At 34.8% G+C, this 125448-nt stretch overlaps 6 protein-coding genes across 24 annotated transcripts in view; 4 read left to right on the forward strand and 2 right to left on the reverse strand.

The window, feature by feature from the left end:
• LOC106054906 (uncharacterized) overlaps positions 1 to 10925 on the reverse strand; it is a 19263-nt gene extending 8338 nt beyond the window's left edge. The window contains exons 1-2 of the mRNA XM_056045727.1: positions 10871 to 10925; positions 6479 to 6741 (exon numbers count right to left, since the gene is read on the reverse strand). Coding sequence (XP_055901702.1) covers positions 6479 to 6734 — 256 coding nt within the window. The 5' untranslated portion in view covers positions 6735 to 6741; positions 10871 to 10925. The remainder of the gene's footprint in view (positions 1 to 6478; positions 6742 to 10870) is intronic.
• A 4468-nt stretch (positions 10926 to 15393) lies between these two features.
• LOC106074720 (uncharacterized) lies at positions 15394 to 26474 on the reverse strand. 8 transcript variants are annotated; one of them, XM_056004293.1, is made up of 7 exons: positions 26308 to 26474; positions 25145 to 25317; positions 23050 to 23269; positions 20023 to 20182; positions 19061 to 19215; positions 16728 to 18049; positions 15394 to 15691 (listed from the first exon to the last, which is right to left on the reverse strand). In XM_056004293.1, exons 2-7 carry the CDS (start codon positions 25295 to 25297, stop codon positions 15653 to 15655), a joined length of 2049 nt encoding a protein of 682 aa, XP_055860268.1. In that variant the 5' UTR covers positions 25298 to 25317; positions 26308 to 26474; the 3' UTR covers positions 15394 to 15652. The 8 variants fall into 8 exon arrangements, with proteins under 8 accessions (XP_055860268.1, XP_013091003.2, XP_013091007.2 ...); XM_013235549.2 differs by having other exon boundaries at positions 15394 to 18049; XM_013235553.2 differs by lacking the exon at positions 26308 to 26474 and adding an exon at positions 26237 to 26302 and having other exon boundaries at positions 15394 to 18049.
• Positions 26120 to 55900, forward strand: LOC106054817 (uncharacterized). 4 transcript variants are annotated; one of them, XM_056004296.1, is made up of 8 exons: positions 26120 to 26140; positions 44629 to 44987; positions 46197 to 46314; positions 47776 to 47892; positions 48054 to 48125; positions 49281 to 49452; positions 50795 to 50956; positions 55560 to 55900. In XM_056004296.1, exons 2-8 carry the CDS (start codon positions 44690 to 44692, stop codon positions 55698 to 55700), a joined length of 1080 nt encoding a protein of 359 aa, XP_055860271.1. In that variant the 5' UTR covers positions 26120 to 26140; positions 44629 to 44689; the 3' UTR covers positions 55701 to 55900. The 4 variants fall into 4 exon arrangements, with proteins under 4 accessions (XP_055860271.1, XP_013066316.2, XP_013066317.2 ...); XM_013210862.2 differs by lacking the exon at positions 26120 to 26140 and adding an exon at positions 42717 to 43012; XM_013210863.2 differs by lacking the exon at positions 26120 to 26140 and adding an exon at positions 43285 to 43390.
• A 6954-nt stretch (positions 55901 to 62854) lies between these two features.
• Positions 62855 to 73644, forward strand: LOC106054823 (uncharacterized). Of its 2 annotated transcripts, XM_056004956.1 has the most exons (6): positions 62857 to 63009; positions 64690 to 64760; positions 68671 to 68755; positions 72241 to 72413; positions 73190 to 73291; positions 73535 to 73644. In XM_056004956.1, exons 3-6 carry the CDS (start codon positions 68686 to 68688, stop codon positions 73583 to 73585), a joined length of 396 nt encoding a protein of 131 aa, XP_055860931.1. In that variant the 5' UTR covers positions 62857 to 63009; positions 64690 to 64760; positions 68671 to 68685; the 3' UTR covers positions 73586 to 73644. The 2 variants fall into 2 exon arrangements, with proteins under 2 accessions (XP_013066337.1, XP_055860931.1); XM_013210883.2 differs by lacking the exon at positions 64690 to 64760 and having other exon boundaries at positions 62855 to 63009.
• Positions 73645 to 75159: 1515 nt separating this feature from the next.
• Positions 75160 to 102447, forward strand: LOC106054818 (uncharacterized). 7 transcript variants are annotated; one of them, XM_013210866.2, is made up of 7 exons: positions 75160 to 75343; positions 90641 to 90906; positions 93021 to 93150; positions 93574 to 93691; positions 94407 to 94683; positions 95363 to 95543; positions 97331 to 102447. In XM_013210866.2, exons 2-7 carry the CDS (start codon positions 90751 to 90753, stop codon positions 98593 to 98595), a joined length of 2127 nt encoding a protein of 708 aa, XP_013066320.2. In that variant the 5' UTR covers positions 75160 to 75343; positions 90641 to 90750; the 3' UTR covers positions 98596 to 102447. The 7 variants fall into 7 exon arrangements, with proteins under 7 accessions (XP_013066320.2, XP_013066323.2, XP_013066319.2 ...); XM_013210869.2 differs by having other exon boundaries at positions 75160 to 75302; XM_013210865.2 differs by lacking the exon at positions 75160 to 75343 and adding an exon at positions 75355 to 75439.
• An 873-nt stretch (positions 102448 to 103320) lies between these two features.
• LOC106054820 (RUN domain-containing protein 3A-like) lies at positions 103321 to 121626 on the forward strand. Of its 2 annotated transcripts, XR_008773666.1 has the most exons (13): positions 103321 to 103549; positions 105071 to 105189; positions 105535 to 105689; positions 106321 to 106406; positions 107215 to 107304; positions 108498 to 108578; positions 108781 to 108946; positions 109629 to 109786; positions 110672 to 110839; positions 112242 to 112416; positions 112686 to 112707; positions 116629 to 120035; positions 120067 to 121626. XR_008773666.1 is itself a non-coding variant. In XM_056004118.1 (12 exons), the coding sequence occupies exons 1-12, from the start codon at positions 103494 to 103496 to the stop codon at positions 117231 to 117233; spliced, it is 1881 nt and encodes a 626-aa protein (XP_055860093.1). In that variant the 5' UTR covers positions 103321 to 103493; the 3' UTR covers positions 117234 to 121626. The 2 variants fall into 2 exon arrangements, 1 of the variants encoding a protein (XP_055860093.1); XM_056004118.1 differs by having other exon boundaries at positions 116629 to 121626.
• The last annotated feature ends 3822 nt before the right edge of the window (positions 121627 to 125448 follow it).

The following is a 125448-nucleotide window of genomic DNA, read 5'->3' on the forward strand; positions in this document are numbered from 1 at the left end:
CATCATATTGAGAAGATAATTGTTTGCGAGCGTCTAATAATATCTATTTACTTAAAGCAAAATACGAAAACACTCTAAATAAAACCAGCCGTTGAAGTTTTAAATACTGTTTTACACAAACTTATATCTGATATTATTAAAAGAATTTCTTTAAGCATCAATACAGTTCAAGGGCACATTGGTGGCTTGAGTTATAAAATTAAAAGCTTCTTATTTAATTCTTTACAAACGACATATATACAGTTTAGGATCAGCGGCGTCGCAGGCGCTGACGGGGTGTAGCACTGTGTGCTGCAAACTGCCTAAGGAACGCCGGCTCTTTTTTTTTCCTTAGGGTTGACCCACGAAACCTTTCCCATGTTTGGGTATAATTGAAAGGCAGAAGAGTTTTGAATTCAATTTTCCTTCTGCTAGGTGGGTAGCAAGCCAAGGCTAATGAGCACTTCCTGCTCGAAGCTTGCAGGTTTAGGCAACAGTTACTTGCCTTCGCCCCTTCTGCTGTTAATGAAAACAGTTCCTTGGACTCAATATTTGAGCCACACATGAAAGATCAAGATACTATTGCTATGTTTCGGAAGGAAAATTAAAGGTTAATCAAATTTTCAATAGTTTTTAATTGTTTTTGTTTTTTCGATATTAACATGACGGACAGACAGACTGACAGACAAAATGCACAAAAAATGCAAAGAAATATTTAAAAAATTGAACAGAATATTTATAATATCTTTAAATTAATTCTATTAAAACTCAGTATACCAGAGACTATGAAACCTCGTTAAATCTCTCGTGTTAATAAAAACATTTTTTGTTACTAACCCGTTGTAACGTAATAGATTTTGTTTCCTTTGACGTCATATGAATGAATTCTTTAAAGGTAATGCTAAAAAAAACTCACTCGGTGCACCAATGTCTACGATCCCTCGATAACTGGCTCTTCTTGATGAAGACATTTTAGTCTTACTAGGCCGTGTGACGTAGTGGATTTTTTTTCCCTTTGACGTCACATGGAATGAATTCTTCAAATGAAATGCTAAAACAACTAGGTATAGTAATGTTTATTAAACCTCGTTATCTGAATCGTATTTTTAAAAGGCATGATAGCTAGATTTAGATATAATCTAGATTTTTAAACTAGATCTAGATTTTTAAACTAGATCTAGATTTTTTTTTATATTCTAATATAAAATCATTGCAGAGTCTAGATCTAGAATTTCTAGGTCTAGTTTAGACTGATATAGACTAAATCAAGATATAGAATTTCAATTTCTAGATTTTGTTTTCAAAACGTCTAGATCAATATTGCAATTTTCTAATATACTAAAACTAATCTACTATTTTTAAATGTAATAATATGTTTCATTCAGTCTATTGATAGATTATCTAGTTGTTGTTGTTTTTTGTTGTTTTTTTTTTTTTGCATAAATCTAATCTAAATTACATCTAAATTATTCCAAATTTATATTAAAGATCTAGATCTAGTAGATATAGATCTTAAGAATGCTAAATCAGAAGTTACGTATATGTAGATCTACATCCTTATTCTAGTTCCGTTTAAATGAAAATGTCAATAGCTCTGTTGATAACTGTGCTGAGACATTGAAGTACAAGCATGAAAGATTATCTAAAATCGCTCGTCTGACAAATTATACATATCCGGTGGATACCATGCCGTAATGTGTAATATATCTCTTTAGCAATAATAGGCTATTAGTTTGTAACCAGTTTGTTATTAAGTTAAGAGCAATGCCTGGTTGTGCGGTTAGCGTGTTGAACTGGTTATCTCGACGGTCCCGGGTTGTTTGTTTGTTTGTTTTACATGTTTCGGATGTTCGTTCAGAGTTTAAGATGGTTAATTTCCTAGTTCAAACCTCCCGAAGGACGACGGGGGGTGGGAGTGGGCAGGATTTGAACCAGAGACCATCGATAGTCTCTGAACTGAACGACAGTCCAGCGCGCAAACTGCACATTTTTTTTACAACGGCTAATTAATCTTTGAAACATTATTTCTCTTGACCATCAAAATTAAATCACATCTTGAATATTCCTTGCAAATAGGCGGATTTGACAGGGATCCGACTCCGACGGGGGCCGCCTCTGAGTTTGTGTGATAACACAAACTCTCTTTGTAATCTTGTTCAGTTTTGTATTCACCAAGACTCAGACGACGACCTATAAAGAGGACTAATTCGGCTTATATCACCACGTCGGTCAATTACAATTTCTTTCCCTTGTTGGAGATACCAAAACAAAATAATGTATTACCAATAGTTAATTAACTAATTGGTTTATTTTTTTTTAAGTGATTCTTGTGTTGTCAGATAAAAGAAATAATTGTGTACAAACTGATTACCAGACAGAAAGACAAAAGACCGAGTGGGTTAATATAATATAATATAACAAAATCAAGGGCCATTCAAAGTACATGCAGCGAAAGAAATGCAGTAAAGTAATAAAAAAACAACTAAAGTTCCCCTTTCAGACCTTGCGATCTATAAAAACAAAAGTGCCAGCAGCTTCGTCTAGATGTATGAAATCGCGTGTGCAGATTTCATTTGTTTGAAATTCCATCAAAATTAAAAACAGTACGCCATACTTAATGTCATCTGGAAAACGTTTAACCGCCTTGATCACTCTGTACCAGAGGCATGAAGTTGAACACTGCCTTGGTGCTTACACGTAGTCTTCTATTACAACTTCACATTTTGCTTGTCGGCTTTGACGTTTGATGTTCCCTCCCCCCTTTCCACATAAATGTTACAGACAACAAGAGGGACGGGGAGAGGTTAAATAAGAACACATGGATGTAAGGCAGAGATTTTTAAAAAAATTATGACATGTTGATAATCCAGGCAAGAGTCAATAGTTCTTTAGACACAGCTGCGAAGTTCCAAACCATCCAACTTTCAAGTTATACTTTCTTTTTTTTTTTTTAATCTCAAATCTATAAACGCTGTATGGGATATATATAAAGCATTCGATCGACCCCACTCGGCTGACTTGTTATTGATATTTTAACCAATTTTTATATTATGTCGTTCCCTTGTTAGCCGATTTGGGGAAGGGGGGGGGGGGGGCGAATACATCTACTGCCCTACTCACCTAAACCCTTTGAGTGGGGTAGCGGTCCTACTTTTATTTAGAAATCTTAGTTTGTGAACAAGATTAGTTGAGTTACAATATAATGTTTATAATATGTTGCTACACTGCTGGTATCTTAGTCGGTTCGGTGAAGTGGAGGGGGGGGGGCGATTGCTTTTACTGCCCTCCCCACTCTATTTTGTGAACAAAATTAGTTGAATATCTATATAATATAAGGAATATATTGATGTTTTAACCCATTTGTATATTATGTCGCACACAGACTCTGATCTCACATTTTATTATTAGTAAATATAAAATAAAAAGGGGTTGTACCAGGTGGGAGGGGCGATACGTGTAATCGCCCTTCGCCCATCGAACAAACCAATACTTTTTTTTCTTTTTGTATTTTATTTAAGAAATTACAAAATTTAAAAAAAAAATATGTCACTAATTTAATTTATATATGCTATAAATTAAATTCTTATATCGATTCGCCCCACCCACTAGTCTTTAATGTCAGGAGAATGCGTTTCTGAAGTGAAGAATGTAAAAAAACGCTTTAGGCGTTGTCACAGCCTGGTTTTTTGTTGTAGGCGTGATGACGCGAATGTCTCTGTGTGTTGTAGATACCTCTTCTGGTACTACTATAATGTTCTTCTTAACGAAATACTTTCTTACACGCACTAGATTTGTAAGTGCGTAAGAACACTAGTATACTAAAGTCTCCGACGACAACATTTAGAATCATTGATAAACACACTGGTAGCAGACATGAATTTTATTCACACAATAATATATCACAAAAGATACTGGCGACTTCAGCCATCACAAATTATACGTCCAGAGAAATATGTTCTGAATACAAATCAATTATAATAACTTCAATACTTCAATACTTATACATAACTCTGCTGTCAAAAAATATCCATAGCACTCCTCTCGCTCTGAGAGTCTAAGAACAACTGAGGTGTCCACCTCGTGGTCAGTTACTTGACCAGGCAAAATTTCTCGTGCAGTTAGCACGGAATAGTTCAGTGACTACTAGTCACCAAATATTACAGGGGTTCTAAAACTGATACATGACAGGCGTCAGCACTCCCCCAGACCCCCTAGCTCTTAAGTGAAAGATCTTAACGTGGCTTTTTGTTTTGTTTTGTTTCTTTATTCTTATTACGCCAAAGTTTGAGAACGCTGCTTTTTTAAAAAGTTTATATATATAATATATATATATTGTAATAACTTAAGTGAGGCAACTCAAAGAGGCACATATATGTTTATTTACAGGACATCACAGGTCCACAAAACAACATCTATCTTAGGCACAGTCTTTTCACTTCGGCTCTCAACTTGGGCCGAAATCGTTCTCCTCTCTTCCTAATGTTGACATCCTTCTTAGTCTAGTTTATCACAGTGCGCACCTTCTAGCTTAGATGTCGGTGCGCATGGCAGAGTTATACATGTATATATATATATATATATATATATATATATATATATATATATATATATATATATGCAGTGCTTTTTTGTAAAAAAAAAAAATAGGTGCCGGTACTCAGTGATGGATTGCCTATCTTTTAACTACTAAAAAATTAATAATATACGGTTACGTATCTCCTTCTATCCAGCCTCTCTTCAAACTGCACCACACGACACAACGAACTTTAAGAACCTCACAACTCAGGGCTCCAAAGTATCAGTCAGTTTAATTTTAAATAAATCATAATTGGCAACAACATTACACTAACTGTCCAAAAACCTAGTCTTGCTCCGCCTGCAGTTTCTAACTTCGCCTCGTACTGGTCACATTGCGAGGTAACGTGAAGTGTCTAGACTCAAACACACTCGCTCTTATATAGAGTCTCTACTGACCTTCTCGAACCGTATGGAACGTTGCTTGACCACTCCAGTTGATCACTTTCGCCGTGACTTGCGTGCGAAAAATTTACACACAGGTCCTTGACGAACTGGTCACGGTTGACCGATCGTCTAGCGCTGGACTTGGGCGATTTGCGTAGGCTAAAAACACACACAGCCTACGACCATCTGTGTCACCACCAGGTTTATAACAATACGTTAAAATACAAGAAAAGTAATAATTTTTTCCCCACATTCAAAAGGGTGCCGTACGCCGTACCGGTGCGTACCGTCACAAAAAAATCACTGATATGCTGTACCCGCATTTATGCTTAGGGTTAGGGTTTACTGTGCGTTAGGGTTAGGGTTTGGAAAAACATCCGCTAATGGGACGCACGCCCACACTTTGAGAACGCTGATCTAGTTATTAGCATTATTCTAATAGTGAGGATTTGCCCCAGTATTACATTTCAACACAGAAATCTCCCCTTTGTTTGCATTTCGTTGTTGTTTTTCCCTAATCCGACCTACATTCTTCAAGCAATACGAAACAAGGGTAACAGAAAAAGAAAAGAAGGCAATATAAAGAAAATTGATCGATTGGGGGGGGGGGGGGATTTTGAATGAAACAAACCGAGCGATATGTCAAGGACGAGATATTGAAGGAGCATTGTTGCCAACTAAATGATAAAATTCCTTTGTGCTACAATCAAAAGAGATTAGAAATTGGATTCTGCAGTGCTAAAAGGTGAACACAAAAAAAAAAATTAAAAATCCAAAACTTTAAAAAGAAATAATAAAAAAAGATAAGTATTTCCTATACTCTGTACACTCAAGTTCAACCAAAAAGCTAGCTTTTTATAGTTATGATTATGATTATTTGGCACATCGGTACACTTTAGGCCATGACGTGCCCGTTAATCCTCCAAGGATTCTACTTCTTTACTCAGTAAATACAAATGGGGCAATAAAACTACATCATTTAAAATTTATGTATTAAAACCAACTTACTAATAAATCTAACATATTCACTTTTTTTTTTTATTTTTAATACCTGTCGCAAATTTTTAAAGCAATAAAATACAGTAGGCTAACAAAAGTAAAAAAAAAAAGAGAAAATTCAATATGGTGAACTGTGGAGCCGATATAAGATTACTGAAAGAAAAAGGTAAGAAAAAAAAAAGAATAAGATAGGCGTGAAATTTTTTAATAGACAAATTAATCAATGTCAATAATGAAAGATCACCGTTAGCAACTTATAGTAAATAGTATAGTAATAGTAAATAGTACTTTGTACTACAAGAGACAAAATTGAAAAAAGTGCACAGAATGTATCGTTGACCTTTGACAATACATAGCTTATCAACGCTTTCTACATCTATTGTTCACCGGATACACCAAATGGATAAATAATTATAGTTATCCGCCATGTCTACAATTCTGCAATAGATATGCGCAATAAGAAAGCACACGAGAATCATCCACATTCTTTTCATTTCTTAAACAGGTGAAACAAATACGACGATGTAGAAAAACTTACATAGAGCTCCTGAGTTATCAATGCCATCTTTGGGATTTAAAGCATGCTGTTGAACTTGACCAGTCATGGATTCTTGGCTGAATTTGTCTCCGTATCTTTTATCTGCTTCTACTTGTGGAATAAAATACTGAACATTCTTCGTGGACTGGTTTATTTTATTCTGTGACAGAGTCATCAAGACAACGATGACGGCCACTAAGCTGACAACTATCATCAAGGAAAACGTTTTCGAAGAAAACAAAGCACAGGCCATCATGGTCTCTCTGAGGAGTTACAATCAATTACAAATGTTAGGGTGAAGCTGCACTTTAATGTGTATGCTGTAATTTATTTATAAGATCATCATAGGTTTTTTTTTATTTAAAGCAGAGATTCCTATAGTGGCCTATGTCTCGTACGCGTGAAGTTTTCTTTCTTGTCTAATAATCGTGTTTTTTAGGTAGATGATGTAGATGAATTAGTTTTCACTGGGCGTGATTTGTTTTCAAGAATATTGGCCGAAATAGAGTGTGCGTGCGTGTTACTTTATATTATTATGTACTAAATTTATTAATTTATTATTCACAAGATTTGTACATTCTCTGGATATAACTATTTGTAATATTTGTATTAAGTCTTAAATATTGTTATTGTTCAACGATCGTTGATCTAAATTTAAAGATCGTTTATTAATGCAACTCTTTAATTAATTCAGTAGCCTGCCGAGGTGGAGAACCCGATTCATCATATCATTTCCTTTTCCTAACTAAACCAGTCAAACCCACCGTGACTCTCTATATAGACCACCTATATCAATGAGTTCTATGAGATGTAAACGGGGGTCTACTGGGGTGGATCTCATTTAAGAAGGTCGTGATTCTAATTTTGATTGTATATTAATGGAATTAACAATTATCTCATACAAATATAATTATTTATAGACCTAACTTATTGTATGTGATATTTGAATGAAAAATTATTTAAATTTGTATTACCTCCTTTAAATAGCTTAATTTAATCTACATGGAATGGAACTAATATTTAACATGAAGAATCAACATTAGAAATGTAGACACTAGTGCTATTTTTTTTTTTTAATTTGGCTTCTTCCCTTGTTGAGCTTATATTGCCCGTATGTAACAAAGTTTTTTGTAATAACATTATGAAACCATCTTAGCTGGAGGATCATTTGAGACGATGTCACCCTTTTAAGATGGATTAAGATTTGAAAAACTTTTGAACAATTGATGATAAAGTTGAGAAAAAGTTGAGAAAAAAAAACTACAGTTGACAAAATCTTTGCTTCGACATCAAAAAGAAAATATGATGGTTTGCAATTGTTTTAAAACAGCGTTTCTCAAACTGTAGGTTAGGAAGGCACGACATTCTCTCAAGAGGTTTGCCACATTCTGGCAAAAAGAAGGCGGAACGAAGCCAGTAAATTTATTTTTCAAAGGGGGTATTTCTTTCATTGTATTTTATCAATCCATGTTTGAATATTATTAACCAATGAAACTGACATTAAAATAAAATATAACTAGCAAAAGTTAAGTTAGAGGCGTTGTTTTATATTCTAATAAGGACCTTTTAACTCTTTATCTTCGATTTTTTTTCCACATTCTGACAGAATTCTTCATTTTGCTCATTTCTATTTCACTCCCCTGTTATGATTACGCTTCAATAACTTTTTCGTTTGTTATCAGAAAGTGTTTTATTTGGTATTTGGTCTAGAAGGAGAGTGCATGATCTTATAGAACACAAAGTATACTTTATAAAATTAAACACTATTATAATTTAATGAGGTCAAATCAACGATGGTATCGTCGATTAGGAGACAAAGAGTTAAAATGATACTGTTTTCACAAGAGGCGTCTGCAACAATAACGACTCAAAACTCTTCAAACTGAACATTTCAAAACTTCTCTGTTTACGGGAATTTATTTTGAAATTTATTGTTTCAGAATAATGGTTGTAATTCTTCTGACTGGTGTACATCTTTATGGTGACAACTATTATTGTTGAAGATGGTCAGCGACAAGATGTTTTACTTACGACGATCACGAATCCCCGATTTTCCTCACACAAAAAAATTGCCCAGTGCTGCCTTTTTATTTATTATTATTAATTGGACCTACGACTTGACATTTTCTTCACCAGACGAAATAATGTGATGTCAAGAAAGCACTTCAAAGTCTGACAGCCCCACACTTTTTTTTTTACTTTAACATATTTTGACATGCGCTCGTCTTACTTTGAAAAAAAAAAGACATTGCAGACACCAGGAGAAAAAAATTCTGAAGCTCAGATCATATGAAAACGCTAGACGACTGGGCTCCGCCCCGGACCCCGCTAGGAGAGCTTACAGCGCTCCCACAAGACCCTCTTCCTGGATGGAGGGTAAACCTGCGGTATCTCTATTCCGTACGAACGAATGCAATACAAAATTATCTTTTTTTTTCCCCTAAAACATGAACATTGAGTTATAATGATATATAGTTACGTTTCTTTCCCTGTTCATTACATTCTTAAAATCCTTTCGGACCCTACTGTGGAAGTCTACAGCGCCTATATTATATTATATTATATTATATTATATTATATTATATTATATTATATTATATTATATTACATTAAACAGGGAGTTTACTATTTTTATAGAAATTTAACTGACCTTTAAGGGGGGGGGGGGGGAGATTGCATTTAGCGCCCCCTCCCTCTCCAGTTTCGACATTACTTCTATGACCATACCTTTTTTCTTGACAGCAGAGTGAGGAGTGTACATTAGCAACGCTTCTCGTCAATTTAAAGCTAAATTTACTCAGGCCTATATTTTAAATTTAAATGAGGAGGGCGACATATTACAAGAATTGATCCAACTCTAGCGACATTCTGCATATATTATTTAGAGAAGAAACTAATTTTTTTAACAAATCTAATTCTTTCACAACCATAATTCGTCGGCTAGGGTAAAAGGGGGAGGGGAGCGATCTTCACCTTCCCATACCCCTCTCCATCTGCCAGTGCACATTATCATGAAGAAATGAACAGATTCTTTGTAGTCTATTAATGGCCTGACATCATAAGACATCAGCAGAACTAGCTATTTAAGCATATATATATATAGGTATATTCAATTGGCCAAGCATGAAGAACGGATTTTCAGAAAACATATTCGCAAACAGTGTCGATCACTTCAGCGTGAAATGTAAAGTGAAAGAAAATGTCTTCAATGAAAAGAATATCATTAAAATATCTTTAACAAGGTTACAAAAGACAGTTTGTGTGGAAACCCAGGCAGGCTTCAATATTTTCAGAAAGAACATCCGAATGAAATTATATCAAAGACAAATGAGAGATAAGAATGGAGAAAGAAGGTTAACAGATCTTGTGTAGTGCCCCAACGGTCCCGCAGATCAAAGGATAGGTGCAAGTGAATGTAAAGTTAGATGTGAACCTGGCCTAACTAGTTCCCCTTTCAGACCTTGTGGTCTATAGGGCAGATGATGTAAAGTTCTTGTTTTTGTGGCCTACGGTTAACGAGGGTGTCATGTAGCCAGAACAACGACTAACCGCCTTTACTTTTCCCCAACTAATGTCAGGCACCCATTAGAGCTGAGTGGACTCAGAGGCGCCCAAGGATTCCAAAGTTGAAAATCCCAGTCTTCACCAGGATTCGAACCCGGGACCCCAGGTTCGGAAGCCAAGCGCTTTACCGCTCAGCCACTGCGCCTCCCCTGGCCTAATTGATGTCTTATAATTGATCTAATTGTTTTGAAAAAAGCTCAATCTCTTATTCGAATCCTCAAAAATAAAATTAAAAAATGTGGCATTTATGAAATAAATATATAGGAAAATGAAATTTACAAGATTACTATTCGTTTTAAATTAGGTCTAAATTATGATGCATACTAATTAGCTTTTTCTCTTTAAAAAAACTGCTTGCATAACTGATTTTAAAAATTAGATTTTTCGCTTTGAATGGTCTAAAATATTGTGATGTCGGATTTTCAATATCTTTTCTAGTTACGAGATCTAAACGGGACAGACGGACAGACATTTCGCACAAAAATAATAGCGTCTTTTCCCCTTTCGGGGGCCGCTAAAAATGGAACGATGGGGGAGGAGGGTAGAAACATTCACCTATTTCAAGATGAAAACAAGAAATATAATTGATATAAAACTATGTAGTCCCTAACACCGTATGAGGTCATAAAAGGGCCGTGCTCCGCGGAACCTTAGATGGCATGAATAGGTGTTCCACGAACTAATGTAATAATTAACTAGTAGACCACAACGGGAATTAATTTCTTTTTTTTTTTTAAATAAGTAAAGAGTTCCGCTAAATACTCAGAATATGCGAAGTGTTCCGTTAAGAAAAAGTTTGGGCAACTGTGATCTAGAACATGGACTTACCTAGAGAGATAGTAGTTGAACACTTCAAGAAACAATGGAAAAAATAAACAGCCAAGAAAAGGGGGAAAAGAGACAAAGACAGACAGAGAAAGAGAGAGAGAGTTAAATCGATTAGCAGTTCCCAACCCCTGGGTTGCGATATCCCACCGGGTCGAACGACCATCGGAGAAGTTGGGGGGGGGGGGGGGGGTTTGTCTCTTTAAACGTTAAAAACTACACATTAGACAAAGTTGGTTTTTTATTGACAACTATTATCACAATGATTGTCATTAAAGAGAACTAAACCAGAATATATCAAACCGTTTAAAAATCGCACTATAATTTTTATTGATAGTTTACGTGAGGTATATAAGGGTAGGCGATTTTAAAGTTTTTATTTTGATAATCTTTTGAAACAACTAATACAGCAAGTAAACAAAGTTGGTTCATGTCTGGAAACGTATAAGAAACCTTAATAAAAAGATTATCTAAGGGGAAGAACCACATAATCAATCCCATATATCTCAATACTGCAGAAATAAGCTCCGTTAAAAAAATAATTAATTAATTACCACTTATTGATTAACTAAGTGTTCATTTTTTAATTGATTCATGTATCGTCATCCACTATGAATAATTGAGCAATATTGTAACTTGATCCAAGAATGGGAAGTGGGAGAAAAAACGAGTTCAAAACGTAATAAAGGAAATAAATTCACATACACAGCTACATATCTCAATAAGTAACATTTATTTCCCTTTTTATTTTTGATACCAAACAAGATAATTGATTGCCAGCAATCAACAAGCTAATTGGTTAATTTTATTTTTTTTTATTCATGTTTTTTAGGTACAATAAATAATTGTGTAAAGTTTCAACAAGATCCGACTATGAGTGTGGGAGAAATAACATTTAAAAAATTTTACCAAATAGACAGAGTTAAAATAAGCTTTGTAAAAACCGAAGAGTAGCTGGTATCCTGTTTGCTGGAGAGAAGTTTCTCTAAATTATCGCATCTGGGGCAGAACAGAGCCTGTGACGGACAGTTTGAATTTCACCTCACTTATCTTGCTTATATAATATAGACGTTTCTTCAAAAAAGAAGACGATTACGTTCTACGCGTCATGCATCTAGTCATGGACAAGACAGTAGTAGTGAAGCAGGAACTGTTCGTGTTTGTTAGAAAGACATTCGACTCGTTTCACCCAAACAACGTCTACAGCTCTACAGCTTTTGGAAGTATTACAGTACTCATAGAGATCGGCTTGAGATCTCATTGGTTAATTAATTACTCTGTCCATACTATACCTACGTTGGGGTATTTGAGTAATCGCCCGTTACTTGTGTATACTGTTTATCTTGATAGATCTGGTGTGTATTTCTAGTATCTGTTGGATTCAGGGCCGGCTTTAAGCATATCTAAACTAGGCAGCCGAATAGAGACACTGGTGGAAGCCTCGCACAGGATTCTAAAAATGTCAAACAGCAAAGTTGTATGGTTCTAAGTCTCTAATATGACTCAAGGTTTACTTACGAACACTTAGATCTTCTTGTTTGTGAGGTATATTTTAACAGACGATGGGCTCTAGGATGAATGTTTTCTAACTTGAACGTTTTCGAACTTTTTCAAAGACGGGTAGCAACACAGAGAAAAGTATGGCTAAGATTGTGCACAGCTACAACTACAAATGCATGCAAAGAAAAAAGATTTTTTTAAATGTTATGTCTATCAAATCCAAGGGTATGTAGGAAATTAAGAAGTATGTTAGAGATACTCCGTGTGCTGATCATACTGTGAATCTTCGATTGACAGCAATAGACTTTTTAAGATAATTGTTTAAGAAAAATAAAGAAAGAAATAAAGTATTTTTATTACACTATCCATATACTTCTTAAATGTATATAAGTTAAACCGTCTAAATATCCGAAAATATTTTGTACTGAAATGGTATCAGGACTTAAGCCTATACAGGGACCCTTGTCACAAATAGCTAAGGGCCTTTTCTATTCGCAATCCGGTCCTGAATAAAAGCAAAAAAAAGGTTACTATAATCACTTGGGCTAAAGAAATCACAATGAGGTAAATACCCTGCCTGCTGCCAACCCCCGTCTTGCGGGGGGTTTGGACAAAGGAAGTAGATTATCTTCAACTCTCAAGGAACATCCGAAACATGTCAAACATTTGACAAACAATTATGGTGGATGTCACAATGATTTCGGATGGTGTTCAAGTAGACGTTTACCTACACCTATAGTCTCTGCACTGCAGTGTGTGTGTGTTTTGTGTGTGTGTGTGTTTGTGTGTGTGTGTATCCCGCGGCGTTTGTAAGTGACCTCCAGCTACCTCGCCCTGAAGCCGCCTGCCGAGGACAGACTTAGACTGCGAAAAGAAAATCTAAATCGACAATCGGCGGACAATGGTTATACCTGCGCTGGATGTGGCAAAATTTGTAGGTCGCAACAAGGGCTGCGTAGCCTCGGGAAATACTGCGTTCTTCATTAAGACAAGCCTTATATATATATAATTTGAACTCATGGCCCAAGTCTTCTTAGGCTTCTCAAGCCAACGCGGTAACCACTCTACTAGCGAAGAGTCTATTTCAAGTTTGTGTTCACTAAGCCTAACAGGGCAGCCTAATATAAAGGGCACTAATTCAGCTTATGCTTCAGTGAAGTACTATTTCTTTCCCTTGTTTTGACACACCGAACAAAGAAGCCTAATTTATTACCAATAGTTAATTAACTAAATTGGTTAATAAAATGTTATTGATTCTTGTGTTGTCAGGTAAAAGAAATAAGTGTGCAAAGTTAGAGTTAAAAATTATTTTGGTTAAAAATTCAATCAGCCTTATATCATAGTTATATGCCCCCCCCCCCCCCCAGCAAAGTCAGGTTAAAAAATTTGATTAAACTGGCTAAAACCGATAGCAGACAAAGCTATATCAAATCAGAGCACAACAGAACATATCCTAAACCCCAGAATACTCTGTGAGAAATACCTTCAACACCAAGAGAATCTTTTCCATATCTTTATTGACTTCAAGAAAGCTTTCGACAGAGACTGGCATGGCATACTCTGGGCAACAATGGAAAAGTACAACATACATTTTACAAAAGTAATCCAGAATCTCTACAAGGGGGCTACTACTGCGGTGTACTTCAATAACATTGGGAAAGGTTTGAAATCACCGTTGGAGTAAAATAAGGCAGAAGTAATACAGACTAAAAACGCAAAATACCTAGGTGTTATAATAAATGATAAACTGTCATGGAATCCCCATATTGATGAAACTATAAAAAAAATCAAACAAAGCATTAGAGTTTATTAAAAGAAATTTCTATAAATCAAATAAGAACATAAAACTAAAATGTTATTTAACCTTGGTTATAGAATATGCATCCTCTGTTTGGGACCCCTCAAGGAACTGGAACAGACACAAAATAGAGCAGTGCGATTCATAACAAACGAGTGTTCACATTTGACTAGAGTAACACCTTTAGTAAAATCACAAAAATTTAGAAAGGAGAGAAGACTCAAAAGTGAAGTTAGCAAATAAAACACTGAACCATAATCTTCAAATATAAAATCTAATAAAAAAAATACTCAGAAAGAAACGGAGATAAAGTCACATTCCTCGTCCCATATGCTAGGACAAATATGTACAAATGCTCCTTCTTCCCTAGTGCTATTAGAGCATGGAATGGGTTTCCTGAGCTAGCCAGGAAAACCAGTGACTTGGCAGAATTTAATTCATTGGTTAACATGCATGACGCGTAGGACGTAATCATCTTCTTTTTGGAAGTAACGTCTGCATTATATAAGATTCAAAATTAAATACATCATGGTAAGAAAAAGGACCTTTTTTTTTTTTCAAACTATTTTATCAGAAACTTTGTGAATAGCAACTGCTAATGTTTTAATTGTTTAATTTAAAAAACAAAAATTTTAATGTACAGAACATTTCAGGATAAACTATATGAAAAAAAAAATTCTAATAGGTGTTGAGCACTTGCAATACCTTGCAATCCACGGGGTAGATAACGTATAAGCCATCTGTTTCTAGGGGTCAACAGTTAACAAAGGTGTCATGTGGTCAGCACAAAGACCCACTTTCCCACAAAAAGTTGACTAGACTTCAAGGACACCCAAATTATACACATTTCTAAATCCTACTCTTCACCTGAATTTGGCTCCAAGACAGTAACCAGAACCTACATATTTTACAACTCAGCCACCATGTCCCCTAAGACAAAAATCAATGCTGTGAAATTTAATCTTCATATATTTAAAGTACACTTAAACTACTATAAACTTCTTTTTCCCGCACAGTGGATGCCAGTACTGTGATCATTAAATAAAGTCAGAATATTATATGGAAAATATTTATTTTTTTTTAGGGCTTAAATGATTTTTTTTATTTTCAAAAAATGGGGTGAGTTCACCTTCAAATTTTATTTTCTTAAATGTATTCTAGAAGGTCAATAGATAAACATAATTTTATTTAAAGATTATGACAACAATTTAAAGATATAAAAGCACAGAAATTTTTATGTTTTAATACATACTTTATTTTTAACATGGAAAGTTAACTTTGAAAATATTTTTCCAACATTTCTTTGTCAAGAAAGTAACTACTCATCTCTGAATCAGAAATGATGTGAAGAATCAATGTCAGTACAGGCACTTTGAATTTCATCTACCTGTATGTCTTTTACAGGTACAAGTGATGTTGGTGTATAGTGTTGCCTATCTGAACTTACTCTTCCACACTGATTGATTAGCCTGGTGGAACAATATTTGTTATGTTGTGTTTCCTTTCCCAGTGCCAGCTCTATATGTCTGGGGAAAAGATTTACAGTTCAGTAGTTTAGCACAACCTCTGAAACACTGTGTTCAGTCTGATTTTCTGTGGCAGGGATTTTTTTTGTAACACTTGGATCAAGTGGATGAATGCCACAGGCTCTGAAACCAGAAATTAAGTTTTCTGCACATCTCGTCTCCATTCCATCTATTACAGAGCCAAGCATTGCAGAAAACATTTTCTTGTGAGGTGGATGAAGGAAGTTTCATTTTATCTTCCTAACAATCTTGGCCATTCTCTTTTCAGAGGAGCAAACAATGATACTGGGTACCTCAAGGTGCTGGCCTTCGTCAGTCGATTTATAGGGAAGCAAGATGAACCCAAAATTGTGTTCCTTACATTTGTTCAAGGCTATGAACATGGTATGTGAACTTAAATTATCCCCTATCCGTTTCTTTGGGCCCATGGTACAGCACCAAATAATTCACTCTGATCCAAGAACAGAATTTTAGGCCAAAGATATTGACAATTCTTACTGTTTCTAATCTTTCAGCATATTAATTAATTTGTTGTCTTTGTATATACAGCCTAAAAATTATTTTTAAAAATAAATGCATCAGGCACAGACTATCAGAAAATTTAGTAAAACATGTTTGTAAGGTGGGCATTGTATTTAAAGATAGAAAAAGTTAGGAATGGTAAAATGGTCTTTATATTGGCTACACAACTTCTATTGAGCTCTGCAACTATCTTTTGTCCAAAAGTTCATTAATATCATAAAATATATGTATAGAAATTTACTCTTGTGTGGATGGCTGCCTGGTTATTTGGTATGCACTCTGGACCGTCATCTCGATGGTCCTGGGTTCAAGCCTTGCTCTGTCCCCATCCCCGACCATCCTGCAGTAAGTTTGGGCTAGGAGGTAATATTCGAAGCATGTAAAACAAACAAATACAACAATAATCAACAAAACTCAATTTTAAATAGTCAATGCATTAACAAAATATTATTGAATTTTTTTCATATCAGGCTTTTGAATGATTCATGTTAATAACTCCACAAACTACTCTTACCATTTGTTCTATGGTTGGAGTATCACATTTTGGATTGTGTAAATGAACAAGGCTAACTGGAAGAATTTCTCGTAAAATTTTGAAATCCTTTAATTGTGCCATGACTTGCTGAATGTGTTTCTTCATTTTGGACATTTTCAGAGACTGTTCCTTGTCTTCAGCAGACAAAAGGTGACTTTCTTTGGGAAAAACTGGAATAATTAGCTCCACGCCACGCTCTTTGAGCTCCTCTGTGATCTCATATTCACGATCAGCTAATATTTTAGTACCAGTAAGTTTGTCCAATAAATCAGATTCAAGTATGATCTGCTTATCCTTGACCTTTCCACCACAACTGGATGATAAATAGATGACAGAGCCGGATGAATGAAAAGCTAACAAGAACTTAATGGAATGAAGGCCTTTATATGATGAACTGGTTTGATCTCTAGCCAGTGAGCCCCTGGGTTTTTCAATAAAAATTTCTACACAGTTAATGATACATTTCACATTTTCAAAAAGGGAATCACTAACAGTTTTTGGAAATTGGGCTTCATTGGTTTCAGGCCACAGGACCTGTCCACCAAGAGTGAAGTACAGAGCTTCAAGCCAAGTGTGGAATATTGATTTGATTGACTCAACACCTAAACCACACCTATAGCTAAAGTCTTCAAGCCCGAGGTTCAGACGCAGTTTAGCAAGGACGATAAAGGCTTCATCTTCCAGAGCGAGCTTCACATTGCCAGGGGGCACATACTTGCTTGCATGGTGTACCACTGTATGAAATGTGTCATAGGTTGGCAACCCAGTGTAGTATTTAGTTGCCTCGTCATTGTTAACCAATGCACTTGCTAACAGAAACAAGCGTATGCTTTTTTTTCTCTGTGGTTCACTAGGTTGGGATAAACTGACTTCCTGTAGTTGGAAATTAACATTTGTGCTGGCGGTGACCTTAGGTGCTGGGGTAGGGTTAAGACCAGACTCACAATGAACAGCATGAATAAATGACTTCATCTGGCTATTTTGTTCCACCAATGCATCTAAACCTTTAGAATCTAGAATAGTTGATGTGTGAATTGATTTATACTTAGCATCTAGTTTAGATAATATATGAATTGATTTCATATCAAAGCAACTTATATCTGTCTGGCAATGAACTTCTGTTTCTTTATAGCTCCCACATTTTCTGTTCCTGATAAGTTTCTGCGCCTGTGTTTTTATTTTCCTTCTGTATTTCATTTGATCTATTTGCAATTCATTCTGATTAGGAACAGGTTCCTCTGGTTCTAGTTTTATCTCATCTGGAGCCAAAATCCCAATGTTAGGTGGATTATTATCTGTCCCTGAAAAATATGAATAATAATTCATATCAGTTTAGCATTATGATATAATTAAATAGTGGATGGTGTAATATTCTCTTTTTCCTAGCCCCATTATTTATGATTAACTTAAAGATGCCTAGAAGACAGAATATGACTTGATCTTAAATGACTCTGACCAAAGACAAAATATGATTTTATCTTAAATGACTCTGACCAAAGACAGAATATGACTTGATTTTAAATGACTCTGACCAAAGACAGAATATGACTTGATCTTAAATGACTATGACCAAAGACAGAATTTTATTTGAACTTAAATGACTGACCAAAGACAGAATATGACTTGATCTTAAATGACTATGACCAAAGACAGAATATGACTTGATCTTAAATGACTATGACCAAAGACAGAATTTGATTTGAACTTGAAATGACTCTGACTTGTAAGTTCTATCAATAAACTAATTATTTGTCAAGAAGGACTTGAGACTCTTGACATACACTTTGCATACTTTTTGTTGCTTTCAGCATCATTTGTGATCTGGACTTTGAATGATTAGGACTGTGAACTCTAAGCAGTAGGTCTACAGGATTCAGGACAATACTGAATCTACACTCACTAGTCTGTCTTACTGATCCTAGTGTATTAGCTTGTGAAACCATTAAGACCAAACAATACAATAATTTGGATGAAGAAAAGTGAAAAAGAAAAAAAAAAGAAAATAACAAGTGTTATAAATATGAATTACATTTTAAAGTAAATCCTTAGAGAATTTTGTTTACTGGCCATCCTTGAAATAGTTAAAATTTAAATAACTTTGTTTTACAGCTAAATCAGTTACATCTAATCTCGTATTGATAATATTTAAAAAAGAACATACAACTAAGTAGCAGAAATTAAGCATTTACAGGTGAAAGATTTACATCCCCTTCCTTGAACCAGTTTAGTTTCTAATAACAATGGAGTTGAAAATATTTATTGCAATGGCTTCTTAAATTGGGAAATATTTATAAATCATGTACAATCATTACCTTCCTGTTCTAGCAGACAAATATTCTGTTTTTGATCAGTGTCAGAAAATGATGAACTAGTTGAGTCCTCCAAACTGTTGGGTTCTTGATCATACTTTGAGGTAGAAGAATTTGTAAAAACTGCTGGTGATATTTCATGTCTCTTTCTTTTCTGCCTGCAACAATATATAATATGTTGGTTCAAAAAATGTGTTTGCTAATCTATACTATAAAGCAGAAAGTAAGGGGTATGTATGGATGGGTGTATGTCCTGCATAGAAATCAAAACCGTTTGATAAAACTTGGCATAAATGTTCCTTGCATACTAACTGGAACAGTAACGTATGTCAAGTAGACTTAAAACAAGCTTAAGACCCTCAAAAAAAAAAAAAAGTTGACCAACTCTATGAAAGCATTAGTATTTCAAGTGTCTAGGTCATATAGCCATGTTTACATGAGACAAGGCAAAAAGGTTACGCATGCACAGAGCAAAGGCTCCACGCTTGCACAGAAAGAAAATCTCCGAAGCCTAGATCAAACTCTAACTCTTGATCTAATTCTAAGATGACAGATCTACTTTATACTTTAACACATGAACATACAAAATATGCAGTCCATTCATTTCATTTTTTAATTTAATCAAATTAACCTTCAAATGTGCGTTTGTAAAGCATTTTTACATACATTCGTTCGCTATAGCTGCAACTTAGCCCAATAGCTCTATTCTTGATATATCGCGTGCTTCTAAATATAGATCTATACACAAGCCTATGTTTTGATTAAAAACAAGATTTAGGTTGATACCTATTTTTATTTTAGCTCAATTCATAATATTTTTAAATTCATGCATTTGCTTTACTTATAACATTATCATTTTGTTTAATTGTTTCTAATACACTATATCATGACATGTAAATTAAGACCCGCAGGCAGCGAGTAATATCTGGATAGTATTTTAATAAAAATATAATTTTAAATCATACCTTTCTGAGCCACCTTGTTCAACAGCTGGATTGTGCAGAGCAACAACAGGTACACTATTTGGATTGTATAGAGCAAGTACAGGTACACTATTTGGATAGGGTAGATTTAATGGGGGTACACTACTTGGGCTAGTGAAGACCTCAAGTGGTTCTAAACAGACTGAAAAAAGAATATTAAAAAAAAAAGGAGTAAAATAAATGATCAACACTTATCAAATGTTTCAAAACATAATACAGAAGTTTATTGATAAATTGCATGACAGCAGTGGATGATGAGATTTGATCTCTCCTTACCAATTAAGATTTTAATGTTGACAGTTTGAAGCACATAAAATACAAAATACAACTTAAGGCCAGCATCAAATAAGTTGGTTACAACACTACCGCTCTACAGAACAGATTTATCATTTTGTCAAGTGTCTAGAACCTAGACTAAACACTAACACCCTACAGACAACTTTATTGTTTTGTCAAGTGTCAAGAACCTAGATTAAACACTATTTGGAATTACATTTCTATATAGATGTATTAATAGATGCAATGAAAAATGATAATAGGCTTTAACAGTATTGCTGTATTATTTTACAATTAAAGAAATGTTTTGGAAATGCCTTCAAAAATTAAGATTATTACATTCTTACCCAATCCTCCAGCAAAATATCAGGGAATTTGAGCTGTATATGTTTAGGAAGGTAATGCAACTCTGATACCAATCAAGTCATCAAATTGGAATTTATGGAATGGAACAAAAGAGTTTGTGTGACTGTTAAATTTTTTTATCCCTGTTTTGTATCTTCTAGGTGATGTTAAAGTGTTAACAATTGAGGCTCAGAGGGTGTTCTTTTCAGGATTTAAATCTTTATAGCTTTAAAAGAAATGTATTTCTCAATAAGGTGACAAGATAAAATTAGCAATGAGAAAGTGCTATGAAGAGCAGGGTGCCAGGACATCCATTCAGTTATCAGCAGCAGATGCCTTGGCTGGCTTGGTCACATTTATAGAAGACAAGACATTCTGTATGGTGATCTAACAGAATGCAGGAGAGCCGCTGTCATCTATTTTAAGGAATATTGATGAATGTAAACATGACATGAAGCTCTTCAAAATCAACACGAACAGTTAGGAAAAAAGTGGCACTGGATAGATCTACATGGAGAGCCAGCATAAAGGAAGGGTTCCAGATTGCAGATGCCCTACACAACAGGAGTAGAAAGAAAGGTGAAAGTACAAGCCGCCTGGTCATTACAGATGGCCAACCTGTGACACAGCTGTGTATCAAAGATTGGCTTCACACAAGAAGTTGATAAGGGAAAAGATCATCTCTTGAGATGTAAAATGCCACAGATTTCTCAAATAGATGCCCAAGTGTGGTTAGTTTGCCGCTGATGTTTTTACTAGCAGCATTTAGGCTTTTATTAAATTCATTTTTATTACAACACTTATATTAAATCCATCTGTATTTTTCTACCACTTTACTCTGTATTTTTCTTGGATCTTTGTATTCTTGCAATTGGTTTTTTTACCACTTCCACACTGGTCATCAAATTTTACATACAAGCTCATGAACAATATATGAATCAATTAAAAAAATCCACCAATTAATTAATAAAATTAGTCGTTATTTATTAATTTTGTTTTAACTCTTTCTCTCCTAATTAACGATATCATTGTTGATTTGACCTTATTAAATTAAATTAATTTCTGGTTTTATAAACTTCAATTTGTGCTTTATAAAACGAACATACATTACCCAATAATTCTTTACCAATAGTAACGTTTTCTGATTACAAACAAAGATGTCATTGAAGTTTGATGATAACAGGATAGAATGTATAAATGTGAAAAATGAACAATTCTGTCAGAACGTGGAAAAAAAAATTACAAAGGTAAAGAGTTAATTTAGAATATGCAGTTTTAGCAGTTAGCTAAGAGAGATAAGTCTTGTGTAAAGAATATGGTGTAAAAAGCTAAGGGGAGATAGCCTTTTGTAGAGAATTATGAAATTGTGTGTTTAGTCAACTCCAAGATGTAGACATTTGAACAGAATCTACAAGTTATTAAGAAAGCAGCAAATGACCTTATAAGGTGGCTGGACAAAAGAATTGAAGATAAGGAGTTTGATTTGTACATTTAATACCATATGCCCGAGAACATGGCTAGGAGTGAAACCGAATCTGATGAGAATATGCAGATGATACAATAGTTGCTTCTATATAGAAACAGATTTTGGAGAATGTCAAATTCAGGTGATAGCTGTTTATAAAAACATTCTACAAGTAATCGTTTTGGACTCAGTCGAATAGTTCATTGATGAGGGATCTTGACAAGCCTTTTATATGAATATCAAGGCCTATATGGTAGCATTATTTTTTTTTCATGTTATAAAAAAAATCCAATTTCAAGTGTCATTTAGTATACTAAATAGTTTTAAAAATCATAAAGTAAATTATTCATATAGCTAACCATGCAGGTTATCCAGTAGAAGAAATGCATTATGTTACGTAAACCCAATTTTCGACACATTATCAAACTTAGCACAATGATTTTAAGGAAATGTATATGATGCCACTTCACTGCATAGAGGAAAGTATCTGGCAGCAAATGGCCACTGAGAGAGACAATTGGAGAGCTCTCACAAAGTCTGCTGAAGACAGGTGCAGATGACAGAAGAAAACTTAAATAGACCACCAGCGGACAACGGCTTTGTCTGCATGAAATGCCAGAAAATATGGAGGTCGCCACTGGGTTTGCGTAGTCATGTGAAACACTGCACTATTAATGTGTTTAATGTGTTTTAATGAAAAGTGTTTGTTGTTGTTTTTTTATGTTCAAATTGCCAAATCACGAAGTGATGTTGAAGCATTTAATATAAAAAACTTTGACAAGCCATTTTTGCTAAGGCTAGAGGAGTAAATCATAATCACACTGTTCCTGGGAGTAAATTGTTAAAAGTGTGTTTGAATCACTTATAGAGCATACAAACCTTTCGTACGATTAAATTTTTCTTCTTTTCAGAACAAGACTCACCTTTTCTATGTTTTGGAGTAACAGTACCAGTAGATTTAGGTCGGATTGTAATAGGCTTATTGGCAGTAATACTATGACTGAGCATGGGGAATTTTGATGGCACTGAGCCTTCTTTCAGTTTTGGTTTTGACCGTGGAGCTGTAATTAACTTTCCAGCTTTAAAATCAAACATGGAGTCCACCCACAAAATCTCTTCTTCTTTAAAATGTTTATGGCAGATCTGAAAGTTAAACAAACGAAAAGTCATGAATGTGACGTTGCATAATTTGATATGAAATAAGCTAGTATAGCAGAATGTGGTCTGTACTATCTAGGTCTTTCATACCCAATAACTTTTTCTTTTATTCCTACTCTTCTATTCTACAATTTAATAATCAATCTAAATTTAAAAGTTCAAGTTTTAACATTTTACAATCAGACATCAAATAGATCTAATCAATTCAATGAAGAAATGAGTCAGTACATATATCTTTTTTTTTTTTTATAAATTACAGATGTTCCTGCCAAAAAGAAAATTGTGTCCTACATTTATATTTATGTTTATCTTGTCATACATGTAAATTTAGATTGAGATTTAACTCTGCTAAGTCATGAGTAGTTTTCCTAATTAAAAAACTAAAGCAAAACTACAGTTCCCAAATTCCATGAGAGGTATGGGGGAAAGGGGGGGGGGGGGGGGAAATTAAAAGCCAAAGTTTAGCAAAATACAGTTATCAAATTCCATGATAATACCTGGCAGGGGAGGGGGGGGGGGGAGGGTCAACCACAATCACCTAATTTCTTGAATGTAGCCAGGGAGGGGAGTGGGCTGAATTTCACACCCTCCTTTCCCCCCCCCCCCTATATATTATTTTCTTAAAAAATAAAGCAAAACTACAATTACCAAATATTGCAAGCGAAGAGGGGGGACGTGGTCAACCACCCCTCCCGCATAAAAGATGCTGAGTTCCATTATAGAAGAAAATTTTGCCTACAACAGAAAAACTAAATAAAAATTTGTGTCACCTGATTCCAGGGGTGATGAGGTAGAATTTTTAAAAATTTAATTAAGCATGAACGAGCAATGTAGGGTTTTGAGTTTTTCAACCCCCTACCCCTCAAATAAAATATTTGACACATTGATCTGTTTTTCTACCAGTCACTGGTAACAGATTGCAGTTAATAGCAGATTTGATACCTGACCTGCACTTTTTTGTTAGAAGAATAGCAGGAAACAGAGCTGTTGACACCTCAGAAAATGTGGTTTTAAAATTACGTGGATGGCTGCCTGGTCGTGCGGTTTGCGCGCTGGACTGTCGTTCTGATTTATCGACGGTCGAGGGTTCAAACCCTGCCCGCTCCCATCCCCCGTCATCCTGCGGGAGGTTTGGACTAGGAAGTAAACTATCTTCAACTCTGAAGGAACATCCGAATTATGTAAAACATTTTACATTTTTTACCAATACCGAGTGGAAAAAATACTTGGCGCATGTGTGTACGCAACAAAAAGAACAAACAAAATGTACAAAGACAAAAACCCTAGCTACTCCCAAGGATAGGATAATTATTAATAGACAAAGAAGTCCTAAAAATATAAACACTAGCTCTATCAAAAATAATGCTAATCATCAACAGAATTTTAGAAAAAATACAATACTACTTGTGTTATAATACTTTATATATTTATCTTATGTAGATATAGTAAGCTAAACGTCATTTGAAGAGGAGATGTGGCTAAGCTGTAAAGCACTTGGCTTCCGAACCGAGTGGCCTCGAATTCAAATCTAGGTGAAGACTGGGATTTTTAATTTCAGAATTTTTAAAGAAGGACCCCGAGTCCACCAAACTCTAATGCCGTAATGGGTACCTGACACTAGTTGGGGAAAGTAAAGGTGGCTGGTGGTTGTGCTGGCCACATGACACCCTGCTCATTAACCGCTTGCCATCGAAACAGATTACCTTTACTAAAGTCTAGGCTTTAATACATCATCTGCCCCATAGATCACAAGGTCTGAAAGGGGGAAACTTACTTTTTTTTATTTATGCACAGCACCCCTAAGAAAAGCTAAGACAGTACAGATGAGATGAAAGATCTCTATGACTATTATTAACTTACTTTAGAGTATCCTGTTGGTGTGAAATCCTTCCTAGGTATTGCCTCTAGCCATTTTTTCTTTAAGTCTTCATCTTTAGGGAATTGGAAAACATGTGCTTTTGTCTCTTTATTGTAATTTCCCTTACAAAATGGGACACAACATTTGTTCACCATTGTAGATCTAGATGTGGATTCTAGATATTTATAATTATATTCAATGAGTTAAAAAAAATAGACAAAATGTTTAACACTATTAAATAGATTATATCTCATCTTTTAAAAGAAAAAAAAATATCTAGATCTAGAATACGTCTCTACGGTATGATCTATTTACTATTTTAATATAATATAGATCTAAGTATAAGCTATTTGGATATAGATCTAGATCTATCTATTTTATATTTATAGATATACCACCCAGTCAGAGAAAGGTTTGGCTGCAGTATGCCTAGTCGATATTACAGCACACTAAAACCAAACGCTCAGCCTTGATCCAGCATAAGTGACATGGGATGACAAAGCTGGCAATGTTGTAGCGATCTGTCTGGGCCCAAACACTGTATATTTTAAAATTATTTTATACAATTTTATAGTCTAGACTTAGATAGTTAGATTTTAGATCTAGATCTAATTATCTAGGCATTCTAGGTTTAGTTAGTTTAGGTTGGTCAAGCTCTGTATCGCCGTATCCCCCCTAACGACGGCTCTATAAACTCTATTAAACTAAACCATTTTAAGATGTACACTTATCCCTATGATCTATCAATCTATTTTCTAGATATATCATATAGATCTAGTCTATACTGTATACATCTATGCCTAGTCGATGGGAAGTTTAACCGATTAGTTAACAATGTAATACACATTTTTAGACAAAGGAAAGGGAACCAAAATCATACTTGAAAATGTGCATATGTGTTTTTGTCTCAAAAATAAGTCAACAAAACGTGATAATACTATCTAGAATCTAGATCTAGATCTTTAGTATAAAATAAAAGCCTAATTTGGTATAGACTAGTAAGTTAGATAGATCTATCTAGAATCTAGATATATTTAGATTTTAAAATTATTAAAATAGATTTAATACTACAAGGCAAATGATTAGACTTTTACACTTCAGTCAAAACTATGGCATGCGTCAACACAGCACACGTACAGCACAAAAACAAACACACAGTACACACTAGGAGGCTAGGCCGGCGCCTTCGTCACGGAGGTCACGGCTAGGCCCACACAATTTTTTTTTACACACAAGAAACAGCTGGCTACAACGTGACCTCTGTGAGATCGGGTTGGCTATAACATGGCTAATAGTGCTCTACGTGGCCGCCGACCAGCGGCGTCAGACACGTAACCTCTTGAAAGGGACATCACACCAGGCGTAATAAATTTAGGCCTGTATCAGTGGCGTCACTAGGGTTGGTGTCACTCGGTGCGGTTATCGGTGTCACCCCACTCCCTTTTGCCCCCTAATAACAACTATCGTTGCTTTATTCTTTTTTATTGAACCAGTGAGCTGGTTACCTGCATTAATTGTTTGTTACACAACTCTTAGATGAGTTTATATTCTATTTTAAAACTTCGTTATTTATTACAAATATTACAGTGTAAAATTATTAAAATTAGCAACACAGATACTATCAACTAAAGCTGTTTTCTTCGTATAGACTTTTGGGGAGAGCGCTGAAAGCCCATGCATCGGGGTCATGGGCGGAGCCCGGCCGCAAAGTGTTGATGTTTTTTTTTTCTGCATTTCTGAACTTCAGAAAGTCATTCTCCGAGGGTCTGCAATTACACTTTATCTACTGGTAACACTGGCGGATCCAGGGGCGGGCGGTAGGGGAGATCGCCCCCCCCCCACTCGGCCGACCGGGGGGGGGCGGACGACTTATAGTAAAGAAATCACACAATTTCTATACGAATTTATTAGTTATGTTAATAATATATACTAACTATTTATATTTCAACCTATTTTTAGATGATTTCGCCCCCCCCCCTCTATTATGTTGGTGGTTTGGTGGGATGGGGAGGTGGCGATGGCATCAATCCCGCCCCCCCCCCAACCATAAACTTTCGAGTGGGGGGGGGGTCCAATTTATTTGTAGAAATCACAGCTTGTCAACGGAATCAATTAAATATCTATATAATTAAAACTTGTTATTGATATTTTAACCGATCTTTATATTATGTCGTTCCCCTGTTAGCCGATTGGGGGGGGGGCGAACATATGTAGCCCTTCAAACCTAAACCCTTTGAGTGGGGGGTGGCTGTCCTACTTTTTATTAGAAATCATAGTTTGTGAACAAAATTAGTTGAATTACAATATAATTTTTATATTATGTTGCTACACTTCTGGAATCTTAGCCGATTCGGTGAGGTGGAGGGGGGGACGATAGCTTCTGCTGCCCTCCCCACTCTAGCCCTCTGAATGGGGTGGGGCGGTCCTATTTTTTATGGAGAAATCATAGTTTTTGAACAAAATTAGTTGAATATCTATATAATATAAAATATATATTGATGTTTTAATCCATTTGTATATAATGTCGGACACACGATCTGATCTCAAATTTTATAAGTAAATATAAAATGAAAAAGGGTTTTTCCAGGTGGGAGGGGCGATACATGCGATCGCCTTCCACCCATCGGACAAACCAATACTTTTTTTTTTGTATTTTAGTTAAGAAATTACAAAATAAAAAAAAAGTGTCACTAATATAATTTATATTTGTTATAAATTGAATTCTTTTATCGAGTGGCCCCACCCCTATTCTTTAATGCCAAATGCAATCATTAGCAGAAATTATAAAAAGGAGCGAGAATTAACGTTTTCACTCTACCGCCCTCTCCCCTTTCCAGATGAAAAGATGACGTTTTAAAACAGAAAAGTCAAATGTGGTGACAGAGTTTATGTCATTGTATACGACTTTATCTTAGTTATTTTAAGAAAGACTTTGTTTTGGAAAATTTAGAATTCATACAAAATTTCTCATTATAAGAGTAACAATTGAGATGAGGTTTGAACCCAAATATTATTTTCCTAGTCATGTTTTGAACCATTACTCAAAATGATATTTTTCTGTTGTAAAAAAATAATTGGGACAATAACTCACAATTTATGCTTGAATACTAAAATCTAATTGGTTCACTTAATTTCTCCTCCCACTTCCACTTAATAGGATGAATTATGAGATGTAGATGTTAGGAAAATGCGTTTCTGCAGTGAAGAATGCATGAAAACGATTTTGGCGTCGGGGCTTCGCCCCGATCCCCACAGAAGTAGCTTACAGCGCTCCACCAGACCCCCTAGCTGTCAGGAGAAAGGTCTCAGACCCCCAGGCCCCCTAGCTATCTAGGGAAAGGCCTCAACATGGCTTTTTTTTTTTCAAATAATTTTTTTTCGACTGCGATCCTCAAAGCATTACTCGAAATAATATGTGTTATCTTATTTTTTCAAGGAACAAATCGGCTGTATTTGCAATGTAGTAAGGGCCTATAAATTCATATTAGAATATTTTCAAGTAAAACATTTTTCAAAAGATCCTTTTTTGAATAGGATAAATAATGAGCTGTGGATGTCATGAGAATGCGGTTCTGCAGTGAAGAAAGCAAAAAAAAAAACGATTTTGGCGTCGGGGATTCGCCCCGATCCTCACTGGGGGAGCTTACAGCGCTCCCCCAGACCCCCTAGCTGTCAAGAGAAAGGCCTCAATGTGGCTGATTTTGTCCGCTTTTTTCGCCGAAGGTTGAAAAACACTGCTTTTTTTAAACATTCTAATATATATATATATATATATTGTTACGTATTTCTGAATCTTCTGGCTAGATGTATTAGTTGGCACACAAATAAAAACACAGCAAAGAACTTGACGACTAAACTTTCAGTTTCCTATAACTTTAATGACTATTAACTCTAACAATTCGTTATTGTAACATGTAGCGTAGAAGACTGTACAATATCTGTCAGTTTACAGTTAGCTATACTTCGTTGCAATTCATCTCTTCACTTCGTTGCAATTCATCTCTTCTCAACTTTCCTCGAGCCGTATTCCACAGAACAGACCAACGACACACTTCCCAGTGTCGCTCCAGGTCTCCCAAAGTTTAATTAAGTCGTACTCAAGTCTACCGAATCAGAGCCGCACACGTCTTACATCGACTGTATCGACTGTAACGGCTCAAGTCCACTGTAGTTCGCTGTATAGACTTTAACGACAGTAGTCCACTCCAGTTAACTCTACCCTAGTTAACTTGCATCGAGTCGTACACATTTCTCTCCCACAGAGCCGCACACGTCTTACATAGTCTGTATCGACTGTAACGGCTCACTCACGACTCCATACGACTGACTTTCACATTAACTCTCTGGCTTATATAGAGTCCCTAATCGCTTGTCCAAAGTTGCACAAACACGGCTAGTATCCTCTGGAATAACACGTGAGGAAACGTCACATCCTGTCTTTGTTTATACATGTAGATTCCAGAAAACATTGGCTGCAGTGTCATCTTGCCGGGGTCACAAGTTGTGACCTCTATCTGTCACTGGACATTGCTAGTACCTTTTGGAATAACATGTAAGGACACGTCACATCCTGTCTCTGTTTATACATGTACATTCCAGGGAACACCCGCTGCTGTGTTATCTCGTCGGGGTCACACGTTAACCTCTTTCTGTCACTGGTCATTTGTAACAATATATATTAATATATATAGTTCGTCCATCGTGGTTCGATGATGACCACTTTGTCATCCAGGGGGCTGAGGGCTTTGCACTGGGGTTTTATGCCTCCTCATGTGGCTGGTGAGACCTATGTGAGCCCGGAATGTTCGGCCGCACACTGGGCAGGTTATTCCAGCTGGAGCTAGTGTCGTTTGTCTTGCTTTTCTTTTCTGGCGTTTTTCTTCTGCCAGCGTTGTTCGTTTTTCCACAGCAATCTGTGCGCCAGTTTTCACAGCGTGACGCCATGATGCTCTGTCGTGTGCCTCTGTCTCCCAGGTGCCAGGGTCTATGCTGAACGCCTTCAGAGAAGCTTTGAGGGTGTCCCTGAAGCGCTTTCTTTGCCCACCTTGCGAGCGCTTGCCTTCGCTTAGTTGGCCATACAAGAGTCGTTTAGGGATGCGGTGGTCTTCCATTCTGTAGACGTGATCTGCCCATCGCAGCTGGGACTGCATCAGGATTGTGTGGATGCTTTGCAGACACGCTCTTCGAAGGACTTCTGTATCTGGTATTTTGTCTTGCCATTTGACATTTAGTATTTTTCTCAGACATGTCATGTGGAATTGGTTTAGTTTCTTTGCATGTTTACTGTACACTGTCCATGTTTCTGAGGCATAGAGCAATGTAGGGAGGATGACGGCTCTATAGACCCCTAGCTTGGTGTTTGTGGTGATACCATGTCTGTTCCAGACATTTGTAGACCGTCTGCCATAGGATGCAATGGCCTTGGCGATACGCAGGTCGATTTCACTATCGATATTTCCATTTCTGGAGAGTGTGCTGCCAAGATATGTGAATTTGTCCACTGCGTTTATATCCTGTCCATTTATAGTAATGCTTGGATCCGAGTAGGCTTTCCCAGTAGCAGGTAGATATAAGACTTCAGTCTTGTTCGTATTGATGGTAAGGCCAAAGTCTGAGCATGCTCTTGAGAAGTCACTGACGATGCTCTGCAGATCGTTTTCAGAGCAGGCATTTAGGGCACAGTCGTCAGCAAATAGCAAGTCTCTGATTACTGCTGCATTTGTTTTTGATTTTGCTTTAAGCCGCCTCGGGTTGAATAGGCCACCATCAAATCTGTATGATATATTTATCCCGTTGTTTTCTCTATTAGTGAATGCATCTGTCAGCATAGCGGAGAACATGATAATGAACAGTGTAGGTGCTAGGACACAGCCTTGTTTTACCCCGTTTGATACTTCGAAGGGCTCTGATGGTTCTCCACTTTCTTGGACACGAGCCTTCATGCCATCATGAAATTGTCTCACCATGGTTATGAATTTTTGTGGACAGCCATACTTTGACATGATCTTCCAGAGTCCTTCTCTGCTAACAGTGTCGAATGCCTTTGTTAAGTCGACATATATTGAGAACAGGTCGGCATTTTGTTCTTGGCATTTTTCCTGGAGCTGCCTTGCTGCAAAGATCATGTTAATGGTTCCACGCTCTTTTCTGAAGCCGCACTGGCTTTCCTGGTAGTAGACCATATTCTAAGTGTTGCATGAGCCGATTTAGTAGGATGCGTGCAAGGATTTTCCCAGCAATAGAGAGAAGAGATATTTCTCTGTGGTTGTCGCAGATCTGGCGGTTTCCTTTTCGCTTGAACAATTTTGGCATCTTTAAAGTCTTGTGGTATTGACTCTTTTCCCCACATAATTAAGAAGAGCTTATGAAGTCTTTCAATCAGGGCTAATCCACCTTTGTTGTAGACCTCTGCGGGAATGGAGTCAGCTCCTGGGGCTTTTCCGCTTGCGAGCTGTTGAATGGCAAGATCGGTTTCCTTTAGCGTAGGGGGGTCATCCATTTTTTCATTTATTGGTACTTGCTGTAGCCTGTCTATGGCCGCTTTATTTATGTTGGAAGGTGTATTGAGAACCTTTTCGAAGTGCTCTGCCCTGCGTTTTAGGATTTCTTCCTTATCTGTCAATAGGATTGTCCCATCAGCATTTAATAGAGGGGATGAGCCTGACTTTGTGGGTCATAGATTTCGTTTATGGCATGGTAGTAGTTCTTCATATCGTGCTTGTCAGCAAATTCCTGTATTGTTTCCACTTTCTTGCTAAGCCAGGTATCTTGCATTTGGCGTAGCTGTTTTTGCACATTTTTGCGGATGTTAGTGAATGCATCTTTAGTGGACTGGGAGTTTGGGTTGTTAAGACATGATTTGTGGAGCTTGTGCTTTTCGTCTAATAGTTTTCTGATCCCAGTACTGTTTTCATCAAACCAGTCCTGATGCTTTCTCTTTATAGGACAGAGTATGTTTATATTATGTAGGCCCTATATGTATATGTGTATATGTGTATGTGTATAGTATGTTTATATGTATATATTAATAAATATATGTACACTGTAAGCGCGTTTATGCTTAGGGTTAGGGTTTACTGGGCGTTAGGGTTAGGGTTTGGAAAAAAATCGCCCCCCCCCCCCCACTCCGAAGTTCTGGATCCGCTATTGACTAGTAAGAATATTGCAGGTCAAATAAAAGTTAAATTAGAAAAACGTAGGAGACGCCGATACTAAACTTAAGTGGCAAATGAGCAGTGTTTCTCAAACTTTTATTGTTGGCGCTCACTAGTGGAAAACACACACAAAATAGACCGCGCCCCTATTAGCCAGTTAGGGTTCTGTAGGAACGCTGAAGGCTCCCTCGGTGACCCGCAGGAGGGTTTTAAGAATGTTATCCAAAAGAAAGGAAAATTAAAGACATAGCCTACAATTATAACACAATGCATAAATATGTTTAGTAGACAAATGTACGTAAAGAATGTTCATTAAGGTTAGTCTGTTTAGAAATATTGTTTCGTAGATAATTAAGTGTTTGTATACTTGAAAAATATGAAAGCGGCAGTTAGTTCCCTTCTCCATCTAATAAGGGGATCTGCAGGAGCGCTGTAAACTTCATTAGCGGGACCAAGCAATAATATTTTAAATTGTAAACATTGATAGTCGTAAAGTTATCCTCGTGTTCAGCCAGACACCTTGTAACGGAAGGAATGTGTCCGCTCCTCTGCAACAAGGGAATGGTCTCTAGAATGGTGTTGGTGAACACGCATGAAAACGTCTTTAAAAGAGAATTTTTAATAGATTTTTGGTTCTACTTAGAAGATGATACGAAATAATTTATATTAATGATTTAATTATTTCTTAAACTTTGGTGATGTCTAGAGTAATCATTAAATTTAGAAAGCCTTCAGGATAGAACACTTAAAAGTGAAGTAGCAATTATACATAAAACACTGAGCCTTTATCTTCAAATACAAAAACAAAATTTAATAAAATATTCAGAACGACACAAAGATAAAGGCACAATCCTCGTTCCATACGATAGGACAAATTAGTACATATGTCCTGTTACGAGACACAAGACTCTTCAAAATAACAAGACACTCTCGGGTTTTATTCTAGAAATACTTTAATATTAAAATAAGTTACGTAAACATCAACATTTCATCTCTCATCCTGTCAATCTCCTTCCGGCTTCCTGTTTTTAACATCCCTTCCGTTCAATACCCAAATTCGCACCTTTTTTTCCCATTCGCACCATGCTGCGCTACGACCGTAACAGCTCCTTTTTTCCCGTAGTGCTATTAGAGCATGGAATTGGTTGTCTGAGTCATCCAGGAAATCCATTTACTTGGCAGAATGTATGTCATAGGTTAATATGCAAGACCAGATTGAGTTGACGCAGACCATGTACGTGCACCCGCCTCCCTGAATTCCGAGTAACCAAATTTTAGTCAATCTTTTGCACCTTCAAATCAATGAACTTCTTGAAGTAGAAACTGAACCGCAATGCTTCCTCTTAAGATCAGTTGCAAGGAGAAGCTATTATTGTAAGAAACTATAATTAGTTAATCAGGAGTTGATGGCCGACCATCTTTTCCCTTTGCAACTTGAGATGGAGTGACCTCTCCACTGCTGGGGTAAAGCCTGGGTGGTAAATTTGCGAGTGCTGGGCTACCCTCACGTCAACAATCCCCTCTCTTCTATACTGATCAGATCCAAAGGGATGGAGAGCCATCGCAATTTCGGGTCAGGTGAATGAAGAGCTTGCCGGAGAGCAATGAACTTTTCACTGCACTTGACTACGGGGCTCCTAAACCGGATTTTCTGTTAGGGTTCCTAACACGGTGCAAGAGCTGGAACGTGAAGAAGACTCTCAGCACTGTGAATGATAAGCGTTCATCGCCAGCTTGTCGATCGCGTCGAGAAGACACAGCCAACGTTTGCAACCTGTTGTTGTTTAATCGTAGGGAGGCACGGGCCGCACTGAAAAATCAACAACGTGTACAGTAAATAGTTTGTTCGCTTTTCTTTAGTTGCTGTTATTTTTTTAATCTCATGAAACAAGCATTAACAGTAGGCTACTCTTAATATCACAAAGGGGAAAAAAGGTGGGTGCACCAGTTCTTTTCTTTAATAACATGCGTAACTAGAAAGTGTTAAGTAAGTTAAAGCTACGAATAAAGTCATAGGTCGCAACTTGCACTCCCCTGCAAAAAGTCTTGCGGGCGCCCATGGTGACGAAATAATCTCTTATAAAGTAACGTTTGTTGTCTATGTGAGCAGGTCAGGCAGGCGCGAGTGGGAGAGAGAGAGGACCTATTCTCTGCTGCTCAACATTAAAATTTACCAACAGTAGGCAGATGTTTGCTCTACTGGGTGGGCTCATCTGTGACATCAGTCTACGACCAAGGGGCTAGAGTCACCTAAGTAACCAGACATACTAAACTAAACTGAATGGAAACAAGATAACAAACTTTAGTTTAGTATAAATAAACAAATGAAACTTTATTTACATGTAATCAAATAATAATAAAATATAATATATACACTAACCACTATAAACTACCCTCTAAATCTACACCACTACAAACACTAACAAACTAACCAAACTAACTAACACAAACTGATCAAACCAACTATCTAACAAAATCACTACAACTACTACACTAGACCTAGATCTACACAAACACACTACAATAAACTAGTCTAGATCTACAATATCCTACTATTACACTCATAACACTAACACTAAAACAAGAATACCTTATTCTTAAACTCAGTACCTTACTATTCACTAAGAACAGAACTGAGAAACAGACTATAAATATAACTAAGTTTACTATAAGGCGATAATAAAGAAACAAAATAACACTAGCTTAAGCTTCCCTAGAATTAGATCTAGAATAGATCTACAGAAACAATAACAAAACTATCAATAGCAGAAACAAAGTAACACTAGCTTCCCTAGAATTAGATCTAGAATAGATCTACAGAAACAATAACAAAACTATCAATAGCAGAAACAAAATAAATAACACTATATGTATCATCTAGATCCTAGATTCCCTAGGCCTAGAATTAGAATAGATCTAACAGTATTCTAACAACAGCAGTTATAAACAGCAGCTATAAGCAGTAATATTCAGCAGCTAAAAGCAGCAGTTAAAAGCAGCTAAAAGCAGTAACAATAGCCTGCAATACATAAATGCAAAACTATATTAGATCTATTCTATATTCTATTAGGACTGATGGACGCCACCATCTTCCGTACAGCATGTTGCCAACTATTATGACAAATAGTTCAAGTAGAAAATAAAATAACTACCTTACACATAGTATAGATCTAGTAAAAAAATATAAAATATTTCTACACTTACAGGCCGTCCCAGGTACAGGAATAAAAATATAATTAGACGACAGACCACAACGATCTTCAGCTGTCACACAGACAGATATGGTACTGACCACTGGTCAACTGTACACTGAACTGTTTTAAAACAGCGTGGCATCGCTTTTTATACACAAAAAGCGGAAGTACAAATAATAAGTTTGGCACTAGCCTATAAAAATAAAATATATAAAAATATAGCTCTGGGAGCGCAAGCTCACATCTATAAGATATGTGTGTGTGTAAGGCTATACATTTTGGTTGTTTGTTAAAGGTTTTTTCTTCTGGTATGAATCTAATGATTTCTTCAAAAATAATTTTTTTTTACAAAATGAGATTAGGAATTTTAAAAATTTCAGATCACTTTTTACTACATGTACCTATAAATGGTTGGATATCCATCCTACTGTTCAAGGGCCGCCGCTATGTGTGCATTACATGCATGCGAACGAATTTAGGGGGCGGTCAAATCATTATTCTAAGATTACTACTATTTTTTAATTTTTAGTTTAATAAAAACAAAATGCTTAAATATTTTAAGATTTAATATAAATTGTAATTATTTAACTATCGTTTCAAAGCTAAAAAAAAAAATAAAAAATAAAACGATATTCGTACATAAGAAGTTTATTTCTGGAAAGTTTCTTATACCGTCATGATAACATAGAGAATATAGGCGGCCCCCGTCGGAGTCGGTTCCCTGTTGGATCCGCCTATTTGCAAGGAATATTCAAGACGTGATTTTGTTTTGATTGTCAAAAGTAATAATGTTTCAAAGATTCATTGGCGTTGTAAAAAATATTGTTGTTGTTTTTTTCTGTTAAAGGTTTTACATGTTTCGGATGTTCCCTCAAAGTTAAAGATAATTTATTTCCGTATCCAAACCTCCATTCTGGACGACGGGGGATGGCAGAGAGCAGGCGGATCCGACTCCGACTGGGGCCACCTATCACACTAATTCTCTTTGTAATCTTATTTTTTAAATGGTACAAGTATTCCGTATTGGATTATTATTACTATTATTCTGTTTTCGATTATTGATCATCTTTATCTTTACTGCAGCGTTTCTCAAACTTCGGATCACTCAAATAGACCAAAGTGATCAAATTGTGTCTCAAGCGAAAGGAGGAATAAACTCGTTAGTGACGGAGCTGTTACCTGGTCAGGACTGTGGATGCACAAAGAAGGCAGAAATAAAAGAGTGATCTTTCCTTAACTTCTTGTCCAAAGTCTTGAGCCTTGAAGAGAATTATATAGATAAATTTTGTGGACGTATAAGATAGAAATTCAAGGAACAAAGATTCAGACAAAGATCAGAGAAAGAGTCAGACAAAGAGTCATACGCTAGAAATTAAAAATATTCGATTAAGACAGTTTAGACCAGGCATGTCAAACTCGTTAAGGTGTATGGGCCGCATAAAAAATGGTATCCTGAGGGGCCGCAGCCAAAAATCAGATGCAAAACAGCTTACTAGTTTTATGTAAATTAGAAACAATACAATAGAATACAATAATTAATGGCATACATGTCCCTTAGTTAGCTAAATTTGCAGTACAATTTCATAATTAAAAATTACTAAGATTGCGCATTTTTTTCTTTGTCCTGATGCTTGACATATTTCTGGGCTACAAGTTTATTAATATCGTGTGGAAGTTTGTTTGTCACTGGCACTATCATCACTGACGACAAATTTTGATCAGATAATCTCGAACGGTGAGGTGATTTGTAGTTTTCATTATAGAAAAGAACTGCTCACAGAGATCAGTGCTTGCAAAAATAGCTAGAATTCTGGCTGCAAATTTCCGCAATTGAACTTACCGTTTAGGTAAATAACTAAATTTTGTCGCAGCCACTTCTTTATTCTTCGCTTTCAACAAGGAATCTAACTGCTATTCTATCAGCTCTAGCTACACATTAGGCCTACTAGCAGCATTTTAAGAAGCAAATGAAAATGGAGAAAAAACAACGAAAATTCTTGCTCGAATGAAACGAAGTCATGAAAACAGCCAGTGGAAGTATCTACTACCGATTCCAGATGTAAGACATATTTACCAAATGATGTAGCAGTATTTAATCTTTTTAGTTCCTGACAAGTGAACAAAATTTTCTCTTCATATTTGATTTATCCACAGTCGTAATTTTGCTTGAAAGCCCTTCACATAATATGATCACACGCAGTTGTGACAATTTAGTCTTTACTTTGAAGTTTCAAATTCAAGTCTTGCAGGTGACCAGTGAGATCAATTGCAAATGCCAAATCCTGAACCCATTCGTCAGTATGGAAATGTTCAACAGGTTCACCTTTCATGTTCAGACACAATACAATTTCTTCACACAGGACAACAAATCTCTTCAATTCTTTATGACAGGACAAGGAGAGCCAGCAAATTTCGTGTCCAATGTCATTCAGAAACATTGAAAATTGGCGATGATTTAAGGCACGGGCATAAATAAAATTGATAGTGACTGAAACCAGTCTTATGAAATGTTGGAATTGTAATTGCTTTGTGCGTTATGTTTCTTGATGATGTACTGAAAATGGGCAAATTTAAAATTAGCATTAGTCTCTCTTATTTTTGCAAGTAGCTTTGCATCAAAACCATTTCATAATGGTTAGTGCGCCATCCGTTGTTAGACTAGCTAGCTTAAGCAAAGGTAAATTGTACTGCAATATCACCTGTTATTTCTCAAAAACATCCTCGCTTGTTGATGTTATGTAAAAAACAAAGTTCAAGTAGCTCCTCGTGTATCTCAAAATTCCTGTCACAGGTCCTTATGAGTATAGCCAACTGTGCTATACACGTTACATCAGTTGACTCATAGAAGGCCAATGAGAATATTTCAAAATCTATTTTGTTATTTTATTGTTCACGCAAGCTGACTGACATGTCAATTATTCAATCTGCCACAGTGTTACTAGTTAAAACTATTTCTTTCAATTCTTTCACATTTTCTGGACTTCCGCATCTTTAACGACACACTCCTTCATAAAATCCCTTTCACTAAATGATTTGCTATGGCTTGCAATTAAGTTTGAAAAAATGTAGCTGGCTTTCACTGCAGACTCAATCTCGTTGTTCAGTTTAACAAATACAATTTTTCAATTCAAGTAGCTTGTCATCTTTTATTTTCCAGCGTAATAGTTTAACATTATTTTGATAGTTTTTGAGGTGGTTAAGCGGGCCGCATGCGGCCCCCGAACGCCGTGTTTGACATGCCTGGTTTAGACAATTCAACATTTTCGCCAACAGCTTTAAAGCTTTAATTATAAGCAGTATCTATTTTACACACACAAATAATTAAACAAACTCTTAGGCCCACCAGTTTTGTGTGTTTTTGGCAATGTAAACCTTTTGCATTAGCCTACTGAATAAAAACGTAATAGAACATAATGTTTTGGTTATGCTTGTTTTCCAACTTTGAAAATACTTCATGCAAATTAGATTTCGGTCTATAAATAATGGTTCATAATGTATAACAACAGCAAATCACATTTACCGATGGTGGTGGGTCTGGTGGAGATCACGATTGTCTTCGGGATGTTGGTTTCAGGGCAGCCTTAGGCCACTGCAACTTATGCGACCGCAGTGGGCTACACGCAAGGCTCGTAAAGTAAAGTTAATTTGATGGCTGCCTGGTCGTGCTGTTAGTGCGCTGGACTGTCGTTCAGATTTATGGATGGTCCCGGGTTCAAACGCTGCTCGCTCCTATCCCCCGTCGTCCTACGGGAGGTTTGGACTAGAAAGTAATTATCTTCAACACTGAAGGAACATCCGAAACCTAGACCTAGAAGAGTGTATAAAGGGATAGTCGATCTATATATGTTGACAACTACGTTGATCTAGCCAGAGCCAGTGGCGTACCTAAGGGTGGGGGGGAGGGGGGAGAATTTTAAGATCCCCCCGGGCCCCCACCTGGAGGGACCCCCAAATGGGTGTCCGAAATTTATTTGTAAATACATAAATTAATATATTTGATTGACAAATAGTGTCGACGGGTGTCTTTTTTTGTTTTTCAACATTTATGGATTAAATTTATAACAAAGACTAAACCTAGATCTAGGTCTATCAGTACGTTGACTTTGTTGACATTTTAAAAATATTTTTTCCCACATAGATCAAAGTTTTTTTTTAAAGTTAGTTTTACATTTTAAACTTTGTTGCCAAGAATAAAACTGCATGATATAGAGCGAATTCCAGGTATCTTGTTACCTTTACAAATAATAGATCTAAATGGCGAGTATTTTATGGCTACACTAATTAACTTTGAAGCAAAATTTACAGAATCGAGCATAACAGATCCAAAAGTTATTCTTAATAATGCTAGAATAGTCCATTATTCGGGTTTGGCGTCTATAATTTCAGAATTAAACTTCACACTCGAGTTATTACCCATCTATTCATCTTCCTTCAATCCAATGGAAACTCTCTTTTTATTTCCATCTAATCCTTTTGCTTTCGCACAAAACATCGACAACAAACAATGACGTAATATCATATAATTGTGAGCAGGTCAGGCAGGCGCGAGTGGGATGACCTATTCTCTTCTGCTCAACATTAAAATTTACCAACAGTAGGCAGATGTTTGCGCTACTGGGTGGGCTCAATCTGTGCACCTCGGTATGGTGACCAAGGAGCTAGAGTCACCTAAGTAACCAGACAACTAACTATACTAACTTAACTAAATGAAAACAAGATAACAAACTTTAGTTTACGATAAACAAAACAAAAAGAAACTTTATTTACATACAAAAATAAATCAATAATAAAATATAATATATACACTAACTTGACTAATCACTACTACTGAACCCATCAACTAACTAAAACCCTCTAAATCTACACCACTACAAACACCAACAAACTAACCAAACCAACTATCTAACTAAATCACTACAACTACTACCCTAGACCTAGATCGACAAACTACAATAAACTAGTCTAGATCTACAATATCCTACTACTACAACCAACCCATAACTACAACTAAAACAAGAACACCTTACTCTTAGTCTTAGTACCTTACTAACAAGACTAAACTAATTACTAACTAACTAAAACAAGAAACAGACTATAACTAAGTTTACTTAGCCACTAATAAGGCAACACTACAGAAACAAAATAACACTAGCTTCCCTAGAATTAGATCTAGAATAGGTCTACAGAAACAATAACAAAACTATCAATAGCAGAAACAAAATAACACTAGATTCCCTAGAATTAGAATAGATCTACAACAGCAGTTATAAGCAGCAGCTATTTCAGCAGAGTAATTGCAGCAGCTAAAAGCAGTAACAATAGCAGGCCATCCCAGGTACAGAAATATAAAATAATTACACGACAGACCACAAAGATCTTTGGCTGTCACACAGACATACTATACTGACCACTGGTCAACTGTACACTGAACTGTTTTAAGACAGCATGTAGTACATCACTTTTATACTATCCCGCACTAACCTATATAAATATGCGGAAGTACAACTATAAAATCTGACACTAACCTATAAAAATAAAATATATAAAAATAGATCTAACCTATACAACAAAAATACACATAAAACTAGCTCTGGGAGCGCAAGCTCACATAATATTAGCACATCCTTCCGTTTGAAGTTATTATCACATCCTTCCTTTTAAAGTTCTTAAGAGTGATATCTACTAGGAACTTTAACAATTCAACCACTTCTGATTGTCTTGACTGGCACAAGTTCTCTAGACGTTGATCTATAACTGTCTTTTTCGTTTGTTCCAACAGTTTGCAGTTCATTGTCTTCATCGGTATCATAGTACCCAGTGATGTCTTCATCGAAACTCTTATTCAAAAAGCGTTGATTTCTTCTGTACGTTTTTGTAAGATCTGGATGCTGAAAGTTTTTTATGACAACTGCTTTCTGCCATGTTTGACTTAGACGAATTCTCCGACAATAATCTTTAGGTAGTCTTGCTTTTACATCGTATTTCACTTTGCTTTTTATCTGTCGTTCGTTGAGTAATGTCTCTGTATTTTCAGCTACCGATGATTTCAATAGTTTGGGATCAGTTGGAATGATTCCTTGAGTCTTCTACTAGTCAGCAGTTGTGATGGTGAATACGGCAGTCCGCTTATCGCAGTATTTCTATACTGGAGCATAACGAGATATGGATCTTTCCCACTTTTGTATGCTTTGAATACTTTTGCTTTTGCACAAAACATAAACAATCAACAATGACGTAATATCATATAATATCACAGAATCTTCTTAATGCAGTGGAAAATTAAGAATTTTTTGCCTATCTGGAATTCTGGTCAAAGCTCCTGCGCCCAATTAATTCAGAAGAAACTACACAAAAGTCTGGACTGCATATACGGGAAGCTGCTGAAGAAATTAGTACCCTTTCATGCTTTCTGCAAAATGATGAGAAACTGACAAATACCCAATCCATCGAAAAAGCAAAAGAAGGTAGTGAATACTATGGATTCCCTGTAATCAAAACAACCAGAAGAAAGAAAAGACTTGATGGGGAGTTGATTTCTAATGTAGGACTGTCAATAGAACTGCAATTCAAACGTGTTGCGACAGAAATGCTGGACATATTTCATATGGAGATGAAGGGAAGATTCCAATGGCTGGAAAGAAAATAGATACCTTTGGGTTTCTTCTTGAACAAAGACACCTTTGAGATGAAGACACGCTTATGATAAACTGTGCTACTTTTCCTGTTTGTATGATGAAATAAATGACACTTTTCATCAACAAACCAGTAATACAATCACCAATAGACATATTGAGGAAACAGGCTTCATATGGTAATTACGTGTGCTCAAACCTTGCAACCTCCTCAGAATACCGCTAACTCAGACCACTTCCATTACGTCATGTGAGAGATGATTCTCAAAGCTCAAGTTCATCAAAAACTATATCAGGAGCACAATGACGCGTACATTATCTCATGTTATATGTCGAATGTCAAAATGCAAGGGGCTACCAAAGAGGTCAATCCCCCCGGGCCCCCAAATCCTTAGTTACGCCCCTGGCCAGAGCTAGTATCTGGTGAAAATATGGTCTCTGTCCATCACCAACATGTGAAGTCTAGTTGCGACTGCATGGCGCTCAAGTCATATTGGACTACCAGGGCCATCAGGTGGATCTCATTTTTATGTTCTCTAGATCGCGGTTATACTTTTTGAATCTTATTAAAAATAAGAGGAAAAAAAAGGGACGAAATAAAAAAAAAAGATTTAATTAACGTTGGTTTGTGTGGGTTTGGTCCCAAGTTAGTAACTTATGTAGACTCTAAAATGTAGATCTACATCTAGATCTAGGTTCTATAATAGTCTAGTTCTTTATCCAGATATAATATTCTCTGTTGATCTAGAATATGTAGATCTAAATAATTCTGATCTATCTTTCATATTTCGAACTTTAATTAGATCTAGATCTATTCTCTAGATCTACTTTCTTTAACTTTCCGAAAGAAAAATGAGCTTGATAAATTTACCTGTCACTGCGAGTTGGAGGTATTTACTATTATTTAGTCATTTACTATTATAGAGTAGACTAAGATAGAGTCTATTATTTAGTGTGAGTGCAGTGTGGTTGTGAATATTCAGAACAACATTATTACTAGACTAGTGACCTAGTCTGATCTAACAAATAAGTGAAATAACCAAAACATGTTTTGTTTGAATCAAGATGATCAGATGATGTGAAGATCTATTGATCTATCTATCAGAGTCTAGTCACTCGATTTCTTGATTGTAAAAAATAAAATTTTTGTAAAATCTTTTAGTAACTTTTAGATCTAGGCCTACATGTTGCGGATGTTCCTTGTTGAAGATAATCTATACTTCTTAGTCGCAACCTCCCACAGGAAGAGAGGGATGGCAGCAGGCAAGGTATGAACCTGGAAGCAATGCGCATATCGCACAACCAGGCAACCATCTTGTCTAGAATATATATATATTATCAATACACAGTTATCAAAATTGAGTGAAGGCTTGACAGGCAAAAATCCTAGACATCTAAAAAGCCTAATGAATGGGCTCTTGTGTGTGGTAAAGAGACCCTTTTTCAACTTCTTACATTTTATGCAATAACTTTTAAATCCCTTGACACAAAATCATTTTTAAAACTAATTTGTAAAGTAAACATATTGTACTGCTTGAAAAATAAATATAAGCTATAAATATAATATATATTAATAACCTAGCTTTAACAGGCCATAGAAGCTTTTGGGGGGAGGCTTTTTACCCTACGTTACCCTATATATTACTATATTATATATATATAATATCTAGTTTCTAAAACATTCTCTAGATCTAGATATATAGATCTAGATTTTATCCAAAAGCTTCTAACAGAAACCTGTTGTGCATTATAGATTGTATGTAGTCTATATGTTCCAAACATTCTTTCCATGCTTTTTTAAAATGACTTTGCACATCTTCAAATATCCTTTAAAAAAAAGGTTTACAAAACTATTAAAAAATAATAAGTGCTGAATCAAACATTGGTAAGCATACTAGAATCTAGATCTACCGGTAAAGACAGGAAAGCAGGACTCTGATTAGATACTATACATTTAGATTGAGCTACTTTAAAAATTTCCTGGGAACTCAAATCAAGAGAGAGGGGGAAGAATTTACTCTTATATGCTAAATAATTATTATCTCTTTTTATGTGAACATACAATGTGTGTCAATTGATGGAGTCATGAGTGTCAACTGCTATATTGAACAAAATTGGGTAATGTAAATTGTGCTTGGCATCTGATTAGAAGAGTGTTAAATTGGCACTAGCATCAGTGTTCTCCAGCAGATGTCATGTACATTTTAGGTTTAAATGGGGAATAATGTCCACAAATCATGTGGTTTACTTGAAGTGGAATTATTGGCTCTATTTTGGCTGTGTAGTTTTTCCTTGTGAGAGTGAACTAGTTTCATCTGTGAATACTACCAAACCATTATCTCAAGTTGTGTTTGCTGAGAACCTAAAGATGTATAAGACACCCCCTCCTCCTCATGTCCACAAAAGAGATTGGACCAAGTCCTTTGAGCATGCTACAGAATGAAAGATGTGCTTTTTTTTTTTTAATTTATTACATAAGCGATTAAACACCCCCTTTTTTTTTCAGGCCAGTAACTACTAATAAGTGCCCATCAAAGCAAACCATCTTGTTCACAATTATATTTTTCATGATACTCATAATACTCTATGTAGTAGTTGGGCTGAAGCAAGAACCAAAGACTGAGATCAAATATTTACTGGATTTACTCAAGGGCTCTTCACCAAAAGTTCTGAAAGTCTCTTATGACTTTGTGACTGAACCAAGGAAAATAATGTCACTAAAAACTATCCAAAATATTAGTTTCCAATATTATAATGGGTCAAATCTCACATCAATAGAAAACTATGATGGGCCAAATCAAACACCAACAGAAACTCCTTTAAAATCAACAATAAAAAAGAAAGAGCTTAGAATGCAAGCCACTAGTAAGTGATCTTATAATTATTGATGTTTACTCTTAAAGCTTACATCCCTTTCAATACCAAGTAAATTTCAGACAGAGACACACTGACATGTGCACACACACAAAAACTACTCTACCTCTATATACATATTTTATATATATATATATAAATATATGTATATTTACATACATATATAGACATATATTTATTTATTCATTAACATTTATGCCACATCAAATGCGAAGGCCATTGGGCAGAGTATAAATGAGGACAGCATAACAGGTGCTCCCAGATGTGCTATGAAGATCAACTTAGGTGCCATTTTGCCCTCACAGGAAAGTCGCTGGCATAATATCAGATGACCTCTGAAAGAAACAGTTCGAGAGCTCCCAAGAAGGCTAGGGACACATTTGATTTCCAAAGTAAAGCCCTTGCCAAAGACAGACACGGAAGACAAAATGAACAATTAAATAGACCCATCATGGACAATGGCTTTGTTCTCATCAGATGTGGCAAAATATGCAGGTCGCAACTGCCATTACTACTATATGGGTTTACATTTTTGTTTATAGGATCAGGATTTTCATCTAGCATTCTCAAGCTCAACTCATTTAACTGTGTATATATATTTTGTAATTAATCCAAGCAGCCTTATTAGGTATATTCAGTTTTCAATGAATGTCAACACTTTCAGATCACATCATCTATAGGGCAGATGATGTAAAGGTCATCTATTTATATGGCTAACAGTTAACGAGGATGTTACATGGCCAACACAATGAGCATCTGCCTTTACTTTACCCAAGTAATGTTGCCAGGAACCCATTAGATATATGTGGACTAAGGTGCCTCAAACAAATCTTGAAATTCAAAATCCCAGTCTTCATCAAGATTTGAACCTGAGACTGCTTGGCTTGGAAGACAATCAATTTTCCACTCAGCCACCACACCCCATAACAGTCTGATTAATAGGTTTAAATTAAGATAGCTTTATGTAGTAGAGTCCAAAATTTTGACTACTCTTCTTACCTTGACAACAACGATATTAACTGTTAAAGCTCTACCAAGTTCTGGTTAATGTGAACAATTCTGTTAGCTATTGTTCATGCTTTTTCTTAAGCAGCATTGCCTTAAAGAGAGGGTATTACATTCTTTAAAAAAAAAAAAAACTGTAGTGTGAATATGTTATTCCTTATTGATTCAAGGCTCTATCATCTCTACTGTCCTCAGATTACTTGACTCAGTATGCTAGTTTGTTTGATCCTAACAAAACTACTACATTGAAAGCAGATCCAAATAAATCCAGTACCATTCAGACCTGGTGGCAGGCAGCAGCCATGATTGACTGGTAACATAGATTTAACAAATAGGTTAATTAATTTGTGGTAATTAATTAATTTTGTTTTATTTAGAGTTTTGAAAGTAAATCTTGCTGCAATTGTGCAGTTTTTTCTTTAATAAAGCATTGTTGTTGTTGTTTTTCAAGTATGTTATATATTTTTTTTAATAATATAAACAAAACTATGCATTAAACACACTCTAAAAAATTTTTTATTTCTTTTATTTTCAAAGTGCATTTCAAATTCAACACTGCATATTATTATAGCTATTTTATTTTTCTATTAAAATTTTTCAAATTATTGAGTATTGAATAATTACTAGTCGACCGGCGGCGTAGCATACGCCGGTATTTTGCAAGGCTGGCCTTAGGCCACTGCAACCTATTCAACCGTAGTGGGCTCTGCACTTTCATAGGACCCGCACTAATTCAAGGTGTATAAATCATTAAATTAAACCATTTTATAACTTAAAACAGATTTCCCCAGCCCTCCTGTCAATTTACCAGGAGCTCCTGGAAATCTCCTGAAATTGCAAAATATACAAAAAGTCCTTAAAATATATGGAAATATATAGACAAAAATTGTCATTTTGGGGTGTAATTCAATATGGAAAACGCCAATCCTACGTGCGATAAATAAAAACGGCATTATGCATTAGCCGTAATTGTGTAATCTGGTGAAAGAAGCTTCTCGCGCCTCAAACTAATGAAGAATTACTTAAGATCAACAATTCTCAAAGATAGATTTAAATATTTGTAATTCTTGCTATTGAGCGCGATCTATGTAGGAAACAGAATAATTATATTGTAAAATGTTTGTTTGTAAAATGTTTTGCGTTTCGGATGCTCCTTCAGACTTGAAGCTAGTTTACTTCCTAGTCCAAACCTCCCGCAGGACAAAGCGGGATGGGAGCGGGCAGGGTTTGAACCTGGGACTATTGATAAATCCAAACGACAGTCCAACGCGCAAACTGCACAGCCAGGCAGCCATCTGTAGTGACAGATGAATACTACTTGTTCTCCACCCCCTCTTGTTTTTTTGTTAGGTAACTCTATCTGCAGAAATAAAAGTGTGATCTTTCCTTTGCTTTTTCTTCTCGTGCAAACTGTTAAGCTTTGAAGAGAATTATATATAGATATAATAGATAGATATTTAACTTTGGTTGTTTTTTTTTTTTTATAAAAATTATCTTTGTTGTATTAAACTATTTAGAGTTATCTAGTGAGGTTCCTTATGATCAATCAACTTAAAAAGTATATTATATGTTACAATCAGAATCTTTTTGAGCAGTTCTTGCAAAGTGGATAAATTTAATATTCATTACCTGGGATAGTTATTCTCATTAGATTCTCATGCTGCTCTATTTCCTTGTAAAGCCTTTAGCTCATTTAGTTACATGTGGTTGAACATTTCTGCAAATTAGCTAAGATATAAAAACTTAACTGAAACTTAATTCATGTTTCCTGCAGGTATTTTAATGCACCACGCCGACATGTCTGCTCAGAGATTAAGACTATGGGTAACTGGCTTATTTGTCAGGACCCACCTTATACAGTGCGCCCGCCTTGTCTTGTGTATTCATTCGGGTATGTAGTGTAGAAAGAGGCAAGGGTTTGATTACTTTGTCATTACTTCAACTAGATATTCTATTAATGCTGATAATATTTAACTTAGCATTAATTTTCACTCTGAATTCAGCTAAAAAGATTTTGAAAGCAAATTTACAGTTGTTTTCTTTTTTTAACAGTATCAATTATGATTTTTCCTTTGATGACGCAATGAGTTTACTAGGCTGTGAGGTCCATTCATTCGATCCAAGGTACTGTTTGTTCTTTCTCTGACATTCCTATTAATAAAAAAAAATTTTTCTCCTTTTTTTTTTAGTGGCCCCCAAAAGGGGAAAAGACGCCATTAGTTTTGTGTGGAATGTCTGTTCATCCGTCTCGTTTAGATCTCGTAAACTAGTTAAGATATTGAAAATCCAACATCATGATATTTTAGACCTTTCAAAGTTCTGATGCAAAGACTACTTTTTTCTTTTCTGAAAGTGAAAATTTTAATTTTTAAAATCAACTATTCACTATTAATTGTAACAAACACAAGGAGTCTATTTAGTAAGGGAGATGACTATTTACCATATTTTTCATAAATTTATGCAAACGGTTTTAGATTTTTTGTTTAAAAAAAAATATTTTTTACTAATGTATTGCTAGGTTATGTAAGTTCTGTCATACTAACTACTACATTTACAAAATAATGGCTACTATTTTTTCAAAGAGAAAAAATCTATTTAATACTGTATGCATATAAGTAGAACATAATTTAAAACAACAATTGATAAGTAGTTTTTCATATTGTTGCGTGAACTGCAGATCCCAACCACTCCTATAACTAAGAATTTAAAAAAAAAAATTTTTTTAAATGAAACCTGCCTTTTTACCTGCCTGGGTTGACCTTTTCGGAGGCCGATTTTGAGTTTGTGTTTCCACACAAACTGTCTTGTTTCTATCAGCTCTTTGAACACAGTAGTCAGTAAAAAGACTTTCTTACTTTTATTTGAATTTTCATTACTCTGGTTTACTAACATTGATTCTCTTTTTTGAAAGCAAGTCTGTAATACATAGGGTAACATAAGGATATTAACAATATTTAAATGTACTAGCTTTAAATCTAAGCCTAAGGTAAACTGGATCTAATTTAGCATATGTTTTTAACATTAATACTGAAATATTCTAACAAGAATATTTGATGTTTACATCAAATATGAACCAAAATATTTACTTTAGTATCAATGTGGAAGTGAAGTTTTTGAAGTTTTGTGTCATTGTTGTTTAATATTCAATTTTGATCCCCATTTGCCTATGGAAATCACTGTCAACCAATATTCATTGAAATATTGACATCAGGGTTTTTTGCAGAGTATTTGATATGTAATGTTATGCTTTTTAAAAATGTGCATGTCTTCTTTTGACAGTATGAAGACTGAAACCATGAAAAGGGGAAACAACTCTTTTTTCTATAAATGGGGGATAAGCTTTGTGAATACTAATACTTTTGTGCCAAGATTGGATTGGTATGTGAAAAGTAGACAAGAGTGGACAGTCAGGACACTTAAGCAGTTGATGAAGGAACTAGGACATGAAAAGGTTAGAAAGTTTTGTCTTTTCATTTATAGATGGAGTCTCTGTGTGGCTGAAACTTGAAATGGAGAAGTGAACATTTATCTATATGCTTACAACTACAGAATTGTTTTCAAGTTCTGTAAAGCTATCCTTTTGGGTTTAAATGTCAAATTAAAATTCTTTGGAGACTCTAGCTAGTTGTTTCAGATAACCAACAATTCAGGTACTAACCAACTTTTCAGAACAGATTGTATTTGTTAACTTGGCTTTCACTGTTCTTAGTCTTGGACTTCCAAAGTATTTTTCATTAGTTATAAGGGGAAGTAATAGGAAAGAAACGAACACAAATTTTACTTTCTGACTCAATTCATTTTTACTTTATTTCTCTACTTGGGAGGTGTCAAAGGGAAATAAATCAGTTTCCAATAAAGCTGTTTCTCTTCTGGTGTTGCATCAACTCCATCATTCAATCATTCAACCACCCTTTCCTGTATTAAGAGTTAATTTACCTAAAGTTGTAACATAGCAGGCTGGGACTCTAACTTTATCACTAAACCATTCACGCTGTAATGATGTGTTGTTGTTTTTTTGTTTTTTACAGAGCTTATACTAACTTACTATGTCGGTTTGCATGATACAATTTTTATACGTTATTTCTCCAAAAACCCATTCTCAGATAAGTTGAAACTTTACACAATTATCAAAAAATGAAGCAATCAGTTAATTATTGGTAGTTAATTATTCTGTTTGGTATTTTAAAAAATGCTATTTCTTTAGAAATGGGGTAGTATATGTGAAGTTATTTCTTTATTACAATATATTATTTTTTTATCCCACTTCCCAAGCTTATGCCAAGTTGAAATTTTGCATTATTATATTCATAGTAGATGAATAAATAAATGAGTACATGAATCAATTAATCAATTAGTTAATAAAATAATGGTAATTATTTTTTTTTATATAGAAAACGGGAGCTTATACCTGCAGTATTGAGATTTATGGCATTATTTTTTGAGATTCTCCCCCTTAGATAAGATTTGTTTTATTTTATTTCTTTTTTTTGCTTACATTAAGCCACAAACTATCTCATGATATTATCAGCTTTTGCTTACTGCAATACAGAGGCATCTCATTTCACAAAGGGGGTGGTTAGTTCTTGTTTTTGTAGTGGACCCTGGTCAAACACTGGTGCATAAGGATTGGAGCTATAAATAGTGTTCACCTTGCTACTTTGATCTCAGCATTCAAAATCTTTCATTAAAAAAAAGGATTTTTCACTGAAAAAAAATATTTTTATAATGTTTTTTTCATATGTAAAGCAAATTGTGGTACTCCTTTTTTTAATAACCTTTTCTTTCATTTACAGAGAACTATTGATGTCCTCAAAATGGATGTTGAAGGCTACGAATGGGGAATTGTTTCCAACTTGATAGAGACAGATGTTTTAAAATATGTACGTCAGTTTATGCTGGAATTTCATCTGTTCCCAAATTTTCCATCTATGTCTGATTATGTCCATCTATATCAGGTAATTTTTTTTAGTTAAATATAAAATTCTCATCATTATTTTCCATTCATCATATCATAGAATGTGTTTGAACCAAATTCTTAAGTACCAAAATAAATCTTATTATATAATTGAATGTTCTTCACTTAGTTGGACAAATTCCATTTGATTGGACCATAAAATAAATTTATTTAGAACTTTTCACTATGGCTGAAATTTAAATTTTAACTTTTAAACAGGTTACATTTTTTACACTTAAGTATCTAAACATTTGTGGATATTATAAAATAAAAGTTACAAAAACATTAAATATTTTAATATGCTACATAATTATTGCACTTTCCAACTGTAACATAGGGTGTGAGCTTTTAGTCACACCTGCCATTTTTTAGGACCACCAAAACAATGGGATTGTGGTCTAATAAAGCGGATTCGACTGTGCTTATATATATATAGGTCTATATATATATATTTATATATATTGTTGCAACTTTGATTTGTACCTCTATGATGTGCATCGACATCTAATTCTGCAAAAGTTGCACTGCTAAGAACTAGACTAGAAAGGAATGTTGACATTAGACAAGATAAAGAGTTTCTACCAATTCTAAACTGTGCTCAAGGCAGAAATTGTTAATATGTGTTTGTGATTTCCTCCTGTGTGTGAATAAACATCTCTGTATAGTGAGTCGCCTCCCTTAAGTTATTACAATATATATATATATAAATATATATATATATATATATATATATATATAAATATATATATATATATATATATAAATATATATATATATATATATATAAATATATATATATATATATATATAAATATATATATATATAAATATATATATATATAAATATATATATATATATTACATTTTTATTCTTATATATTTATACTAGCTATATATTGCCATCTGGTCTTCATTTGCGCATCACTTCGCTAGGTGAAGAAACCTGGAAGTGCGGAAGTAAAAAGTGACAGATAATTTAGAGATGGCATTGTTTGAGTTTTTTTCACACGGGTTGTACTTGGATATAGATTATACTTATTGAATGAATGAATGAGGTTTTAAAGAAATGTTATCAACTACTTAAGACAATTCCCTATATGATGGTTAATGAGGATTTTTTTTTTAAGTTAATTAAGTTTTTTTAATTTATTATGAAAAACACCCCATTTTGTTTTTACCAATACAGAGGCCAGGAAAATTAAAAATCAATAAATTTTTTCCCCAGTTAGATATCATGCTTGGCCATAATCCTACCAAATTTTATCGTGATATAAAATACACTTTTTTTTTTAAGTTGAAAAAATGGGTTCTTCTTCTTCCAGCTTTTTGCTGCTGAGCTGTGAGCTCTTTTGCAGACTGTGCCAAGGAAAACTAGTGTGCTGTTTTATTCAGTTGTTCAGCACTGCCGTACAGGGTGTTGGTTATGTTGGGCTGTAGTGGTAGTAGGGTTTGTCTAAGGCGGATTAGGAAGGGGCATTCAAAAAGGATATGGTTTAGGGTTTCATAAGGCTGGGCACAGTGTCTACAAAGAGGGAGTTGTGTGGAATGCCTGTGTTTCCTGTTGCCCATTGGTTGAGCCACTCCTCTTTGTGGTTGTTGATTAACATTGACCTTAAGGTGAGGTAGTTAACAGGTCTATCTGGTTGTTCCATAGATGATTGCCTTTGAAAGCTTATCTGCCCTTTCATTTCCCATGACACCATTGTGTTCAGGGATCCACTGTAATGTGATGTTGATATTTAATTTTGAAATCATCTGATGTATTATCACTATTAGTGTTGTCAACTCTCTTGGACTTTTTGAGGTACTGCTGTTTAGTGCTTGAAGAGTGGATTGCGAGTCTGTAAAGACAACAATATCTGATTGTGATTGTATCCCTTCAAATAATTTGTTTCAACTGTTTGCAAAGCTATGGTAATTGCCTCAATTTCGTCTTGGAAGTTTGAGCAGTAGTCGCCAAAAGGTGCACTTATTTCAAAGTGTTTATTTTTGGGGAAGACCAGGAAGGCACCAAGACTAGCATTGATAGTGGCTTTGAAGGTGTATATATGGATGGCTGTTTTTGGATAGCTTTCAATTTTGTTTGGAGCATTCCTACTTTGAGCTCCAGTGGATTTAATTCTTTTGTTAGAGTATTATTTATTTAATCTGTTTTAATGGTTGGTTGTTTGTAGTTAAGTCCAGGAGTTATGTTTGAGACTCAGGTACTTTTTTCTCTGTTATAGGGTAGATAGGGTTTTAGGGCTAGTTCGTCAGTAAGTTGGATCAGAGTTCTTTGCTTTTTTTGCTTGTTTTTCTTATTTGTGTTAGTAGCTTATTTGGATGGTCGTCCTCCAATCTTCTGTATCTCTCAATAGCTTCTTATGCTGCTCTGTTGTGCCTTAACTTAAGAGGCTCAATATTGGAGTCTATTTCACAGGCTGCAGTGGGAGTAGCTCTTATACCTCCACTGATTAGAGGCAAGGCTTGGTTTTGGATTGATTGATAGGTTTTGTTGGCAGCTACTTGTACGGAGAGACAGTTATCCATGACAGATATGACACATCCAGTGTATAACTGTCTTAAGGTTTTCTTTTCAACTCCCCAGGATGTTCCTGCTAAGTGTTTGTTATTTTTAATCTTTGTGATGCCTTTTCTTTTAAATCAGTCATAAAGTGTTTAAGAGACAGTTTTTGGTCTAATTTTACATCAAGAAATGTTGGATTTTTGTCTTTATTTATTGGCTGTGAGTCTATTTTTAGGATGTAGTTTCTTTTTTGCTATTTTGTTGCTGTGGCTAAAGATTGATTAAACTGACTTTTCTTTGTTTATTTCCATTTTCCATAATTTTGAAAACGTGGAGATAGTTGTGAGGGCTCTGTTTAGTTTGGATCTAGTCAGCACTGGATATTTCTCTGTTGTCCAAAATTAAGAGGTCATTTGCATAAAGTTGATAAAGTTTTGAGCCTGTGATCCTAGTCCTCAGATCATTTCATTTGTTATTTTATCAGGTCCAGGAGATTTTCTTAAATTTTTTTTTGTTGTTGTTTTTTTTTCAGTATTGAGCTCGTATAGAGTGAAGGGAGTGTCAAATATATGACAGTTGACTGTTGGAGCTTTTTCTTCTCTCTTTAGGATATTTCTAAAGGCCTGGTCCAGTTGTTTTCTTGGTTGTGACTTACTGATGCTAGCTAAGTATTTATTGAAGGTTTCAGCCTTTTTAAGGTTTTCTGATATTAGGTCATCAGTGTCTTTTAATGGTTGGGGGTTTGTTATTTGTTTCTTTCCTGCTAGCCGATGCAGAAGGGTCCAGGCCTTTTGACCATCCTTGTTAAGGTCTAGTTTTTTACATGTTGTGGTTCTTTTTTTTCTGTTTTAATTTTGTATCTAATAAGCCCTGTCAATTTGTTGTACTTTTTCTTGTTCTCTCTAGTAGGTTTTTTTTCTTACAGTCTTCCTGGCCATATTTCTTTCTTTTACTAATTTATCTAATTCTGGTGTCCAAAAGGGTTTGTATTTCCTAACTTGACCTCGAGGGATGTGTTTTTTCGCTGCTTCTAAGATGTTAGAGACTATAGTTGCATAGGTTGTGTTGACATCTGTCTCCCTTAAGCTTGATAGTCTTGTGTCTGTTTCTTGTGAAAAAGCTGCCCAGTTAGCTTTTTTATAGTTCCATCCAGTCATTTGCTGTGTTGGTATCTACCTGGTGTTCCAATATTGAGGAGTATATGCCTGTGGTCGCTAGCTATGTCTTCAAGAACTGTAATTTTAAAAGAGTTGATAATGTCTGTTGAGATGAAAGTTAGGTCAGGTCTGCTAGTTGGGTTGTGTGCTCTATGGAGGGATGCTGGAGGTGAGATTTTGTTTTGCAGAAGTTGAAGGTTAGAGGCATTGGCTACATCCTCTATTTCTTTGCCACACTTGTTGTAGTATGGGTAGCCTAGGGAGGGTGTGTGTGCATTTAAGTCACCAGCTATTATTGATCTAAGTAAGAAAGTAGGTCTATAAACTATAAGAGTATAAGTAGCCTATATCATGATTAGACAAATGTACATTTAGATCTATACATCTATTACAATAGTAGATCTATATCTAATCTATTATAATAGTATCTAGACTCTAGATCTATATCTAAAAGTAAAAAACTATCTTTGCAAAGAATAGATATATCATCTTAGAATTATATCTAGATTAACATTTAGCCTTCAAGAGATTTTCTGCTCTGCATGACCTTTTGGTCTTGTTCCATGTAGACATGGCTATATGACCTAGATCCAAGAAATTGTAATACTCTCATAGAGTTGGGCAACTTCTTTTTTGAGGGTCTCCAGTTTGTTTTGGGGCTACTTTACATATGTTAGTGTTCCTGTTAGTACCCAAGGAACATTTATGCCAATTAAGCTTAATCAAGATTGGTCAAACTGTTTAGATTTTAATTCGGGACATGCATACATACATATGCCCCTTACTTTCTGTTTTATATTATAGATATCGGTCTATTGTATTTGTAAATGTTTTCTCAAAAGCTACATACATACTCAATTTTTGAATATTTTTATATATTTCTGAATGTTTATTTGTGTTGGTCAAAATATTAATAAAAACTTTTATTTTTTAATTTTCAGACATACACAGCTTTAAGAGAAATGGGTTTCATTGAATATTTTAACTATCCACATCCTAAGACTTTGAAAAAGGCACACTTTAATAACCAATGTGATGTGCACTTTGTTAACATTTATTTCAATTGGACTAGTCAGGCTTAATCGTAATCTTCTCAATGCCAACTACTACCAACCATCTTACAATGTTTTTTTTATCCTAAAGTTTACTGAGTTTTTTTTGGTTTCTTTTATGTTTTGGATGTTCCTTCAGATTTTGAAGATAAAAACATACTAGCCCAAAACCTGCCGCAGGATGGCGGTGGGCAGGGCTTAAACAATACTAAGTATTTCTTGTACTTAGATTTAAACGTTTCTTAATATTATCCTTAGAAAATTTTGTCTATTTTGATTGTTTACAGTACATTGGTACATAAGTATTTCTAATTAAATATTTGCAAGTGTTAACAGTTTAAAAATGTCTTTCACATTTTGTGCTAGAACTGAGCAAATGATTCTGTTCATTTTCTGTGTATATCTGTTAGTGCTCATTGTTGGAGACATGTAGCTGTATGTTTTCTCACAATGATTCCTGAAAACTAAAACAGCATTCTGTAACTGTTAGCCAGCTTCTGTTACCTGAATTTATATATTTTATATTTGTATAAAGTACTGGTAGTGATTATTTAGACTCTAAAGTAGTCTAAAGCTCTCCACCCCCCCCCCTTTTTTTTTTTTAAATACTTTTTATGTACATAATAAACAAGCAAATTATATATATATATATATATATATATATATTTTAAAAAAATGGGAAAAAAATAGCATATCTAATGGGAAGAACTCCTCATTTACAACCTTATATCTAATTAATTATTTAAGAAAGTATTTCCCTTTTTTTTTTCTTTATCAAACAAAATGATTAATTACTAATAATAATATACTGACTGGTTAAATTTTGTAATTTATTCATGTTTTTTTTTGTAGGTACAATAAATAATTGAGGAAATTTTAAAATTTATCTGAGAATGAGTGGGAATGTGGGAGAAGTATTGTGTTTGAAATTGTTACCAGACAAGAGTTAATAAAGTAAAAAGTTACTTATAATTCTAGCTCTTGACAACAGTATCAAACAATTACTAAACGGCTTACTTAGTAGAAGTAACATTTACTGGTATGACAGCTAATACAGAGGACGTGAAATTACTACTTCTCCACTGTTGGAAAGATGATACCGTTTGTACTGATTGTGTCCCCTTATGGTGAATTAGGAAAAATGGTTTGTGCGCATTATTTATAATAGGCATACATAAACATTCAGAAATGGTTAAAGCTAAAACAGCTTGCAGTGGTACTAATGTTTGGGTTTGTGAAAGTCTGCAGGATGGGATCATGTTTATGTTTGTTGCAATACGTGAGATGTGTGCCTAAGTGGCAAAAACCGCTTGGCTATCTATCGAGAAGGCTCGACTTCTAAAGGCAGCTCGAAAACGTTCCAGACATCCCCCACATTTAACTGGTCCATGAAGATGTTAGCTTAGGTTCCAGAGTCTATTCACGTGTGTACGATTGTTCCCCGAAATAAATTTAGCACTAAATCTTATCTGTAGCCGAATGTTGATCTGTTGAAGCAAGGGTTACTTTTTAGCACAAAAAGAAAGATACCATTAAACACAGTGATGTCCAGAATACGAACAGAGGGCCCTATCCTGCCCGTGACGTGGTGGTAAGGGATTCTTTCTGGTATGGGACTACTAGCTTCTACCCACATTACACATTGAAGCCCCACAGGCTCCATTTCACATGCTTCAACGTTTTTCCTCACTATTCATTCATTTATTCAGCTTGCTAATTCATAGGCTCAAAAACCTCAGTGGACACTGTTCTCGAAAATGGCTCTAACGATTTCCCTAGAAATTTGACTGTAGATCTTTGGGGAAAGAATTACTAGCTAATTGACCACACTGGGAAAACTTTTATTTGACCGTTAAATTTTTTCAAAGTTGAATAGAATATGCAGCGGTCTTGACATTCTTTATCTTGAACAGACACATCTTCGGATATTTCCACGTGTAAGCCCTATTCCTTATAATCATGATTAGTAATGAATTAATACAGACGTTCAGGAACATTTTGCGCACCTTCTCCTAAGTCTGAATCTGTGGGCCTATTATTAGAATTTTAAAAACTCTAGCAGATATATAGGCCTACAAGCGCTTAACCATGACTTTTTTTTTCTGAAAAAGGGGGGGGGGGTAATTCGACATGAATTTAAATACTATATAATACAGCTAAACAAGGCAAAAGACAGGGAGGAATGGAGAAAGACGGTTGACAAGTCTTGTTTGGTGCCCCAACGGTCCAACAGACTAAGGGAAGATAAAGGTAAAATAATACAACTGAATAGGCCCACGTGTATTATAAGTCTGCCTTATTGAATTTTAAGAATTAGTGTCTACAGAAGTGTATCTCCATGGGCGTAGCCAGGGGGGGGGGTTCAACCCCCCCCCCCCCGAAATGAAATCCCCCCATGGGGGGGGGGGCGGACTTTGTGACTGATTTTTTGCTTTGATTTTCTTTATTTTAGGTGAGATTTTAATACTAAACCATCACTTGCCCCAGCGCAGCCAAGGGGGGTTTTGAGTTTAAAAACCCAACCATGTGGTTTTGAGTTTGAAACCCCCTACCACGGGGGGGGGGGGAGGAGGGAAAGACGGGCTTAAGTGACTGATTTTTTGCTTTGATTTTGTTAATTTTAGGTGAGATTTTAATACTAAACCATTACTTGCCCCAGCACAGCTAAAGGGGTTTTGAGTTTAAAACCCCTACCATGGGGTTTTGAGTTTGAAACCCCCTACCGCGGGGGGGGGGGGGGTAAGGGAAAGACGGACTTTAGTGACTGATTTTTTGCTTTGATTTTGTTAATTCTAGGTGAGATTTTAATACAGCTAAAGGGGTTTTGAGTTTAAAACCCCTACCAGGGGGTTTATAGTTTAAAATCCCTACCAGGGGGTTTTGAGTTTTAAAACCCCTACCAGGGGTTTTTGCAGTTAAATCCACCTCTTCTATAAAACAAAAAAACACAAAAAATGCAAACGATAATCCCCAAATTCCAAGTGCACAGTTAAGGAAGATTTTGATTTTAAAACCCCCTCTAAAATTTACGATAGACCCCCTCTTCAATATGAAAAAAAAAGCAAATTATGCACTCAAAATGTTATGAGCGTAGCTTAATGGGTTTTGATTCAGTGGAGTTTGAAGCTAAAAAATACATCTTCAATAAAAAAAAAAAAAGCAAATTACACACTCTAAAATCTAAGAGCGTAGCCATATGGGTTTTGAGTTTAAACCCCCCTCCAGCGGGGTTTGAAGCTAAAAAATACATCTTCAATGTAAAAAAAAAAAGCAAATTACGCACTCAAAATACTATGAGCTTTGCCAAAAGGGGTTTTGAGTTTATATCCCCCTTCACAAGGGTTTGATGCTAAAAAATACCTCTTCAATATAAAAAAAGCAAATTACACACTAAAATTATTTGAGCGTAGCCAAGCCAATTGGGGCTTTTGAGTTTAAACTCCTTTCCTCCAGATGGTTTTTGAGTTTAAAATCCCCCTACAGAGCGTTTTGAGGTGAAAAACCTCTATCTTCAATATTACTCTAAAGCAAACTACAGTTACCAAATTCTATGATCGTAGCTAAATGGGGTTTTGAATTTAAAAACCAACAACAAAGACCTGACATTTTTAGTTTCAAACCTCAAACAGATGATTTTGACGATAAAACTTCACTTTTCGATATAAAATCTAAAGCAAACTACAGTCACCTAATTCCAAGAGCGTATCCAAGAGAGGTTACACATTTCTACCAGTGGCGGGGCTCAAAGTGCAGTAAATAGTCATCTGCCGAAATTGAAAAACACTAAATGTGGCTCAACAAAGATGGCTAAGACAGATTTTAGGAGTCAGTTATTGAGATCGGGTCTAAATCAAGGAAATCCTATGCCGAACTGGGAGTCGACCCCTTAGTATAATTGTGACAGAGCGTCGCATGAGGTTTGCGGTACATGTTCTCCGACAAAATAAATTACGCATAATAAGATGATATCCTAGTACAAATTGGCGCCACACATTAATGGAGGTCCTTGGAGCAGGTGGAAAGAGGCTTCAGAAATTACCAGTGACAGATTTTTGTTGAAAGGGAGCGGCAGGGTCTTAGTCAGTACAAAATAGCACATAAATTTTTGAAATAAGACTTTTTAATAGCAGGAAAATGCACTGTAGAAACCTCAGAATATGCATTTTGTTGGCATTCTATGCCAGAAATATTGTTTGGCGGCGGGGCTCCGCCCCGCGCTAGGGTGAGCTCCTAGAGTTCCCCTAGACCACTTTGCTGGCAATGGCGCGTAGTCTACAATTTTTCCACTAACTACAGGAAGAACCTATTCTAGGGCACAATAAACGTGTTCCGAAAGAATGGAGGGTCAAAATGTAATAAAGATCATGAACACACACACACATACATATATATAAAAAAAAATTTCGCGAGGGGGGGCGGGGGGGAGAAAAAATCCCCCCTTAACACCCCCCCCCCCACGAAAAAAAATCCTGGCTACGCCCATGTGTATCTATATTAAAATTTTATAAAAGACAAGTTTGAAATGGAGCAAAGGTCTCAAGAAAAAGATTAGCTTTTTTTTTTTCTATTTAAAATTCTAATTTAGGCTAATAATTTTGGCAGTTTAATTACAAAATATATATGGTTACAACCCACGATATCTTGAAGTGTATTATTGTGATACAGTCCAGTTTCAAAAGTGACTCCACTCCCCTGTGTAGCTCTTAGGCTTACGTGAAAACGTTAGGCACTTTACAAAATGTGCCTCGCCAGACAGCACATGAACTGTCTTTCTCCATTCCTATGTCTTTTGTGGGGATTTGAGTATTATTAAAGCCTCTTCCATAGACATTCCTTACTATTCTCCTCCCATCGCTTCCTTTGTCTGCCTCTCCTTTTTTTTGTTATCTGGTACTGAACCCTGCAGAAAAGTCATTGCGAGCCCTGAGGACCTCATTCGATGGCATTAGAAAAAAACACCAATAGGACTCTTTAAAAAAAAACAGAAACATAGACTTATATATTATACTAGACTGGAAAATGAAAATAAAGTGATCGATTCACAGATCTATATAGAGAGAGATTGTTATGTACGTAAACTCTTTTTTCAGGCTCTAAGGGGAGTCGCTCCAATCAATCTTTTCTGTCTTAGAAAAGTAACGATCTTTAGTTTTCAAAGTTTAGTAATAATGCAAAATCCTTTCTCGGATATTCAAATGTATGAAACAAACCCATTTCCTGTTTGTTTCCATTGAGATAATGTTTCTAAAATCCTAGATCGAAATAATTTATGTTGATTTAAATCATCTTATGTATATTTAAATAGATTGATTACTTAGATCTTTCTAGATTATGTATCTAAAAATTGCTAAATAATAATTATGAACGAGAGTAGGCCTACTCTTGTTTTTGATGTTCAATTACTAGATCTAAAATTATGTTACATAGGTTAGGGTTGAAAAAACAACTTTACTTCTTTTAACTACTTTACAAAACAACGCCTTGATCCAACTTTCTAAAAAATTTTCACGACAATTTTTTGTAGTATTAAAAAAATCTCCATGTCCAAGTCTAGAGTACATTCCTCGTCCCATATGCTAGGACAAATTTGTACAAATACCTCCTTCTTCCCTAGTGCTATTAGAGCATGGAATGGGTTGCCTGAGCTAGCCAGGAAAACCAGTGACTTGGCAGAATTTAAGTCATTGGTTAATATGCATGACTAAATGCATGACGCGTAGGACGTAATCATCGTCTTTTTTGAAGTAACGTCTGTATTATATAAGACAAGAAGATAGAGTAGTATATATAAGTCTATGAACAGAAACTTATCACAAGGCAGAATTTGCTGATCGTTGATAAGTTTTGGGACTTTTACATTGGGTCATATTCTATTTTTAACTGGATATCTTTTGAGATAATGCGTTAACAATCATCAAAACTACATAAGCATGTTCAATGAAGCTGTTATTAAAGATGTTGATTGAGCTAAATAGATATCTGTAAAAAGGTCTTAGCTGATAGGACAAAAACGCTAGAGGTTTATAACCGGAACATCGGAGATTTCAATGCCTTGAGTTATTTGAAATAAGAATGTCAAGGCCTTTTTTAAACTATAAAATATTTCCACCTAGGTTTTGTTACTATAAACGCTACTAAAATATTTACAAAGTATTCACCGTATAGATTATTGTAGTTTTCTGCAGAACTAAAAAAAAAAATATCACTATCTCGAATTTTATAAAAGACTTTTCGTTTTTCTCTAAAAAAAACAAATAGGCCTTCACATGGCGCTATTTTTAAATACAAGATAAAACAGACTTAAGATAATGCCAATTAGCCTAGAATGTACCCTGCTGTACAGCTGCATATAGTGTTAGCTCAGTAAGTGTCTGTAAAGGGTCGAGCCTGCGCGGCACCCTCGTCACGGAGGTCTCGGCCTGCGCCCTATTATGACCCTTGACCAGAAACATTTTAGCCATAGATTTAAATAGGAAAATTTCTTCACCGATCCCTGTGTTCCGACCCCCCCCCCCCAACTAGATGATTTGTTGTTTTGAAACATTTTCCTTTAGCCTAGCCTTGATTCCCCCAACCCAGCGAGGACGGAAGTCGAACCCACAAGGGGTTCATAGGAATTCCTATACTGTATAACTTCATTAGCCTGCGTAAAGTGTGCGATGCAGCATATATATATTCATTATGTTTTGGCATTTTGTCATATAACTGGCAATGTTCATTGGTGCTGCAAATACACAGTTTTATATTATACATCCAGAAGTGTGCACACTGGTACACACATTTTCAAATGTAAAGGTAGCTTCATTGAGAAGGCACTTGGTGTTAATATGCTGCTTCCGTAGCCCTAAAGTAATGTGATGCGTGAGTACGATTGGTCCTCTGGGCCGCTCAGGAGTTTATGTGTAACACGATTTCCTAATATTATATTGCTTATTAATAAAGAGTTGTATGATGCAACCTACTCTATGTGTCTTTCTTTACTCACGTTACTAATGGTCGATGAAAGAATGTCTGCTAACACAGAAACATAGCCTAGTAATTAAACCTTGATGTAAATCAGAATCACAAGACTGAATGTAGGCCCACTTTATTTGGAGAGCTGGGGAGTCAACAGCTTAAGGAATCGGCCTACATGCAAACTCATCATCATGTGAACATGTTCTTGTTACAAGTGCCGTATAGATAGAGTCCTATATTTCCTGGGTTTGACACTTGTTAACTCGACACGTCATCGGTGCAGAGATATTATAAATAGGAAATGCTCATGTCCAGAATAACTGGATTTTAAAAACGCTGTAAATAAATCTAAGTTTAGCGTAGTCTACTGCTAGATTACAAGGTAAGCTTGCTTATTGTAAAAGAAAATGTATTTATAGATTATACATATAACAAAAAACTTTTTAACACGGTTACAAAGACAATTTGTGTGGAGACAAACTTAAAATCGGCCCCCAAAATGGTCCACCCAGGCAGGTAAAGAGGCGGGTTTCAATATTTTCAGAAAGAACATCAGAATGAAATTCTATCAAAGACAAATGACTGAGAAGAATGGAGAAAGAAGGTTGATGGATCTTTTGTGGTGCCCCAGCGGTTTACACACCAAAGGATAGGTGAATGTGAAGTTAGTATAAAGGGACAATCTCTTACTCCTCAAGAAAAAAATTTCCGTTAAAAAAAATTCCTTTAGTTCAATGTTCTATTTCTGTATTGTGGGCCTACTATTGCAGTTCACGCGATAATATGAAAAACTACTTATTAATGTTGTTTTAAATTATGTCAAGCTTATATGCATACTAAATAGATTTTTCTCTTAAAAAGTAAAATTTTTTTGTGTAAATGTAGTAGTAGGGTATAACAGAACCTACCTAACTTAATAATACAAATGTAAAAAAAAAGACAAAAAATCTAAAACCGTTTGCACAAATGTGTTACAAATATTTTAAATAGACACCCCCCCCCTTTTTTTATTAAAGAAACTTCAATATATGTTACTATTAATAGTGAATAGTTCTAAAAGTGGTGTAATTTTTATGAAAAAACTGCTTGCATAAGTGATTTTAAAAAATTAGATTTTTCACTTTCAGAAAAGAAAAAAAGTAGCCGTTACATCAGAACTTTGACTAGCTTAGAGGAGAACGGTGTAAATGTGTGTATGTTAAATTAGGTTAATGTCGTAAGAACAATTAAAGTTTATTAACTTTTCATTACTATAATAAACAACTGTAAGCAATATTGCGCGACCAAAGGTTTTCTTAAGTGTTTAAATTCTGCTACAGTTGTAGAATGTCTAACGATCACGTGACTTAAATTCATTTTCATTTTGATAAATGTATAATATGTCATACACAAGGAAGGATTCATAGTAGCCTACTCATTAATAATTAAAGTATCCACATATATATTGATTCAGTGCATCGATTTAAATCAGGGGCGTAACTAGGAATTTGGGGGCCCGGGGGGATTGACCTCTTTGGGGGCCCCTTTCATTTTGACATTCGACATATGACATGTAATAATGTACGCAAAAATATATAAGCCCCAAATCAAATTGGTTCAGTATATCAGTAAACTTAACAAAAAGTAATCAAGACTCTTTTAATGAATAATAGGACCTTTGTTTATTAGTTAAATAATGCACAAGTGACAAATCTCTATTGATATCGCTTCACGTCGTGCATTCTGTGCAGCAAAGACATCTATAACATCGATACTTTCTAGTATTTGTGACTTCACTAACATTAAAGCCATGATAAGCCTTTCTTGTGTCATTGTGCTCCTGAGATAGCTTTTGATGAACTTGAGCTTTGAGAATGATCTCTCACATGACGTAATAGAAGTGGCCTGAGTTAGCAGTATTCGGAGGAGGTTGTAAAGTTTGAGCACACGTAATTACCATATGAAGCCTGTTTCCTCAATATGTCTATTGGTGATTGTATTACTGGTTTGTTGATGAAAAGTGCTCGTGCATCAATGACATCATTGAAAAAGCGATTTTCCATTTATTTCATCATACAAACAGGAAAAGTAGCACAGTTTGTCATAAGCGGGTCTTCATCTAACAGGTGTCTTGGTTCAAGAAGAAACCCAAAGGTATCCATTTTCTTTCCAGTCTTTGTAATCTGCTCTTCATCTCCATATGAAATCTGTCCAGCACTTCTGTCGCAACACGTTTGAATTGCAGTTCTATTGACAGTCCTACATTAGAACTCAACTTCCCATCAAGTCTTTTCTTTCTTCTGGTTGTTTTGATTATTATTATTATAGCTTTTATATAGCGCTACTTTCATGCTTATAGCATGCTCAGAGCGCTTTGGTCCAATCTCATTTGTGGACCAGTTGGGGGGGGGGGTATCTAGGAGTTGGTTTTCCGTGCTGCCTTTAGGCGCTCAGTAAAAGCAACTCTGCCGAGTCGGGTGTCGAACCTCGAGCCCCATTCTAGGTAGCCAAGACAAGCCAAGTTCAAGCGCACTTAGCCTTTCGACCACGCTTCCCACAGGGATTACAGGGAATACATAGTATTCACTACCTTCTTTTGCTTTTTCGATGGATTGGGTTTTTGTCAGTTTCTCATCATTTTGCAGAAAGCATGAAAGGGTACTAATTTCTTTAGCAGCAGACTTTTGTAGTTTCTACTGAACAATATAAATTGGGAGCAAGAGCTTTGACCAGAATTCAAGATAGGCAAAAAAATCTTAATTTTCCACTGCATGAAGAAGATTCTGTCCTAATATTATACGGTATTACGTCATTGTTGGTTGTTTATGTTTTGTGCGCAAGCAAAAGGATTCAGAGCATACAAAAGTGGGAAAGATCCATATCTCGTTATGCTCGAGTATAGAAATACTCCGATAAGTGGACTGCCGTATTCACCATCACAACTGATGACGAGAAGAAGACTCAGGGAATCATTCCAACTGATCCCAAACTATTGAAACCATCGGTAGCTGAAAATGCAGAGACATTACTCAACGAACGACAGATGAAAAGCAAAGTGAAATACAATGCAAAAGCAAGACTACCTAAAGATTATTCTGTCGGAGAGTTCGTCTAGGTCAAACATGGCAGAAAGCAGTTGTCATAAAAACATTCAGCACCCAGATCTTACATCATAAAGGCAAACGGAAAAACATACAGAAGAAATCAACGCTTTTTGAATAAGAGTTTCGATGAAGACATCTCTGGGTACTTATGATACCGATGGAGACAATGAACTGCAAACTGTTGGAACAAACGAAACAGACAGTTATAGACCAACGTCTAGAGAACTTGTTGTGCCAGTCAAGACAACCAGAAGTGAACGAATTGTTAAAGTTCCTAGTAGACAGGGCCGGCCTTACTCCACTTCAGCCTATGCGGTCGCAGTGGGCCCCGCGCTTTCATAGGACACGCGCTAATTCTAAGTGTACATTATTAAATTAAACCATTATAACGTATATAAAATAAAAGGGTTTTCGTGACCTCCTGATTTTCCAGGGCCTCCAGGAAATCTCATGAAAATGCAAAATATAGGCCTACGATAAAGTCCTGAACTTTTTTTGAATTTATTCAAATCTCCTGAAGAATAGACGAAATTGACATTTTGGGGTGCCTATAAATAAAAAGTGGCATTTCATTTGATAAAAATGTATTACAAAGACGAAAGTAGGCCTATTTTCTAATTCAAAAAAAATAATATTGACATTATGCTCATCCCTACCCAGACTAGGCCCCGCGCGATCCGTTTCGCATAGGGCCCGCAAATGCTAGGGCCGGCCCTGCTAGTAGATATCACTCTTAAGAACTTTAAAAGGAAGGGTGTGATAGTAACTTCAAAAGGAAGGATGTGCTAATATTATATGATATTACGTCATTGTTTGTTGTTTATGTTTTGTGCGAAAGCAAAAGGATTAGATGGAAATAAAAAGAGAGTTTCCATTGGATTGAGGAAAAATGAAAAGAGGGGTAATAACTCGAGTGTGAAGTTTAATTCTGAAATTATAGACGCCAAACCCGAATAATGGACTATTCTTGCATTATTAAGAATAACTTTTAGATCTGTTATACTTGATTCTGTAAATTTTGCTTCAAGGTTAATTAGTGTAGCCATCAAATTCTCGCCAGTTAGATCTATTATTAGTAAAGGTAACAAGATACCTGGAATTCGCTGTATATCATGCAGTTTTATTCGTGGCAACAAAGTTTAAAATGTAAAACCAACTTTAAAAAAAACTTTGATTTCTGTGGGAAAAAATATTTTTAAAATGTCAACAAAGTCAACGTACTGATAGACCTAGATTTAGGTTTAGTCTTTGTGATAAATTTATAATCCATAAATGTTGAAAAAAAAAAAAGACACCCGTTGACACTATTTGTCAATCAAATATATTAATTTATGTATTTACAAATAAATTTCGGACACCCATTTGGGGGCCCCCCCGGGGGGATTTTAAATTTCTCCCCCCCTCCCCCCCCCTTAGTTACGCCACTGATTTAAATGTTGCCCGTCTGCACCTGACTATGGTGGCAGTTTTTCCTCGTGTCTTGTGTAAGCCTACGTGTCAAGGCATCCAGCAGTTTCTTTCGGGCTGCTGCCTGATCATGTGGTATGCGTTGACCTACGGGATTTGTATACCCAAAAGTATTAGCCTAATACATATATATTCTTCAGGTTCATCATTGTTTCCGTTACGCATTACATCAGTGGTGCCCAGCCTTTTATGACCTGAGGGCCAAATAAAATTTCCGTGTGACAGGCCACATCACCGAGAAGATACACTAGATCTGAGCCTTAACAGTTGCATTATACACTGTGGGCAGGCAATTCAAGAGGCCGAATAACAAGGTCCAGTTATGACCCGCTGACTGTAATTTTGGCATCACTGCATTATATGATTGAGTTTTACAATAACCTGTTATTGTTGTTTTTGTTTTTAATAACCTCTATTAAGTCACTCCATGGAAGATAGACGCTGATCTCGAATTTTCATTTAAAAAAAAATTAACAGTTGGTTTATATTGATGAGAAAAGAATTACTAGCTCGCTGGCCACATGATTCCCAGTTGAGAATTAAAGTTTCTGTGTTTGAAACAAAATGATCTTCTTCATTGAATCTAACAGTTTATATTTAGATCTAGTAATTATATAGAATCTTATCAGCTGACACCTTCAAGTAAGGCTCAACTCATCTTATCAGCTGACTACTTCAAGTAAAATAATCCAGTAGTATACCGGTATTTCAACATATAAACCTGTGACACAATATATGATTAACATTGCAATAAATAATCGAATAAGTTTGACTTCCCCGCTGACCGATTCAACTTCAAGGCAATCAAACAGCTGACGGTGTCACGGCTTCAATCCCCGAATTGAATCAAACATTTTTTACATTACTTTGTTTCTAACTATTTTATTATAGTTGAAGTTTAATGATGGAAGTATTCAGTAGCGTCACTCTTGTCGGTTTCACCTGGTGCAGTTAGCTCAGGGTGTCACCCCCCCCCCCCCCCATGAACTTTCTTCACATATGTTCCAGTAAACACTATTGTTAGTTCTTTTTGTTGAACCAATATAGTGAGCTGATTGCCCACTTTTAGTGATTGTTACTCAAATGTAAAATGAGCGTCAATTCTATTATAAAATCCCACGGTTTATGGCATTTATCCAATTTTTATTGCAATGAAATTTAATTAAAATTAGAAACAGACTTAACATCACCTGAACAGATTTCCTTTGTTACACTTTGAGACAGAAATGATATAACGTTGTGCCGTGTCATTTAAACTTAAACTTTAGATGTGTCTAGGTTTATTTGGACATATATTTAGAGATTTTATTATTATTATTATCTTTTCCTATGTGTCAGATTTTGTCAATATATAGCTTTTCTAACTTGGGTGTCACCCCCAAAAGGGTATCACCCTGTGCGAACCGCACTTCTCGCACCCCCTAGTAACGCCACTGGAGGTATTGTCTTTTTGAAAAATACATTTTTAAAATGTTGTTCTTGTTTTACTTCAGAATCAATAAAAAGACATGGCTCAAGCTTTTGCTGGTGTGTGGAAGATTCAGAAGATTGAGGGAGCCGAGGAATATTTTAACGCAAGTAAGAATTTCATTACGAGGCTTATCTTTAGACTGTAGGGTTTGTCAGACGTACAGATAATAAGGCTTGTCTTCGAGTCCGAAGATTAATAAGGAATGCGGTATTTCCCGTGGCTAAGCAGCCCCATTTGCGACCTACATAATTTGCCACAACCAGCGCAGACATAACCGTTCTTTTCACTTTCTACGTCTGTCATCGGGAGTACAGATAATTAAGTAACACATCCTGGCAACAAGATCACACTCGGGTAATCTCATTTCCTCTGCTGTCTTTGTGCCGTCCGTGTGATTGTCAGAAGAGCTGAGCCGAAGGCATTGCTATTTCCGATATATCTGGCACTCCGAGCGCATGGACTAGAATGCATTGCCGAAGGCCGAGTACACCGGGAACCTCCGCCATTTTCCTATGTTGTACCAATCTAACCGTGCAGGACTCGCCATTAGTGTAACGGTCCCTTGAGGAACGGCGCATGGGACGTGGAAGCTCTCTTTCAACTCCGCACCGTGCAATGGGAAAGCTCTCGCATTCCCTTGGACACTCCCACAGGAGTTTTGTTTTACTATTCATTTAGCCTAATTACTTCCTCGAGTAATCGTTTCCACCCGGGTGCCACGTTGAGGCAGAATAGCATACCCGAGATGTGCCGTCCTACTTAGGTCAGTGCGGAAGATTTTCGGTCCCCGAGTATTATTATTATTATTATTCAAATTTGAGAACTTTAATTTTACAATATTCACGCACATATTAAATAGCAAGGAAAATTGTTTCCTAATGGATCCCTACCCACATTTAGGTGAAACGAAATTTAAAAAGATGATCTTATAGCCAAATTTACATAATAAATGTTCAGTAAAGTTTTTGTTTTTTTTAGGAAAATCGTAAATTTTTCTAAATTCTTTCGTATGTTAAAAAAAAAAAACTCCCCAAGTTGGATCCCTGCGCTAAGCATTCAGAGATTCAAAAATTCATTTTCCTGGCGTTTACAACAAAATGAAAATCTTTAGTCCATGTGGTCATGATGCGGTAATGTTTGCAAAAAAAGTTTCGATGTGGAGGCAACGGAGATCTGTGAGGCTTTTAAAATCATTGACTCTGGACTCAGCGATTGACACGCTAGAGCAAAAAGTGACTTGAAATTTGTACTGAAGGCTCTGAAAATCACTGGACTGTGGCCCCTACTATCGACACAGTTATATGATGTAAGCCAACGCTATGACACCCAGGTAACAATGCAAAAGGTACACATAGATGTGACTGACAACGCCATTGCGGATTTCTTGACTCATCAGGAAGGGCTAACATCACCAACTGAGCAGCCTGTAAGTGCCCATCATGCTTTGGCAAAAATAAAAAAAATAGAAATGGTTTGAGTACTGGGATATATGCCAAAAAAGTCTGGGAGTACATGAGGCGCCCTGACCGAGCCTCCCAGCGGTGGAGGCAACCCAGGCACAGTGCAAGACAAGACAATGTCCAGTTCAGGGGCGTAGCTAGAAATTTTTCCATCGTTGGGGGGGGGTGAGGGCTCGACCTTTTTGAGGCTCTTGCATTTTGCGTAATATTTGATTTTTAATATAAAAAAACACCCTATTTGCCCCCCCCCCCTTTTTTTGAAGTGGGGGCCCTCGGGATTTTAATGTTTTTTGGTTTACAGCCACAGACTTGCTGATATTCGTCTCGACAGGTCTGGGAAATTCCAAATTCTTGACCTGTATGGTGACATACACTCACTAGGTACAACAGCAGGGTTTCTGTTAATTGAGTATTTGAGCCTCTCTAACCTTCACTCCAATGGAGTTTGATGATGCCGATGACAACGCTTTTTTCTTTTCATAGTAAGAAGAGCGCATGCCGGATTTAGACTCCATAAGGCCCTTAGCTATTAGAGATATAGGACTCAGTTTTTCCTTTGCTCTGTCTTCAAACTGAATGAAAATAAGTCGTTAATATCCTTAGTTAAACCTATTACTAATCCAGACATCGTATGTTCCAATATTGGACGTGTGATAATTTTGATTTAAAATTCCTTGATATAAGAATATAATTTGTATCGATTCTAAGTTCTTATAATGTGAAAATGTTACGGTCACTCTTAATATCAGCTGGTCTTTATATGAGAAAAGATTTTTAAAATGTATAACAAATGTGCTGACCATAGATATATCTTTGTGGTAATGACTCACATCCCGCCCCCTTTAAAAAAAAATTTGTCACACATAAGAGAGGGGGGAATAATACCAATATCGTTGTATTACAGCGCACAAAGAAACGGGGGTATTTGTCACGATCATCAATGGTGTTGATATCACAACCTAAGATAGTGCTATTGTCACGATCAGACTTGAACTATATTGCACCATCAATGATCGTGATTGCCGAGGATCTTGAAATGATCTTTCGATAAGATGATCGTATAGAAGTAGACAGATCTATGTTGATAATACGATCATACAGAATGTTGCCAATCGATAAGAGGATCATCTAGGTCTAGGAGTTACTACTTGACAGATATGATCTAAGTACGTTCTAAATTCAATGAAGAAACTTCTCTTCGTCCAAAACAATTACTTTAATTAATAACTTGAAAACACTATTCACAAATAGTTACAATGGTTAAAATGTACTTGAATTGAATCTACACAATAGTATATCTGAGTCTTGATACAAATAAAATATATATTCTCAATTTCACATTACATACAAGTTAGATGTTAATACTACAACTTCCGAGACAAGACTGGCCGGGAGCTATACGCTTCATCCGGGCTTCAGCTCGTAATCACGTGATCAACAACTTACCCCTCCCAGACCAACCAATCATTGCAGTCTAATGTACAACAATTAACTTTCGGAACCAATGGAGTTCATTTAATTACATGCTTGGTTTTTTTTCCCAGCTATGTCAAGCTATGTCGGCAAACAACCAGAAACTGTTACCATATATGGTCATAGTGTACGTGACAGTATTGATGTAAATGATGTTCATTTGTTTTACCTGCAACTCAAATTATTTATAGGACAGAGAGATAACACGTTATAAAAAACAAACAACTTCTTGATATTTTATCAACCAAGAACTACTTAATAAGATATCATGTAAAGCTATGTGAAATAATAAACGAACAAACTGGCGTATTAATAATCCTAATGAGGCATACAGATCAGGGACGTAGTTTTTTTTTTTCCTTATCTTTTTTACCACTACAGTCTAACGATTTTTGGGATGGGTGTTCCTTTGAATTAATACGTAGAACATGCCCTGATGTAACTACAGGCATAGGCAACATAAAATATCTGGAATTATAAAAGGACCATATATCTCAAAAAGATTAGTCTAAATTCGGCTCTGGTCTAAAAGGTCATTTTTTGTATGTTGACTGTTCATCTCTCCTCCCGATATTACATTAAATTTAAATGTAGGCCAATGGGATATCGTTGGGTTGGTGATGGATGTGCAAGTCCTGAATTTGACTTTTTGTCTACAGTTGGTCACGCAGAAATGGCCAAAGACATTGCCAACATAACGGAAATTGAGGTCCAGGTGGATGGAAAAACTGTCACCACTATCTCTAAGTTTGAGGGCAAGGACAATAAGGTGGATATCGTAGTCCTGGACGAAACCACAGAGAAAGAAGGTCCTGACGGTGTCAAGATAGTGGTCAGTGCAGCCTAAATGCTAAGTTGTTGTTTGTTTGTCTGTTTGTTTTAATTATTAAATAGATCTATTATATAGTTTTATTTCGTTTCTTCCTAACTTCCTAGTTGTCAAATTATAATGGTCTTGAGAGCTGAATCGTTAATCAAAAGTATTATGTTGCCAGACTTTCATTGTGTGTTGTTGTTGTTTTTTTTTTTGTTAAATAGTATGAATTATAATTCGCCAATTAGCCCCTCTACCATGCCTTCCTTATGAATAGGATAATTTAAACACACATAGGGCCTACACAAAATCTGGCATCATTAGTTTCAATTACTTTGGTGTTTAGCACAAGGCTGACCCTTTTTTTTTTTTACTTTTCCTAGATGAAACTATATGAAACCAGAAATCATATCAATATTACACATCTGCGCTGTAGCCAGATTTAAAAAAAAAAAATTAATCAATTCGTGAAATTGAGTCCTTCCGTATAGACTAGTGTAGAGCCATGTAGAGTAGCCTACAATGATTAGGGAGGGGGGGGGTAGGCTTTTGGTCAACATATTACAGTCAACAATGAAAAACAAAATCATATCTCTCCATGTATTTATTGCCTAATGATTTTACTTAACATGTTTTATGTGGCAGGATTCATAAGTTGATTGATCTAGCTTAGCTTATTAATATTAATATTATATTATATATATATATATATATATATTTTAATGGGTATGCTTATAGATAGACTTATAATTGTGTTATGCCAAGCTATATATTATTATGTGTTGAATATTTAGTCAAAAGCATACATGGACGGCGCCACATTTCGCCAAGAAGGGAGCGCAGGTAATGATAACTGGAAAGTGATCAGATATATTCAAGATGGTGCATCTATATCCGTAAGTGATCGCCGTATATTAAGATAATCAAATTTTTTTTCATTCTAGTTATTTAAAGTTGTTCATTTTATTGATGATTTAGTCTGTCGTATGTTAGGAGCAAGTGATGAACACATTATATTTATTGCACTTATCCTTTAGATTGAAATTAGCGTAACTAAAAAAAATGAAGCATACAATTTAAGATCTTTAAAAGGGTCAATATTTTTAATTGATGATTTAATTTCTTTTTCTAAACTACAGGAAATTATTGCCAAGGGAACAACATTGAAGATAACAATGGTTAAAGCATAAAATAAAATGTCGAAATGATTTTTCAGCTATAGGCCTAATAAATATTTTTACATGGACAAGCACATTTGTTCTGCTTTTTTTTTTGTGTGGGTGTGCATGCGTGCGTGATCTTGTCTCATAAATTCTTTTAATAATGATGCTAATATTTATTACCCCCCAGGAAATTATGCAATTATGCATTACACATAACAATACATAGTAATAATAGCAATCGACATATACGTTCTCATCCTACCACAGTTTGAGTGAAATAGTTCATCCGAAATTTACATCTGAAACTTGGATTTTATTTAAAGTTTTAATTACTAAAGGATCAAGAGAGATACATGTGTCCTCGTGTCAGACATCTTGTAATTGTACAATAAAATATAGACGGCATGATCAGCATTGGATTTACCTGTAGATAACATAAGCTAGATTAAAGCTAAGGGCCTCCACTTGTTTGACTGCCCCCCCCCCCGAATGTTCTAGTGATTTTTTTAGTGATTTTGAAGAAAGAGCAAAGGAAAAATGTGTCTAATGTTGATTACGAAGGGCTCCATGCCTCCATATTTCAAATACATTAGGGCCTTAAGTCTTAAATCCGGTCCTGAACATGACTTAATATAACAGGTATTGAGGTAAACAATGTAAAATGAATTGTACTAAAGCAAAAAAAAATATATATAAATTTGTTACGTTTTTAAACTGCCATTCCCTTAAAGTTGTGTCTTTTTTTTTTTATATCACATTCTCTTTTTTTTCTAAAAATTAAATATCCTTGTTATGATCACACTAACCCCTTTTTTTTAACATTTAGTTGCAATTGCGTTTGTTACCTGGATAAATTGCAGGACGTTGAGGTTGACGTCAAAGGGTGTGAGTTTGTGATGGGGGGGGGGGGGGGGCCACGATACACTGAACCGGATGACACTCCGATGACGCCTCTACTTATGAATGAATAGGCCTATATGTAATGTTTCAACTTGAAGAATATAGGCCTATATTTCATAATATCACAAGTAGAAGTAGATCTAGACGAGTGCTAAATCAGAAGTCTGGGTCTAGTATTAGATATGGATGTTTATATAATGAAAATACTAATAAATAATCGCACAAGTAGGGCCTATGCATAGATAACATCGTTTATTCAAGCAAATGACGGTGTCAAAATCACGGGTTAGATAGATCTACCGATTCTACCCAGTTTGAAGTTTGAACCAAAACATTTTTTTTTAATTAATTTTTTTATTTCATTGTATTTTAAGTTGCATAATGGAGGTATTGTCTTTTAAAAATGTGTTGTTTTTTATGTTATTGTTTTCATTTCTTTTAGTATTTAAATGGTATATGTTAATATTTCGAATCAAATTCTGTAGCCTAAGAACAGGTTTAAAAGGTTTCGGTTTTTAAGATTTCTCATAAAAGAACAAAACAAGTCTTAATATGAAGATAACAATTCTCGCGTGGTGTTTGGTAAAGATTTTTAAAGGGTCTTATATCAGTAATTAAATTAAATTAAATAGTGGTTAATTTAAACTTAATCACTTTTACATTAAAAAGGCGAAATATGTTACGCATGTACTTCTAATGACCTAAATTGATACCAAAGAACACTTTGACCTACATTCAGTTTTATTTGTATTTTGCTGTTACTTTAAATAGACTTCTGGGGACTTCAGAGATAAAAAAAAAAAAACATACGTGAGGAGATAGTCTCTAGATCCAGTTTCTAGATGTAAATGTAATTTACTAGCGTGGATGTAGTTCTAGATATGTGTATGTAAATAAACCTTATTAACGTGAATGTTCTTTTTTTTTGTGTCTAAATACATCTAGGACCTAGGACATACTCATATATCATATAGGCTAATAGTAAGTATACTGGATATAGATCTAGACCTTGATTGTCTTTTTAAATGAAATCAATGTTACAATCTAGTTCTAATAAATTCTAAAGAAAGAGCGAGAACCTACACATTTTTATAAATCTAATATAGGTTCTAAATATAGATAGCTAGATCTATAGAGAATAAAATAGGCCCAGCTGGATCAAGATAGATAGTAGTCACGTATTATGAAAATAGTGTACATCAATGTCGCTATTTATATGTAAAACGTATATACCATAAATACGCCAAAAATTATCTGTTCATAAACAAGTCGAGATTCTGATTCTTGTATGGAGAGAACTTGTCGTGCAGGCAGAATGAGTGGTCATCAGCATCGAGAACCTAATAAATATGAGGCCTAGATCTATAAAATTGTAAGTTGATGAGTAACATCACGGTGACCTTGACATTGTCCCCATTAACGACTTCTTTCTCAGAATTTCAAGCGAATGATCAATGTCGTGAATGTGTCGCAAGGGGATATTATATAAATGCATTGAGGGTAGTTTTCATTTCATTCTGGTTTGTAGTGGCGTAGCAAAAGTGGCGCGAAGGAGATCAGTGAGCTCATGCCTATTACTATATCTAATTGGGGGAGGAGGGGGCTCACAGGAGCCCTTGAAAGGAAGAAAAAGTTTTTAACTATAAGAATTTAAATGTAGGCCTATTACATGAAGATCTATATGATAAATTAGTTGTAAAGAGTCGTGACTGAATCGAATGCAAGAACTCTTACTTCCAAAAGTTTAATCTAGCTATTCGCAATGGGTTTTTTTTTTATTATACGTAGCCTATTATACTGACAAGTAGCCTACTGGATGACTCGTTTTAATTTCGCCACACCCAACCTAAGGGAGTGAAGCTCACAATATTCTTGAACACAGGCCCCTAGTGCACTTTTCTACGCTACTGTAGGTGTGTGTTTAAAGCTCATGATATAATATTGGGTTAATATTTGGGTTAGTTGAAGAGTACTGTAACATTAACTTCCCTTTTAAAGGTTTTAGTATTAGATTAGAGCTAGTGATAGAGCTCAAAGCTTAAATATGTTTGCTAAAGATTAAGGTGAGCAGTAATTCGCAAACTTTTACGAGTGGTGCCTAGAGCGTAAAGAAAAACTTCGCACCCTTAATTTCTCCCTTTTCCCTGCATTCTGAGCTTTAGAAAGTTATTCTCGTGGACAACAACGCACTATTTCTTCTAATAAGAAGAGCTGTGTAACATTGCTATTAATTTAGTCGCCTTGTAACAGTGCTGTCAATTTTATCGCCATGTAAAACAACAGTCGATTTTGTCGCCTTGTAACAACGTTTCGATTTTGTCACCATGTAAAAGAACCGTCGATTTTGTCACCATGTAAAACTGATTTCAAATGTGTCGCTTTCTTATGGTGTTAGTTATTCTTCTTGCTCTACTCTCTTCTTCCATTGACGATAATCACGGCTTTTGTAACCAAACCAAATGAGTATGGATATCTTTACAATACCTTTACAGGAGTTATCAGCGGCATGATCATAAGTATTCTAATCGTTCTCATCTCTTAAATGATTTTCACTTCTTCCACCACACCTTGGCCTTTGATCATTACGTCATGAGCAGGATAATATTATAATATTACATTCCCCACATCCAATAGAAGCACTATAGCTAAGTACACACCCAGATTTACAATATTTTATAAGATTTCGAATCAAGAATGTAAGGTGGAAGGGAAAACACTATAAACGCATTAATAACATGTCAAAAAATATCAAAAAGCTTTCTACATAATCCCAATTCTATATTAGATGAAATGAAGGCTTAAAGTCAAAGTCTTAACAGCACAATTAAACAATGAATACGAAAAAATATTTAATTGGCGATGAAATGACCAGGGATGAAATGACGGGTCACCATATATTGCTGCTGAGCTGTAAGCCATCTATTGTTGTGTTTGCTAAGGAGAAATAGCGCGCTTTTGCTACTGCTCCGCACTGTTATATACAGTTTTTGGTTATGTGGGTTGTTGTGATAATAGGGTCTGTATAAGGTGAATTGAATTTGGACATTTAAAGAGTTTCGTAAAAAAAAAAAAGAAAACTGGGGGGGGGGGGGGTATATATATAGAGAGAGATCTATAAGCGTTCAATCAAAGAGAATCTATAAACTCAAAGATGGCTTGTGCTCAGTAGCTGTTGTCACACCCCCTCCTGTAAGTCAAGCAGTTCAGCAGTGCGGAACGAATCGCAAAAAAACAAAAAATATCAAAGAGAGTTAAAACAAGGAGAAAGTCCAATTAGTCACATTTTTTATCAGGTATACTTGGACTCTTAATAAAAAATAAGACATTGTCTTGATTCCGATGATTAAGGATGAGTGCAACATGACCATCTAGTGCAGACAAAGCCGTTGTCTGCTGTGGCTCTTATTCCAGTTGTGTTGTTGTCGTCCTCGCCTGTCCTTGGCATAACTCTTCTTTGGCTCTTAAATGTGTGTCCCGCGACACTCCCGAGATCTCTCCAGCTGTCTCTCTTAGAGGTCATCTGCTGCCAGCTACTTTTCTCTGTGTCAGTGATGCCGAATGGCGCCTGATTTGGTAGGCTATTCATAGCGCTTCAGAGGAAGGACAACTTTTTTTTTTTAACGTGGTTCTCCTTTAATTTAATTTCGAAAAAAAAAAAAATCGGCAAACGGCCATCCCCATAAAAAATAGGTGTCCGATTCTCGTAGCTGTCGAATGATACGTAGTGCTTCTATGCTGTCTACTACCACCAATGCCAGCTTTATCTGCGCTGTAGGTTGAGAGGAATTTCCAGAATATGGCTATTATAAAGTCACACGAAAAAGGGCTCTACGAGCTGAACTGACGACTGAAGAAGGCCAGTGATGATGATGGTAGAACTAATCCGTATGAGTGTTTCTTCTGCTCTAGTGACTTAGTAGACTTTAAGTCTAACATGCAGGGCTAAATTGAAGTGCATGTAACAAAGAGTACATGACAATTTCTTGCTATCCCATTAATTGTTTTCAATGAGTATATCTTATGATGGGTTGTTCCATGGGCGTAGCCAGGATTTTTTTCGGGGGGGGGGGGGGATACACACTTTTTGCCAGACAGACAGAGTGAGTTGATATAAGCTTTCAGTGGCGTAGCTAGGGTGGGGAGAGGATGGGGGAGAATTTGAAGATCCCCCCCCCCAAATGAGTGTCCGAAATTTGTTTTTAAATAAATTAAATATTACGTCACTGTCATGTAATCTTGCTTTTCACGTTGCTATATAAGTCAGTGACCCTGTTGTATATATTCCACACAGAGTAGTAACTCTTTCCGTGACAGGGGTTACTCTCAATTTCAAGGAGTAACATCCATAGCGCTGACTACTGCCGTGTCACTCTCAATAAGTAACTTGTTATAGAGGGTAGTTTATTTCATCATCCTTATCATTTAAGAAGAAACTTGATAGGAGCACTGAAAACAAAGGCAACCGTGAACGTGTGGAAGAAAAGTCTCACTAATCAGATGATTCATAGACAGATACAGCAGTCGAAGAAGTGAAAATGCCTCTTGATGAGAGAAGTAGTGCCGAAGAAACTCAAGGGGAATACCTTTTACCACAGTCAGAGAAAACATCTGAGGTACGTGATAAAGATGATGAGTCACTTTCTCCAGAAGTGGAAGAAGCTGTAATTAAGTGCAAAGACTTCGGATATATTTGTTTCCAGTAGAGTTTACCCAAAATAAATCACGAAGTTTGACATCATGGTTAACAGAAAGTTTCCAACAGGAAAAATCTGCAATCGATCTTGGCTCCTCTTCTCTCCACACTTGGGATATCAATTTTGTTTTGAACGCGTACTGTTTTCCGAAGCATCAAAAAGAGCTCTAGTGCATTGAGCAAACCAGGAGTTGGTTTTAACCAAATGGAAGAAACCTGAGAGACTGAAAGAACATGAAGAAGGAGTCCACCACAGACAACCTTTTTTGAAGTGGAAGCTAGAAGAAGAAAAGCTTAAGGCAGAACCAGATGAACTGTCACATATGTTTCATGCGCACATTTTGAAAAATCGGCAGTATTGGAGAGATATTCTGAAGCGCTTAGCAGCAGCTATTAAGTACTTAGCTAAAACAAACTCAAGCTTACGTGGTCACAACAAAAAGCTGAATTCACCCAATCCTGGGAAATTCCTAGCATCTTTGAAATTTCTTGCAGAGTTTGATGAAGTTACGAAACACCACTTACATAGAATCGAATATGAGAAGACACACTATTGGTCACCAGAAATTCAAAATGAGTTAATAATCTTGTTGGGAAAGTCAAGCAAGTTTGTTTATCTTTTATCTGATGCTCGATTCCACCCCAGATGTTTCTCATCAAAAAAAAATATCCCTAAAAGTTCGTTACTTGGATGTTAATAATTTCGAAATAAAAGAGTTATTCATTGATTACTTTGAAATTTTGAAACCTGATGGACAACACTATGAAGAACTTATTTCTGAAAAATCTTAAAGAGATTGGAATGGACTTTGATCTGTGCAGAGGTCAAATCTATGATAACGCAGTCACAATGAGTGGCCGTCTGTCTCTTAGACATAAATCCAAAGGCAACATTTCTAAACTGTGATCATCACTCTCTGAACCTGGCAGCTCTTCATTCTGCTGAGATAGATCCAGCTATTGTCATCTTTTTTCGATAACTGTACATGAATTGTTCAACTTTTTTTTCCCCAATTCACCCTAGAGATGGGCCAAACTGAAAGAAGCTGGAGCTGGGAGTTTAAAAGAGGAGAGTAATACAAGTTGGTCTGCAAGAGAAGAAGCTACGTCGGCGGTTTCCTTGCATCTCGACAAAATCATCAAGCTGTTGGAGAAACTTTCTGAGTCTTGCTAATTTTACTGATATACTCTACCTATTTGAATGTAAGGTTATATATTTATTAAGTACATTATCTCATGTCATGATGTCGAATGTCACAATGCAGGGGGCCCCAAAGAGGTCAATCGCCCCGGACCCACAAATCCCTAGCTACGCCCCTGTAAGCTTTGTAAAAACCCGAATGAGAATATGGTTCTTGCGCTGATGTTATGATAGCAGATAAACATAATGTTGGCTACTTGATCGCCGGCTATCGAAATAAGGGAGCAACATCCTCTTGAACTTGACGCATGTTGCAAAAGTTATTTTACATCCGCTTTGTCTTCTTTTTTTTTTTTTTTTTCATTCTTAAAATCTCGAGTAACTTCTACATAATTTGTTTGTACGCTCAATCCGTCCTTGTTTCAAAACATATACAAGACTCATCGTTTAACTTCGCTTTTAACCTATCATATCTCTATTATTTATGTTTCAACATAGAGAATTCCAAAAAAAAAAAATAGACCAACTGCAAAAACAACAGACAAGAAAGAAGTATACCTGTATTACACAAACTCTTATGTGACCCCTTTGGGTCACTCATATTCACACATTACGTTCCATACAAGCATAGAAATCAAATGAACAATTGCGAATTAACAAGTATTACCCAGTTCATTATTTTTCCTGTTTATACGTGGGTTGCCATATAACATAGATAAGACTAAGACTGATTGATTGATCCTTATAGGATATTTAGTGTCATTACAAAGACTTTTTTTTCAAATAAAAAAAAAAAACATTGCACTTAAGAGAACATACACAACACACAGACGTCTTGATCTTTTTACAAAACTTCTATCAACTCACTCTGTCTGTCTGGTAAAAACGTGTGTACATGTTATTTCCCCAACACCAATTCTCTGATCAAGTTGAAACTTCGCACAATCAATAATTTTAAAAAGTAACCAATTAGTCAATGAAATACTCGTTATTAATTATTTAGTTTGATACCAACAAGGGAAACTAATCCTTCAGTATTCACAGATAAGGCTAAATTTGTATGGTTTAGACCCCTTAAGTAACTGTTTACGCTATTTCTCCCTCGGATAAAGTTGATATTTTAAGCAATTATTTATTGTACCTATCAAAACGTGAATCAATAATAAAACAAGATTACAAAGAGAGTTTGTGTTACACAAACTCAGAGGCGGCCCCCGTCGAAGTCGGATCCCTGTCGGATCTGCATATTCGCAAATAATATTCAAGAGGTGATTTAATTTTGATGTAAAATGTTTTACACGTTTCGGATGTTCCTTCAGAGTTGAAGATAATTACTTCCTAGTCCAAACCTCCAGCAGGACGACGGGGGATGGGAGCGGGCAGGGTTTGAACCCTGGGCCATCCATAAATCTGAACGACAGTCCAGCGCGCAAACCGCACGACCAGGCAGCCATCCGATGGTCAAAAGTAATAATGTTTCAAAGATTCATTTGCCGTAAATTTAAATTTAATAAAAAAATAGTAGATTAGTTTTAGTATATTAAAACATTACAATATTGATCAAAACGTTTGGAAATGAAAATCTACACTTTTTTTTTTACACTTTAAGTTTAGAAATTGAAATTCTACATCTTAATCTAGTCTATTTTAGTCTAAACTAGATCTAGAAATTCTAGATCTAGACTCTAAAATAATTTTAATTAGAATATAAATCCAGATCTAGATATACTGTAATAAAAATCTAGATCTAGTTTAAAAAATCTAGATTAGATCTAAATCAAGATATCATTCCTTTTTTAAACGCGAGTCACATAACGAGGCTTAATAAACATTACTATACCAAGTTCTTTTTTCATTTCATTTGAAGAATTAATTCCATATAACGTCAGAGGGAAAAAAAACACTACGTCACACGGCCAAGCTAGACTAAAAATCGCCTTTATCTATAAGAGCCATTTATCGAGTGTTCATAGACTTTGGTGCACCGAGTGCGTTCTTTAAGCATTTCATTTAAAGAATTCATTCCATATGACGTCAAAGGAAAAAAAAAACACTACGTCACACGACCTAGCTAGAATAAAAATCGCCTTCATCATTACGAGCCTTTTATCGAGTGTTCATAGACATTGGTTCACCGAGTGCGTTCTTTTAGCATTTCATTTAAAGAATTCATTCCATATGACGTCAAAGGAAAAAAAAACACTACGTCACAAGGCCTAGCTAGACTAAAAATCACCTTTATCAACACGAGCCATTTCTCGAGTGTTCATAGACATTGGTGCACCGAGTGCGTTCTTTTAGCATTTCATTTAAAGAATTCATTCCATGTGACGTCAAAGGAAAAAAAAAACACTACGTCACACGGCTTAGTTAGACTAAAATATGTTTTCATTAATACAAGCAATTTTTTCGAGGGTTAATAGACATTGGTGCACCGAGTGCGTTCTTTTAACATTACATTTAAAGAGTCCATTCATATGACGTCAAAGAAAAAAAATTCCATTACCTCACAATAGGCTAGTACCGGTACCATAAAAAAAATGTCTTTATTTACACGAGATATTTAACGAGGGTTCATAGACATTGGTGCACTGAGTTCTAATAGATATTATTTAAAAAGGATCAAAGCCACATTGTTTTTGCGTTTTGTCTGTCAGTCGGTCTGTCCGTTATCTTGATATAAAAAAAACAACTAAAAGTTATTAAAAATTGATTAACCTTTATTTTACGTTTCAAAACATCGCAATAATTTTTAGGTATGAACACAATTGAAAAGTTTATATAATAGATTGTTCCGGATGTTTGTATAAATAGTAAAAGAAAAAGAGAATTTCAGATAAATGTAATACCGTTAATTAAATTTTTTGGATGGTCTCGTATAAAAATTAGATGTACTACAGCCACGTGGAGAGATTTTCATACCTTACTTTGGTGTTTGGATTCTGTTTTCCTTAAAAATCGGAACATAATATTAGATTTTTTAATGTTTTAGGTAGAAAGTTAAATGTACTGTAAGAGAGTAGTGAGTTAAAATATTTTTCATAAAAATCCGTAAAAACATTATTTCGTAAATGAGAAGATTATTTGTTTATTAATTAGAAGAGGGAGTTCAAACAATTATTTGGCGTTAGTAGATTTTTAAATAAATTCGGAAATTTCTGGCGACGATTTGTGAGAAACAAAATCCGGAACTTTCTTTATCGATTACAAAACTTCTATGTTATGTTTTACAAGAAAATTAAATGTCTAAAAAAGTAATTTTCAGTAATCAATTCTAGTAAATTACTTTTTTTAAAAGCCTTATGCGATTTCAAACAATCATTAGGCATAATTCATGTTTTATAAAACAATATCCGGAACATTTTTACAATTAATGAAATATAAGTCAGTATAGAGATTATGATTTAGCATTAATATGCTATTTACATAAAAAACGGAACAACATATTATTGATAATGTGTTTTTGCAACGTTTAAGCATGGAAATGGAATGTAATATAAGTTAGAAGAGCAAACAAACATTTGTTGGCGTTGATTAGTTTTGCACACAAAAAATCCGGAACAATTAATTTTAGATACTTAAAACTATTGAGATGTTATGGGAGGAACATTAAAGGGTAAATCAGATTTTCAATAGCTTTTAGAGTTCTAATTTTTTTAAATCTAATCGTGACGGACAGACCGACCAACAGACAAAACGCACAAAAATAAGCTTCTTTTATTCGGATGGGGGCACTAAACAAAAAATAAATAAAATCTGATTTTTAAAAAAAGTTTAAGGAATTGGTTTAGCACCTGATCATGTTGCGACGTTACGCTACTGCACGAAAATCGCTGCATAAAAAGTCCATTTAAAAAAATGTGCGTGATATTTACATACAAAGTGCATTATTAGCCTTTATAAACAAACAGAAATGTTTTCTTTTAATTTTAGCAGCTAGTTGACCAGAAAAAACGTCTTTAACTATTATTTATATTTGTTGTAAACATTTCCTGTACATTTTTAAAATATATTTGACTTAGTGATACTAAAAATACACAAAAATTGTCCATCTTTGTTAGCATATTGTAACATTGCCTCCCTTACATTTACGTAATTGTTTTAGAATTGGTGTATTTTTATGAAAAAATCGCTTGCATAATTAATTTTATAAATTAAACGGTTTGCTTTTAGAAAACCAAAAGTAGCCGTTGCACCTAAACTTTTCAAGCCGGATTTAATGATGAAATAATATTTTTCATATCTCTTCTAGTTTTCGAGATCTGAGTGTGACAGACGGACAGACGGACATTTTGCACAAACCTAATAGCGGCTTTTTCCCCTTACGGGGGCCGCTAAAAAACAGTTAATTAATTATTGATAAAAAATTATTTTTCTTGATATCGAATATGGGACTTAACATGTACATTATTAATAAATATAGTTTTAACGGCGGAGTTCTTTCCTTTCAGATAAGCTTTGTTGGTTTTTTTAAAGGGTTTTTCATATTTTGCTTGTTGAAGTAAAAACGTAGCGCTGATACAGACTGGCTGGCTATATAAGGAACAAACGAGTTTTGTAACTTATGAGTTCTAGCCTAAATGGACAGAGTCGTCCACATACTGGAGAGAGGGATGGTCAGTTCGATATAGATCCTTGTGTGGCTTTACAACCATCCTTCATAAGATCTAGACTAGATCTTATCTTATGTAATACAGACGTTACTTCAAAAAAGATGATTACGTCCTACGCGTCATGCATTTAGTCATGCATATTAACCAATGACCTAAATTCTGCTAAATCATTGGTTTTCCTGGCTAGCTCAGGCAAAACATTCCATGCTCTAATAGCACTAGGGAAGCAGGAGCATTTGTACATATTGACGGGAAATGTGCCTTTATCTTTGTGTCTTTCTGAGTATTTTATTAGATTTTGTATTTGAAGATTATGGTACAGTGTTTTATGTATAATTGCTACTGTACTTTTGAGTCTTCTCTCCTGATGGCTTTCTAAATATTAATAGTAGGCCTAATGTGTAAAGAGTGGACTAAATTGCGAATAAAAATTTCTCCTTTCAAACTTTCGCGGGAAGAGCAAAGATTTAATCATTTGTTTATCAGTACTTCCTATTATTTATGTGTAAAAATGTGTGTTGTGCGGGGGGGGGGGGTGATACAAAGAAAGGGTGTGCTTTTGTCTAAGAAGTTTTTCAACTAAAGCGCAGCTCGGGTAGGCCTATCTGCTCGTTCATCTTCTTCTTCTTTTTCTTGAAACTGTCGGGTAGAGTTGAGCCTTCGGCTCTTGGAACTCTAGGCCAGCAAAAGTGAACAGGAACCCCTTATCACCGGCCTGAATGAGAACAGTGTACACTGTCTGGCGGGGGGGGGGGGGGGGCAGAGGCCGCGTACACCGGGACCCCTGCCACTTTCCTTTTCTATACCAGGCTAACCGTGCTGGATAATGCCATTTATGTAACAGCCCCTTGTGAAACGGCTCCTGGATTGTGACATGGCTGTGGGAGCCTTTTTACAACTCAGCACAGTGCAATGAGGATACTCTCGCACCCCCTTAGGCACTACCACGGGGGTCTTGTTTTTCTACCCTTTAGCAATCGTTTCCTCCTACGATCATTTCCACCCAAGCGCCACTAAGAGGCAGGGTAGCATGCCCTGGGTCGTTCATAAAAAATGAAAAAGGCAAACTCTGGTTAAAGAAAAAAAAGTGTGTGTTTTTTTTAAGTTACAAAGGCTTTTTACCTAATCTCTTGAACCATTGTATAAGATCCTAGACTTAAATCCTCCCGCGCAGTTCCGCGCAAGGGAGGCAAGCTTTCTTTACAGGCGTCTTCCACAGCCTCTTCCCTTCTGGTGCCAATGGATTTTGGGTCTTCTAAGAAGATATGTCGCCATTAGACATGAACGGCCATGCTTTCGCTTTCCTCTTTTCGGTCCCCATGTTATGACTGACTTTGGTTAAAGTGTTCGGTCTCAGGGGACGAGTGCCCATGGAGGAAACGATTTCTCTATTGGTGACATGATTTAGTATTTTATTCCTAGAATCCTTCCCAGCCATTGTTGCTGAACCACGTTTAGCCTCTTTTCAAATTTTAGGATGACTTCCACGTCTCGAACAGTAGGTAGCCGTTGAGACTATAATTGTATTGAGGAGGTCTCCAGGCTAATTGATTTGTGTGTGTGTGTGTGTGTGTAAATAAGCCGCAGTCTTTTGGAAGACAGCTGTTGCTTTCCCTACTCGACATGAATATCGTGATAAGCATCTCCATTGATTGTAATAACGCTGCCCAAATAGGTGAACTTTTCTGTTTATTTCATTCCTTAGCTGACGGGTATACTAGATCTAGTAGGCATTTAGCCAATTCGCGTAACTTTGGTTTTATCAAGGTTTAGCCGGATGCCGATTTTGAGTGCGGCTCTATCGAGGCTTTCCGTCATTTCATCTATATATAACTTGTATTCCCGAGTAATGTTATATCGTCAACAAAGTAGGCCTACAGGTTTGGTTCATGCCATTGGATAACGAATGCACTCTTGATTCTGAAGAACTCCGTTATTCCATCGTCTGTTCTAACGCAATAACTTAGATTTGCTATTGAAATGCACGCTGAATCTGGACAAATTGTTGCGGGATGCCATATTCTTTTGCTATTTTCCAGAGTTATTCGCGATGGACGCTACCAAAACTGATATCAGCTTTTGTTGGTATTCCAGGCTTTGCTCGCAGGACTAAAATCTGTTGAACACAATAGGGGTAATGCAATATATTTAAGTAGAACCTATATGTTGGCCTATGACTATTGCTCAGTCTGACAATATGGAGCCAAAAACAAAGTGGGCGCCCTAAACTTTAGCCTGTGAATCAACACTCGGAATATTGTTTCGATCTACAACTAGCAGATAACTTCGTTTTCATAAAACAACAAAGCTGGTACCGGTATAGCTATTGTTTCACGCAATTTGAAAAAATGTAAGATAAAAATATTTATTATTCCGTATGCTGAGACGAATTCATACAAGTGCTACTCGAATCCTCTATGCTAGTGCATTAGAGTAGCCTATTGAATGGGTTGCCTGAATCAGCCAGGAAAATCAATGACTTAGCAGTCACTAATTAACATGCACGACAAAATTGACACATGGATATGCTTATAATTATCTTATTTGAACGAACGTCTTTAATTAATTTATTAGTCCCTCATTACAAGCTAATCCCCTACTAAATATGTACAATCTTACATATAGGCCTATGTAAATATGTAGGTCGTAGTCGGGTCTGCCACCTCATTAGTCACATGTCCAAAGTACTTCACTCTTCTTTTATCTTCCGACTCGAAGAAAATTTTTATACAGATGTGCCTGGTGCAAAAATAAAATGTAGCTTTGCTAATGGACCTCATTCACCAATCGTAAACAAACAATATTTAGTCGCCTGCTTCTCTATCTCTTCTAAACAAATTACAATCTAATTTCAATCAACAGTTTATTTTTTCGTTGTTTTATCAATATTATCACGTGACCATTCGTTTTAGTGAATGAGGTCCATTGTATAGCATGATTGTTTGACATTCTTCTTCTTCTTTCTAGTTGTCTATAAGATTTGAGTCAAAGACTCTTGGCCTATGGAAGCTGAACAAACTTCTGTATGGCTAATGATCCAAGCAGATGATGGTTAGACGATTATCAACCTTGAAAGCGATGCGTCATTAGATATTATGCTTCCTACAGACGTAATGTGGTCTACCACGTCAAGGGGGTGTCCATTTACGGTGATCTTAGTCAGTGGCCAAGATAGAGTTTAGTGGGTGACTTCTGCTTTTCTGAGGTTTGTAGATAAACCAAAAGAGGCGACAGCGTATGCAAATTCGTTGACCGCGCTGATTTATTGCAAGTAAAAAAAAAAAAAAAAGAAATACGCGAAACAGAGTCATTATTATGATTATTATTAGATCTAGATCTACGTCTATTTTGTTTTTCTCTTTCGTTTGGAAATACCAATAGGATTGTTAGCCTAGAATAAGTAGTCTAAATGATTGATGTTCCTAGATCTAAGTAGAACGGAAGTCAGCATCACGAAGGGAGGTAATGATACACCTAATCTAGATCTATCCTATCTAGATTCTAGGTCTAGCTATAGATCTAGCTAAATCTAGCTAGATCTAGATCTAGTTAATATAGATCTAGATGTAGGCCAAACATATTCATTGTAATTGTCACAATAAAAACATTAGATCTTGATCTAGACTATTCGTTTTTGTTCACTGAGATCTCAAAGGTTGATTCTTAGACTATTTATAAGTATAATTATAAAGTTAATAAAGTCACTAATTTATTATACATTCACCACTAATTATACTTTAGTCACAGTATTTCAGTATAACTATAGATCTAAGTATAGTGTAAGTGTGAGTCAGAGTGTGACTATTAATGACATAATATTATAATTTATGTCACTATACTAGACTATATTCATAGTCACTATTCTTAACTTAATAATAATTAGATCTAGAATAGATCTAATAATACTTTATTATTTTATAAAAGTATATTTTAATAGTAAATATAATTATAATAATATATTCTAATAATTAATATTTATATAGATCTAGATTTCTAGATCAATATAGTTATATAGTATATAAACTATTTATAACTTATATTATAAGTCATATAAGTCTATGCCTCTATGCTATAATTCTATATAATTAAATTATAATAGGCTAGTAGAAAGATCTAGATGATAGATCTAGAGTTCTAGACATCACATAGATTAGAATGATTAGATTAGATTTAATAAAATTTAATCTAGATAGAATGATAGATAATCTCTACTAACTAGATCTAGATATTTACTAGATCTAGAATCTAGTTACTTTAGTAGATCTATAGACAGTATAGAGCATGGAATCAAATGGAATGGGTTGCCTGATTGAGTAAGCCAGGAAAACCAATCCAATGACCCAATGACATGATGATGGCAGAATATAGAATCAGAATCAGATAAGATCTAAAAGTCAATGAATAATTCATTGATTGATTTGCATGCATGATTAGATTGACCTAGAGTAAAGGACAGGCACATACATGTGTATCAAAAAATCATATATCAATACTATCTTTTTTTTTTTTTGTAGTAATGTCTGTATCTAGATTATTCTCTACTAGAATCTAGATAAGTATTTACCTAATAAAAAAAAGAGATTCTTAACAGAATCTAGGGATCTAGATAGAATCTTGATATAATTATTATAAGTAGAGGTCTACTCTACTCTACTCTAACTTACTACTAAGTAGTCTAACTCTAGCTAAATTTTAGTAAATACTAAATAGTAAGCCTATGAGCCCCTAAGGCTATGACTATGTTTAAATTTAAATGATGTTGCTATTAATTATTTTAATACTAGACTAGATCTTACCATAGTATGTACCATCCAATCTTATGTATCTAAATCTGTCTAGACAGACGTCTTACTCATATTCATACTAATCATACTAGAATTTACTATAATATATTACTGGATCTACTAGTGTACTACTAGTAGTACTAGTTACTAGATCTAGAATCTAGTAGTCTAATTCTAATTTTAAAAAAAAAGCAGCCCATCATAACTATCTATTCTAGTCTATAGTAAAGTTACTAGCTAGTAGTAGCTAGATATATAAATCTAGATCTATAAAGTATCATTTAAATAAAGTATTTAGAAAATAAGTCTATAACTATTTATAAGTAAGGCTAAGTCAATTGGAATTAGATGTAAATCTCAAGATAGTAAAATACCTATCCGGGACTATCCCTTATAACTATAATTTTAGCCAACTTTCTATTACATTAAGTCTTGTTTTAATTAAGATTATATAATGATAACTAGATATATGTATATATATATTATATAAAGTATAATCTACCTAGAATTTAATTTATTAATTAGCCAATGGCTATGGTCTATATCTAGAATGTTAAGATAAATATTATATACTAGACGTGTATACTAAGGCTTGGTAACTTTTGACTTATTGGGCCACACAATTTTTTTTTAAAACCTCATGGTTAGCCTACAAAATTTGAAATAATAACATATATATACATTATTCTCTATAGCCATTCTATTAAGTACCAGTATAGTTTGTTTTTATCAGAAAATTTTAGTAAGACTGTACTTGTATTTAGTTGTGGTACATAGGGCAAACATTTCTGAACTGTTTATTTTTTTTTAAATATCTCTTAAAAAGTAGTATAATGACAGTTTTTGACACAAAAACACATGAGTTTATTTTATCCATAGTCTAAGAAAGTAAATATAAATATATATATATATATGCTTTAAAATAAAGTTAAAAACTGTTTATTTCTCTAGGATTACACAATTAGACAGTACCAGTAGTTTTGCATCAATTATTCCTCAAGGACTAACATCTGATATGTGATGTCAAGCTTTCCACTAAGTTCCTACATCATTCAAAAAACATGGATGAAAAAAGTGTTAACAATGCTATGGTTAGAGATTCTTTTGAATTGTACGAGTCTCCTAAGAAGATTGACATGACTGGAACAGCAACTGAGGGAACACTAAATGGAGCAGGAGCACCAGGAAGTCCAGGATCAATGCTGGAGTACAGGCAGGTACTGAGTTGTTTTGTTTTGTAATCCAGGTAGTCCTTTTACTTAAATTTCTTTTCCAACATTACCATCATTTAGCAACTCCATCTGGGCATAGAACTTAGTATCTTTTCTAACTTTTTTTCTACTTTGTATATACCTACATTGTTTGCTTGCACAGTGCTATACTTATTACAGTGTACTCCATTTATTTGGTACATGCTTGTGAAGTAAAATAACCGCTGTGCTGCATTTTGTAGATTCTTTTTACATATAGATTCCTGGTACACCACTACATGGTAGATTAAAGGAAACTCAGCTCACAAAACTGACATAAATAAATTGATTAAATTACCAAAACACCATTGGGGTAGCCAGGATTTTAATTCGGAGGTTGGGGGTGGGGGGATTTTTCCCAAGCTCTATTTCTGGTATTTGAAACTAAAAAAAAAATACATATTCTGAGGTGTCTACAGTGCAATATTTATTAAATGCTGCTACTCATCTATTCAAAATTGCAAGTCAGATATCAAATCTGCTATTTACTGCATTTTTTTAATGTAGATTTGCGACTGGTAGAAATTGGTAACTATATAGTTTTGTTTTATTTTAGTTTTTTATTTTGGCAGAGTTTAACCACAAAATCCCTTTTAGCTATGCTTATGGAATTTGTTGACATTTTTCTTTAGTTTTTTATTGGAGAGATTTTAACATCAAATCTCTCTTGGCAATATTTATGAAATTTTGTGGCTGTAGCTTTTTTTTTTTTTTTTTTTTTTTTTTTTTTTTTTTTAAATTGGAAGGGTGATTTTAACATCTAAACCCACTTGGCTATTATTATAATATTTGGCTACTAGTTATCCATCAGTTTTTTGTTTGAAAAAAAAAAAAAAGGAAAAGGGGGGGGGGGGGCTCAAACTCAAAAACCCTTTTTAACTACTTTTATGTAATTTAGTGACTGTTGCTTTTCTTTATGTTGGAAGGGGGTTTTAGCCTCAAAACCGCTATGGCTACATTTATGGAATTTAGAAACTGTAGTATTCCTTTAATTTTTTATTTGCAGGGGGTTATAAACGCAACCTCTCCACCCATGGCCACGCTCATGGAATTTGGTTTGGTGACTGAAGTTTGTTTTACACTTTTTTATTGATAAGGGGAGTTTTAACATCAAAACACCCTGGAGGGGGGTTTTAAACTCCTTGGAGGGGGAGGGGGTAAATTCACAATTCCCCCAAGGTTACCCTTATAGAATTTGCTGACTGTAGTTTGCTTAAGTTTTATATTAAAGAGAGTTTTTTTTTAATTCAGAACCATATGGAGGGAACTTTTAAATTCAAAACCCTCTGAGGGGGATATTAAACTCAAAACCTCTCTTTGTGAAGCTCAAGGAATTTGGTGACTAATTTGCTTTATTTTATTTTTTTTTACTGAAAATGTGGGTTCTATCCTCAAAGCCTCCTGAAGGGGGTATTTTTAACTGAAAACTCCCTGGAGGATGTTTTAAACTCAAAATCCCCCTTGGCTGTGCTCATGGAATTCGTTGACTGAAGTTTGCTCTAGTTTTTAATTGAAGAGGGGATTTTTTTTACCTCAAACTCCCCTGAGCAATGCTGAGGCAAATGATGGTTTCACATTAAATTCTCCTCTACAATGAAAAAATGAAATTAAAAAAACAGTAACAAAATTCCACCTGAAAACTCACACACACACCAGTCTCTCCTCCCCTGGCTACACCCATGTTACATACAGTAGTATAATATGTGCACATCAAAAATGTCAGTACACTGACCACACAACAGTTGTAACTTAGAAAATTTGCTGAACAATGAAAATAATAGGCTAGTCATCAAGCATGTTGCAACTCCCAGGTCCCTGTTAAGATGGCTAGTTGTTAATTGAGGACTATGTGTTCTTTATGTAGTTAAATGCTTAATGTAAAGTAGATTTCATTTCAAGTGTCTTTGACACATTCCTGCGTAGCAGAGAGTGGCTTTAAACATTTTAGTATCTTAACTGATAAGTTTGAAACCCATTGATTAAGCTTAATTTACTTAATTCATGCTGTATTATGACACTTTAACATTTTCAAAATACAGAGTTTTTGTTTGTGTCAAATGAATTGTTATGTTCTATTTTAGGCAATGAGCAATATGCAGAGAGAGATAGAGGAGAGAAAGAAAAGAGAGATGGACTTGATAAACTTACTTAGAACAACTCAGACCAACACAGGACCTCTGGTAGTTGATCCTCAGTATGTTAACCTTGAAGGTAGCTGTCATTCTCATTGTTAGTTACTTAACTGTGCAATCAATATGTAGAAACACTATGCTTTCAATGGCTTGTAACTAGGTGTTTGATTAGTTTAAGAGATCTATTGGAATGCTGCAAGAAGAAAATAGAACTGATTGAGTCATTCACAAGCAGAGACTTTACAACCTTACCCTTTATGTCCAAAAGGGGTGCCTTTTCTTAAAAAATTACTAATTACTTAATTAAAGGAAACAAGAACTTTTCTTTAAGAAATAAGATTTGCTCCCCGGTCTTTCAGTTGTTAAGTTTTGAAACCTACCACTCAACCATTACCTATGTGTTAGTCATAATTTTAAAGAATGATTGTAATGAAAAACAAAACAACTAACCCTAATCTTATTAAACCATAAATTAACTTCAGTATTATCTGCCCTCATTTAGTGTCCTCATCATGTGACAATGTAGGTGAGAGCGTCAAAGATGCACATATCAAATATCTCCAGAGACAGGTGACCGTACTTCAGGCAAGTCTCTTCAAATATGAAGGATGGTCTCACAAGTAAGTGTGGCAATGGTGACTTCTTTTATTGGTTCGCCCATTCTAGAGGTCGAGAGATAAGGATTAGTGGTTGTCTAGATCCCATCATCCTTACCTGTGGTCACAGGATATGCGTTCTGGGCTGTTGTGACTATGGTCCTGAGTTTTAATAAGTTGGGGTGTTCCAGTATTATGGTAGGTGTAAAGTCAAATCGGTTGAGGTCTTAGTTGGTTGGTAATTAGAACAGAATGATGAGTATTTGCACACAAAAAAAATAGCCTGAAATTTCTTTAAAGGGAGTGGTAATTAATTGAAGAGGGTAAGCATGTGGAAATAAGATTTTAGAGAAAACACAATTTTTATAGAAAAAGCATGTGGTTTGTGAGTTTGATTAGATTATTACAGTTATCCTTTTCTGCTCTAATACTTTTGTATATCAGTTTTTTAGTGCTAAATAATCATTCAGATTTTAAAGGTATATCATTATACTTGCTTACCCCTACTGAGTTTCTTGTCAGCAACCAAATATCTCCTGAATTTTTATCATTATAAGGTTTTTAAAAGTAAAAACCAAATTTTTTCAAGAATAATTTTAAAAACCTGAAATCTGTTGGGTGGGGGTGTGTATGTGCGTAATACTTTTGAAGAAATATATGATTATTATTTATATATATATATTTGAATTTATTACTATTTGGACTTAGTTTTAACATACCTTTTTTTTTTTTGGCATAGAATGGTTGCTATAACAAAGGAGAGGGATGATGCTTTCAATGAGCTCACAGCTTTGCAGTCGGAAAACAAAATTTTAGCTGAAAAGAACAAGATTCTTCAAATGGAGATGAACAACATGGAAGCCAACTTCCAGAGAAAACTGCAGCAAACTGAAGCAGAGATGGAGGCTCTACTTCAACAGGGTGCCCGGGGTACAGATCTCATGCTTAGTGTCCGTGGTAATGAAAAGCTTTTGGAAGAACTAGAAAGACTTAAGGCTGAAAACAGAACTCTGAAGGTTTGTTGTTAGTAGTTTCGTCTCAGTTACCCATACTTTAGCTCACTTGTGTTGTATTGGGCAGTGAGGAGTTATGTTGTTCCTTTTTCTTTATTTCTCACTATCACTTCCCTTGAAAGAAACCATTTTAAGTACATTTGGTTAGTCTCAGATTTTCTCATTGTCTTACAATCTGCAGATGATCATAGAGAATTTTCAGAATTAATCACAGAACGTTATTAATATTCTTTAAACAATAAGGGGGGGGGGGGGGAGGAGAGAATAGAGATCAATATGGAGAAATGTTGGGGTGATATAATTGAATCAAAAGAAGAGAGATTTTTAAATAAATAAGACATAATAAAAATGTTAGGGAAAGATTAAAGAAAATTTTTTTTTATGAATGAGCTTAGAAATTTGATTTTGATGTGCAAAAAAAGAGCAAACAATTATATACTTTATAAAATACATTTGCTTATCAATATTTCCTTTATTTTGTACACTGGATACACCAAAGACTTCAATTATAAAAATCTCCCATGGAACTATCTAGGTGTAAGCTTTGTGACAGTCATCAACTAAAATTTGATCAAACTATTTTGGTGAAATTAGATTTCTTTTTGGCCTATTACCAGTTAAAATAAAAGAACTGTATTAGTAAATAAAAAAAAATTATGTAACATCATTTTTTTTCCCCCAGGAATCCTTGTCCAGGCTAGAAGCTGAAAACAAACACCTCAAAGAATTGTCCATGTCAGTTTCTAACAGCAGCCACTCTTTAGGTAATGTTGCTTGTAGCCAAGAGCTAGAGTACCTTCACAAGGTGGTGGACACGCTAAAAAAGACGGTGCTCGAACAGCGGAGATTTCTGCTTAGCATGAGTAAGTAATAACCACTTCAGACTAGAAAGTGGCATTTTATGCTTTTTGATATGTTTTATGGTGAAGCATCAATATAGTAATTTAAATAATTAATTACAATGTCCCATTTCAAATTTCACTCTAAGCTGGAAATGGTGTGCATTCTAAAGTAAGGTGTCAAGTTCAGTAATTCACATGCTACTAAAAGCAAAGTACCACAGTGCTAAGCTTACAGCATGATTGCTAGTCTTTAATAAAAAAAAAATTGGACACCTGCAAAACTAGTACATATTAACTATCTACATGACATTCATTTGCAACTTTTTTATCATCAATCAAGCAGTTTGTTAGCATTGTTTACAATGGAGGTAATCTAAATTTTCTCTATGCAGCTTGTTATCATTGGTTGGTCTAAGAGCTGGAAACTATTAAACACCTACAGCTCTTTGTCTGTAGACTATTTCTTTTGTTTTTTTGTTGTTTTTTTTTTGCCACTGTAGAAAATATTTTGACTAAGTAGTGGACTTATCATCTTCATTTTTTTAAATATTCTGCAACTACAGAAAGCTTTGAAGTAAAATTCTGTGAATTTCCTTTCATCAAAGACAGTGTCATTATTAACCATCTGAATGATTAAACTAAGCAGTACAATAGTGCAAACACATTTAGTTGTCTTTCAAGCACCTTGTATTATTGCCCATGACATTCTTTTGTTCATCTTAGCGTAGCTTAGCAGTGTACAACTATCTCACATTTTTCTAGTTGATGTAATGGATCAGCCTTTGTTAATTATAGGGAATCTAATTGTGTCTAACTACATAAATGTTTGCTTTTATTTAACAGTTAGTACCTTGATTTCCTATTTGTAAAACCTATTAAAACTAAGGCAATAGTTTGAATGCAAAAAAAAAAAAGATTGGGTATAATTAAGGTGTGATGGCAATCATGTGATGTTCTTACACATCAATGTTGTATTAATGTTAATTCAAACTGTGAAAAACAAATTTTTGAAAGTTTCATAGGCTGCATAAACTTTTTTTTTGCTAGACATTGTTTTAATTTGTAAAAATAATTAATTAATGTCAGGTCAGACAGAGTCTTAAATTATTTGCTAAAAAAATATCCTTGAGACTATTTTAAGTCTCTCTTTTTTTTAATTAGGGTTGGATTTATGTTTGGAATAAAATCACTTTCTATGGATAAACTGAATTTCTGGGTTGAAAGGCTGGTCTGTTATAAAACTATTTATAATAATAATTATAGCTTTTATATAGCGCTACTTTCATGCTAATAGCATGCTCAAAGCTCTGTGGTCCAATCTCATTTGTGGACCAGTGGGGGGAGGGGGTATCAGGGAGAAGGCTTTCCATGCTGCCTTTAGGCGCTCAGTAAAAACAACTCTGCTCGAGTCGGTTGTCAAACCTTGAGCCCCCTTCATAGGTAGCCAAGTCAAGCCAAATTCAAGTGTTCTTAGCCTCTCAACCACGCTTCCCAATTTTAATTTATTCCTGAATCCACCTAAAATTTTAAAAAGTAACAGAGACAAAATATCCATGTACATTGCACATTTGCCACTTTCCTTAGATGGATGATTTGTTGACAAGAATTCACTAAAATGATAAGAAATCATGAAATCTCTAACTATATAGTATTTGAAGTAGGTTGGTGCTATGGCCGCTAGTTAAATAAGTTGACCATATTAATTTTTTTTTATATATAAAATGTACTATCATTCCTCAGTTAGGTATAAATATTGTATCTTGACTTGTGGCATGTAGGGTAAACTTTCCTTTTTATTTTTAATTCAGGATCTCCAAACATGAGCTCCTCTGCAAAAGAAATTCCATCTTTGCAGCCTTCCTTTTCTACTGCAAGCCAGGCAGGTTTTGAAGCTTCTGCTTCAAAGGACTCTCCAGTTGCTTTAATGAAAAGACCTTCAGACACATCTGGTGCTTTAACACAACAGCCTCCTGCCTTGAATAGAATTATTTTTAGTAGAGAAGAAACAGGGGATAACATGATAGAGAGCAAAAGTCAGGATTTCAGACAATCAGCCAATTCTAATGCTATCAATGGAGTTGCAGAAGGATCAAAAAATGAACTGTTGGATAACTTAAAGTTGCAGAATAGTCTCAATGTAATGCCAAGAAATCATGTTTCTGCTGTTGAGTCACAAATGGCAATCCAAAAGCCTTTAAATTTAGATCAAAATGGAAGTGGTGAATCCTCCAGACCAGCAGCTATTAGCGGATATATCCAAATGTATTCCCCTCGTCATAGAGTCTCTCAGTCTGAGGTACTTGGTCGTAGGGTTGCTGAGGAGCAGTCCAATCAGTTTAGCAAGTCTGTCACCATTGCCCACAACTCTGAATATGTGAACACCAACACAGTAAATCGGCCTGTGAAGCCCGACCCTCTACACTACTTGTCAAAAGAAGAAGTAACTAATAACATAGGATATAATCTAAAATCTGGTCACAGCCCATCGCAACCGGCAAACTATGAGCCTCTCCGACACAGTGCATGGGACACTGCACAACTTTTGGGTGATGATATTGCTATCAACTCCAACTCACAAAACAGCAGGCAACAGCAAGGGGTCCTGCAACCTATACAGCTCCGGGCTGATGCTGTAGTGGCCAATAATCGAGCAAACATCAGCAACTCGAGTGTCAAAAGTCCAGCACAGCCCCCTCCACCTCCACACAGACCCAAGTCCCATATTTCATCGTTGGGGGGCAATCACATTTACGCCAATGAACAGAGTCCAAGCGACACTGTGATCCTTCGGGAGCCTAGACCTGTCCAGCAGCAGCAGTCTGACAGGCTGTGTCCTGTTTGCAGCAAGGACTTTAGCATGTTGAGTATGGAAGAGTTTCAGACCCATGTTTTTCGCTGTTTTGATGATGACGAGGCCCCTGAAACCATGAAGCCTGAAGAAACTTCCCGGCAATGTCCAATGTGTGGAATGAACTTTAACAACAGTACCCCACAGGCAGAGTATGAGAAACATGTACACAGTCACTTTGGCGAGGACAACCCAGGAGAAAACTTTGAGATCCTTCACCCTTAACATACAATATATGTACTCGTAACTGTGGGACAAACTTTTCAGTTTGACAAATATTTTATTATTATGACTTGAATCCGATTTTTTAGCTTTCATATATTAATATTTCTCAGTCATAAGTGCCAGTCAAGTTTAAATTAAATTCTTTCTCATGAAAGCATGTGCTGGTTTTTAAAACTTAATTTTTTACTGATATCTGTTTTAATATTATCATAAGTGGATATTCACAGTTGGATAGATTTAAATGAATGATTCACTGTGTTTAGCTCCATTGAAAGACCAAACAAGTATGTTATTTTTAGATGCAAATGTGTTAACATGATGCTAAGTCATGCTTTATTTTGTTTAATCTCAGATTTACAACAAAACAAATACTGAAGCTTTGAAAAGTTTTTTATGCTTTGTGATAATATGTAAAATATATAAGTCATTCTTTGACAAAAATTATTCAGTTTTAGTATTTTACCTATAGATGTTAAATGCCTTAAACTTCGGTGATAACAAATAGATGATGGTAATACTTGTGGGTTATTATATTCTGAATTGATTCTGTTGTGAAATGTTACATTTAGTAACATTTATAACAGTTGTATGTTACACACTGTTCATTCCACCTAAACAAGCACGGATTAAACATTGTTGTAGTCTAGAAGGCAATGAAGAAAGTCAGAAGATAATGTTCAAAATGAATTTTGTATATAACAAAAGCATTTTTATAAAGTGAAAACTTGAATACTGTGAATGTTAGTTATTACCATATTTCCTTATTGCAATTCTCTTGTGGTAGAAATGTTAGCACATTGTGTCTTGACTTCTTAGAAATTGCAACATTAGTACATGCTATATCATCACATACTATGCGTACAAATATGTAACCTGTATTAGATATAATGAGTCACAGGTCAAAACAATGTTGAATTTTTTGCTTCAATCCAATGTATTTTCCATAGCTATTTTACTATTACAAAATAATACAAAAACTCGTTTATTTCCTAAAAAAAAATCAATTCAGATTTTAGCCACAAGAAGTTCACTTTTTCTCATTATTATTATTATTGATAATAATGCACCATACTCTAACATTATAGCAGTAAAGCTTATTAGTAGCTATATAAAAATAATTGTGAAATGTTCTTAATGTATAAAATTTTTTTTTGTTTCAATATCTCAAGGTAAATATGTGAACTTCAAGTGAGAAAAAGTACATGTTTCAAACCTTGCAATCTTTAGGGCATATGATGTAAATGTAAAGGTCATCCATTTCTATGGCTGCCAATTAATGAGGGTGTCATGTGACTAGCACAATAACAAATTTCGTTTACTTTCCCCCTCTAATGTCAGGTACCCATCAGAATACCCACTAAGATTCAAACTCAAGATTCCTTGATTAGGAAGCCAAGCCCTTTACCACTCAGCCACCACACCCTATTAGATTTGATCTGTTTGTATGTAGATATTTACTTTGAAATCACCTTTCTTCTTTTCAGCAACCGCCAGAGTCTTACTTAATTTTCTAGCTAGCTTACTTTTGACTTAATTGCTCCATTTCAAATTCATTTTTACTCCATTAAACATTGCAGGAATTTTTTATTTTTTTTTAAATTGCAATACAATATCACAAAATCTCTCTCTAATATTTGTTTGTGTATTTATCATCACATTTCTGAATAGACGAAATTTCCATCAGAGTAATTGTAAAAGGTTTTATGGTTTACTCCTATACATAACAGGTTCTCCAAAATTTAGCAAAAAAAGACTCATAGAAGGAGAATCCATATATATTATATAGGGAGTCGATGTATAACATTAAATTATATACGCCTAATTTATTACTTGTGTTGCCTATGTATTATGGGTAGAAAAAGGTATAAAATATGTAAATACTTAGATGTCAATGATTTGTGCTTATATATACACAAACAGAGTTTTAACCCTTTATTTTGTTTTACATGCTTCTGATATTCCTTCAGATTGGAAGATTATTACATCCAAACTCAAATCTCCCTCTGGGCAGCAGGGATGATGGGATTCAAACCCAGTACAATTGAGACCATCAAACAACAGTACAGAGCGCATACCACGGGACAATGCAGGCTCTATAATTGCCACAGCCACTTATTCTGCTCAAATCCACATATACGATTGCCCATCTTTTAACAAAGGATATGCTTTCCAAATAGGAACAGCCAGTTAGTGGTACCAAAATGTTTGGGTCTTGATGTGGTCTGATTAATATGGTGTCATCTGTCCTTGTAACTTTTAAAATTCTTTATTATGTGTTAAATTTGAACATAACATTAAAAGCCCCATATTCTTGACTTGCTTCGATAACAATGAAACTTGTAAACGCTAATTAGATTCATTATCTTAATTGTACATTTAAGTTTACTTCATAAAGTTTTCTTGAAGATCAAAGAGGGTCCATGGAGCTATAAGGTAACGTTCTGTTTTGCTGCCAACAGATACTATCAATGCAATTTGTTAGACCTAAATATAATCCCATTATATAGAATGGTTTTAAAATGAAAGACTTTTGGTTTGGCTCCCAAATAATTAACTATTACATCCTTTCTTGAAAAATTTCACTATTAAAATATATTTTACTTGTCATGAGAGAAAAATTGTAATCGAAACACTTCTTTTACTCTGCAGTAAACACTATTTAAGCTTTTAACACTTAAATACAGTTGTCAACATTAATGTCCTTGTTTTGTTTTGTTTATAATAAATAAAAGTAATTGGTGACAATGGTAATCATATATATACCTGTACTATCAAATTAGTATGTTTGGGGGGGGGGGGGGAAGGGGAGTCTTTATTTAAATGTGTTTGTCCAAAATTAACATTGAATTTTTTTTTTGTTTGGGAAAAAGTCTTTATTTACGTGTTTCAAAATCTTAACTCTGTACCCAGCATTGAAATGTGTGTTACCACACCAGAGTGTAGAATACATTTCATAAATATTTAAACCCTAAATATTTGTGATTGTCATGATTTATTTGAGTAAACAAGGAAACTTAAATGTAGGTTTAATTATTTTACCTAATGTGTACAGTACTTGATGTCATAGTTTTCAAAACTAGAAGTGGTTTACTAATTGAAATAAAAGTTAATCAACAGTTTATGATATTGAACTATTGCAAATTTGGCCTTGACACACATTTCTTTCTACATATTTAGAGTGTATTTGAAACCTTAAATTATATTCATTTAATTTCTACAGACTGATTCTTGATTCTGTTACTTTTTGTTTGTCTACTATTGAACTTCACTCAAAGAGATGAGATAAATTGTCACCTTTGAATGGACAAGAATAAACTGAAAACACTCAAAATTTTAAAGTAAATGCACAGTAGACTCTTTGAAGTAGAATTAAACTTTTGTAAAGATGGACTGAGTAAACTTTGTATGACAAAGAAAAACAATGGAAATGTGTTTTATTTTGTTTGAAATCAAGGTGTCTTTCAAAGCAATTTCACAGAGTTGAGTTTTAGAAAAGCACTCTGTAATAACTTATTAGTATCTGTTGTTCCTATTTGTCTGCACCATAATTAATGGTTATGATTTTTTTTTTTTTGACTTGACCTTTATGCTACGGTGGATGTATATTACAGAGCTAAGGACTTATTTCCTTGAACATTAAATGTATTTATTTAATGAAACCTTTGCTACAGCAATATCTCAGTGGAAACAATGTACAGGACAAGGCTTGTCTGTATTGTATTGTTAGCATTTAGGATTAGGTTTTTCATTTGTGACTGACACTTTAAATTGTACTTGTATCTCTTAAAGGCAATTGAAATGATGGAATGCTATTATCACATCTCCAAATAAAACATATACACAAGAAATGTTTTTGGTCTCTTTATTTGTTTTCATTTATTTTATTAAAATTGTTTCTCTTCCCAGGGACGGCCTTTGGCATAGGCAAATTAGGTAGCCGACTAGGTGACCTGTCTACTTGCTAGCTCTAAGTCTCTTCTATGATTCAAATTACAACGCTACGGGGATCGCACTATAAGAATTTATTTTATTTGTTGATTTATGGATGCAGGAAGGTTTTAATTCATTCCGTATTTTTTTTTTATTTATTTGCGGCCACCTAATTCACTTCGCCTAGGCCTATGGCCTTCAATTACCTAAGGCTTGCCCTGCTCTTCGTTTCTGATGCGGTCTTTCAAACGTCTTTGTGTGTGATAAATATTCTGTAGCATTGCTAGAATCCTCTAGTTCTGCAGTCCAGTATTCACAAGCATATAAGAATGTGGCCATGACCAGGGAGCGCATCAGTCTGATTTTAGAGTCGATTTCGATATAGTTTGGATACATTTTTTAAATGTTATATTTCATTACGAGTTGAGCTGTTTATCACTAGATCTTGAGCCAGAATAGAGTTTTTAAAAAATCTTAGAACTCAACTCTTTGGCAGAAGAAAAAAAATCACAAGACTGTCTAAATGTGTTGCCAATTTAGCCATTTTATATTATAGTAACATTTATTATTATTATTACATATGGACTTTTTTTTTTAACTTAGCCTGCTGTGTGGTACGACATCCATTTTTTTTTATCTTCATTGAATCTGTTGTTGTTGTTTTTTTCTACTATTAATGAGAACAAGTATAAAGTTCCTGACAGGTGGAAAGATAGATTCTAATAAATATATTTTTTTTTTTACATAAATGTAAAGAAGACTTGGCGTCTTGATGTCACCAGATGTGATATATAGGTTTGTGTTCCTGACACAGAAACATAAACAAGCACAAAGGATAAAAGTCTAGTTTTTCTAGAAAGTAGTCTAGAACTAAGAAATCTATCTAGACTAGAAGATTAAGATATTGTTTAAATCTATCTAGTCTAGATTATTATTATTATGCAAATACGACTTATTTAAGTTTTAAAATGCTCTCTAGAAGGCAAATAAATGTACAGAGGCAGAATTTGGTTGCGATGTGCAGGTACTGTTCAGTGTACTGTTACTGAGTCTGGAGGAGTGATGTATTTTTTTAAATTTTTACTACATCTAGATCTAAATTTTAATTATATTTACTTTATCTAGATCTAGGAATTTAAGGAATATAATATAGAGAGTATAGACTATTAACTAATAGTATAATAGACTCTAGAATCTAGAATAATCTAGATCTAGTACAGAACAAACAACAAACATTGAAATTAAATAATAATTAATATATTGTTATAAACCTGGTGGTGACATAGATGATGATAGATGGGGGTAGTGCTGTGTCACTGTGTGATTGTGTGTGTTTTTAGCCCACACAAATTGCCCCTGGCCAGCGCTAGACAAGTGGTCAAGCGTGATGAGTCACAGTACACGCCTGTTCAGGAAGGATCTGTCTTGTAAATAGTATGCATGCAAGTCATGTCAAATCATCAAATGTAGTCTAGTCTATGATCAACCAGAATGGTCAAGTGATGTTCCATCCGGTTCTAGAAAGCTTATATAAATATTATATAGAGACCCTATATTATATAAGAGTGAATGTGTCTGAGTCAAGGCACTTCATGTTACTTCAAAATGTCACCATTATAATGTGAAATCAGAACCAGCACGGTTGTGAAGTCGGTCCGGAACAGAGGCAAGGTTTTTGTACAGTCAGTGTTAGATCTATATTGTTGCAAATTGTACAATATTGTCAATATTGACTGTGATGTATTTGATATTAAACTGTTACGTTACTTTGGAGACCTGCAGTTGTCAAGTTCTTTTAATTGGTTGTGTCGTGTGGTGCAGTTTGCAAAGAGCCTGGATAGTGAGAAACGTTACAATATTATTAATAGTAATCATTTAATGACGACAATATTTAGATCTAGATACTGTACAGTATTTAGTATACCTAGATATATTATCTATATATATCTAATCTAGATTTATAGTTAATTAATTTATATCTAGCTTATAAATTTATTATTTATATCTCTAAGTCTAAGTTAGATCTATACATTTAAAATTAGAATTAATTAGATTCTAGATAAAGAGCTACAATTATTCAATTATAATAGTAAATAATACTAATGGCTAGGATGGCTGCCTGGTTGTGCAGTTTGGACTGTCGTTCAGATCTATCGATGATCCCAGGTTCAAACCCTGCCCGTTCCCATCCCCCGTCGTCCTGCAGGAGGACTAGGAAGTAAATTGTCTTCAACTCTGAAGGAACATCCGAAACATGTTTAGTAAAACATTTTACAAACATTTTTTTTACAATTTACTATTAAATATAGATCTGGATCTACTAATAGATCTAGACCTAATGCTAAGAATGGGGATTTAATTTAGTAACTAATGATTTAGCTTAATTTAATAATTTTATAGTATCTAAGTATATAGACTCTAGGAAAAAGTCAATGGGTCGACTAGTAGTAGTATTAATATCTAGATTATTTCTAGATTAGTATTCAAATATTCTATTACATTATAATCTGTTTTAAACTTTAAACTTTCAATCACTTTGTTTCAGGATATCTGTTAAGTCTCTTCTGGACTATGCATGCCTGTACACACATGTTGATGATGACAGCGAAGAGTTTATTAATTTTTGTGCTGTGTTTGAACAACTGGTTTCTCATAGGCTCAAGCGTGAGTACTGAATGCGTGAAAGGGAGAGAGACATTTTAAGATTTTAAAAACCTTAGAATGCAAATTAACTAGCGAATTTCAAGAACAGTTTTAGGTTTATTGTCTGAGATTTCATTTAGCCTTACTTCAAGCATTTGTTTCATCAATTTCCTTTATATCTTCTAATACTTATTATGTTTTCAACCTCTTACTTGGTCAATTACTTTCTAATAGGTTACCTTTTTTTTTTTTTAATGTTTGTAAGAACAGAGTTCAAAGTAATACAAAATATATGCAATTCATCAAAATCAATGTGATTGAAGTAAACAGCCATCTTTGCTAAATCACTTAGTCTGATTATTTTAGCTTATCAGAAAAAAGTTTGGCTTCCTGGAAATGGGACTCCCAGGCATTTCTGGAACCTCTTGCAAGAAAATCATAACAGTTCTCATGGAGCAATCTTTCAAACTTGTATTCCTAACATAGAAGCCATAGAAACTTTGAAGTCACCTAAAGCTAAGGTTTGTGGTAGTTATACTGAAACATATGTAGTAATCATAATACTGAAAGACTTAAATTTCTTTAAGTGGAAACCATAAAAATTGATTTATCTTTTTACAAAGCTTATATCAACTCACTCTGTCTGTCTGGTAAAAAATGTGTACAGAGGTTACATCTCCCACACCCAATCTTAGGTCAAGTTGAAATTTTGCACAATTATTTTTTGTACCTGACAAAATAAGAATCATTTTAAAATAATCAATTAGATTATTGACTTTTGGTAATTAATTATTTTGTTTGGTATCGAACAAGGGAAAAAAATGTACTTGACGTGGTTATACATGTTGAATTAGTCCCCTTGAGGAGACGAGCCCTGAGTGAAAAAGTTTTTTTAGGCATTTAAAAAGCCATCATGGTAACATTCACCCAGATATCCATGCTTTGAGAACTCTAAAAGCATGAAACTGTGCTAAACAAAAACAATTGGCAAAAATATATTGTTAATCTAGATCTATAACAAATTTAATCACGACTTTTCCTAATTAATTGATACAATTGCACTAAATATAAGCTTTTTTTTATCTAAAAGCATTTTTTTAAAATTATTTTTTTAACTTATCATTTAATTTGTTATTTGTATTCACATTTTAGCTGAGGGCTTTTATCAGAGTGGCACTGATGGAGAAACGTTTGTCTGATTACATGTTCTGGTTGCTAAACAATTCCAGATTAATAAGGTGTCTTACAAAGGCTTTGTTTGTTTGCTTTTCTTTTAAAATCATTATAAAAAAATTAATTGTATAAAAAGTAAAGAATTATTTCTAGTCAAGCCCTAATGTATTAATCATTAATCAATTTCAAATAGTAGTGCCAAGAAGTTTGATTTCATCTGTTTATTTATACGTTTGAATACATCTTACAGTTCCCTATTTTCTTTTTATATTACAAGTGAATGGGGTATGGTGGCCAAGTGCTAAAAGGCTTGGCTTCTGAATTCGGGGATCTCTGGTTCAAATTAAGGTGAAGACTGCATTTGAGTCCACCCATTTCTAATGAGTACCTTACATTAGTTGGGGAAAAAGTAAAAAAGAGATGGTTGATTGTTGTGCTGGCTTCATGACACCCTTGTTAGCTATGGGCCACAGAAACAGATGACCCATTAGCCCCATAAATGGCAAGGTCTGAAAAGGGATACTTAACTATTTTTTTAGCAAGTTAATGGGCTCATGACCCTAATGCCATCTCTTTCGTGCACAGTATTAAGTTATGTTATTTCACAAAAATATAAAATTTAGTTTAGGACTTGAAAGTCCAGGGGTGAAATTTTTATGGTGCTTGGTGGGAGCTTGTGTTTAGTGAGCTCTTGGATAACTCCTGACATTTATAAAGAACTAATGACAGTGAATTATCTTTAGAGTATATTTTTTTTTTATCAATCAGTCACAAAATTAGGGTGATCTCTGATTCAGATGCATTATAAACTTTGTGCATATTTAACTGTCACACCTTGATCATACCAATATACTTTCTATTTCTTGTTTATAGAGATAATTACTTCGATGGTGCCATCATGACCTCTGAAGAAGCGTCAGTTCTCTGCAGTGATTTGATAGGCCTTAATGCCATTGATTTCAAGTAAGTAATTTAGACAAAGTAAATCCAATCATTGTTTAGCCTATAATCAATTATCATGCAATACTTTCTTCACTTATTAACATTTGATTAACTCATTTCTAGAAGAGAATTTAAAGAATAGGAGAATTAATAAAGACAAAAAATACATCAAAACAAACACTATATTTATATCTTCTAATCAATGCAATGTCTAACTCAAAATCTTTCTTCATCAGTTTTCAGGGAAAGTTTATTATAACCATGCAACTCCCCAAATACATTATCTCCTTCTTTTCCGTCCATTGACATCCTAATATTCACTTAACTGATTCACTTTAAAATTAAATAATTTAAATATCGAAAACATGAGGGCCAAATATAGCCACTGGCACACCATCTAATCTCAGTCACAACAGAGATCAGTTAGTCAATTTAGGAAAAACAGCAGAAGAGGGATTTTCGTGATGTCTTTGAAGAATTATTCAAAATGACATTCCAGCACATCTTTAGATGATCTATTGTAGGTGTCAGAATTATGGAATGATAAACAGACCAAATTTTTCCATTTTTGTCATAAATGTTTATTAAAAAACGAAAAGGAAAACAGAGTCATTCATTTATGTTCAAAATAGTGACATGCTGCTTTAAAGTGGAAGTGGTATGTCTTTAATAATGGAATAACAGAGTCAGAGTTTATTACCCAGCTAAAGAGTTATGCCATCTATAAAAAGCTCAGGATATTCCAACTTCAGATAGTTATTTCATAAATTAGGCAATTTTACCTAGTATAAGAAATATTTTTTTCTTTATAAAAAAATAGTGTTTCATTTTTTAAAACCTAACATTCATTAGTTATTAAGAGAAAAATAATTGCACTATAAGTTGTATAAAGGAGGTATTGTCTTTTTTTTTTTTTTAAGCATTTTTTTTTTTTTAATTTTCCTGTTAAACTCTCACATGGCTTTGTAAGTTGCACAGGGCATAGTGCCATTAGAGTATATTGTAATCACCCTATTGGCTTTTGATAAATGGAATTTTTTTTTTTTTTATCTCAGACAAAGCATTGTAAGTAAAATCTTAATATTAAAAAAAACATTAGGAGAATAATTTACTGACCAGGATCAAATTATTTGGCATACTCAGTTTACACCAGCTACTTTTTAATTAATTAGTGACTTAGATTGTAATTTTTTTTTTTTTTTCTTTTGGTCTAGTTTTTGTCTGAAGGACAATGACAATGAATTGACTGGACCATTGGAGATCAGCTATGCTCCATTTATCAAATACAAGCAAATGTAAGATACCTTATCTTTTAACACAAAATTTGTATTTCTTGAGTCCCACAGTTATTTTGGTACTGTAATAATGTCAATTTTTTTTTTAAGGATTCGTTAATAGATATTTAAATAATTATTCAAAGATACAAAATTAGGTAAGTTACAGATACTATTTAAAACAATAATTGCAGGCCAAAGTTTTTGCTTCCTTTTCTGTTAGGTCTGCCAGTAAATCTGTTGATGATCTTGAAATGGAACGTCTCAGTGGCAAGGCTGCTGACCGGGATATTTTGCCAGTTAGTGCAGTGTTGACAGAGAATGGTGTTAATGACATCCTCAGACTACATGCACTTGAAAAAGATTTTCGAAGCATCAAGGAACAGAAGGTATCTTTTTCAGACATTGTTTGGTTAAGCTACACTAAGAAGAATTAGTATTCTGTTTTATTTTAATAATATGGCATTTAATTGCTATGTGCTTAAAAACAGTGACAATTGTAGAGGACAGACATAGAATTGTCATACTTTGCTATTTGGACTGGTTACAATTACACAATGATTAGGGAATCAACTGTTATTAAGCAATAAATTCTGGCATTATGAATGAGTAATCTCAGAATGAGTAATTCAACTTGTTAGTTAAAATGTTTAAAACTAATTAACTCTTTCTCTCTATAATTATTTTCCTTGTTCCGATAGTATTATTCATTTTGCTCATTTGTATATCACTATCCTGTTCTGATTAAACTTCAATAACTTTTTTGTTTGTAATCAGAAAATGTTATATTTGGTATATAATTATAGGAGAATGCATGCTCTTTTTACACAACACAAATTAAAGTTTATAAATCCAAAAATCCATTTTGTTTATTGGGTTCAAATCAACGTTGGCAGCATCAATTAGGAGAGAAAGAGTTAAGGATAGAGTTATATATCAACGGCTATTTCATATTGGAAAATGTGTTAATCAGGTCACAGCTCAATTTAGTGTAAGAAATGAAATATGCTCTATTTCAAAAGTTGCCATCACAACATGTTAGCTTTATATTTCTCATGTTTATGCTAATAGGACTACTTGGAAGAACTTGTGAGACTTCGTGAACGACAGCTGGCAGAGGTGAATTTGAAACATGAGTCTTCCAGAATCGAGAGAGAAGTCCGAGAGAGGGAAATGGAAAATGAGCACAAGACAATGCATGCTTGTATCCTAGAGCTTCAGGCAGAGATGTAAGGAAGAGAAATGGTTGTTACTACTTACTGACTGCTATTTTATTTCAATCCTGGTGTATTCAAAATTTCTTGATTTTCAAATATTAGCTTTCCCTTTCTGATTTATTAAGTCTAAAACATTTTTTCTACACTATTAGTTGTTGTTTTTTTCCTTAATACTCAGTGAAAATATTATTATTTAGCATATTTATGCCTAACCTTTTGTCATCATTTTCTAATTAATTCATTAAGAAAAATAGATATATGGAGAACATGCTAATCACTGCAAACTTATGTATAAAAAAACAAAAGAAAATTCTAATTTGATAACATCAACAACAAAAGACAAAACATAATTAACACTCTAAAGCTTTGTATAGAAAAATTAAATTTAAAAAGTATTTGTACAAATACTCCTTCTTCCCTAGTGCTATTAGAACATGGAATGGGTTGCCTGAGCTAGCCAGGAAAACCAGTGACTTGGCTGAATTTAAGTCATTGGTTAATATGCATGACTAAATGCATGACGCGTAGGACGTAATCATCTTCTTTTTTGAAGTAACGTCTGTATTATATAAGATAAGATAAGATAGGACCATGAATAATATAGGATGATGATTTAAAATGTAGCAATCTAAAAATGTTTAAAGTGATTGTCTAGATGTGTTCAGCTCCAATTAAACATTTTTATATTCTACACATGTATAAACCAAGGACTTAGTTGTCCCAGCTAACAATTGTATATGACTATTTTTGTTTTATTTAGCTCAATATAAAACAAAAGTTTACTAATTATATTATTTGAAGTTTAATTTTTACAAATTAATTAACTCCTCCTAGATTTAAATTAAAATTAATGCTTAAATGAATAATGTGAATAATTCTGCTTTTAATTGTTTTTAGGTCAAAGTTGCGAAAACAAAATGAAAATCTAAAAACCCAAGTTCAGTATTTAAAGTCCTACAAGGAGCGGATGGAAACAATGGAAGTCCCTATGGTGGACATGGCTTCAGCTAGAAGTGGACAAGACAAGCCAGGTATTATGGTGGAAATGGACCACATTGAACACAGGTAACATTGCATTCTTTTTTTATTCCATTTTGGTCTCGTCTGTGAGTTCCTTTCAGTTAATTAGCCAATAGCTTTGAAGAGGGTGAGTGAAAAGAAATTAAAAAAAAAATCTTTTGAAGTTTAATAAGGCTCTACCCTGGGCTATGCGTAATAATCTTCTTCATCATCAAACTCCATTTGAATGAGGGTTTGAGAGGCTCCAATCCTCTCTTGCAAAAGCCCTGGACGGAAGCTCTGCTGGTGTGCATAGTGCATGTATGTCACCATAAAGGTTAAAAATTTGAGACCTTTCAAGATTGAGGTCAACAAGAGGCATTGTGAGTCAAAGTTTGGCCTGAGCTTTGCGAAATATGAGCCTGTCACATGTGCTCCCAGACTCTGCCGACTTGTCCCAGATCTCTAACAATTTTATTTTTGGATTGTTGCTCAAGCATTATGGAAGCACACCAACTGCTCGGTAGGTTGTGTTAGCTCTCTTTGCTGAATATAAGCTCATTCTGTAAATGCTAGGGGCCACAGCAATACTATTTCTGTTCCTATCCTAGAATGAAACAGCTGCAATTAATTTCTTCTAACACTTTATAATTTATTTTTTTGGGGCTTTTAATAAAATCAATTCTAAGGATGAATCCTTCCTCCCTTGAGCATACACATTTTGAAATATTTCTTCTTTTTTTGTTCTCATTTTTATGTTGGAGGTTTCAAACAAGTTGTCCTAACCACACAGTGGTTTCTAGATCAGGTTGTTCTCTATATAGTTTGTCTCTAGGAGGGTTTAGTGGCCAGTGTCTTAATCAAGCTTTTCAAAAGAGTATGCAGCTTTGAAGGACATGATTGGCATTCTCAGGTGACAATCCACAGGGCAAATTTCACTTCTTCTTCTTCTTTGTTCTCATTGTTATGTTGGAGCCTTCAGATGACTAGACCAATATATGAGATAAACTGCGCAGTGGTTTCCAAATCAGCTCTCCATATAGTTTTCTTTCTATTGGGGTGTTTTGGGGCCAGTGTATTATACAGGCCTCATGGTAAAGAGAGCAGTTTTGGAGGACGTGGTTGGCATTCTCTGGTGATACTCCACATGGGCAGATTTCACTGGTTCCAATTTTGAGCTTCCGGTACATGTGTTGTTGCATTCTGTTGTGTCCGGTCCTGAGTCGAAAGATTAGACGTTGGTCTTGTCGGGATAGCTTATAGTAAGCGTCATCTTTCACTAATTCCAATTTTCATCCTCTGGAACTTATGTTGTCTCATTCTGATGTGTCTGGTTCTGAGATGAAATATTATATGTTGGTTATGTAGGGACAGCTATTAATATTTACATATTTACAATATTTAAATATTAGTATACATTTTTTTTTTTCCATTTAAGATTTTTTTTTTTTCAATATATTTTTAATAGGTTAGTGGACAATTCACATGTCAAAAGTGCACGAAGGTTGATCCCATCTGACCAGAGGAGCATCCAGTCTTCAATCTCTGACCAACTACGTCTCAAGGAAGACTCACAGAGCATGATTCCATTGACAGGATCATTATTGGAAGTTAATGCCACCATTACAGAGCCTGGCACAAAAGTAAGTTGAGATGTTAATGTAATTTTACACTTTGAAATGCTTAGAGGGAATAACTCTTTTAATATATGGTGTTCATGTCTGTACAGTAAGTTAAAAGATTAAATACTGAATTTAAAAAGATACCTAGAGCTTTCTGAATTTTAATATAACCTTTCCATACTAATGTGTTAGTAATTTTACTAGGTGTTTATATTTCCTATCATTTCGGTATATTTTTATATTCTAATTTTTTTTAACTTATAAAATTGTTGTTTTTTTTGTACTAACAGGAAAATCAGATATTATCTACAGGTAAATATAATGTTTTTGTTGTTGTTTTTTTGCTGTGTAATTTAATATAAATCTACTTTTAAACATTTTTTTTAATGTAATTTTTTTTTTGTTTATTACATTCAAATGTATGAATCTAAAATATTTAGAATCTTAAACAAGCAAAACATTTAAGAAAACAGCATTAGTTTACAGTTGATTCTTACTATATCAAGAGGTCTGAACAAGACTCTGTCCCCATAACCCTCTTATAGAACAAAAACTATATGAAGAACTGCCTGATCTGGAAACCACTGGGCGGTTTATCCAAGATATAGGATTACTGATCTGAACCCTACAACATGTAAAATGAGAACGAAGAAGAAGTTGATTCTGCTTGATGGAGACATTGATCAATTAGGAGATCAACTGAGATTTTTAATAAGAAAATGAAAGATCTCAGTTCACAATTAATTTTTCAGTTCACAAATACACTTTTAGTTTTTCTGGCTGACTTATACATGTCATAGATACGCTAACACAATCCAAGATTAAACTAAGTATTGAGACTCACCATAAACAAATATTGAAATCTTGTTTTATTTACAAGTAACCATAGATAGCTTTATTATTCAATTATTCTATTCTCTTTTGCCTTTTGCACTATTCAACAATACTTGAAAAAATAATTTTCACTGTAATGTAGAGATTCATTCAAATATTTTAGTCAAATATTTCAAAGCGTGATAAACCGATTAACAAGAAGTTAGTTTTCATTTCATAATTTACATCACATATGGAATGAAGGCGTTATCATGTTAATTATGATGATGTGTCACCTAATTGTGAGGACATTTCCTGTCTCACTTGATTGTGATGCTATTTCATGTGTCACTAGACTGTTGTGAGGAGGGGTTAAATTAGGAGAATGAAACCAGTTGTTGAATAAATAAGCAGAAGGACATTTCCTGTCTCACTTGATTGTGATGCTATTGTACCAACTACACGGTTAAAAAGAGAATGTGCTGTCCGGATCTAGAACTACTGGCGCTTTCATTGAGACCTTTTTATTTGCCACGAGACTTTGGTGTTATTTACATAGTCCTGGTTTATGTTCCGCCTACAGCCAAAACGGAATTTTCAGCTGCAATAATCGCTGACGTAGTGCATGAGTTTCAGACAAGGTCACCGGATGCACCAGTAGTTATACTGGGTGATTTTAATAAATGCACCTTGAAGGTTGACCTACCCACCTTCTATCAACACATTTCATGTCCGACAAGAGAAAACAGAACTTTGGACTTATGTTATTGTAACATCAAAGGAGCATTCACATCTCGTGAAAAGCCACCACTAGGATCATCGGACCACAAAACAATACAACTGCTGCCTACTTACCGTACAAAACTTAAAGAAGGAAAAATCATTCAAAAAAACGTACAAGAATGGACACAAGACAATATTCTCAAACTACAGGGATGTCTAGACTGCACTGACTGGAATTTGTTCAAAGAGACCACTTCAGATCTGGAAGAATGGGTCGACGCAGTGACAAATTACATCAAATTCTGTGAAAACATGTGTGTCAGCAGTAAGAGCATCAAGATATACCCCAACAATAAAACATGGGTCACTGCAAAAATAAAACGGGAAATAATCAAAAAGAAAAGAGCATTTATGAGTGGCGATGGACAGACAAGGAAAATAGCTCAACGAAATCTCAACGTCGTTCTTGAGGAAGGGAGGAGAAACTACCGCACCAAGCTGGAAGACACAATTAATACAAGTGACATGATACAGGCGTGGGGCATCATGAACAAAATGGCAGGAGCACAAGTCAAATTTAAAAATAATCTTGCTACAAGAGACGAAAAAACATTGGCCAACGAGTTAAATGATTTCTATTGTCGCTTCGACACGAAAGATTTTAATTATCTAAGACTCAAAGCCCTTGAGGATGTCAATGTTAACAACTGCTTAGAATTAGCGATTACTAAAGAGCAAGTTTGTAACATTTTCAAAAACGTCAACCCAATGAAAGCTGGTGGGCCTGATGGAATAAAAGGGCGAATCTTAAAAGAATGTGCTGAACAACTAGCTGAACCTTTTCAAGATATTTTTTCTACTTCATTACTAAACCATGAGATACCACCTGTGTGGAAGTCATCTATAATTGTACCTGTGCCAAAGGTTTCCAAACCGAAGGAAATGAATGACTATAGACCTGTTTCACTTACTTCCATTGTGTCTAAATGTTTAGAAAAATTGGTTAAAATGTTTCTTCTGAATGATCTTTGTAATAAGTTAGACCCTTTACAATTTGCTTACCAAAAGGGTAAAGGTGTAGACGATGCCATCCTAAATATTTTAAACTGTGTCTACAAACATCTGGACTTACCGAACACTTATGTAAGATTGCTCTTTATGGATTTCTCATCAGCTTTTAACACTATACAACTTCATTTACTCATTGAAAAGATGAAAGCGTTGCAGATTAGTCCATACATAATACTATGGGCTAATGAATTTTTGACCCAGAGAGCTCAGAGGGTTAGGGTAAACAATGTTATATCTAATGAACGCATAGTTAACACAGGGGCGCCCCAGGGGGCTGTGACATCGCCATTGTGGTTCATTTTGTACACCAATGATTTTCAATCCGATAGTTCTTGTTGCTCCTTCACAAAATTCGCTGATGATGCGGCTCTTCTTGCCCTGCTCTCAGAGAGCTCAGACGTAAATGAGTATTTCAAAGAATTAGAACACATTGAAGAATACTGTAAAGATAATTTTTTATTATTAAATGTAAAAAAAACCAAAGAAATGATAATCGATTTTCGTAGGGACAAGAAGGAAAATGATATTGTTTCTGTAGCTGGAGATACTATTGAAATTGTGCAAACCTTTAAATACCTTGGTACTATCCTAGACAATAAACTAAATTTTACTGCAAATACTGATTATATCAGCAAAAAAGGGCAGCAAAGATTACGACTACTAAGAAAACTGTCCTCGTTTAATGTTAGCGAAAAGGCCTTGGCTATGTTTTATCACGCTCACATCTGCAATATTTTAAGTTTCAATATCACTGCCTGGTATGGCAATCTGAGCATTAAAAATAAAAATAAACTTAATAGAATCCTAAATGCTGCTGGCAAAATCATTGGCAAAAAACAAACCCCATTTGGGCAGTTGTTTGAGACAAACATCTATAAAAAAGCTAACAAGATCCTCGAAATAAAGAATCACCCTTTGTGTCAGGATTTTGTGATTTTACCATCACAAAAGAGATACAAGACACCGATAGCAAAGACAAACAGACACAAACACTCTTTTGTTCCCCTGGCAATCAAATCATTAAATAAGAACAATCTGGTATAAACTTTGTCACATGTAAATTATGAGTGAGTCTGGTGTGAATGTACACTTTGGTTTCTTATAGTTATAATGTTTTTTGTTTGGTGTAATGCACAAATTGTAAGACAAATTTCCTTACGGATAATAAAGATTATTATTATTATTATTATTATTTCATGTGTCACTAGACTGTTGTGAGGAGGGGTTAAATTAGGAGAATGAAACCAGTTGTTGAATAAATAAGCAGAATTGACTGCACATTTCGTACAACTATTATTTAATTACACCAATGATCTTTTTTTTTATTATTTTATTGTTTCATTATAACTTTTTAAAAAGTATTATTTTAAATGACAAAAAAAAGTATTGCTTTAAATATAATTTTGGTATTCTCAAATTCAATTAAAATATGACTAATTTAAAAAAAAAATACTGAAATATCCAAAAATTATACTACTATAAACATTTCTTCTGCAAGAGAAAAAGTTATTTGTTTTGTAGATTTTAATATATCTTGGTGTTATTATTTAAATTTGATGTACATTTTTATATAATTTTAAACTCTGTATTTTATTAAGGTTTTAAAATAAACTTTTATTTTCTCAGTTCAAAGCAGTACAAACACTGTAAGTTTCTCATCATCATCAACCACACAACTGGCTGCAGAAACACATGGTCAGAAATTTCCAGAAATGCTGGTGACACCAGAAAAGCTGTCAAAAATGCAGAAAGATACTCAGATGGCCATTCCTTTTATAGTGTCTCCAGATGACAAAACTGATGCTGGTATGTCAGAAGAGCTGTCAAAAATGCAGAAAGATACTCAGATAGCCATTCCTTTGATAGTGTCTCCAGATGACAAAACTGATGCTGGTATGTCAGCTGAGACTGCAAATCATGAACATTCAGAACAGAGTGATAATGATCATAACAGCAACAGTATCGTCTTTCAGTCAAACTTAATCAGTTACCCCTCAGCTCTTCAGTCAGAGGAGGTGGATGTCAAGGAGCGGGCTCCCCTAGAACTCCAGCCTGAAACCCAGCAAATTAGTAGTGGGGCTTCAAGCAGTACAGAGTCTGAAAAAGAAGAGGAAGTAACGGCCTCAGATCCTGAAATGGTCAATAATAAGAGCACATCCAGCAGTGATGTTGGGGACAACACATGGGATATGATGTCTGATGCTGAGCATGACAGCCGGGCAGTCAATTAAATACTTTTGTTAGTTGAAGAAATTTTATAATGATTTGAAAATGTTTATCAACATCAAACAATACAAAAGATTAACGCAATAGAAAAATTCCAGTTGTCAACAAATTAATCAAATCGGTCAACATAGTTATTACTTCTAAAATATGCATACAAAAAAATTATATATATATATATATATATATATATATATATATATATATATATATATATATATATATATATATATATTATCATCATCTTAATCAGTTTTAAAAAATCACAACTTTTTTTTTAGTTGATAAATGCCAAAAGCCAAGTGTGATTTCTGTACCCTTATTTCTTTGTAATTCAAGATGTTTTATTTTTTAAATTTTAAGATATATTGTATGTTTTTGAGTCTTTCATTCAGCTGGACCAAGATTGGTATCAATCATAAATCCACATATAGATCCAGAATATGTCAATTTTTAACTAGTTTTTGATACAAAAGGTTTTTCCAAATAAGTTTTAAATAACTGTATTACATTAAACTTACTTCTTACTATCTATTGAGACAAAAATATATTCACATAAGCACAAACTAGACTTGTTACATATCAAACTTCAAGTAGCCACTATGATACTGGATATTTCCAGAGTAAAATTTGATAGGAGCTCTCATTCTATATATGCTAGGTCTCTGGATGTATTTTTAAATTAAAAACCTTTCAACTGATATAAGGTTTGTTGTTATGAGCAGGCACTGACATCAAGTGATGTAGGTCCAACTGAGCTAACCCAAGATTGAAAGACAGTATTACATTTAAACTAATTGGCTCATCTTCAGTATCATTGCAACTTTCATCATAAATAAATTTGTAAAAAAAATAAAATAAGCTATTTGACCTATGTATATCATACATAAAACAACATAAAATACTCAAGTTATATTATTGACTCAGTACGTAGTGTTTCAGACTTTTTATTTAACTTGCATATTTAAAAGAGCAAGTATTGTAAATGAATATGCAATTTACGTTCAATTGTTGCTATCTGAACATGTTTGTTTTTTTTGTGATACAACTCTAGGGGAAAAAAATCATAAGTTTTTGAAAATTTTTTTATTTATTCAAGTAATGATCGTACTTTGTTAATTAAGAGTATCCTACAAAGAAATACAATAAAACATTACATGAACAAAGTTTTTGTCACAGGGTAAAGAAAGATAATGATATCTAAAAGAAAGAAGATAATAAAGCATGAACACATTCCTCTGACATTCCTTCTATTTTGTTATGAAACATTGTGTTCAGAATTTTAGTTTATTTTGGAAATATTTTTTTTTTGAAATCTGTTATTAAATTTTTTTTCAAGCTGTTTAACTGAACCAAAACAAAATAATTTTTCTTTATTGATAACTTTTCTATGTTAATAAAATGTTTGTTTTTTTAGTTTCTTTGTTTATCCATTTCATACCAGTACATATTTTATTTGCGTTGTTAAAATTGTCATGTATGAGAAAGGGACATTCTATTTCCTGGCTATGAATGTAACCTTGAACTTCACTCACTAAAAGAATAACTTTGATAAAGTCAGATTGTTAAATTTATTCAATCCTATCCTTCATCATCTTCTGAAGTTGTTGAAGATTTGCTCTGTAAGACCTAATAATATTTTTTACAAAGCTTATATCAACTCATTCTGTCTGTCTGTATTGTAAAATGATTTCTGTCACACCCAATCTCAGATCAAGCTGAAATTTTGCACAATTATTTCTTTTACCTGACAAAACATGAATCAATAATAAAAATTATCCAATCAGTTAATTAACTATTAATAATTATTATTTTACTTGACTGATGTGGTGGTGTAAGTTTAATTACTCCCCTTTATAAAAGTTTGAAACTAACAATAGATAAATCCTTCAATTTTCATAAGCACATCCCTGGCACAGTGATTAGTGTATTGAATTGAGTAGGCTTTAGATCTGGAGTTTGAATTCAGGTCGTCCAACTTTTTTTTTTTACAAAGGCATTTAAAATAAACAATCATGGTAATATTCACCCTGTCCCCCATCCCATTCCCAACTAGTCCCCAGACAGTGATAGAAACAAAAACAATTGGTAAAAAAAAAAAAAAAAAAATCTGCAATTGCAATGATTTATTATTGTTAGTCTAAATCTATTACAAAGTTAATTACCGTACATGACTGATTCATACTAATTGATACAACTACACTTAATATAAGCTTTGTTTAAAGTATTTTATATATTTTTCTTGTTTCCTACAAGAAGACGTCTTTAAGACTACATTTATAATTATAGTTTGTCCATCATGGTTCGAAGGTGACCACTTTTGTCATCCAGGGGCTGAGGGCTTTGCACTGGGGTTTTGTGCCTCCTCACATGGCTGGTGAGACCTATTTGAGCCTGAAATGTTTGGCTGCAGACTGGGCAGGTTATTCCAGCTCGAGCTGGAGTTTTTTTTTATTTTGTTGAATGTACAATTACATAATAATAACAAGGTATATTCAATCAACTATTGTTTTGGAATGTATAAAAGTTTTATCATGAAAGGAAAGTAGGCCCTACATGTTTTAGTCTTCTTTTTTTTTTTTTTAAATAACTGACTTGTACCCATCTTTGTGATAGTGAAAGGATAAGAATTGTTTGAGGTGTTTTTTACTTAAATTCGTTTAACAATCTTAACAATTTTTCTTTACATGCTACACATAGTAACTACAAACTAGTATATTGTCTAGGGAGATACATTTATACGTTATGAACAAAAACGAAAGTTTACTAACAAAATAAAGATCTAATTTGCTTGGACATTGCATTACAAGGTGGTCCTCAATAGAAACATTGCTTTACAAGGTGGTCCTCAACATTGCTTTACACTGAAGATTCACACAAACTTAGCTTCCACCTTAGCACGCCAATAAGTACAAAAATACTCAATGAATGTTCTTGACTTGTGTTCAGCTTAAATCCCTGTAATGTTATTGAACTAGGCTTGAAAATGAGTTCTTTTATCTTAAAATATGTTGAGGCATTGATCTCAGCCCATAATTTTTATTGATGTCTTTCTTTATTTTTGTACAAAGTTACATAATTGTAGCATTATCTACTTAACTTTATTTGACTGCAACAGAAAGCAAATCCAGCCTTTCACCAAACTCTTATCACATGCATATTCTTATTTTATCACCCATTTGTTTTAGAAAAGTAATAATTAAAGTATTTTTTTCTAAAGAGAATGCATTGTATTAGTTCTATATTTTTATTGCTGTTTTATATAAATATATATAGTTTCCCTTTCAGACCTTGCAGTCTATAGGGCAGATGATGTAAAGGTCATCTGTTTCTGTGGCCCACTGTTAACGAGGGTGTCATGTAGCCAACACAAAGACCAACCGCCTTTACTTTTCTCCCAACTAATGTCAAGTACCCATTAGATCTTGGTGGACTCAGAGGCGCCCACAGAAAGATCCCAGTCTTCACCAAGATTCGAACCTGGACCCCAAGATCATAAGCCAAGTGCTTTACCGCTGAGCCACAGCGCCTCCATATATATATATATATATATATATATATATGTATTGTAGGCAGGGAATCATTTCTTTATGCTGAACTATTTTGTTCTGTTTATGACACAAAGCTTAGGCAAGTTATTTATTTGTTTGCTGTAATATTTATTTTATCTCTTACATCCTTTAGTGACAGAAATATGTCTTCACGCTAGTAGTGTCTTTTTTTTCTTTTTTAACTGCACACATAAAATACTGTTTGTTTGTTTTTTTAGCTTAACTTATGTTTGAAAGGTGAGAGAATTGAATTTTTAGTAATTACAAAAATCTGACTTTGGATAAGTGTAAGTACTTAATCGATTCGGGTTTTTTTTTACATCCTCTTATCATAATGTCATAATTCAAATAATTGTGTAACACTTTATCATGATAAGCAAAACAAACAAGAAGAAAATGATGGTGTGAAGAAGCTAAACATGTTTGATTTTCTTTTTTTATGCTTCATGTGATTTCAACCACAAATTTTGTATTAATTAGTTTTTTTCTGTTGTTGCTTTTTTTTTCTTCCTTATTGTGTTGCACAATTTTGTGTTTGTTTGTGTTTTTCTAGATATTTTGATTAAAAAGATGTGTAATAACAAAATGTCTGTTATTTTCATATATCTGACACAGTGACAATGAAAGATTTGATAAGACTTTATAAAATATAAGTTCCTTTATTTCTATGATGTCATTGCTCTGTTGTACTGTAGAACTCTAGTCAGTATTGTAGTTATTAGTTATGCTTTCCAAACCAAAAAGATTCATTGGTGTGTTAATTTATTGTATGTCTCTCACACTGCGTAGATTTGTTGATGTTGCAGTTTTAAGTTCAAAATAAAACTCTCATCTTTAAAGACTGTTAAAAGTGTTCTTGCTAAGCATCTATATCTTTTATTTCAAACGCACATGGGTCCTATTATATTTTATAGTAACATGGGCCCACTATTTAAAACAAAAAATGATTACCAACATGTTGACCTCTAAACGTCTACACTCCATAAAATGTAATAAAGGTTTTGAATACATTTTGCAAATTATGATAAATCAGATTCATACCTGAGACAACGTGACATGCTCTCCCTCATACATTATAGGCTCTCCCTCATCTCCTCATACATTATAGGCTCTCCCTCATCTCCTCATACATTATAGGCTCTCCCTCATCTTCTCATACATTATAGGCTCTCCCTCATCTCCTCATACATTATAGGCTCTCCCTCAGCTTCTCATACATTATAGGCTCTCCCTCATCTCCTCATACATTATAGGCTCTCCCTCATCTCCTCATACATTATAGGCGAGGTTGTTTGAAACGCATTTCATTTTTTTGGACAATATTAAAATCCACACAAATTAAATAATTAAATGTTAAGTAACTTAACAATCATTATACTACAAACTTAAACCACAAATCTAATGGATTTAAAAAAAAAAAAAACTATTGTTATTTACACAAAACAAAATACATTTCAACACACACATACAAAACATAGATATGTATCATTTTTTCTGAGCTCTTGTCAACTCATTCTGTCTTGTCTGTCTAAAAAAACGTTCTCACACTCCCAATTTCAGATCCTGCTCAGATCAAGTTGAAAGTTTGCACAAATGTTTCTGGCACCTGACAAAACAAGAATCAATTTTTAAGAAAAATGTGTTAATTAATTTGTGGTAATTATTTTATCGAACAAGAGAACGTAATTGAACGATGTAACGGTATAAGTTGAATTCTTCCATCCATCCCAGTGGCACTGCTGCCAATGGAGGGCCCTGGCCTGCTCTAGCACATCTTTTCATTCTACTCTATCCTGCGCTTTACGTCTCCATGCCTCAAAAGTAAAGTAGCTATTATACATAAAACACTGAACCATAATCTTCAAATACAAAAACAGAATGTAATAAAATACTAAAGAAAGACACAAAGATAAAGTCACATTCCTCGATCCATATGCTAGGACAAATGTGTACAAATACTCCTTCTTCCATAGTGCTATCAGAGCATGGAATGGATTGCCTGAGCTAGCCAGGAAAATCAGTGACTTGGCAGAATTTAAGTCAATGGTTAATATGCATGTCTGAATGCATGACGCGTAGGACGTAATCATCTTCTTTTTTGAAGTAGGCCTAATGTCTGTATTATATTAGATATGATGCCTGGACTCTTAGTTGTTGTACATCATCAAGGCACCGAATTCGAGATCTGCCTATGGGGCGCCTGCCTTTTGGTTTTTGCCGGTGAACAATCTTTGCTTCTCTGTTTAACATTCTTTTGAGGTGACCTGCCCAACGTAATCTGTTCCTTTTTATTTCCGTCATTATGGAGGATTCGAGTCTTCATATAGTTGGTATATTTCTTGATCGGTGCGAGCCCTCCATCCGGTTTCCTCATGTATGGCACCATACATTTTTCTGAGGAATTTCCTCTCTCAAGTATTTAGCAGATTTTATCTTATCTTATCTTATATAATACAGACGTTACTTCAAAAAAGAAGATGATTACGTCCTACGCGTCATGCATTTAGTCATGCATATTAACCAATGACTTAAATTCTGCCAAGTCACTGGTTTTCCTGGCTAGCTCAGGCAACCCATTCCATGCTCTAATAGCACTAGGGAAGAAGGAGTATTTGTACAAATTTGTCCTAGCATATGGGACGAGGAATGTGCCTTTATCTTTGTGTCTTTCAGAGTATTTTATTAAATTTTGTTTTTGTATTTTCTGTTGTTTCACTCGCATACATAACTATTGGTCTTATGATTGCTTTGTAGATAGTTTTCTTTGTCTTCAGGGCCGGTCTTACAGATTGCGGGGCCCTATGCGAAACGGATTGCATGGGGCCTAGTCTTGGTAGGGATAAGAATAATATAGGCTATATGTGAAAATTTATAAGATTTAAAAAAAATGTTTATGTTTTGCTTTTCTACTTGTAAATTATGGTTTAGTGTATTATGTATTATTCTACTTTACTTTTTTATTCTTCTTTCCTGAAGTGTCTCTAAATTTAGTGATTTTACTAAAGGTTTAGCTATATAGTCAAATGTAAATATTCGTTTGTTATAGGCCTAAATCTAACCACTCTATTTTGCGTATGTTCTAGTTTCTTTATGTGTTCTTGAGTTGAGGGGTCCCAAACAGACTTTTTAAAAGAGGATATAGCCTATGTTACAAACCATGTTTGTTTATATTACTGATAGGGCTATATTTCATAATTAATAGCTAAGCACGTGTGGAAGCGCGGTGGCTTAAATTAGTGGTAAATCGCTTGGATTCCGAACAGGGGGTCCTAGGTTTGAATCTCGGTGAAGACTGGAATTTTTAATTTCGGGATCTTTGGGACACCCCTGAGTCCATCCAGCCCTAATGGGTACCTTTAACATTAGTTGTGGAAAAGTAAAGGCGATTGGTCGTTGTGCTGGCCACGTGACACTATGGTTAACCGTGGGGCACAGAAAAAGATGATCTTAACATCGTCTGCCCTATAGATCTCCAGGTTTTGGCTGGCACAAGCTCTTTACCTCTTCGTCTGTATCATAGTCCCAGAGATGTCTTCTTCGAAACTCTCATTTAAAAACCTTTGATTTCATCTGTATCATAGTCCCAGAGATGTCTTCTTCGAAACTCTCATTTAAAAACCTTTGATTTCATCTGTATCATAGTCCCAGAGATGTCTTCTTCGAAACTCTCATTTAAAAACCTTTGATTAAATCTGTATCATAGTCCCAGAGATGTCTTCTTAAAAACTCTCATTTAGAAACCTTTGATTTCATATGTATCATAGTCCCAGGGATGTCTTCTTAAAAGCTCTCATTTAGAAACCTTTGATTTCATTTGTAGGTTTTTCCATCGTTTGTCCTTATTATGTAAGATCTCGGTCATGAATGTTTTTTAACAGCTGCTTTCTGCCATGTTTGTCCTAGACGAACTCTAACGTTCTCTCCGACAGAGTATTGTTAATGTAATATTGCATGAGCATCGCATTTCACTTTGCGTCTCATCTGTCGTTCTTTGAGTAATGTCTCTGCATTCTCAGGTATCGATGGTTTCAATAGTTTAGGATCAGTTTAATAACACTAAGGGTCATCAGGAGGCGCGGTGTTGAGCGGTTAAGCGCTTGGTTTCCGAACCTGGAGTCCTGGGTTGGAATCCTGGTTATGGCTGTAATGTTAAATTTCGGGATCTTTGTGCGCCTCTTGAGTCCACCCAGCTCTAATAGTAGGCCTACTTGACATTAGTTGGGTACATATTAACCATATTAAATATGAACATATTAGTTGGTCGTTGTTGGCCTCATATTATTTATGACACCCTCGTAAATCGTAGGCCACAGAAACAGATGAACTTTACATCATCTGCCTTGTAGACCACAAGATCTGAAAGGGGAACTTTACTACTACTCATTAGCAGTTGTGATGGTGAATAAGGCAGTTCGCTTATCAGAGTATTTATATGCTCAAGTATGACGAGATATTGATCTTAACCACTTTCGTATGCAAACATACAGCTCATTTTGACCATTTGATTTAGGGTATTGATGGGTTATCTTGAAACCCCATTCGAAGCAAACTTTCTATATTTGTAGCTGTTAAATGACATAATGTCGCTCACTATTTCTTCTGGTATGCCATGTCTAGCAAAAATACCTTTCATTGCCCTGATAACACATTCTGCTGTTTTGTTCTCCAGTCG

Source organism: Biomphalaria glabrata, chromosome 11, assembly GCF_947242115.1.
Source record: "Biomphalaria glabrata chromosome 11, xgBioGlab47.1, whole genome shotgun sequence".
Classification (NCBI taxonomy): Eukaryota; Metazoa; Mollusca; class Gastropoda; family Planorbidae; genus Biomphalaria; species Biomphalaria glabrata.

Bases quoted from the DNA above. Each gene is read 5' to 3' on its own strand.
- LOC106074720 (XM_013235549.2), bottom strand. From the start codon at position 25,297: ATGGTGAACAAATGTTGTGTCCCATTTTGTAAGGGAAATTACAATAAA. The intron at 23,270-25,144 runs GTAAGTTAATAA...TTTAACTTTCAG, and splicing joins CACCAACAGGATACTCTAAA to ATCTGCCATAAACATTTTAA. The intron at 19,216-20,022 runs GTATGATTTAAA...ATATTGTTGCAG, and splicing joins GAACAAGGTGGCTCAGAAAG to GCAGAAAAGAAAGAGACATG.
- LOC106054823 (XM_013210883.2), top strand. From the start codon at position 68,686: ATGGCTCAAGCTTTTGCTGGTGTGTGGAAGATTCAGAAGATTGAGGGA. The intron at 68,756-72,240 runs GTAAGAATTTCA...TTTTGTCTACAG, and splicing joins CGAGGAATATTTTAACGCAA to TTGGTCACGCAGAAATGGCC. The intron at 73,292-73,534 runs GTAAGTGATCGC...TCTAAACTACAG, and splicing joins AAGATGGTGCATCTATATCC to GAAATTATTGCCAAGGGAAC.
- LOC106054818 (XM_013210866.2), top strand. From the start codon at position 90,751: ATGGATGAAAAAAGTGTTAACAATGCTATGGTTAGAGATTCTTTTGAA. The intron at 93,692-94,406 runs GTAAGTGTGGCA...TTTTTGGCATAG, and splicing joins TATGAAGGATGGTCTCACAA to AATGGTTGCTATAACAAAGG. The intron at 95,544-97,330 runs GTAAGTAATAAC...TTTTTAATTCAG, and splicing joins GAGATTTCTGCTTAGCATGA to GATCTCCAAACATGAGCTCC.
- LOC106054817 (XM_013210862.2), top strand. From the start codon at position 42,975: ATGAGCTTGATAAATTTACCTGTCACTGCGAGTTGGAG. The intron at 44,988-46,196 runs GTAAGTGATCTT...TACTGTCCTCAG, and splicing joins GCTTAGAATGCAAGCCACTA to ATTACTTGACTCAGTATGCT. The intron at 50,957-55,559 runs GTAATTTTTTTT...TTTAATTTTCAG, and splicing joins ATTATGTCCATCTATATCAG to ACATACACAGCTTTAAGAGA.
- LOC106054820 (XM_056004118.1), top strand. From the start codon at position 103,494: ATGCTCTCTAGAAGGCAAATAAATGTACAGAGGCAGAATTTGGTTGCG. The intron at 103,550-105,070 runs GTACTGTTCAGT...ACTTTGTTTCAG, and splicing joins AATTTGGTTGCGATGTGCAG to GATATCTGTTAAGTCTCTTC. The intron at 108,579-108,780 runs GTAAGATACCTT...CTTTTCTGTTAG, and splicing joins TTTATCAAATACAAGCAAAT to GTCTGCCAGTAAATCTGTTG.